The 144,179-nt window shown below is 38.3% G+C and overlaps 2 protein-coding genes across 3 annotated transcripts; both read right to left on the minus strand.

Annotated features, from left to right (window-relative positions):
• Window positions 1–11,157: 11,157 nt before the first annotated feature.
• Window positions 11,158–91,056, minus strand: LOC139703009 (zinc finger protein 420-like). Of its 2 annotated transcripts, none has more exons than XM_071605856.1 (4): window positions 90,949–91,056; window positions 19,252–19,378; window positions 15,650–15,769; window positions 11,158–14,616 (listed from the first exon to the last, which is right to left on the minus strand). In XM_071605856.1, the coding sequence occupies exons 1-4, from the start codon at window positions 91,027–91,029 to the stop codon at window positions 12,833–12,835; spliced, it is 2,112 nt and encodes a 703-aa protein (XP_071461957.1). In that variant the 5' UTR covers window positions 91,030–91,056; the 3' UTR covers window positions 11,158–12,832. The 2 variants fall into 2 exon arrangements, with proteins under 2 accessions (XP_071461957.1, XP_071461956.1); XM_071605855.1 differs by lacking the exon at window positions 90,949–91,056 and adding an exon at window positions 89,449–89,591.
• Window positions 91,057–126,766: 35,710 nt separating this feature from the next.
• On the minus strand, window positions 126,767–136,772 carry LOC139703047 (zinc finger protein 678-like). The gene is made up of 4 exons (XM_071605967.1): window positions 136,725–136,772; window positions 133,290–133,416; window positions 127,093–127,722; window positions 126,767–127,011 (listed from the first exon to the last, which is right to left on the minus strand). The coding sequence occupies exons 1-4, from the start codon at window positions 136,770–136,772 to the stop codon at window positions 126,767–126,769; spliced, it is 1,050 nt and encodes a 349-aa protein (XP_071462068.1).
• Window positions 136,773–144,179: the final 7,407 nt, after the last annotated feature.

Raw genomic sequence — 144,179 nt, forward strand, 5'->3', positions numbered from 1 at the left:
ATTATATATAAATGCCAGTTTTTTAATCTATCCACTGAAGGATAGCAAGGTTGGCCCAGTTTAACTATTGTGAATTGTGCTGCTATAAACATTGATGTGGCTGTGTCCCTGTAATACGCTGTTTTTAAGACCTTTGGGTATAGTCCAAGAAAAGAAATAGATGGGTCAAGTGGTGGTTCCATTCCCAGCTTTCCAGGGAATCTCCATACTGCTTTCCAAATTAGCTGCACCAATTTGCAGTCCCACCAGCAGTGTATGAGTGTTCTGTTTTCCCCACATTCTTGCCAACACTTGTTGTTGTGTGTCTCCATAATAGCTGCCATTCTGACTGGAGTGAGATGAATCTTAGAGTAGTTTTGATTTGCATTTCTCTAATTGCTAGAATGATGGGAATTTTTTCATATTTGTTGATTGATTTCATGTTCTCTTCTGAGAAGTGTCTGTTCATGTCCTTGGCCCATTTGTTGACTGGGTTATTATTATTTTTTTTTTTTTGGTGCTTAGCTTGGTGAGTTCTTTATATACCCTCAAGATTAGTGTTTGATCTGATGTGTGAGGGGTAAAGATTCACTCCTAGGATGTAGGCTTTCTGTTCACCTCACAAATTAGTATTATTATTATTTTGCTGAGAAAAACTTTTTAGTTTGAATCCATCCCATTTGTTGATTCTTGTGCTATAGGTTTCTTATTAAGGAAGTTGGGGCCTAACCCCACATGATGAAGATTAGAGCCTACTTTTTATTCTGTTAGCTGCATAGTCTCTGCTTTAATTCCTAGGTCCTTGATCCACTTTGAGTTTTGTGCATCTGAGTTTTATCTTATATTGTCTAATATAAGATAATTGTAGTTTTGTGGGTCAGTCTGTTTCCTCTATTCTGTACCATTGGTCTACCCTCCTGTTTTGGTTCCAGTACCATGCTGTTTTTTTTTTTTTTTTTTAAACTATTGCTCTGTGGTATAGTTTAGGGTCTGGTATAGTGATGCCACCTGTTCTGCTCTTCCTGCTTAGAATTACTTTAGCTATTCTGGGTCTCTTATTTTTCCAGATGAATTTCATGATTGCTTTTTCTATTTCTATGAGCAATGTCATTGGGGTTTTTATTGGAATTACACTGAACCTGTATAGTTATTTTGTTAGTATGGTAATTTTGATAATTTTAATTCTGCTTCTCCAGGAGCAAGGTACATCTTTTCATCTTCTAAGGTCTTCTTTGATTTCTTGCTTTAGGGTTCTGTAGTTCTCATTGTATAGATCTTTCACCTCTTTTGTTAAGTTGATTCCCAAGTACTTTATCTATTTATCTATTTATTTTTTTGAGGATCTTGTGAATGGGTAGTTTTCCTCATTTCCTTCTCAGAGGACTTGTCAGTGATATACAGAAATGCCTTTGATTTATGTTTGTTTATTTTATATCCTGCTACTTTGCTGAATTCATTTACTAGTTCTAGAAGTTTTCTGGTGTAGTTTTTTTGGGTCTTCTAGGGATAGAATCCAATTGTCAACAAATAGTGCTAGTTTAAGTTCTTCTTTTCCTATACTTTTCCTTTAATTTCTTTCATCTAATTGCTTTGGCCAGTGTCTCAAGAACTATATTGAATAGAAGTGGTGAGAGAGGGCATCCCTGTCTTGTTCAATATTTAGAGGGAATGCCTTCAGTTTTTCTCGATTGAGAATGATGTTGGCCTGAGGCTTAGTGTAGTGTAGACAGCCTTTAGAATGTTGAGATATGTCCTGTTATCCCTATTTTTTCTAGTGTTTTGAACATGAAGGGGTGCTGTATTTTGTCAAATGCTTTTCTGCATCTATTGGGATGATCATATGGTTCTTTAAGTCTATTGGTGTGATGAATTACATTTATTGATTTCTGTATTTTGAACCAACCTTGCATCCTGGGGATGAATCCCACTTGATCATGGTGCACGATATTTTTGATATGTTTTTGTATTCGATTTGCCAGAATTTTATTGAGGATTTTTGCATTTATATTCATTAGAGAGATTGGTCTGAAGTTTTCTTTCTTTGAAGTGTCTTTGCCTGGTTTTGGGATCAGGGTGATATTGGCCTCGTAGAATGAATTTGGAAGTACTCCCTCTTTTTCTATTGCCAGAAATAGGCTGAAGAGTATTGGTATTACTTCTTTAAAGGTCTAGTAAAACTTGGCTGCATATCCATCCAGTACTTGGCTTTTCTTGGTTGGGAATCTTCTGATGGCTTCTTCTATTTCCTCACTTGATATTGGTCTGTTTAAGTTGTGTTATATCTTCCTGACTCAATCTGGGCAGATCACATGACTTAAGGAATTTATTGATGCCTTCACTAACTTCTATTCTATTAGAGTATAAGCTATTAGAGTATACGGTTTCAAAATAATTTCTAATTATCCTTTGTATTTCTGTAGTGTCTGCTGTGATATTGCCTTTTTTATGACTTCTGGTAATTTGATTTCTCTCTGTCTCTTTGTTAGCATGGCTAAGGGTCTGTCAATTTTATTTTTTTTCAAAGAACCAACTTTTAGTTTTGTCAATTTTTTCAATTGTTTCTTTTGTTTCAATTTCATTGGTTTCAGCTGATTTTTTTTCTTGTTTTCCTGCTGATTTTTTTTTTCTTTTTCTAGGGCTTTGAGATGTAATGTGAGGTCATTTATTTGTTGGCTCTTTCTATTAAGTTTTTCTATTAAGGAATGAACTCCATGCAATGGATTTTCCTCTTAGTGCTGCTGTCATAGTGTCCCAGAGATTTCGATGTGTTGTGTCTGTATTTTCATTTATAAGAATTTTTTAATCTCCTCCTTGATGTCTTCTGTAACCCATTGTTCATTCTGTAGCATTTTTTTGTCCTTATTGATTTCCAATTTCATTCCATTATGATATGATAAAATGCATGGTAGTATCTCTACTTCTTTGTATTTGCTAAGAGTTGCCTTGTGGCATAATATATGGTCTATTTTTGAGAAGAATCCATGTGCTGCTGAGAAGAAAGTTTATCCACTTGATATTGGTTGATATAGTCTATAGATGTCAATTAAGTCTAAGTTATTGTGTTATTGAGTTCTATAGTTTCTTTATTCAACTTTTGTTTGGAAGATCTGTCCAGTGGTGATAGGTGTGTGAAAGTCACCCAAGATCATGTTGTGGTCAGTTTGACTCTTGAACTTGAGAAGAGTTTGTTTGAACATAGGTGCACCATTGTTTGGGGCATATATATTTGATTGTTATGTCTTGTTGGTGATGGTTCCCTTGAGCAGTATGTAATGTTCTTCTTTATCTCTTTTGATTAACTTTGACTTGAGTCTACTTTATTTGATATTAGTATGGAGACCTGCTTGCTTTCAAGATTCATGTAAGTGGAATGTTTTTCCCAACCTTTCACCTTTAGTCTGTCTTTTCCTATCAAATGAGTCTCCTGGAGGCAGCATATTGTTGGATTTTTTTTTTTAATCCAGGCTACTAGCCTATGTCTTTTGATTGGTGTGTTTAAGCCACTAACATTTAGGGTTGCTATTGAGACAGTTTGTATTTACAGCCATCTTTGTTTATTTTTGCTAGTTGAAGTGTTAATTATTGTTTTAATTTTTAATTTGTACCTACATATAGGATCCAGCATTTTAATTGAACATGTGTATTGATCAAATCAGTGCAATTTCTACCTTCTAAAATATCATTTGGATGTTTGAAACCTGCAAAATCTTGTTAGAATGTCCACAGTCTAATAATTACTTATACAATTCAAACTATGGGCTATAAAACCCTCTTAACTGCTTTTCGGCACTCCTTGCCAACTGTCTCTTCTAACAGATACAAAAAGCTTTTCTCTTTTGTGGTTCTTTGTGATCAACTTTTTCAGCCTCAACATATAAGTGCAAACATACAGGATTTGTAAAATATGAAAAATCACTAGAAAAAGACAATCTCCCATGGTAAGTCCAGAAAAAAAAGAATATAAATTTAAAAATTGTAAAATATAATCCCAGTGCCTTGGGAGGCTAAGACAGGAGGATGGCGAGTTCAAATCCAGCAACAGCAAGGCCCTGAGCAACTTGGTGAGATGCTGTCTCTAAATAAAATATAAAATAGGAGTGGGGATGTGGCTCACTGGTTGAGTGCCCCTGAGTTTAATCCTTGGTACCCCCCAAAATATTTTAGGGTTCACATTTAATCACTAGGCCTTAGGTCTTTTTTGGTGAGATCTATATATAAATGGCATATGCCAATTCCTATTTGTATAATATTGACTTATGTAAAATATTTTTTATAGTATAAGCTTAAATAGATCTATATTAGCATGTAAAAATAACTTAAAATTGTTTTAGGTGAGGCTGAATGCCTGCAATCCCATTGGCTCAGGAGTCAGAGGATTGGAATGCCAAAGCTCAGTAACTTAGCAAGATTTTCCTCCAATATAAAAAGTGGCTGGTGAGATAGTTTAATGACTAAGTGCCCTGGGTTCAATCTGTGGTATACAAAGGAAAGAAACAGTGTTTTAAAATTGCCTTGTCTCAACACCAACAAAATGAAAAACTGTATTTAAAATGAAAAACTGCATTGTATCACTTTTCTGTGACACACAGAATCTGCTTTAATTTGTTTTAAACATTTGAATCTTACACAATCCAAGTTTTCTAACACTCATTAAATGACATGTTTTAATCACGTGCACCTCAAGGCCATTGGATGAATTTAAGGTGTGACTGAGGAATCTGCAGTCATACCTACAGGAGTGTGCAGGTGCCATGAATTTGCAGTAATAGTCAAGAACTCATGGATGGATTGTTCATTGCCTTGAAACTGTTGGAAAATTGTTTTCTGATGGTAAATTTCAATAACTGTATCAGGAAAAATTTAGACCCTTTCCTGATAGTATGCTTCAAAGAAAGGGACACAATTTCATGCAATCATAAGGAGAACTAATCTTCATACAGGTAGTTCCAGGAGAAAGCAGTCTGCAGGATGACCAATCTCCAGTTTTGAACTACAATCATATCACTAAATAATGACCATCAAGTATATATGATTAAAATTGTGTACATATATCATGTAAATAATGAGAACTAATCTTCATACAGGTAGTGCCAGAAGAAAGCCCAGTCTAGTGATTCTACTAGCTCCAGTTTTGAACCACAATCATCACTAAATGATGTGCATCAAGTATGATTAAAATTGTGTAAATATATCATGGTAGTGTTGTGAAGAGATATCTATAGTAATGTGCCTGCTGAGGTTCCATTGTTGTTAAGAAGCATCCTGGAGAATGGGAATGATTCATAGATGACTGAAATGCTGAGCTATGTACCTTCCCAGCTGTGCACATTATGCCTGGCACAACATAGTCCAGGAGATCATGAGACATAACACAAGCTCTCTGACATCAGGGAGGTAATCTGAGAAACACCCCTCAAACAAGGGTCTACGGAGTGATGCTTGCAGCTTGGTCCAGGAATGCCCTATCGTACTGGGCACTCATGTCCTTTATGCACTGGAGAAATCAAGCTGCCTCCCAGCTTGATTGGGCATTCTGTGTGGAAGGATGTATAAATCACAGGGAATCAAACAGATTTCCGACATTGATTACATTTGAAGAATTCACATATGGTAAGAGGAAGAAAAGGCCAAGTGAGCAGATGAGAAAAAACAGATCACACATGAAAAAGAAATTTTCAAAAAAAAAATCAGAAGTTTTGTTTGTTAGAGCTGATAGTAAAGACTCCCTCTAGTATCTGGATCCAGGAAGGGAGTCATGTTAGATATGATGCTGTCACTAAAGTCAGGGGTGGCTGTATGATACATGCACCATCATCTGTGTTGCAACCATCTAGTGAGGACTGCTCAGGCAGTGGACACGAGCTGGTGGTCAGGACAGATGTAGAGAGAATTACAGGAGAAGGACACCCTGCTGCATGTTAGGGTTATTTGGATCCTCTGGGTGGGCACATTCTAGGGTGAAAGTGAGAGGAAGAAACATCTCTTCTCCCGTATGCAGTGTGAGCACCATCCTGCTCATAGGGGTGACAGATCCTATTTCCTCAACCCTTATCAACTCAAGTGCACACTTACAGCTTGTGGTTGTCCTCATCACAGAGCTCAGCTTCACCACTACTGCCAACCCTCCCCATGTCCCCTTGGTATTCGGTAACATAAAAACAGACAAAAGGGAGATGGAGAATTGAGACTGGACTTGCTTCAAGCAAGTAGGATTGGGACTGATGTCAGCCTTGGCAGAAACCTCTGACCTGTGGCTCTTTGTGTGCTGGGAATCTATGAAGAGCACTAGGAAGAAATGACTGCCGCCTCAGAGAGGGCAACACCATCACCCAGCACCTCTGCTTCAACACACACCCTCCAGTAACATGATGAGCAAACCCTAGGCAAGACATGACTGAATGAATGGCAGCTCTTTGTGAGAAGTAGAGGTGAGATCCATGGGTTGCTTTTGTAAATTGTCAGGGTTTGAAAATACAGCTCAGGGTTCACACTTACATCTAAGGTATTTATATTACTATTATTTTAAATATCTCCTGAGAAAGGCCACTAGAAGAGAAATTGTTCTTTAAAGTCAAGAAAGAAGCCTCAGAGGTGCTTCTCTGTGGGGACAAGTGCATGGAGTACTGCATACAGGGCATAGGTTAAGGGTGTCTGCATGGCAGGCCACTCCCCATGCTAGGCGTGTGAGTGGCAAACTGCTTACCCCATCGGCACAGCTCTGGGCAAGAGGCCATGTGTTGCAGTCCCACTCCTTGATTGTTCACTGCAAGGACTGTTAGCAGACATTGCATTGGTGGTTGCCTATATTTTGCTTAGGCACTGCCTGAGTACATATACATGGTAACTGCACAATAAAATCAGACCTGCTTCCTGCTTGGTGTCTGGAGTTCTTGATTAGAGACTGCACAGCCACACTCTCCTACTCTGTTCTGTGGACCTCCTCAGGGTACGAGAGAGCCCATGCACTTCTCTACAGACCCCAAGCTCTCATTACGGGGAAACCAAAATGTTCCTACAGAAGGGTCTGTTTTCCTGACTGATATTGCGATGGAAGATGTTCCAGTTGTAGAAATCAGAAGATAGTTCTTAATCACCACCATTATCAACATGTGAAGGGTTAGTAAAGGCATGATAATGAATCAAACATTTGTTCTTTCTAGAGGTAACTGGAAATTTGGACTAAATGGAAATATATAAAATGAAAACTAATATCCACAGACAGAAATTCCACATGGATGGGCTGAAGGAGGTTGTAAAACTGAAGACAAAAGTCACAATAATTGCCGAAGCATGAGAACTCCAAAACCACATGAGAGGGAAACATAAAATAGGAAGAGTGCAAGTCGTTGAACAAGTATTTCAGTATACACACAGTTAGGCAAGACACATCAAGGGCGGAGGAAAAGTATCCCCTCAGGCAGCCCCTATCCTGGACCAGCCACATGAAAGTTTTGAGCCTCTGACATGGGCTCTGCCTTAATCCATGGCATGGCCCAATGATCATCAAGGTGACACCTGAAATACTGTCCCTCATATACACTCGCCTCCTGGGAGTCTTCTGGAATGAGCATGGCAGAGGGTTGGCGAATACTCCTAACTTTGTGGAGCCAAGAAGAGCTCTTTGGAGAGGAGGAGAATTGCAGACCACACCTTTATTGTAATGTGGACCCCTAACTAGGCGCTGTTGAATCCAATCTCTTTGTGTAAGTTGCCCTGATTTTTAATAAAGAGGAAAATAATTTCATCTCTAATTGTGAGGATTAGGCCACAATACACTGAACAAGTGGGTTCCAATCAGTTAAGGAAGGCTCTCTTAGGAGCTAGGCATGGTGGCACATGCCTGTAATCTCAGCAGCTTGGAAGGCTGAGGAAGGAGGATCATGAGTTCAGAGCCAGCCTCAGTGAAAGAGATTTACTAAGCAGCTCAGTGAGATCCTATCTCTACATAAAATATGGCGAGGGATGTGGCTCAGTGGTTGAGTGTCCCTGAGTTCAAACTTCATTGTCCCCCATAAAATAAAAAAGAATGGGGAGTGTTTCAGGCTTTGGATTTATAACAGCTTTCACGGAGGTTCTAAAATGTAGAACTAATATAGAGTAAGTGTTCTGGGCCAAGCTCTGGAGTGGATGTGCATGCATTTGAAATCAGACTTTTATATATTTTTATATATATAATAGATTTGATGTTGATCTACTGATGGAATATTTCCTACACAAGGCATGTATGTGCTTTAATTAAAGAGTCTGAAATAGTAGATATATATTTCAAACAATCTGAAGCTACATATTGAAAAATAACAGTCATCAGAAAATCATGCATGTGAAGCTAGATCATTTCATGACCCTTTAGAACATGTAGATCTATAAGGCAAGATAGTAAGAGAAACAATAAAAGTGAAACATTCATGAAATTGGGATGCCATTTAAAAATCTGAGGTAAATATTAAGCCATAATCTGACATCCATAACAAGACCCCTACAGCACAAGAATTAAAAATCAAGAATCAATAAATGGGATACATTCAACCTAAAAAGCTGCTTCTCAGCAAAAGAAACAATAATGTGAAGAGAGAACCTACAGACTTGTATAAAATCTATACCACATATACCTCAGATAAAGCATTAATCTCTAGGGTATATAAAGAACTCAAAACTTAATTGGTTTTTTGTTGTTTGAATTAACAAATGGGCTAAGTAACTGAACAGACACTTCTCAGGAAGAAATATAATCCATTAACAAGTACATGAAAAAATGTTCAACACATCTAGCAATTAGGAAAATGTAAATCAAAATTACTTTAATTTTTTATCTCACTTTAGTCAGAATGGCAAAGATTAATACAGGCAACAATAAATGTTGGTGAGGATGTGGGGGAAAAGGAACACTCACACATTACTCATGGGACTGACTGCAAATTTGTGCAACCACCATGGAAAGCAGTATGGAGACTCCTTGCAAAACCAGAATGGAACCACCATTTGTCCCAGCTAGCCCTGTCCTCGGACTATACCCAAAGGACTTAAAAACAGCATACAACAGGGACACAGCCACACCAAGGTTTATAGCAGCACAATTCACAACAGCTAAACCCTAGAACCAATCTAGGTTTCCTTCAACAGATGGATAACAAAATGTGATTATATATATTCCCCCCACCAAGGGAATATTATTTAACCTTAAAGATGAATGAAACTATGGCATTTGGTGGTAAATGGATGGAGTTGGAGAATATCATGCTAAGTGAAATAAGCCAACACACACGCCAAATGTTATCTCTGATAAGTGGATGCTAACTCACAATGAGGGGTGGGGAAGAATAGTTACTATAGAATAAGTAGAGAGGAGTGCAGGGAGGGGAGGGGATATGGGGATAGGAAGGATAGTAGAATGAAACAGACATTACATATAATATAATATATACATATATATGGATGTTAAACTACTCAACAACGGTGGGGGAGAGAATAGAAATTCACTAGATTAGACAAAGTTGGAATGAAGGGAAGAAAAGGGAAATAGGAATAGAAATGACAGTAGAATGAATCGGACACAACTTTTCTATGTTTACATACAAACACACCACCAGTGAAGGTTCACACCATGTACACCTCAAGAATGGAATGCTAACTAAAATAAGTTTTACTCCATGTATGTGTAATATGTCAAAATTTGCTCTACTGTCATGTATACCTAAAAAGAATAAGAAATTTTAAAAATGATGACGGAAAATTTGTATACAGAGAAGTTTTGTGAGTTAAAAACTCTTCAATAAATGCTAATGTCATTAAGGTTAAATAAAAGTACCTTGAGCCCATACAAAATAACAAACATTGGTAAATAGAGTTGCCCAAGTCAGTCTGTGCAACTATCTATTATCACAAAATTTTTGGTTTGCAACTCTTTTCTATTTGTTTTACAAAGCAGCACAAGAACAATACTTACAAGTTTACTAGAAAGAAAACATTACATAGCAGTGTTATGAATACTATTAATAGTTCTGTGTGCACTCAAGAAAGCATTCTCAATTTCCTCCCGCATGCAATAAAAAATCATGCAGTTGAAAGATACACTAGTTACTGATTAGATAACACATACATGTGTTTGTGACATTAAGTATGTCGGCAGCTGCTCAACTTGGCAGGTCAGGTCCAATAGATAAGGACAACACTCTCTTCATACCAGACAGTGTTTCTTTGAGTAATACTATAAAAGCAAGAGAAAGCAAAAGTAACAGACACAGGCAACTGTATTGTCAGACTAGGAAAACCTCAACACTGAACCTATGTACTGGAAAGTCCCAAACAGCTTTTCAGGGTCCTGACTGGGAAGTCCTGGGCAGAGCATCCTCTCCACAGGTGAGAGTCTGAATTCTTGTTCTAACTTGTATTTAAAGTGGGGCTGAATAAATACAAGTTAGAAACAGCTTGCATGTCCTAGTGATCTCCTGAAGAACACTGTCAAGAACAGGTAAGATCCCAAGGAGGGAGTGATAGCCTTGAGATGACCAAATAAATTGGGGTTCCAATGATTGAGCCACAGAGCCAGATGTATTGAGAAATCAGCAATCTTTAGCTGTTTCATAAAGGATATGCAGACTCATACAGGCACATGCAAAGGGAAGATCTTTAGTATTTCCCTTAGACCTCTAGTACTGAATCTTCCCTCTGGGCCTAATAATAGTTAACTCTCACATGTAAAATGAAGCCAGTTCTGTGTAAAATAACATGGCGTGGAGATAAGCATGAAACCTAGAGAGTTACCTCTTGGAATAAAGAATGGTGTGAATATTATTCTCCTAGAATTTATCATTTCAATATTTAATTTTTCCACATAAAGTTAAATGAAATGTTTTTGGATGGTGTTTTCTTGACCCAAAGACATGCAGAGAATATTGTGTTTTTACTTTTTGAACAGGACTTGTTTATTTCAATCAAAATTGTGTTTCTCTCTCTGTGGTGTCATGGGCTCCTGGAGCTGTAAGATCTGAAGAGGGACAGGGTTAATTTATAGTATCTTATAATTTCTGGGTTGTAGAGGGGTCTGAGAGACCATGACACATGCTATCTATCGTATAATCCAATAAGCATAACAAACATTACATTGTAAGTAAGTAGAACGAAAACGGTCTACAAAAATCAAAATATAAAATGAAATGAAAAATGTGGGGGCATAAATGCTCCTATAGTATGTCTTTTTATTTTTACAGTCATCATTTTACATGTATCTGGTTACACTTTTCTACTGGGTATCCAAGACTAAAGAGGTGGTCCTATATTGTGATGTATTTCCAACATTTGAGGTCAGTACAGTCTCCTCAGTGATGACTCTCGTAGAATTCATGAACAACTGCAAGGTTTCTTCAGTCCAAAAATCAGGATGGGCCTTTGGACCAGGGTTTTCCCCAGGAAACAATGAGACTATTTCCCCCTTCTGTAACCCTCCTTTTTCTACCTGAATATGCACATTGGCTTCTACTCTCTTGGGTCTTTCTCATCTCCCTGATTGGGAGCTTGTATAACTCTTCAGATTTGTAGATCCCTTAGGGAGTACTGCAACTCTACAAGGTGAAATGTTAAAGTTGTAATTCAAACTAGGGATATCTGGGCATTGTTTTAGTATTCCTAGGTCCTTCCTGTACCTTAATTTTTGCATAATTAGAAACAACAGAGTATATAATTTACATAAATATTCCCCAAATAAAAGTTGATTAAACATATGAAATAATCCATGGAGACGATATAGCATTATTTACCCAATAGAATGTTTTGCTATATTTGATCCATTAGCAAAGTGAATATTGGGGGGTATGTGACCTAATAATGTCATTAAATGCATGACAAGGTTAACATTAAGAAAATCACTTTATTTAGTAACAAATTGCATCCGTAAGGCAAATATAAGTAAAAATGCTCTGTAAAACGGGCATGGTGGTCCATGCCTGTGACCCTAGGGATGTGAGAAGCTTTGAAAGTTAAAAGCCAGGCTCCATACCTTGGTGAGGCCCTAAACAACTTAGCAAACCCTATCTCTAAATAAAAATGAAAAAAAATTTGTGGATGCAGTTTACTGATTAAGTGTCCCTAAGTTTAAGTACAAAAATAAAAACTAAAAATTTAAAATTTCATATAAACATTAAGAGACTTCTGTAATAATCAACATTGAGAATTATGTTTTCTCCAGCTGTGAAAAATGAGACTCTTTAGTAATTGTTGATTTATAGTAAAATTATATCCTTTTAGGGATGCACTATTCTGTATTTGTATTTCCTTATTTCTACACTATCAGCTAAAGAGGTTAAGAAAATTTTCAGCAAATGTCAAAAGCAATTACCCATTTTCTACATTTAAATGATTTTTTCCCTCCTAGGTCCCAAATACTTCAAGGGATGGGCTATAGATAAGAAATTTACTACAAATTTTTATACTTGTCAAGGTGTTTTTGTAAATATTTTGCTGTTATCTAAGGTACATACTTTGGACAAATGGTATTCCACATTTTCTACAGGTATGAGGTAAGAACCTGAAAAATGTCTGAAATTTGAATACAGTCATGTACACATTCTTTGGGTTTCTATATGGTATAAATCCTCCAGTGTTGCAAAAATTTTTCCACATGTCCTCTTACTTGTATGAATTCTGAGGTGTTGAGTAGGGTGTGAACAACTGTTGGAGACTCTGACACCTATTTTACACTTGTATAATTTCTGTGCTATCATCTCTCTGGTGTGAAATAGTGTTGAACTACTGTGAAATAAGGGTTGATTCATCCTTAAAGACACTGATGCAATGTTTTCCTTGTAAAACTTTTCTCCAGTATAAATTCTATAATGTTACTAAGATGTGATCTTCAATTTTAAAAGCTTTGCCATTCTTCACATTTATAGGACTTCTCTCTAGGATGGGTTTTCTGGTGTTGAGTAAGTGATGATTTTTGATAAAAATCCCTGCCACATTCTTCACATTTGTACGGCTTCTCACCAGTATGAATCCTCTTGTGGCAACTAAGACGTGAGATGGTATTAAAAGCTTTGCCACACTCTTCACATTTGTAGGGCTTCTCTCCAGTGTGGATTCTCTGGTGCTGATTAAGTGATGATGATTGATTAAAACGCTTGTCACACACTTTACATTTGAAGGGCTTCTCTCCAGTATGAATCCTCTTGTGGCAACTAAGATGTGAGATGGTATTAAAAGCTTTGCCACACTCTTCACATTTGTAGGGCTTCTCTCCAGTGTGGATTCGCTGGTGCCGAGTAAGTGATGTTTTTTGACTAAAAGTTTTGCCACACTCTTCACATTTGTAGGGCTTCTCTCCAGTATGAATCCTCTTGTGGCAACTAAGTTGTGAAAATTTATTAAAAGCTTTGCCACATTCTCTACATTTGTAGGGCTTCTCTCCAGTGTGGATTCGCTGGTGCTGAGTAAGTGGTGTTTTTTGACTAAAAGTTTTGCCACACTCTTCACATTTGTAGGGCTTCTCTCCAGTGTGGATTCGCTGGTGCTGAGTAAGTGATGTTTTTTGACTAAAAGTTTTGCCACACTCTTCACATTTGTAGGGCTTCTCTCCAGTATGAATCCTCTTGTGGCAACTAAGTTTTGAAAATTTATTAAAAGCTTTGCCACATTCTCTACATTTGTAAGGCTTTTCTCCAGTATGAATCCTTTTGTGATAATTATGCTGTGAGGCACTATTAAAAGCTTTGCCACACTCTTCACATTTGTAGGGCTTCTCTCCAGTGTGGATTCGCTGATGCTGAGTAAGTGATGATATGTGATTAAAACTCTTGTCACACACTTTACATTTGTAGGGCTTCTCTCCAGTATGAATCCTCTTGTGGTTATTAAGATGTGAGTTTGTTTTAAAACTTTTGCCACACTCTTCACATTTGTAGGGCTTTTCTCCAGTATGAATCCTCTTGTGATAATTATGGTGTGAGATGCTATTAAAAGCTCTGCCACATTCTCTACATTTGTAAGGCTTCTCTCCAGTATGAATCCTTTTGTGATAATTATGGTGTGAGATGCTATTAAAAGCTTTGCCACATACTTTACAGCTGTAGGGCTTCTCTCCAGTGTGAATTCGCTGGTGCCGAGTACGTGATGATATGCGATTAAAACTCTTGCCACACATTTTACATTTGTAGGGCTTCTCTCCAGTATGAATCCTGTTGTGGCAATAGAGATATAAGATGCTATTAAAAGCTTTGCCACACTCTTTACACTTGTAGGGCTTCTCTCCAGTGTGGATTCGCTGGTGATGAGCAAGTGATGATTTTTGACTGAAACTTTTGCCACACTCCTTACACTTGTAGGGCTTCTCTCCAGTATGAATCCTGTTGTGGCGACCAAGATGTGAGTTTGCATTAAAACTTTTGCCACACACTTTACATTTGTAGGGCTTCTCTCCAATATGAATTATCTGGTGATTTTTAAGGCTTGGTTTTTGACTGAAAGCTTTGCAAAATTGTTTACATATGTGGGGCATCTCTCCAGTGTATGTCCACTGGTAACAAATAAGATTGGAGCTTTTATTTGAAGTTTTTTCACATTCTTTACATGGCATATCTCCTGTATGAACACTGTGATGTTGAATGAAGTTCTTCAGTATGTTGCATTCTTCACATTGGTAGGTCTTCGCTGCAGAATAAATTTTTTGGTGTTGAGTAAGAGTTGAACAATCTTTTAAGGCTTTGCTATACTTTTTACATTTACATGTCTTCAGTATAAATCCCCTGAAATTTAACCAGTTGTAACCTTTCACTAAAGGTTTTTCTGCTTTCTTTTAAATTTGTAGGGTTTATCACTGTCAAAGTATCTGCTGTGTTTAAAGAATATATGAAAGCATCGGCTTGCTCAACATCTTCTAAACTTATAGGGCTCTCCTTCTCTATAAATTCTCTTGTATTGAGCAAGCTCTGCACTGTCATTAAGAGCCCTTTCACATACCTTACACTTGCACATTTTGTCTTGACTATGAATATTTGGATGAGTAATAGCTTCTGAGCACTGAAGCAAGACTTTCCCACATTTTTCATTTTGGTAAATTTCCTTTAGAAAATGACTAGGAGTTTCTCTATATTTGTAATTTTTATCAGCAATGTAAATATCCTGGTAATTACTCAGGGTGGAGACATGGCTAATGGTGTTACTTTATAGCATTATCTATATAGTGCACTTTCCAGAAATCTGTATCAGAATTGTCATTGAGCAATAGTGGGGAAGTAGGAACCTTTCTACAATTCTTAATATTGTCTACTTGGGCACAAGGAGAAATAACTGTTTTGTTGCAGAAAAATGGACATTTTGTAAAGAAACTCTCCAAAGTATCACTTTAAGAAATTTGTCTTAAATATCTTCTCTGTGCTAATGTTTGACTGGAACTTTAATTTAGTGCTACATTAATAATTGGCCAAGTTAAAAACTGATGCATGGACCATATTTCTTTTCAAATTTTCCACATTTACTTTCAGAGGAAATATAGTCTTTAAAATGGCTGTGGTATATTCTTAAAGACATATAAAGCTCCTCAAAAGTAAGTGGAATAAATTGAATTTTTTTTTTCAGATATTAATTGTTCCTGGTGTCTTTTGACCATAAAATTTTTATCATAAATAGGAACTAGTAATTAGTTTTGTCCATTATAATACGATTTTTTAAACTTTACTCTCACCTATATTTTCCCATTGTTTTCTTAGTTGTAAATAGTCAAGGTCACTCTTTCCATATCGTCCCTCTCTCTCTTTTATTCCCTGCTGTGGTAAAATTTCTTGAGGATGATGAGAAGTCATGGCTGAAATAAATAGAAATAACCATCTTGTTTACTTACTGTACGGGGCTGAGCATATTTTGCAAACATAGGAAATTACGGCAATAAAGGAACATTAGCAGGGGAGTGGATTATTAAATCCAAGTCCATCGTTACTGCAGAAATATATAAATCAAATAAAAATGTACACAGGAAATTACTTTGAGAACTTTGCAAACCATCTTAATGTTCACAGTATCCAAGATGAGTACATTCCTATGTAGAGTAATATAGTAGTGGAAGATAAATTGTGTTTCACAGTCTTTCCTCCTTCACAATCTATTTTAAAAATCTACCAACTTTCTTCTGTTTCATTAAAAAAAGAAAAATATGAAACATGCAAATATTTGGGGGCTGTTCAAAAAGGGATTCCTGCTTACCAACAGAAAAAGTTGATTTAGCCCTTTTTTTTTTTTTAAAGAAAAGTTATGAATTACTCAAAGGGAATAGTAAATTATCATTTAAAAGAAGTTTACTGAACTAAACCAACACACACAAAAATAAAGTTTAGTCAAGAATTGTTAATAGTAATAAGCAGAAAATGTGTGTTTAAAGTCTTTCTTTAGAAAATGTCTGAAAGAGTCAGGGGTGGTTGTACACAGCAACATAGGAGGTTGAGCCAGAGGATCCAAATTTCAAGGCCATTCAAAGTAAAAAATGCAAAGTGCTAAATCACCCTTAAGTTCTCTTTCTGGTACTAGTAAACACATTGCAGAAAACAAGAAAAATAAAACATCCAAGTAGCGCAATTATCTCCAAGTTGCAGGTTTTAATCCAAGTTTTAAAACTCAGACTATTGAGAGCATCCAAGAGAAAAAGATGGGTCACCTAGAAATGTGTAACTATATAATTGTGAAATCCTTAGTCGAAACTTCACAACACACAAAGGAATTCAGGGCTATTTTCTAGGGATGAAAGAATAAAATTTTCAACCAAGACATAATATTCACAGCTACTATCTTTCAAAAGAGAAGGAAAATGAAGACTTTAAATACATAAAAATGCACACACTACTCATCAACACTAGATCTGTTCTCCACAAAGTACAAAAGGTAATCCTTCATACTAAAATGTAAGTGTGTACAGCATCATAAGTCATATGAAATTCTAAACATTTCTTGGCACAAACAATTCTATTGTATTGTAATGATGGGTCTCAAAACATGTAATTTTGCAATAGAATTTGAAAGACAAAAGCATAAAAAGAAAACTGTTGATAGGCATATATACCTGTAACAATAATATAATTTTGAAAGGACACATAAATATATTCAGTTTTTAAATAAAGTGAAGTCAAGTTGGTACTCAAAGAAAGTATGAGTAGGAGATTCTTCATTTTTAGGGTTTTTTTTGTTGGCAAATGGAAGATTACAAAATTCTGATCAAAACAAACCTTGGCTATCTGAATTAATTCTAAAAATTACAACTGTAGGTGTATTCCACAGGATACTCTAAGTCTAAGGACACACACATGCTGAAAGCAAAGGGATATAAGAATGACACAAAAGTGACTGAAGAAAACCTAGGCTGTCTAAATTATAGTACACAAAACATAGTTTAAGACAGTTACAGGACATAAAGGTTTTTTAAAATTTAAAACATCTTCTAAGAGGCAAAATAGAGAAAAGAAACCTTTCCCTAGGCTCTGAATTAAGAGTAAATACATTCACAATGAACATCCTACTTCCCACACACACACAAAGAAAACATTGAGAGAGTTGAATGAAAACCAAGAATCACTGTCATCCTAGGAGACATCAATCCCCACTTATTGAAAAGGGAAATGCAGTGAAGCAAAATGGTAATTGCGAAGCATAAGACTTTGAAAATATTTTGAAACTATTGTAAACTAATAGAATCCCTGTTCTTAATCACAAATGGGATATTATGCTGGATAGACAAATATTAATTAACCTTTGTTTTAATACATAAAATTTAAGTGATAGTTATTTTGTAACCAACATGGAATAAAAATTTGAAGTCAAAAGTGGTAGGGATTTTCAAAAATCCCTAAATATGTGTCAGTTGATTAACAACAGCATGCCCAAGAGTGTTCAAAGAATTGAAAGATAAAATTAAAAGATGTTTATACTACTTAAAGTTATCTAGAGGCTCCAGGTAATATTCAAACTCCCGTTGTTAAATTTTCTTTCACAGAGAGAGAAATTAAATTGTATGAATATCCCCCAAAATGCAAATAAAATTAGTATTTTTTTTAGCAGGAAAATATTCTTCTAAGAGTTACAGCATTCAATTGTAAATGCAGACATGGAGTCAGGTAGACAGACTTCTGAGTGAGTGTGGTAATAAGCCCTGACATCAATAGCAAATTAAAAACATTGAACACCAGTGTTGCACAATGTTATTCAACAGAGCCATCATGGGGGATGCAAACCAGTTATCCCTTGAAAAGAACAGATGAGCCAATTTACCATATTAAACTATAGAACTTTGAAGTGAAAGAATTTATTCTAACTATATATCTTACAAAATGTATGTACACTTGGTTAACTGAAATATGTCACAGAAAGAATACTGCAGAATTATATGAATATAACATCTCTAAACTAAAAAAGAAGCTTTCTGAACAAAAGAGAATGGTTTTGTGATGGGGAGACAGAAATGAGCCCTTGCTTCCTAGGAATTGATTTTTTTTGAGATGTAAACTTTTTAGAGATACATTGCATAACAATTTGAATTAATGTTACCGAATATTTAAAATTTTGGAGACAGTAAGTTTTATTGTGTGGTTTTGGTTACAATGAAAGTTAAGATAAAGAGAACTGCAACATTTCTCAAAGCTACATTTAAAATAATGTGGTCTTTATGCTATAAATAAGAACAAACTCATCCAAATGATGGGTATGCATGTAATCTCAGCTACTAGGAAGTCTGAGGCAGGAGAATTGCAAATTCAAGACATCCTCAATAACTTAGTGAGAACCTCTCTCCAACAATGAGTGAAAAGGAGCTTGGGGTGTAGTTCAGCATTAGAGTATCACTGCCATTAATCCCCATTACATTTACATATAGGAAACTTCAATTTGCATGTACATGGGCAGAATGAAAAGCCAATCAAGATAAAATACAAAAGTCAGACAAAAGAGGCTTAATATTTATACAAGCAGAAGCACATATAACATTATTGGCAATACAAACAAGAATCATGCATAACTTAATTTGTGAAGCAATTAACTGATATGAGGAATCCCAGTCTATAACATGGATCCTACTGTACACAATGAAAAAATAAAGAAAAAAATCCAACCAACCAAACTGTAAATATCCATTGATGTATTATTTTACACATCCTCTTATTCAAATACAACTTACACCAACTCTCAAAAGAGCAGTCTTTTTCCATCTTGACTTTCATTCCATGGCAGATAATTTCACAGAAAATCCATTACACATATTCAGAAAGAACTCTGATGAGGAAGTTTTAGTGAAAAACAACTTCTGCTCACCCACAAAGACCAGGTTACTGTAGGTCTCCAAAATCACTTCTCTATATAAATTCTGCTGAGCAGGATCCAGGCATTCCCATTCCTCCTCAGAGAAATCAATAGCCACATCCCCAAATGTCAAAGGCTCCTGAAATACAAATTGGTAGATCAATAGCACATGGACTAAACTGTTATTCAGTTTTTAGTTTGAATTAAGAGTTAGTAGAACTGACTGTCATGTAGGAGAGTGACCTTAATTATGTAATAAGATACTTTCCATTATCTAATTCAGAGGAAAATACATAAGTCCAAAAACATTGTATGTATTTCATATCAGAATGAAGTGAAGGATATATACCATAATCCAAGAAATGATTAAAAGCCCAACTCCTAACTCTTCTGCCATCAGTGAATGAAATTTGGGGGACATTCCAGATGCAAATCAGACTTGTCAGAGATATTCTCATAAGGTGACTGTGCCCAAGGGAGACAAAAAGAGTGGTAAAAAAGCATCTGAAAACAGTCTGGTAGTTATTCTCTCTGCTTTGTATCCATGAGATAGATTGAGCTCCTGAATATAATTAGTATCAAGTATGATCCATGACACATTCCCAATGTGTAAAATATTCATAAAATATTAACATTTGGAGACATGTAAAGTGATTCTTCCACTTCATGAATAGACAACCTTGAAATATTTCAAGTTCTACAAGCAATTCAACGAGTGAATAAATTTGGTTCAATAGAGGCCCAGACAGCAGCATGTATGTGTTCAAAAAACTGAGGCAAAGTAATGGTTAATAAAAGAAAAAAGACCTTTTAATATCATTACTTTTCCATTATAATTATAACAATAAGTTACTTAAAATTCATACAACTAAGGAAATACATAATAAAATTATTACTCATAAAACAGGCCCAGGACTGTCATCATTTCTGTGTGCAAAAGGAAGATGAGATCAGTAAGACACCAGAAGTGTCCACACAGGTTTTCCATGTGGGAACTCCATGTGTGGATGGATCCTAGTTACTTTATTGGAAGAATTACCTTGACATCAGAGCATAATCACCCCATCTACACAAATAACCAATTAAAAATCTTCAATAGCAAAGTATTTAAATACTTGAGCCAATTGGAATTGTATGGTATCAAGATTTCATGAAAGGAATGAGACAAATCAGGTTAGTAGATGATTACAGTCACTGTTCACAAAATGCAAAAAAAAAAAAGTAAAATAAACAAAAATCCTGACATGTTAGAATAAATATATTTTCCAAACTGTGGAGCACCCTCACTGTAACACTGTGGCCTTCTGTGACTCATTCCTAAGCAGTGAGTGAGGCAATTCTGGGCAGCTAAAAGTAAGGTCCACATACCTCAGATTTCTTTTGCAAAGAAAGGAAATACTTAGTCTTCCAGAGTCACAATTCTCACCAGTTAAAAGACACATAGCTGCAGTCAGTTTAAGGTCCTCACCTACAATGTCCTTTAAAATTTATGTTTCTAGAAGAAAATGTGTGAATTTGCAGAAAATCAAATTGGAGTTGTGGCTCAGTGGCAGAGCACTTGCCTAGCATGTGTGAGGCAGCACGTCTGATCCTCAGCACCACATATAAATAAAGAATAAAAGTACATCAACTAAAAAAATATTTTTAAAAAAGAACATATTGTTTGCACTGGTTGGCACAAATGTCACTAGTTCATGTCTCAAACTTGCAGTCTTTCACCTAATTCTGATGCCACTTATAAGTCCCAGAATGTCATTTATACTGCTGATCAACTTCCTGTAAATTGGGGGACCCTACAACTACCAAACATAGAAAGGAGCATTCAATATTAATATATTAGTTATCTATAACTCTAATAAATGAATTAAACACAACCATGATAAAATCCTAACAACCTGTTGCACAGATATTAAAAAATTGCTTCTAAAGGCTATATGGAGAAGGCAGGCATACAGAGTGATCAACAATTCTGTAGAATAGGGTTACAGGACTCAAATATCTGATGCTGAGATTTACTATGAACTTATAGTAACTCAAAAGGTGAGATGTGGCAAGGTGAGATTAGTGGAATGAAAACCTAGAAATAAACTCAAACACACAAGAGAAGTCAGGACTTCACTGGAGATGATGATTTTTTTAATGAATTATGAACACCTTGGCATCTGTATGCAAAGAAATGAATTAGACACAGAACTTACAACTAAGATATCATCTCACTCCAGTCAGAATGGCAGCTATTATGAAGACAAACAACAATACTGTTGGTGAGGATGTGGGGGAAAAGGTACACTCATACATTGCTGGTGGGACTGCAGATTGGTGCAGCCAATATGGAAAGCAGTAAGATTCCTTGGAAAGTTAGGAATGGAACAACCCTTTGACCCAGCTGCCCCTCTTCTAGGATTATACCCAAAAGACCTAAAAATAGCATACTACAGAGACACAGCCACATCAATGTTTATAGCAGTACAATTCACAATAAACTGCAAAGCCAACCTAGATGCCCTTCAGTGGATGCATCTATAAAGAAAATGTGTTACATATACACAATGGAATATTTCACAGCAATAAAAGAATAAAATCATGACACTTGCAGGTAAATGGATGGAGTTAGAGAAGATAATACTAAGTGAAGTTAGCCAATCCCAATAAGACAAATACTGAAACTTTTCTCTGATATAAAAAGGCTAATTCCTAGTGGGGATGGAAGGGAGCATGGGAGAAATAGATGAACTTTAGATAGGGCAGAGGGTGGGAAGGGAACAGAGGAGATAAGGAAGTAGGAAAGACTGTGGAATGAGATGGATATCATTATCTTTAGTACATTTATTAAAACAAATGATATGACTACTTTGTGTACAACCAGAGACATAAAATGTGCTCTATTAGTATAATATTAGCTGAATCGCATTCTGCATGATATATCAAATTAGAATAAATAAAGTTTAAAAAACGTATTTCTTCTAATCCCTATTAAAAAATTGAAGAAGATTAAAACCAGGTACTTGCACAAGCAAGGCAACTTCTGTACCACTGAACCACATCCCTAGCACAAATGTACCTCACTAATATTGGTTATTTCTTTTTAAAAGACTTTCTTATTTCCCTCCTTCATGTCCATTGTTTGTCACTCCTCATATCCATTGTTTTATACCATTTATTATTATTAAAATGATCTTTTCTCCTATCTTGACACAAGCTAAGAACACCAAGTGGTCGACCACAACCTTATCCTGTTTTACACCTACTTTTTGTAGATTTGCCTGTGTGTCAAACCCAAACATCATTTCCCTGCTGATTAGTGTCCTCAATCTCAGAAGGCATTCAGTCCCAGGGGCTTTCCAGTCTCCTTGCTCTTGCATTAGCCCAAAGTGAATCTCCCTCATCCCCACTTGGACATCAGCCCTGCATTTGTACCTACCACACCTAGATACAAGATCGGGCAGGGAAGACAAAACAAAGAAACAACCCAAGGACGGTAAGCTGTGTGAGACAAGAGTAAGGTTGCCCATCTATAGGAGCAAACCAAACCCTGTCACATAAGTGGCACATAGAGAAACCTGATGTGCTATTTTCAGATTGCCCTTAATATCACACGTATGTGCTTATGAAAAAATCCAACTTACACAATCATTGTAATTTTTTGTACCAGGAATCGAACCCAGCACTTCTCCACTTAGGCACAACCCCAGCTTTTTAAAACATATTTTACTTGGGCACAGGATCTTGTCAAGTTGTTTAGGACACCACTTGACTGCTGAGGCTGGCTTTGAACTCACAATCCTCCTGCCTCCCTGGAATCACAGGTGTGAGTCATCAAACCCAGTTATCATCTTTCGGTTTGATCATTGTATTACCAAATCCAGTGCCAACAGATTTGCCACCATTTGTTAATCCAAGTTCCTGAAATCATGTGAAACTGATTATACGTGCCCACATTTACCTTTCTGTTACAAAATCAGCCCTCATTTTAGAAGAAGAAAACTGACCTGTAGTTAAAGCACAGTATACAAAAAATGGACATAACAAATATCTGTGAGATACTTTAACAATAGCTAATTACACTTTATTGTCACCTGTTGATGAAACTGTCTCCAAAATCATATCTAAGGTCACAAATGACTTCCTAACAAATATGAACATGGAGACTTCATGCTTTGTATGTTATCAGGCCATTGTAGCCTGAAAGAAGAAATCAACAGCAAGAAAACTGCAAAATACTACAAAAAAGTCAGTCTTATTAAAAACACAAAGGCAAACTATTCCCCAAATCGGCACAAGGGAAGAATAAAGATCAGAAATAAAATTAAGAAAATGGAGAATGAAAGAATAATACAAATGACGGAAGAAACAGTTTGTTCTTTGAAATGAATAAAATGAAAAAGCCCTTAGACCAGCAAATCAAAAAGAAGGTTGAATTCTTAAAATCAGAGGGAAAAGAGGAGCTCTTACCAAAGAAACCAATGTAGTTCAGAGGATTATCAGGGACTACTGGAATATTGAAGTACATTGGAAAGTCTAGAAGAAACGATTAAATGCATAAGTGTATATAATCTACCAAAATTGAAGCAGGTAGATTGACAAACCCAAAATAAAAATAAAAAGCAGGACTGGGGTTATAGCTCAGTGGTAGAGCACTTGCCTAGCATATATGAGGCCTTCGGTTTAATCCTCAGCACCACATTAAAAAATGAATTTAAAAAATAATAAAGGTCTTTCACCTATAGCACAAGAATTAAAAACCAAGAATCAACAAATGGGATAGATTCATACTAAAGTTTTTTTCTCAGCAAAAGAAATAATCTGAGGTGAACAGGGAACCTACATCCTGGGAACAGTTTTTTTTTTTTTTAACCTCACACATCAGATAGAGCTCTAATCTCTAGTATATATAAAGAGCTCAACAAGATAAGTACCAAAAAACCAAATAATCCAATCAATAAATGGGCCAAGGACCTGAACAGACATTTCTAAGAGGATATACAATCAATCAATATATGAAAAAATGCTCAGCATCTCTAGCAATCAGAGAAATGCAAATCAACACTACTCTAAGGTACCATCTCACTCCAGTCAGAATGGCAGCTATTATGAAGACAAACAGTAAGTGTTGGCGAGGAAAAGGTACACTCATACATTACTGGTGGGACTGCAAACTAGTGTGGCCAATTTGGAAAGCAGTATGGATATTTTTTGGAAAATTGGGAATGGAACCACCATTTGACCCAGCTATTCCTCTTCTTGGACTATACCTAAAGGACCTAAAAAGAGCATACAACAGGACCACAGCCACATCAATGTTTATAACAGCACAATTCACAATAGCTAAACAGTAGAACCCACCTACATGTCCTTCAGGGGATGAATGCATAAAAAAGTGGCATTTATAGATAATGAAATATTACTCAGCACTAAAAAGAACAAAATCATGGCGTTTGCAGGTAAATGGATGGCATTGAAGACAATGGTAAGTGAAGTTAGCCAACCTCCCCCCCCCAAAAAAAAAATGCCAAATGTCTTCTCTGATATAAGGGGGTGACTCAAAGTTGGGTGGGGAGGAAGATTATCTCTAGGTAGGGAATAGTGATGGGAGGGAAAGGGAGGGAGAAGGGGAATAGCAAGGATGGTGGAAGGTGATGTTCATCATCATACAAAATACATGTATGAAGATGTGAATTTGATGTCAGCATACCTTATATGCAAACAGATATGATAAATTGTGTTATAAATGTGTATTAAGAATTGTAATGCAAAAAAATCAAGAGCTCATGTATAATGGCATAATTTGCTATGAACATACTTTACATACAGAATTATGAAAAATTGTGGTGTGAATGGATAATTATGTAATGCATTCCACTATTGTCATGAAGAAAAGAAATAATAAAGGTCCTCAAAAAAATTTTTTAAAATAAAACAGTTCTATACAACAGGAATTTTATACTAAATACTGAATCATTAAGAAGGAATTAACATAATGCTTCTCAATTTATTCTATGAAGCCAGCATCACAATGTTGTCAAAACTAGAGAAGAGCCCAGCTATTTTGTACACCTCTACTCACCACAATTTGGTGAGGCCAAGGCAGGAGGATCACAAGTTTAAGGCCAGCCTCAGTAACTTAGCAAGACCTTACCTCAAAATAAAATTAAAGTGGAATTGTAGTTCAGAGTTATTATATTTCTGGGTTCAATCCATAGCACCATAAAAATAATTCCAAGATCAAAACCACATAATAGGAAAGAAAACTACAAATATAATTAATGAACTTAGATGAAAGCCTGCTCAATAAAATACCAAATCAAATCAAATTCAAAGCACCTTAAAAATCATTAAACATGATCCAGTTGTTTGCTTTTCAGGCATGCAACAAACACAAGTCAATAATTATAATACACATACAAATAGAACAAAATATAAAACCCATGTGATCATCTTAATAGGTGCTGGAGAAAGCTTTTGTCGAAATTCAACATCACTTCTTGATAAGAATCGTAAAGAAACTAGGAGTAGAAGCAACTTGCCTCCAATCATAAGCACTATATATAACAAACTTAAGCCAACATCCTACTGAATAGGAAAGAGCTGTGTGCATTTCTTCTAAAAATAATGGGCAGTCAAAGAATGTGCACCATCACCACTCCTGTACACTAAAGTACTTAATTGTTAGTTGGAGTGTTTGGCAAGAGGCAGATATAAAATGTTACAAATAGGAAAGAAAGGGGTTGGGGCTGTAGCTCAGTGGTAAAGGGCTTGCCTCGCATGAGTGAGGCACTGGGTTCAACCCTCAGCACCACATAAAAATAACGCGACTGTGTGTTCATCTACAACTAAATATTTTAAAAAGACAAATCATCTGTTTGCAATTTATATGATCTAAACTTTAGAAAATTGTACAGTTTTCACCAGAAGACTTTTAGAGCTGATGAACAAGTTCGGAAAAGTTGCAGAATAAATAAATAATCAAAACCTTTGGCCAAAATAATAAATCTATTGAGAAATACATCAGAAAATTCATTCTATTTCAAATAACTTAAAATGCTTCATTACAAGTCTTAGCAAAGATAAGAAATACCACTACAAGCAAATTTTACAAAATGCTAAGAAAATTAACATCACTGACAGATTAATTAAAGCCATCAGATTAACTGAACCCACCTATAGATTCAATACAATCTCCTTCAAATGACCCATGATATTATTCTCAGAACTAGAAAATCCTAAAAATCATATGGAATAATAAAACCCCAGAAAAGGGAGCAGTTCTGCAACACTGTAAATTCTGTAGACCGTCAACCCAGAGCCCTCACTATTCCTGACTTCAAATTCTATGACCGCACCATAGGGACAGAAGCAGAGTCCTTCTGGGAAGAGACACAGAGACCAGGGAGACGATACCAGCTACAGCGACCTACAGAATTTCCTTCAGTTGATTATTGACAAAGGTTCCAAAGTATGGAGAGAAGAAATCCTCTTTAACAACTTATGCTGGGAAAATGGAATATTCACAGGTCAATGTCAACTGGACTGAAGACCAGAGAATACACCCCAGAACTTTAAAATTGATGAAATAAAACCTAAGGGAAGCACTGGAGTAGGCAGGTGTGGGGAGCCACCCTGAGCTTCTGTAGCCTCTTCACTTGGCCCTGAGCCCAGGGGATTCTGGTTTGGGTTTGCAAGCAGTTTCGTGGCTCCTCCCACTTAATGGATTATGCAGAGCAGGGACCTCAGTCTTTGCTGGGCCAGGGAGGCTGCTCTGGTGGCCCTGGAGTTGAGCATCACCCATTGGGCCTGGACAGCCCACCTCCTACCTTAAGTGGCCAAAGAACATTCTATGGCAAAACCTTTGCTGTTCCCCCATGTAAATAAACCAAACCTGGGCTCTCATGCTCCCCTTCCAGTGTGGAAGCTCGACCCCTAAGAGCCATCCCATCCCCACTTTCTACCATTACTTCCTGTGTACTTTATTTTACAGCCACCTCACTCCACGCAGGGGAACCCAGCTGCCATTGCCTGAGAGGGCCTTGGTGAGAGGCAGTGACACTCTAAAAAATACTCAGAGCACAGCAAATAATATCAAGGACCAATAGTGGTTATGGCTATGCACAGCAAAGGGGAAAATAACAGCATAAAGAGACAACATACTGAAAGAGAAGATTTTGCCGTTTACTACTCTGACAAATGACTAATATCTGAAATATCTATCTGAAATCTTGCTCACATCTCTCTGAAGTCTCTCTATATCTGTCTCTGAAATATAACTCTCTCACTCTCTGAAATCTCCCTCGCTCTCTGAAATCACTGTATCTGTCTCTGTCACTGTGTGTCTGACTGTCTCTGTGTCTATCTGTCTCTGAAGTCTGTGTCTGTCTCTCTCTCAAATCTCGGTCTCTGTGTCTGTGTCTCTCTCACTCTCAAATCTCGGTCTCTCACTCTCTCTTACATGAAATCAACATGAATGAGTTAATTTATATTTTATTTTCAAAACTTGGGCAAACACCATGATGAGCCAAAGTAAAATATTCCTTCCTCCAAGTTGTTCTTCTCAGGTTCTTTGGTCACAGTGATTCAAAGCCACCTGAAAGCAGGGGTTCTGAGAAAGTAACTGTTTATTTAATTAGTGAAATAAATTTAAAGGGTGAATGTGGCTTCCTGTGAGATGTAGTAAATTACATTAATAAAGAAACGAATCATGTTTCAAAATGGAGAGAAAATAGGATACAAACATGGAAAATATTTATAGAAACTAGTTTAGGAAGAATGGCACTAATGAGGACCTAAAATAACTTCCAAAGTATAGTGGTCAGTTTCTGAGTTAATTTTGTAGGGGTAGAGAATTTAAAAAAAATTCACCTACACATGAACCTTAAAAATGATAAAAAGAAGTGTAAATAAATGAAAAATATTTTTTCTTAGCCCATCAGAGGAATGATATCACAAGACAATCTCGCATTTTGAAGATAATGGATTTATGAAAACAGGCTACATATCTTTGATTTTTCCCTGAAAACTAAATAAACTAGTAAAGTTACATCAATATTTTTGAGCCAGTCCAGAAATATATACATGTCTGTGTGAGAAAAACTGAAGTCCTTGAGCCCAGCATGTGTATGTTCCCCACAACCATCCATGCTATTCCTCAGGAATCACAGAACATGTGTCAAGAAAAATGGGGTGACACTTTCAGAATGATTCCCACCTGGTGCTGATGTGAAGACCACTACTGACTGCTAGATCTCTGGAGTAATCTCTCACATATTTCCGACAGCATTAAAAAACCCTTACCTGCAAAGAAGTAGCACCAAACCTAGGCCAAATGACACATGGAGAAAACTCACTATAGGTGAGGATGTGAGAATAAGGCCATTGCCTGGATCCCTGCAAACTTCCAATTCCCAACAAAAACCCTAAAACTTTAATGTACAAAACACTATTGAAAATACACTTCCGCTCGTGGGTCTGCGGTGTTGTTACTCTATAGGTTTGTAGTGCTCTTGTAGGGTTCCAAGATCCCCCCTTGGTGGGGAAGGACAATATTAACTGATCCCAATATCAACAATATAGCATCTATGAAAAAATCATTGTTATTAAGACATTTACAGTTCAGTCTCAATGTACAAAAATGTTGGATTCAATTATTATCTAATTATAATAGTAGTTAAAATACAGGATGTTAAATGGTCAAATTTGAGGGGGGAAGAAAAATGAAAGAAGAAAAAACAAAAGAGCTATACAATACCTCTATATTATACAGATGACTCAGTCCTCCTATTTCATGCAAAGTTCCTGGTTTCACACATGTTGGGGATGTGAGGTGGGAGGATAGAGGGGCAGAACAGAAAACAAAAAGAAGAAACCAGGGTTGTTGCTAGCTTTAGAGATCCATTTCTTTTCTGTTTGTCTTCTCATCCAATAGATGAGGTTGTCTGTTTTAAGCTGGTGTCTTCTGGATGGTGTAGGTAACCAGGGTGGGAAGTCTGTTCCTGGTGTAGGGTGTCTGGAAGCGAGTAGTGCTACCTGCCAGTCCCTGCAGAGAGATTGCACCTCATGGGTCTCTTTTTGGGACCACTCGTCTGACTTGAGCACCCAGTATTGTCTCCCTCTTTTGCCTGGAGAATTCCCAGCTCCTGGTCTCTCTGAAGGGCTCCAAAGTTTATTCCCATCCCCTCTCACTTAGCAGTTCCCCACTGTGGGACCTCTCACAACCAGGCTCACACCAGGTGGGTGTGCCCTGGTCACACTGAACAGCTGCCCAACTGGTAGGAAAGGAAGACACACGTGCAACATGAAAAGAGAGTACCCCAAACAAATCAAGACAACATATCATTAAAATCATTGGCAGCCAGAGCAGAAAAAATGACAGAGGAAAGACTTCAGGATATACATGATTAAAATGTTCTGTGACCTCAGGGAAGATGTAAGAGAGCAGATACAAGCAGTGAAAGGTCACTTTGACAAGGAGCTACATAAACAACTCCAAGAAGCAAAAGATCACCTCAACAGGGAGATAGAGGTTCTAGAATCAAACCAAACAGAGATCCTGGAAATTAAAGAAACAATAAACCAAATTAAAAGCTCAAATTAAAGCATTACCAAGAGAGTAGACCACTTGGAAGACACAACATCAGACAATGAAGATAAAATAAATAACCTTGAAAAGAACATGGACCACACAGTGATAATGGTAAGAAACCACAAGCAGAACACTCAACAAATATGAGAACTCTTAAATTTGTTCTTTTCATGCTATCAGGATAGAGGAAGGCACAGAGTCCAAACCAAAGGAATGAACAATCTATTCAATGAAAAGATACCAGAAATCTTTCCAAGCAAGAAGAATTGGAAATCCAAATTCAAGGAGCTTACAGGACACCAAAGGAACAAAATCACAACAGACCCACACCAAGGCACATTAAAATAAAAATGCCCAACATGCAGAATAAGGAGAGAATTTTAAAAGCTCCAAGACAAAGGAATCATATTACCTATAGGGGAAAACCAATTAGGATAACAGATTTTTCAACACAGACCCTGAAAGATAAAAAATCCTGAAACAACATATCAAGCTCTGAAAGATAATGGGTGCCAACCAAGAATCTTGTATCCAGCAAAATTAACCTTCAGATTTGAAGATGAAATAAAAACCTTCCACAATAAACAAAAGTTTAAAGAACTTATAGCTAGAAAATTGGCACTAAAAAAAAACATCCTTCACAAAATATTCCATGAAGAGGAAATGAAAAACAACAATGAAAATCAGCTGAGGGAAGTAGTACCCTAAAGAAAAAACTAATCAAAGTAGAAAAATCAAGTCAAGTTAAACAGAAATATGTCTAGAAATACAAACCATGTCTCAATAATAACACTGAATGCTAATGGCTTAAATTCATCAAACAAAAGACATAGGCTAGCAGACTGGATTAAAAAAAAGAGACCCAACAATATGCTGCTGACAGGAAAAGATATACACTGACTGAAGGTGAAAGGTTGGGAAAAATCATGCCACTCACATGGACTGCGGAAGCAAGCAGGGATATCCATACTCAGACTTCAAGCCAAAATCAATCAAAAGTGATAAAGAAGGACACTACATACTGCTCAAGGGAACCATACACTAACAAGACATATCATAAATATAACTGCCCCAAACAATGGTGCAGCTATGTTCAAACAACCTCTTCAAGTTCAAGAGTCAATGTCACCCAAGATTATTGTGTTGTGGTCAATTTAACACACCTCTCTCACCACTGGACAGGTCTTTCAAAAGTTGAATAAAGAAACTATAGAGCTCAATAACATAATCAATAACTTAGACTTAACTGATATATATGAGTATTTCAACCTGTATCAAGCAGATACACATTCTTCTCAGCAGCACATGGATCCTTCTCAAAAATAGACCATATACTATGCCACAGGGCAGCTCTTAGCAAATACAAAAAAAAAAAAAAAAGAGATTCTGCCATGCATTTTATCAGACCATAATGGGATGAAATTGGAAATGACAAAATTAAAAAAAAATTTTGCCAACACCTAGAGACTAAAAAGAACAATATGCTACTGAATGAACAATGGGTTACAGAAGACACAAGTAGGAGATTACAAAATTCTTAGACGTAAACAAGAACACAGACACAACATAGTACAGCTTTCATAGTGTCCGAAAGATTTTGCTAAGAGGAAAATTCATTGCATGGAGTTCATTCCTTAAAAGAAGAAAAAGTCAACAAATAAATGATCTCATACCTCATCTCAAAGTGCTAGAAAAAGAACAAACCAACAGCAAAAGCAGTAAAAGGCAAGAAATAATTAAAATCGGTAATGAAATCAAAACAAAACAATTGAAAAATTGACAATAAGTTGATTCTTTGAAAAAATAAATAAAATTGACAGGCTCTTAGCCTTGCTAATAAGGAGAAGGAGAGAGAGAGCCCAAATTACTAGCATGCATGATGAAAAAGGCAAAATCACAAGAGACACTACAGAAACACAGAGGAAATTACAAATTATTTTGAAAACATACTCCAAAAAAATAGAAGATATTGAAGGCATTGACAAATTTCTTAATTCATATGATTTCCCAGACTGAATCAGGAAGATATACACAATTTAAACAGACCAATATCAAGTGAGGAAACAGAAGCAGCCATCAGAAACTTACCAACCAGGAAAAGCCCAGGGCCAGATGGATACACAGCTGAGTTCTACAAGTTCTTTAAAGAAGAACTAATACCAATACGCTTCAATTTATTTCAGAAAATAGAAAATGAGGGAGCCTTCTAAACTCATTCTATGAAGCCAATATCATCCTGATCCCAAAACCACGCAAGGACACAAAGAAAACTTTAGACCAATATCTCTAATGAATGTATATGCAAAAATTCTCAACAAAATTCTGGCAAATAGAATAAAAAAACTCATCAAAAAGATTGTGCATGATGATCAAGTGGGATTCATCCCAGGGATGCAAGGTTGGTTCAAAATACAGAAATCAATAAATGCAATTCATCACATCAATAGACATAAAAAATAAGAATCATATGATTATCTCAATAAATGCAGGAAAAGCATTTGACAAAATACAGCACCCTTTTATGTTCAAAACACTAGAAAACCTAGGGATAACAGGAACCTATCTCAACATCATAAAGGCTATCTATGCTAAGCTCAGGCCAACATAATTCTCAATGGAGAAAAATTAAAGGCATTCCCTCTAAAAACTGGACAAGACAGGGCTGCCCTCTTTCACCACTTCTTTCAAAATAGTTATTGAAACACTGGCCAGAGCAATTAGACAGATGAAAAACATTAAGTTCTTCTTTTCTATATTGTATCCCTTTAAACTAGCACTATTTTCCAAACATACGATTCTATACCTAGAAGACCCAAAAAGCTCCATCAGAAAACTTCTAGAACTAATAAATGAATTCAGAAAAGTAGCAGGTTATAAAATCAACACCCATAAATCAAAGTCATTTCTGTGTATCAGTGACAAATCCTCTGACAAGGAAGTGAGGAAAACTACCCCGTTTACAATAATCTCAAAAAAATAGTTGGGAATCAACTTAAGAGGTGAAAGATCTATTCAATGGAAACTACAGAAACCTAAAGAGAGAATTCAAAGAAGAACTTAGAAGATGGAAAGATCTACCTTGTTCTTGGATAGGCAGAATTACTATTAGTAAAATGACCATACTACCAAAAGCACTATACAGGTTCAATGCAATTCTGATCAAAATACCAATGGCATTCCTTATAGAAATAGAAAAAGCAATCATGAAGTTCATCTGAAAAAAATAAGAGGCCTAGAATAGCTAAAGCAATTCGAAGCAGGTGGCATCAGTATACCAGAATTTAAATGATACTACAGAGCAATAGTAACAAAAACAGCATGGTATTAGTACCAAAACAGACTGGTAGACCAATGGTATAGAACAGAGTACACAGAGACAAACCCACAAAATTACAATTATCTTATATTAGACAAAGGTGCCAAAAACATGCACTGGAGAAAGAATAGCATCTTCAACAACTGGTGCTGGGAAAACTGGAAATCCATATGCAAAAAAAAATAGGAAATTAAACTCCTATCTCTCACCACGCACAAAACTCAAAGTGGATCAAGGTCCTAGGAATTAAACCACAGACTCTGCATCTAATACAAGAAAAAGTAGGCCCAAATCTCCATCATGTGAGAATAGGCCCCAGCTTTCTTAATAAGACTCCTATAGCACAAGAATTAAAGCCAAGAATTGACAAATGGGATGGAATCCTACTAAAAAGTTTCTCCTCAGCAAAAGAAACAATCTGAGATGTGAACAAAGAGCCTACATCCTGGGAGCCAATTTTTATCCCTCACACATCAGAGCACTAATCTATAAAGAACTAAAAAAGCCAAGCACCAAAAACCAAAACCAAAACCAAAAACAAACAAACAAACAAAATAACCCAATTAAAAAAATGAGCCAAGGATCTGAAAAGACACGTCTCAGAAGGGGATATACAATCAACAAATATATGGAAAAATGTTTATCATCTCTAGCAACTAGAGAAATGCAAATCAAAACTACTCTTAAGATATCATCTCACTCCAGTAAGAATGGCAGCTATTATTAAGACAATCAACAATAAGTGTTGGCGAGGATGTGGAGGAAAAGGTACACTCATACATTGCTGATGGGACGGCAAATTAGTGCAGCCAATATGGAAAGCAGTATGGAGATTCCTTGGAAAACCAGGAATGGAACCACCACTTGACCCAGCTATCCCACTCCTCAGTTTATACCCCAAAGTCTTAAAAACAGCATACTACAGGGACACAGCCACATCAATGTTTACAGCAGCACAATTCACAATAGCTAAACTGTGGAGCCAACCTACATGCCTATTCAGTGGATGAATGGATTAATGGATTAAAAATTAATATATTTTATATATATCAGAATTTTACTCACTAATAAAAGAGAATAAAATCATGGCATTTGCAGTTAAATGGATGGCATTGGAGAAGATAATGCTAAGTGAAGTTAGCCAACCCCCCCCCCCCCAAAAAAAAAAAAAAAAGCCAAATATTTTCTGACATGAGGAGGCTGATTCAAAGTGGGGTAGGGAGGGGGAACACGGGAGGAATAGATGAATTCTAGATAGGGAACAGGGGTGGGAGGGGAAAAAGAGGGGGCAGGGGGTTAACAAGGATGGTGGAATATGATGGACATCATCATCATCATCCAAACTACATGTATGAAGACATGAATTGGTGACAACATACTTTTTATACAACCATAGATAAGAAAAATTGTGCTGTATACAGTAATAAGAATTGTAATGCATTCTGCTGTGATTTCTTTTTAAAAATCAATAAAAATAAAATACATACACTTCAGCCTGCGTGAGGATCAAGGAAGAATCTTTTCAACTACTCACCAAGACCTTAAATTGCATTTTTGTTCTAGAGGTCAGCTGCAGGAAGAGCAGGAATATATGTGGATTTCAATAATGATACCTACTGGGATATACTTGGGTGAAATACGAGACAGAACACCGATGGTAGGAAAGGTGCAGAAAATCTGGGAGGAAGAAAGTTATCATGAAAGCAATCGAAATTCCCTCAAGCTCAGCAGGTAGTAGCTGTGATGAAATGTCAATCCCAGCCCAATTCTTCCTAGGTTAACACAGACCCTCACTTCATGCATGGGGAATACTGCTCATCAGCAGTTTAAGAAATGAAAGAACGATCAAAATCATCATTGGAGAAAATGCCCATTTATTGAGGAACAGCTCTGCATATTTATAGAGCCGGGGGTGGTTTCACAGTTATGACAGTTTAATGGTTGAACGGTTTGACAGTTGGCATGGGGTGCTTTCTGATTGGTGGATAAGGATCATGTGAGCCACCAAGGCTAGTCTGATTGGTGGGTAAGATCATGTGAGCCAGCAGGGCTCACCATTGGACGGCTCTTCTTGGGGGATGGGGAAGTTAGTCTTTGGAGCCAGGGAGACTCCCAACAAGAAATATTTACCCAAATTTAATATCCTACACAATGTATTTTGCTTACAATGTACATTTTTATTTAAAAGACCACATTTTTTTACTTTAATATTGAGTTATTTTTTTGCATTTTTATGATTTTTTTAGAGTCAGCTGGGTAATTTTTACAAAATGAATTTTGGATTTTGGCTTAATTATATTGAATCTGCAGACCCACTGTGAAATATTGTGGTTTTAACAAAATCAAACTTTTGATCATTGGATATTAGCTGTTTTCCAATTTTGTTTCCGTAATTTTTTTTTTTTTGTATTTTACTTTCACCTTTACGTTGCAGTGAACAGTTCTTAATACCTTCGTTTTAAATTATTTTTCCTATATTTGTGAATGGACTTATGCCTCGATTTTTCACACTGCCCATTGCTAGTGTATATAATTTACATGACTTAATGTTGACCATTTAACCCATGAAATTATTGAACCAATTTAAGTCTTCTGTTTCATTAGTGCATGGAAATTGCTTAGAAACATAGAAATAATAGAATCATCTGCATATGCTTACTGTTGATGTATAAAATCCTATTCAATGTTCTCAGAACAATATTTAGAAGTCAGGAAACAATACTTTTTTTCTAAAACTAAATTGTGAAACACTTAGGTTCTCACTATTAAATATGAAAACAGTTCATAGCTGCCACAGTCTGGCTGGGCACAAATGCCGCAGTCTGGCTGGGCACACAATCACGAGCCACCACACAGCTTGTAGATTCAAACAGCAACTCTTTATTCCCGAACTCACACCAGCCATCTACAATCACGTTCTGGGGAAATCCACGTTCTCTGCCCAAATCCACCTCCACTGGGCTTCTATCTCCCAAAGAATATTGTCTGAATCCCGTGAGAACTCAAGGGGAACTCAGGCAGCAGGATACGCCCTATTCCCAGCAGGAATAATCTTAAACCTTAAACCTGGAACCTAAACTGGGAACGCCCTAAACACGATTATCTTAAACCGGGAACACTCTAATCCGCCTTGGTCCTTGAGCAAGGTCACCTACATTCAATGTCACTGCAACATGGGGTACGCTGGCAAGGAAATTGTCATACCTGCTTGGCTAATGGCTCCCAGCACATAGCTGCCCTTTAGTGGATGGAAAAAGAATTTTTCTCTGGTCTTAATTGGCCATAGGTTTTACAGTAATTTGGTAAGTGATCTGGCAAAAACTTTTCTCTATGAAAATGATTTTTTGGAAACTGACCATATTGTCCCTCTTGGTCTTGAAGTCCAATCTTTCTTTTTGTTGTTATTCTCAGTTTGCTAGGGGTTTGAATATCTGGGTCAACATCTATAGGAAGATGGTCTGCCATTCCTATTCTTATGCTGTGTTATCTGGTAATTCTGGCCTCACAGAAAGAATTAGTCAATTTTCTTCTATTTTTAGATGTAATCATGAATTACTGTTACTGATTCCTTATTACATGTTTGGTAGAAATGAACTGTGAAGGCGTCTTTTTAAAATGTGATTGCTGTTTGGTTTTTTGGTGGGTGGATTTTTGGAGCTGGGTTTTTGCCAGGTTGGCCTCACATTCCTTAGCCCAAATCCTCCTCCTGCTGTAGCCTCACAGGTAGCTGGGACTAGTGGAATGACTACCATATCAGCTTTTCAACTTCTCAAAAATATTTGCAATTAAGTTAAATGTTGATTTGTAGGTTTATTTTATATTTCTTCACATCTGGGTCTACTAATGTATTCTCTTGATTCCTGAGGTAATTTTCAAAGTTCATGATTATCTAGCAATTTATCTATATTTGGTTGTTTTCCAGGCTTGAGACTTTCTTGGCAATTAAGATGGAGTGATGAGCAAGCATAATGTGGGGAAATGAGAACCTGGCATTTTGTGAATTGAGCAATGTCTCAGGATGCCCTGTGCATGTTGGAGACTGTGCACCCATAATACTGTGAGACAAATGAAGCAGAAAAGCTAAATTATCATTTTATTTAGCCTAGTAAGTGACCTTGAGTTGCTTTTATATGTCTTTACACACTTGTTTAATTTTTAGGGCAGAATCTAAGTATTTTACCATATTTAAATTAGGTTATTAAAGGTTTTTTATTTTTTGGTGAGGTGTGTAAGTTAACAACAAACAAAAACAACCCATCAAAAACAATCCTTGTATCTTCCTTTGATATTCTTTTTCTATTCTCTCTCTCCCTATTCGTCCAACCTCACATCCCCAACATTTTTAAAACCAAGAAATTCTCATGGATTAGGCTACTGAGGTCTGGGAGGTGTCAATAGTATACCACAGTTGTGTTGTATTCTTTTATCTCCTGTTTCTACATTTTTAAATTTTTTATGCTTGTTTTTTGTTCTCTCTACTGTCTTTCCACCTACCACCTACATGTCTCCTCAAATCACTTTCTCTCCTTTCTTCTACTACTATCCAACTTCTTTTGATTTCTGTTTCACCCTTCCTCAGATCTAATAACTCTATATCCTTAACTCTTACTCCCTCAACATCTCATCCTACACCCTACTTGTGGTTCTCCCTTTGTCCACACTAGAAACTTCAGCCCCTTTTGCAAACCTACTATTTATATTGTGGATAATGATTAAACTCGCCTTTTCTGTATATTGTGAAAAAGCTATAAACACCTTAATAGGAGCAATTTGTTTTAAGTCTTCATATTGTTTGTATTGGATTCTGTGTATATTGATCTCCCCCTTAAAGGAGAGGTATTGGAATCCTGCAGGGAAACTATAAGCCTACAGGGTAAAAACTGCAACCCCTTCTAGCTCTGTTTTCAAGGTAAGATGCATGAACAACATGAAAAACCAAGGGAAGAATGTGCCTCAAACAAAGATACTACATTATTAGAATCCACGGTCAGAACAGAAGAAGTTACAGAGAAGGAGTGGAAGAGGTACATCACAACAGATCTACACCAAGGCACATTATACTGAAAATGCCTAGCGTACAGAATAATAGAGAATTTTTAAAGCCACAAGAGAAACGAATCCGATTACTTATGGGGAAAACCAATTAGGATGTGTGCTGACTTCTCAACTGAGACCCTGAAAGCTACAAGATTCTGCAACAAGTATACGAAGCTCTATAAGAAAATGGATGCCAACCAAGAATCATATCCAGCTAAATTAAACTTAAGAATAACATCTAAATTGAAATCTAATGACAATTAAAAAAAAAAACTTCCATGATACACAAAAGTTAAAAGAATTTACAGCTAGAAAACCTGCACTACAGAACATCCTTGGCAAAACTATTCCATGAAGAGGAAAAGAAAAACAATGAAAGTCAGAAAAGGGAGGTATCACTCTAAAGGAAAAACCTATCAAGGAGAAACCAAAAATGACTGGGAATGCTAATTTCTAAAACTCAGCAATCAAAAGACAGACTGGCAGATTGAATGAAAAAAAGAAGATCCAACAATATGCTGCCTTCCAGAGACTCATCTCACAGGAAAAGACATCCACAGACTGAAGGTGAAAGGTTGGGAAAAATCATACCACTCACATGGACTGTGGAAGCAGGAAGGGGTTTCCATCCTTATATCAAATAGTGTGGACTTCAAGTGAAAGTTAATCAGAAGGGATAAACAACAACATTTCATACTGCTTAAGGGAACCACACACCAACAAGGCATAACAATTAGAAATATATTCCCCAAACAATGGAGCATCTATGTTCAAACAAACTCTTCTCAAGTTCAAGACTCAAATTGACCACAACGCAATAATTCTGGGTGACTTTAACAAATCTCTTTCACCCTTAAATAGATCTTCCAAACAAAAGTCAAACTATAGAACTCAATAATACCATCAATAACTTATATTTCACTAACATATATAGAATATTTCATCCTTCAACAAGCAAAGACTCTTTTTTCTTAGCAGCAAATGGATTCTCTAATAGACCATATATTATGCCACAAAACAACTCTTACCAAATACAAAAAGTAAAGATACTATCCTGCATTCTCTCAGATCATAATGGAAAGAAATTAGAAATTAGAAATCAATGATAAAAATAGAAGCTATTCCAACACCTGGAGACTAAATAATATGCTAGTGAATGAACAATGGGTTGCAGAAGACAAAGAGGAGATTAAAAATTCTTAGAGGTGAATGAGAACACAGATACAACATATCAAAATCTCAGGGACACTATGAAAACAGTACTAAGAGGAAAGTTCATTGCATGAAGTTCATTCCTTAAAAAAAGAAAAAGTCAACAAATAAATGACCTAGAATTACATCTCAAAGTCCTACATGGAAAAAAAAATCACCACCCAAATCAGTAAATGACAGAAAACAATTAACATCAGAGCTGAAATCAATGAAATTGAAACAAAAGAAGCAATTTAAAAATTGACAAAATGACTGGGAATGGAACCACCATTTGACCCAGCTATCCCACTCCCCAGTCTATACCCAAAGGATCTAAAAACAGCATACTACAGGGACACAGCCACGTCAATGTTTATAGCAGAACAATTCACAATAGCTAGACTGTGGAGCCAACCCAGATGCCTTTCAGTGGATGAATGGATAAAAAAATGTGGCATATATACACAATGTAATATTACTCAGCAATAAAAGAGAATAAAATCATGATATTTGCAGGTAAATGGATGGCACTGGAGAAGATAATGCTAAGTGTAGTTAGCCAATCCCCCAAACAAATGCAAAATGTTTTCTCTGATATAAGGAGGCTGACTATAGTGGAGTATGGAGGGGGAGCATGGGTTGAATAGATGAATTCTAGATAGGGCAGAGGGGTGGGAGGGGAAAGGGAGGGGGGTTTAGCAAGGATGGTGGAATGTGATGGACATCGTTATCCAAAGTACATGTATGAAGACACAAATTGGTGTCAACATACGGTATATACAAACAGATACAAAAATCATAATTAATATATATATATATTAAAGATTTATAATGCAAAAAAATAGCATTATGTTAGATTAGGTAGACGGAAGTGAAAGGAGGGGAAGGCAGGGGATGTGGGGATAAGAAAGATAGTAGAGTGAAACTGACACTGTTACTTCATGTATGTATGTGGTTGTATGACCAATGTGATTCTACAATATGCGTACTCATATAAATGAGAAATTATATCCCATCTATGTATGATATATCAAAGTCTATAAGTGCATTCTACTGTCATGGATAACTAACTAAAAGAAATTGCTTTGAAAAAAAGACCCCGGTAGAGTCAATGGTGCAAGTCCACAAAAGCTGGAGAATCAACCATTCAAGAAGCTTGGAGCATAAGCCCGTGACGGCTTCTCTTGCTTTTTTTCCCCAAACCAAATCAAAATATATATGTTCATTACAGGTATTCCCCATGCTTTCTGACTCAGCCTTCTGGAAGCACACTCACAGACATCTGCAGAGATCTTCCACACCAATTCTCTGGGTATCTCAATCCACTCAAATGGACAGCTGCCATTAACCACTTCAACAACTGAAGGAAATGGAATCCATATTTAGGAATGTCTACACTCCTGAGTTAACCGCAACACTACCCACAACCTAAATTTCCATCAAAGAGTAACTCAGTAAGAAGAACCTATAGTATATTATAGATAATAAAGAGAGATGTATCATTGTGTTTCCACACAGACACATCACTATACATATATAACCTTTTCAGTTTTTTACAATTATCTTGAGAGAAGATCTTTTAAGGTGCAGAGGGTCTCACCAACATGCAGAGCTGGCTCCAAGATAGTGATTCTCCTTCCTCAGCCTCCCAAGTCCCTAGCATGACAAAAGAAATGTGCCTCCACACCTCACTTATTGCTCAGCTTTCAAAAGAAGGATGAAGTATGTGGCAGTGGTGGCAAAATGTGAAGGTCAGCCTCAGGAGTTCGGTAACATTCTGTCTTAAAACTGAAAAACAAAATGACTGGGGATATCTCTCACTGGTAAGGCAACCCTGGGTCCAAACCCCAGAAATGAAAGAATATTTTCCAATAACACAGATGAAGCTGGAGGAGGTGATCAAGCTAAACGAGGTGATCCAGGCACAGAAATACAGAGTCTGGAAGAAAAAAAATGGATGTGTAGGGAGAGCCTGGTGGTTATCAGGGAGCATCATCAATAATATCACATCATATACTGGAAATTCCAAAAGACAGGATTCTGTTCTTAGTGCAGAATTAGGAAAATTTGAGATATGATAGGTTTCATCATCACATAGCAATTGCACATATTAATGGGATTCAGTGTGATGTTTATATATGCACATACATCTATTCATAATATCCAAATACCCTCTTCCAACCGTGATGGCCCCACACACTCCTCAGCCATACTAATCACTATTCCACTTTCACATGATTTTATTTCGGTTAACATATGAGATGTGACACTTTTTGTGTGTATATTTCTTCACTTAGCATGACCTCATCCAATTCCATCTGTTTTGCTGACCATTAGAGGAGTGAGTTTGTATTGATGGCTGAGTAATATGCCATGGTGAATATATAACATACTTTCTAGTGGATATGTTAAATTGCTTACCTACATCACTGACTTTTCTCTGAATGTATATTATTAAACATACTGTTATTGAACCTGAATTTACATAATAAAAGAGAAATAACTACAAAACAATGAAGAAACTGGGAGTGGGGGCACATACCTACAGTCCCAATGACTTGGGAGGCTAAGGCAGGACATTCACAAGTTCAGAGTCAGCCTCAGCAAATTAGTAAGGACCTACATACTTCAGTGAGACCCTGCTTCTAAATAGATTTTTTTTTTTAAATTTTTATTGTTGGTTGTTCAAAACATTACATAGTTCTTGATATATCATATTTCACACTTTGATTCAAGTGGGTTATGAACTCCCATTTTTACCCCATATACAGATTGCAGAATCACATCGGTTACACATCCATTGATTTACATATTGCCATACTAGTGTCTGTTGTATTCTGCTGCCTTTCCTATCCTCTACTATCCCCCCTCCCCTCTCTCTAGCCCCTCTACTGTCATTCATTTGTCCCCCTTGTATTATTTTTCCCTTTCCCCTCACTTCCTCTTGTATGTAATTTTGTATAACCCTGAGGGTCTCCTTCCATTTCCATGCAATTTCCCTTCTCTCTCCCTTTCCCTCCCACCTCTCATCCCTGTTTAATGTTAATCTTCTTCTCATGCTCTTCGTCCCTACTCTGTTCTTAGTTACTCTCCTTATATCAAAGAAGACATTTGGCATTTGTTTTTTAGGGATTGGCTAGCTTCACTTAGCATAATCTGCTCTAATGCCATCCATTTCCCTGCAAATCCTATGATTGTCATTTTTTAATGCAGAGTAGTACTCCATTGTGTATAAATGCCACATTTTTTTTATCCACTCGTCTATTGAAGGGCATCTAGGTTGGTTCCACAGTCTTGCTATTGTGAATTGTGCTGCTATGAACATCGATGTAGCAGTGTCCCTGTAGCATGCTCTTTTTAGGTCTTTAGGGAATAGACTGAGAAGGGGAATAGCTGGGTCAAATGGTGGTTCCATTCCCAGCTTTCCAAGAAATCTCCATACTGCTTTCCAAATTGGCTGCACCATTTTGCAGTCCCACCAGCAATGTACAAGTGTACCCTTTCCCCCCCATCCTCGCCAGCACTTGTTGTTTGACTTCATAATGGCTGCCAATCTAACTGGAGTGAGATGGTCTAAATAGAACTTTTTAAAAAAGGACTTGGGAAGTAGCTTTGTGGTTGAGTGACACTGGGACCAATCACTAGTACAAAAAAATAAAATAAAATAAAATAAAGAAACTAGGAAACTGTCCTGACCTGATTTTATCAATTCAAAAGAAGTCAAGGCATTAAAAAATTATGTCTCTACTTTAATACAAAGATAACATTCTATTCTCTTTGAATTTTTAACAAAGTACAACAATTTGAGAGCACACAGTAGATTATATTACATGGAAAAACTGCTCTTGTGCAAACAATGAAATGAAACCTTAGCCAGGTATGCCGGTACATGACTGTAATTCCAGTGTCTCTGGTGGCGAGTTCAAAGCCAGCCTCAACAACTTAGCAAAGCACTAAGCAACTCAGTGAGACCCTGTCTCAAAAATACAAAAAAAAAAAAAAAAAAAAAAAAAAAACCAAAAAACATCTGGGATGTTGCTGAGAGGTTGAGTGCCCCTGGGCTCAGTCCCCAGCACCAAAAACAAAAACAAAGCAGAAGAAATAAAACATAAGGCTGCTGAACATTTATGTTTTCACTGTTCCAAATATTTGGGCAAATACTCCCAAGTTCACTTCATTCATCAATTTATAATTGAAATCTCTAGTTATTTGTTTGTGAGAGAAGAGAGACAGAGATGTTCCTGAACTCTGCCATTCCTTTGCTAGTTTCTGCCATAAGCTAGGCAAAGATCTGCCCTTTGTGATCCCCAGGGTACTATGGCTCAGTCCTTCCTCTTCATGCAAGGATGCACCTTGAGGAGTGGATGTGGTTTGACTGCTCAAGTGGGGAAGAGGTAAAAGGGATGTAATGTGTGTGGGTGTGTGGGTGGAGTGTGATAATGATGGCTTCTGACCAAGACCTATCCATGATCATTATTAAAAATGTACCCACTAAATGGTTTATTTTCTTGTGTCTTCTGTGATCCTATAATTAAATGTGAGGGAAACTGTTCTCCAAACCCAGCTAGCTTAGCATTGATTTTCTCAGTCTGCTGCCTCACAATTTGAAATACCTAGTCCCCCTTCCTCAGAGCCTTGACCTCATGTCTCTTGCTTATTTTTTTAATATCTGGGCAATCTTCAAATTCTAAGTTGCAGGTGAACCCACATTTGATGTTCCCCTTCTAAGGATAAGGATAGAAATTTTCTCTCATTGTGGCCTCTACCTTCTACTCACAAAAATGGGACATTATACATGTTTGCAAATCTAGATATTATCCTGAGCCAACCTGTAATATTAAAGTCAGAAATGTAACCCCTGGGGGAGGGAGCTCAGTGGTAGAGCACCTGCCTAGCATGTGTGAGGCACTGGGTTCAATCCTCAGCACCACATAAAAATAAATATATAAAATAAAGGTACTCTGTCCACTACAACTAAAGAAAACAAAAAAGACTATAATCCCTGCCAGGGGTTGTGATGGCACATGCATGTAACCCCAGCTGCTTGGGAAGCCGAGTCTGGAGGGTTACAACTTTGAGTCTAGCCCCACTAACTTGACAGGACCATAACTCAAAGAAAAATAAAAGTGGGATGATGATAAAGCTCACTGGTAAAACACACCTAGGTCCTAGCCTCAAGACCACCACAGGGGGAAGTTTTTAATTCCTGTCTTCTTTCTATGAAGTTAAAGTACTACAAACAAGGAGGTGGCTTAGGGATGATGTTATATTTTCTGAAAACAAGCCATGTTAAATGTTCAAGTGTTCACATTTCTTGAAAAATTCCCAAGCATTTCACTTTTGATATTACGGTCATTAGAACTATCTCTTTAATTTTATGTTTGCTATTTCTTTTTCTTATGCACATAAACAACTGATTGATCTAGAATTTTGTTACTGTTCCGAGCTCATCTGTTGCTTCTAACAGTAATTAGTGAACTCCCACCTTAAATATATCCATTTAAAACCACTTCTATCTCATATCTTATTTTGAAAACCAAAAACTTGAGAAAGCAAGAAACACAAGTAAGTTGCAATACCTCTTTGACAAAGGCAGATACTGGTGAGATTATCAGCAAAATTATTCCCTACAAGTCAGAAACCAAGAGAACAAGACCATAGTCTGCCACAAACACATTACCAGGCAAGGAGATGAGAGATTCACCAGCCAGAAAACTTCCTGTTCTCAATTTAGAAGAAGACAGAATCAGGAAAGAAATCCACCCATCTCCAAAACTAAAACAAGTGTTATCAGGAAATCTATTTGATTATCAGAATTCCCCATGTTTAAATCAGGGTTTTTCACTGCAATTTTTTTAAATGTCACATTTAGCTTCAGAATATTTCTTATGACATAAGTTATGAGACAGCCTAAACAAAAGAGGGGCTATGTCCTCAGGGTAGAATATCATTCACATCTCTGATGAATTGCAATTCAGGAAAGAAGCATGAAATAGTAATACTTCATGTTGGAGTTGTCTGCCCAAGGTCTTGCTGTTTGTGTTTTTTTTAAACAATAAGCTGGTAACCTTCAACCATATTTTGGAAAAGATTTGCACAACTTTAACAAAAACTACCCTGCTTTAGCAACTGTCACATTAACATGAACATTTGGTCACATGGTTAATTTAAATTGCAGAAAATAGGGAGAAATCCAAGATGTGGGCTAGAGGGAGGCTGCATGCTGTGTGACCTAAGATTAAGATTCAGGCAGTGGAAATACTGTTTCTCTGAGAGTTCTTAGAGGACCCCTGACCGCTGCTCCCATGCAGGAATGCTGGCCACAAAGCCCACACAGGTCCTCCAGTCACCGTGCACAAGCAGGACCACCAGCATTGGCACCCACACAGGACTCCTAGCTGCCCACCATGCAGGAATCCTGGTGGTCACTGCCCCCAGGGTCCCCAGCTACCTCTCCTGTGTGGACCCCCATTACCAATGTGGGACACCCCTAGTTACCTCCATCTTGGGACACTGCAACCTCTGCCATAGTCTCCTACATGTGGTGCCCTGCACCTGGGGACACTGGACAGGGTCTGGAGATAGCTGCCACTCACAACACTGCATGCCACAGAGCTGGATCCCAGAACATGCCACCCAATGCCACCACCAAGCCAGACAAAAACAACACCCTATCCCTGAAAGCAGTTGCCTCCAACTTGGAACACCTTGGTTGCCATCTTTAGTTAGGGCAACTCCCAGTTTGGGACATAGGCTGGGGCCTAGAAGCAATATCAAGGTACCTATAGTCCTCAAATCCCCCTTTCTCCCCAGGAGCCGCTAACCCTGCACACTGCTTGCAGCCACATGACCGGTCCATAGCTTGCAGAGCTTGGTCCTCATCTGCACCACAGCTCTCCACAACAGGTGTGCAGCCCCCAGGGCACACCCACAAAACCTCTGGGGAGAGAGGTTTCTGACTGGGAAGTAGAAATGGAGGGCTGAGTGAGAGTTCAGAGACTAAATTAGAGGCCAGGAATTGTGAGGTCTCCAGGTGGGCCCCAAAGGAAATCCTTAGGGTACAGTCTCCCATGGGGACTGGCAAGTGCTACACACCACTTCCAGGAACTCCACCCCCAAGACCAACCCGCCCACTATAATAACTTTCACCATCCCGAGGATGGAGACACCAGCAAACAGACAACCCAAACTAGTAGGTGAGAAAAGAAGCAGGAAAAATACTGAACTCCAACAAAAACAATCATGTATCTTCCTTTGATAATTTTCCCCCTCCTTTGTCTCTCTCTTCTCCCACCCTCACATCCCCAATATTTGTAAAACCAAGAACTTTTCATAGATTAGTCTACTGAGGTCTGGGAGGCCTGAATAGTATATTACAGTTGTGCTGTATATTCTTTTATCTCCTATTTCTACATTTTTCATTTCTTAAATTTTATGTTTATTTTTTGTATTCTCTCTACTGTCTTCCTACTTGTCTCCCCAAAATCACTTCCTCGCTTTTATCGTACTACTATCCAACTTCTTTTCATTCCTCTTTCACTCTTCCCAAGATCTAATAACTCTATATCCTCACCTCCCACCTCCTTAACATTTCATCCTACCCCACTCCTGGATCTCTTTGTCCACCACTAGAAGCTGCAGACCCTTTTGCAAACCTACTGTTCATATTGTAGATAATAATTGAACTCACCATTTCTGTGTATTATGACAAAGCCATAAACATCTTAATAGCAGCTATTTGGTTTAAGGCTGCATATCATTTGTAGAGGGACCTGTGTATATTGCTCTCCCCCTTAAAGGAGAGGTATTGGAACCCTGCAGGGACACTATAAGCCTCCAGGGTAAAACCTGTAACACTTTGAAAACACAGAGCTAGAAGGTAAGATACATGAAAAACATGAAAAACCAAGGGAAGAAAGTGCCCCAAACAAAGATGCTACATTATTGGAATCCATGGCCAGAACAGAAGGAGAAATGATAGAGAAGTTGAGGAAGTACATAATTAAAATATTCTCTGAATTAAGGATTATGTAAGAGAGCAAATACAGGCAAGCAAAGGATTATTTTGACAAAGAGATACATAAGCAAATACAGGAAGCAAAAAGATTACTTCAATAAAAAGATAGAGGTTCTGGAAAAAACAAACAGAAATCCTTGAAATGAATAATAAAACAAATTAAAAACTCAATAGGAAGCATCTCCAACAGAATAGATCACTTAGAAGACTGAACCTCAGACAATTAAGACAAAATATATAATCCTGAAAATAAAGTTGACCATAGTGAAGATGGTAATAAACGATCAGCAGAAGATTCAAGAATTATGGAATAACATGAAAAGACCAAATTTAACAATTATTGGAATAGAGGAAGGCATAGAAATGGACAATCTATTCGATGAAATCATACAGGAAATATTTCCAAACATGAAGATTGAATTGAAAAATCTAGTACATGAAGCTTACAGGATGTCAAGTGTACAAAATCACAAGAGATACACACCAAGGCACATCATAATGAAAATGCCAAGCATACAGAATAAGGAGAGAATTTTTAAAGCCACAAGATAAAGGAATCAGATTACATAAGGGGGAAAACAATTAGGATCTCCACTGATTCCTCAACCAAGACCCTGAAAGCTACAAGATCCTGCAACAACATACACTGAGCTCTAAACAAAAATTGATGCCACCCCAGAATCATATCCAGTAAAATTAAACTTTAGATTTTGATTTCAATATGTTATTTTTATGACAAAATAAAAACCTTCCATGATACACAAAAGTTAAAAGAATTTACAAGTAGAAAGCCTGCACTCCTGAACACCTTTGGCAAAATATTCCATGAGGAGAAAATGAAAAACAGTGAAAATCAGAAAAGGGAGGTATCACTCTAAAGGAAAAACCTATCAATGAGAAACCAAGTCAAGCTAACTACCAAAAATAAACAAAAACAACTGGGAATACAAATCATGTCTCAATAATAACCCTGAATGTTAATTTCTAAAACTCAGCAATCAAAAGACATAGACTGGCAGATTGAATGAAAAAAAAAGAAGACAAAACAATATGCTGCCTTCTGGAGACTCATCTCATAGAAAAAGACACCCTTGACTGAAGATGAAAGGTTGGAAAAAATACCACTCATTTGGACTGCAGAAGCAAGCAGGGGTTTCCATTCTTATAGCAAATAAGGTGAACTTCAAGTGAAAGTTAATCAAAAGGAATAAAGTAGGACATTTCATACTGCTTAAGGGAACCATACACCAACAAGACATAACAATTATGAATATACATGCCCCAAACAATGGAGCATTAATGTTGAGCAAATAAACTCTTATGTTCAAGAGTCAAATAGACCACAACACAATAATTCTGGGTGATTTTAACACATCTCTTTCACCTCTGGATAGATCTTCCAAACAAAAGGAAAACAGAAACTATGGAACAATAATACAATCAATAACTTAGATTTAATACACACACATATAATATATATATATATATATATATATATATATATATATATATATATATACACACATACATACACACACACACACACACACACACACACACACACACACACGTTTCATTCTTCAACAAGCAAAGACACTTTCTTAGCAACAAATGGACTGTTCTATAAAATTGACCACATATTATGCCACAAAGCAATTCTTAGCAAATATAAAAAAGTACAGATACTACCCTGCATTCTATCAGATCATAAAGGAATGAAATTAGAAATCAATGATAAAAATAGAAACTACTCCAACACCTGGAGACTAAATAATATGCCATTGAATGAACAATGGATTTCAGAAGACACCAAACAGGAGATTAAAAATTTTTAGAAGTAAATGAAAACACAGATACAACATATCAAAATCTCTGGGACACTATGAAGGCATTACTAAGGAAAGTTCATTGCATGGAGTTCATTCGTTAAAAAAAGAAAAAGTCAACAAATAAATGACCTAAAATTACATCACAAAGCCCTAGGGGGAAAAAAGAATCAACATCAAAAGCAGTAAAAAAAAAAAACACAGGAAATAATTAAAATCAGAGATGAAATTGGAAAAAAGAAGCAATTTAAAAATGACTGGGAATGGAATCACCATTTGACCCACCTATTCCACTCCTTGGTCTATACCCAAATGTCTTAAAAACAGCATACTACAGACACACAGCCACATCAATGTTTATAGGAGCACAATTCACAATAGCTAAACTGTGGAGCCAATCTAGATGCCCTTCAGTGGATTCATGGATAAAATGTGTGGCATTTATACACAATGGAATTTTACTCAGCAATAAAAGAGAATAAAATGTGATATTTGCAGGTAAATGGGATGGCATTTGATGGCACTGAAGATGGTAATGCTAAGGGAAGTTAGCCAATCCCCCAAACAAATGCAGAATGTTTTCTCTAATATAAGGAGGCTGACTCATAGTGGGGTAGGGAGGGAGAGCATGGGACGAAGAGATGAATTCTAGTTAGGGTAGAGGGGTGGGAGGGGAAGGGGATTATCAAGAATGGTGGAATGTGATAGGCATCATTATCCAAAGTTCATGTATGAAGATATGAACTGGTGTCAATATACTTTATATACAGAGATATGAAAAATTGTGCTGTACATGTGTAGTAAGAATAGTAATGCATTCTGCTGTCATTTATTTTTTTAAATCAATTAAAAATTTTTTTTAATTTACAAAATGAAAAGTTGGCTCTTTGAAAAAATAAATGCATTTAATAAACCCTTATCCATGCTAATGCAGAGGAGAAAAAAAACTCAAATTACTAAAATCCATGATGAAAAGGAAATATCATCATGAACACTACAGAAATACATAAGATAATTAAAAATCATTTTGAAAATTTGTACCCTAATAAAACAGAAAATATTGAAGACATCAACAAATGTATAGAATCATGCGACTTTCCCAAACTGAGTCAGGATGATATACACAAGTTAAACAGATAAACGAAAGAAATCCACCCATCTCCAAAACTAAAACAAGTGTCATCAGGAAATCTATATGAGTATCAGACTTCCCCTTGTTTAAATCAGGGTTTTTCACTGCAAATTTTTAAAAATGTCATATTTAGCTTCAGAATATTTCTTATGGCATAAGTTATGAGACAGACTAAACAAAAGAGGGGCTATTTCCTCTGATGAGCTGCAATTAAGGAGAAAAAGCAGGAAATATTAATACTTCAGGATGGAGTTGTCTGCCCAAGGTCTTGCTATGTTTTTTTTTTTTTTTAAATAAGATAGTAACCTTCAATCATATTTTTGAAAAGATTTTCATTTGGTCACATGGTTAATTTAAATTGCAGAAAACAGGGAGAAATCCAAGATGTGGGCTAGAGGGAAGCTGCATGCTTTGTCGTGCTGTGACCTAAGATTCAAGCAGTGGAAATACTGTTTCTCCGAGAGTTCCTAGAGGACCCCTGACCACTGTTCCCATGCAGGAATGCTGGCCACAAAGCCCACACAGGCCCTCCATCCACCATGCCCAAGCAAGACCACCAGCATCAGCATCTGAACAGGACTCCTAGCTGCCCACCCATGCAGAAATCCTGGTGGCCACTGCCCTGCAGGATCCCTAGTCACCACTCCTGTGTGGATCCTTATTATCAACATGGGGATCCCCCATTTTCCTCCATCTTGGGATACTTCAACCACTGCCATTGTCCCCTACATGTGGTGGCCTGCACCTGGGGACATTAGACAGGATCTGGAGACAGCTACAAGCAACAACACTGAATGCCACAGAGCTGGATCTCTTAACATGTCACCTAATGCCACCATCCAGACCAACACAACCAACACCCCATCTCTGAAAGCAGCCACCTACAACATGGGACACCTTTGTTGCCATCTTTAGTTAGGGCAACTCCCAGCTTGGGACACAGACTGGGGCCTAGAAGCAATATCAAGGTACCTATAGTCCCCAAATCCCCCCTCCCCCCCGGAGCTGCTAACCCAGCACAGTGCCTGTGGCCATACGGCCCGTCCATAGCTTGCAGAGCCTGGTCCTGATCTGCTCAACAGCTCTCCACAACAGGTGAACAGCTCCTGGAGCACAGCCCATAAGACCTCTGGGGAGAGGGGTTTCTGATTGGCAAGTAGAAAGGGAGGAGTGAGTGAGATAGAATTCAGAGACTAAATTAGAGGCCAGGAATTGTGAGGTCTACAGGTGGGCCACAGATGTGATCACTGGGTGTAGTCTCCCATGGGGATGGGCATGTGCTACACTCCCACCTCCAAGAACTCCACCCCTAAGACCAACACTCCCACCCTAATAACTTTCACCATCATGAGGGTGGAGACACCAGCAAAGAACAGACGACCCCAACTAGTAGGTGAGAAAAGAAGCAGGAAAGATACTGAACTCCTACTAAAACAATCCTTGTATCTTCCTTTGAGATTCTTTCTCTCTTTTCTCTCTCCCTCTTCTTCCACCCTCACATTCCCAATATTTGTGAAACCAAGAATATTTGTGAAACCCAGGCTACTGAGGCCTGGGAGGTCTGAATAGTATATTATACTTGTGTTGCATATTCTTTTATCTCCTATTTTTACATTTTGTATTTCTTAATTTGGGGTTTTTTTGTTCTCTCTACTGTCTTCCATTTACATATTTCCCCCAAATCACTTTCTCTTTTCTCTTGCTACTATCTAACATTTTATTCCTCTTTCACTCTTCCTAAGATCTAATAACTCTATATCCTCACCTCCTAACCCCTCAACATCACATCCTACACCCCACCCCTGGTCCTCTCTTTGTCCACACCAGAAAATGCAGACCCTTTTGCAAACCTACTGTTTATATTGTAGATAATGATTGAACTTGCCATTCCTATACATTGTGAAAAATCCATAAAAACCTTAATAGCAGCTACTTGGTTTAAGGCTGCATATTGTTTGTATTGGGATCTGTGCATATTGATCTCCCCCTTAAGGGGGGAGGCAATGGAATGCATTAGGGACACTATAAGCCTCCAGGGTAAAAACTGTAACACCTCAAATACACAGAGCTAGAAGGGAAGATGCATGAACAACATGAAGAACCCAGGGGAAAATGTGCCCCAAAGATGCTCCATTATTAGAAGCCATGGTCAAAACAGCAGAAGAAATGATAGAGAAGGAGTGGAGGGGTGTAATTTTCTTTGAACTAAAGAATGATGTAAGACAGCAAATACAGGCAGCAAAGGATCATTTTGATGAAAAGCTATGTAAGCACATACAGGAAGCAAAAGATTCCTTCAATAAGGAGACAGAGATTCTGAAAAAACAAACAAACAGAAATCCTTGAAATGAAGGAAACAATAAACCAAATTAAAAACTCAATAGGAAGCATCTCAAACAGAATAGATCACTTGGAAGACAGCGTCTCAGACAATGCAGACAAAGTATATAATCTTAAAAAATAAAGTTGACCATACAGTGAAGATGGTAAGAAACCATGAGCAGAATATTCCAGAATTATGGGATAACATGAAAAGACCAAATTTAAAAATTATTGGGCTAGAGGAAGGCAAGAGGTCCAAACCAAAGGAATGAACAATCTATTCACTGAAATACCAGAAAAATTTCCCGACATGAATAATGAATTGGAAAATTAAATACAAGAAGCCTTCAGGATGCCGAATGTACAAAATCACAACAGATCCACACCAAGTTACATCATAATGAAAATATCCAACATACAGAATAAGGAGAGAATTTTAAAAGCCACAAGAGAACGGAATCAGATTACATATAGGGGGAAACCAATTAGGATCTCTGCTGATTTCTCAATGGAGACACTGAAAACTAGAAGATCCTGAAACAACATGTATCAAGCTCTGAAAGAAAATGGGTGCCAACAAAGAATCTTTTTTTTTTTTTTAATTTTTTATTGTGGGTTGTTCAAAACATTACAAATTTCTTGACATATCATATTCCACACTTTGATTCAAGTGGGTTATGAACTCCCACCTTCACCCCATACACAGATTGCAGAATCACATCAGTTACACATCCATTGATTTACAAATTGCCATACTAGTGTCTGTTGTGCTCCACTGCCTTTCCCATCCTCCACCCTCCCCCCTCCCCACCTCTCCCCTCCCCTCCCCTCCTCTCTCTCTACCTCCTCCACTGTATAACCCTGAGGGTCTCCTTCCATTACCATGCAATTTCCCTTCTCTCTCCCTTTCCCTCCCACCTCTCATCCCTGTTAAATGTTAATCTTCTTCTCCTGTTCTTCGTCCCTACACTGTTCTTAGTTACTCTCCTTATATCAAAGAAGACATTTGGCATTTGTTTTTTAGGGATTGGCTAGCTTCACTTAGCATAATCTGCTCTAATGCCATCCATTTCCCTGTAAATTCTATGATTTTGTCATTTTTTAATGCAGAGTAATACTCCATTGTGTATAAATGCCACATTTTTTTTATCCATTCGTCTATTGAAGGGCATCTAGGTTGGTTCCACAGTCTTGCTATTGTGAACTGTGCTGCTATGAACATCGATGTAGCAGTGTCCCTGTAGCATGCTCTTTTTAGGTCTTTAGGGAATAGACCAAGAAGGGGAATAGCTGGGTCAAATGGTGGCTCCATTCCCAGCTTTCCAAGAAATCTCCATACTGCTTTCCAAATTGGCTGCACCAATCTGCAGTCCCACCAACAAAGAATCTTGTATCCAGCAAAATTAAGCTTTAGATTTGAAGATGAAATAAAAACCTCCTACAATAAACAAAAGTAAAAAGAACTTATAACTAGAAAATTGGCACTACAAACATTTTTGGCAAAATATTCCATGAAGGGGAAATTAAAACAATGAAAATCAGCAGAGAGAGGCAATACCCTAAAGGAAAACTAATTAAAGAAGAAAGTCAGATTAAATAACAAAAATACAGAAATATGGCTGGAAATACAAACCATGTCTCAATAATAACCCTGAATGTTAATGGCTTAAACTCACCAAAAGACACAGGCTACCAGACTGGATTTAAAAAAAAAAAAAACATATGCAACAATATGCTTCCTACAGGAGACTCATCTAGGAAAAGACATACCAGACTAAAGGTGAAAGGTTGGGAAAAATCACACCACTCACATGGACAGCAGAAGGAAGCAGGGGTTTCCATCCTCATATGAAATAAAGTAGACTTCAAGCCAAGGTTAATCAAAAGGGATAAAGATGGACATTACATACTGCTCAAGGGCACCACACACCAACAAGACAAAACAATCATTAATATATATGCCCCAAACAATGGTGCAGCTATGTTCATCGAACAAACTCTTCTCAAGTTCAAGAGTCAAATTGACCACAACACAATGATCTTGAGTGACTTTAACTCACCTCTCTCACCACTGGACAGATCTTTCAAACAAAAGTTGAATAAGGAAACTATAGAGCTCAATAACACAATCAATAACTTAGAATTAACTGACATATATAGAATATTTCAACATGCATCAAGTGGATACACTTTCTTCTCAGCATCACATGGATCCTTCTCTAAAATACACCATATAATGTGCCACAAAGCAACTCTTAGCAAACACAAAAAAAGTAAAGATACTACCATGCATTTTATCAGATCATAATGGAATAAAACTGGAAATCGACAAAATAAAAATAAAAATTTCTCCATTACCTGGAGACTAAACAATATGCTACTGAATGAACAATGTGTTACAGAAGACATCTAGGAGGAGATTAAAAAATTCTTAGAGTTAAATGAGAACACATACACAACATATCAAAATCTTGTGGACACTATGAAATCAGTACTAAGAGGAAAATTCATTGAATGGAGTTCATTCCTTAAAAGAAAAAAAAAATCAACAAATAAATGGGGACATTATATTCATTTGCAAACCTAGATATTATCCTGAGCAAACTTTAATATGAAAGTCAAGAATGTGATCCCTGGGGCTGGGGCTCAGGGGTAGGGCACCTGCCTAGCACATGAAGCCCTGCATTCCATCCTCAGCATCACATAAAAATAAATATATAAAATAAAGGTACTGTGTCCATTTACAACTAGAGAAAACAAAAAAGCCCACAATCCCTGGCAGGCATTGTGGTAACACACACATGTAACCCCAGCTGCTTGGGAAGCCAAGTCTGGAGTGTCACAACTTTGAGTCGAGCCTCACTAACTTGGCAAGACCATATCTCAAATAAAAATAAAACCAGGATGATAGGCGTGTTTTACAAGTGAGCTCTAGGTGCTATCGTCATTACCACAGGGGGAGATTTTTAATTCCTGTCTTGTCTTCTTTCTATGAACTTAAAAAGTCCTCACAAACAAGGAGGTGGCTTAGGGATGATGCTATATTTTCTAAAAACAACCCATGTGAAATGTTCAAGTGTTCACATCTTTTGAAAAATTCCCAAGCATTTTGCTTTTGATATAATGGTCATTAGAACTGTCTCCTTAATTTTATGTTTGCTATTTGTTTTCTTATGCACATAAACAACTGATTGATCTTGAATTTTGTTACTGTTCTGAGCTCATCTGTCGCTTCTAACAGTACTTAGTGAACTCCGACCTTAAAAATATCCACTTTAAAACCACTTCTAATTCATACCTCATTTTGAAAGACTTGTAGTCTTTGAGACAGCAAGAAACACAGTAATTTGCAATACCCCTTTGACAAAGGCAAAGATACTGGTGAAAATCTCAGCAAAACTCTATTCTCTACAAGTCAGAAACCAAGAGAGCAAGACCATAGTCTGCCACAAACACATTAACAGGCACAGGAGATGAGAGACACCCCAGCCAGCAAACTTCCTGTTATCAATTTAGATGAAGACAGAATCAGGAAAAAAATCCATCCATCTTTAAAACAAAAAACAAGTGTTATCAGGAAACCTATATGAGTATCAGACTTCCTCTTGTTTAGATCAGGGTTTTTCATTGCAAATTTTTAAAAATGTCACATTTAGCTTCATAAGTTATGAGACATAGTCTTAAAAGGGGGGGGGGCTATTTCCTCAGGGTAGAATATCATTCACATTTTAAATGAGTTGCAATTAAGGAAAGAAGCATGGAATATTAATAATTCAGCTTGGAGTTGTCTGCCCAAGGACTTGCTCTTAAAACACACACACACACACACACACACAACAATATTATAGTAACCTTCAACCATATTTTGGAAAAGATTTGCACAACTTTGACAACAACAACCCAGCTTTAGCAACTGTCACATTAGCATGAACATTTGGTCACATGGTTAATTTAAATTGCAGAAAACAGGGAAAAATCCAAGTTGTGGGCTAGAGGGAGACTGCATGCTGTGTTGCTCTGTGACCTAAGATTGAAGCAGTGGAAATACTGTTTCTCTGAGAGTTCTTAGAGGACCCCTGACCACTGCTCCCATGCAGGAATGCCAGCCACAAAGCCCACACAGGTCCTCCAGCCACCGTGCCCAAGCAGGACCACCAGCATCAGCACCCACATAGGACTCCTAGCCGCTCACCCATGCAGTAATAATAGTGGCCATTGGCCCACAGGATCCCCACCCATCACTCCTGTGTGGACTGTCATTACCAATGTGGGGATCCCCCAGTTGCCTCCATGTTGGAATACTGCAGCCACTGCCATAGTCCCCTACATGTGGTACCCTGCACCTGGGGACACTGGACAGGGTCGGGATACAGCTGCCAGCCACAACACTGCATGCCACAGAGCTATATCTTAACATGTCACTCAATGCCCCCACCTAGCCCAACACAACTGATACCCCCATCTCTGAAAGCAGCCACCTCCAACTTGGGACACCTTTGTCACCATCATTAGTTAGGGCAACTTGCAGCTTGGGACAAAGACTGGAGCCTACAAGCAATATCAAGGTACCTATAGTTCCCAAATACCCCTGTCCCCAGGAGCCACTAACCCAGCACAGTGCCTGTGGCCACATGGCCAGTCCATAGCTTGCAAAGCCTGGTCCTGATCCGCTCCACAGCTCTCCACGACAGGTGTGCAGCCCCCAGATCACAGCCCACAAGACCTCTGGAGAGAGAGGTTTCTAACTGGGAAGTAGAAAGGGAGGGGCACGTGAGACAGAGTTCAGAGACTAAATTAGAGACCAGGAATTCTGAGGTCTCCAGGTGGGCCCCAGACCAGAACCTTGGGGTGCAGTCTCCCATGGGGACTGGCAAGTGCTACACCCCATTTCCAAGAATGCCACCCCCAAGACCAACCCTCCCACCCTAATAACCTTCACCATTCAGAGGGTGGAGACACCAGCAAACACCATACAACCCCAACTCTGTCTCTGGCATTGGCTTTTAAACAGCATGTTCCTAACATCATGCAGCTAGTAGACTGTTTTATATCATGGTACATAATAAGCAGGAAAGATACTGAATTCCAACAAAAACTATCATTTTATCTTTGAGATTCTTTTTCTCTTTTCTCTCTCCATCTTCTTTCCTCCTCACATTCCCAACATTTGTAAAAACCAAGAACTTCTCATGGATTAGGCCTTTGAGTTCTGGGAGGTCTGAAACATATATTACAGTTGTGTTGTATATTCTTTTATCTCCTGTTTCTACATTTTGTATTTCGTGATTTTTATGTTTTTTTTTTGTCTGCTCTGCTGTCTTCCCAATTACGTCTCCCCCCCAAATCACTTTCTCTCTTTTGCTAGTATCCAACTTCATTCCTCTTTCACTCTTCCTAAGACTTAATAACTCTATATTCTCACCTCCTACACCCTAAACATCTCATCCTACAATCCACCCCTGGCTCTCTTTGTCCACTCCAGAAACTGCAGACCTTTTGCAAACCTACTGTTTATATTGTAGGTAATGATTTCTGTATATTGTGACAAAACCTTAAACACCTTAATAACAGCTATTTGGTTTAAGGCTGCATATTCTTTGTATTTGGGATCAGTGAATATTGATCTCCCACTTAAAGGAGATGTATTGGAACCCATTGGGGACACTATAAGCTTACAGGATAAAAACTAACACGTTGAAAACCCAGAGCTAGAAGGGAAGATGCATGAACAACATGAGAAACCAAGGGAAGAATGTGTCCCAAACAAAGATGCTCCATTATTAGGATCCATGCTCAAAACGGCAGAAGAAATGATACAGAAGTAGTGGAGGGGTATAATTTTCTTTGAATTAAAGGATGATATAAGACAGCAAATACAGACAGCAAAGCATTATTTTGATAAAGAAATACATAAGCAAATGCAGGAAGCAAAATATTCCTTCAATAAGGAGATAGAGATTCTGGACAAAAAAAAAAAGAAATACTTGAAATGAAGGAAACAAAAAACCAAATTAAGAACTCAGTAGAAAGCATCTCCAACATAACAGACCATTGGAAAACAGAACCTCAGACAATGAAGACAAAATATATAATCTTGAAAAACAAAGTTGACCACAGTGAAGATGGTAAGAAACCACGAGCAGAGGTTTCAAGAATTATGGGTAACATGAAAAGACCAAATTTAACAATTATTGGGCTAGAGGAAGGCAAAGAGGTACAAACCAAAGGAATAAACAATCTACTCAATGAAATGATATCAGAAAAATTTCCAAACATGAAGAGTGATTTGGAAAATCAAATACAAGAGGCTTACAGGATGCCAAATGTACAAAATCACGACAGATCCACACCAAGACACATTATAATGAAAACGCCCAACATACAGAATAGAGAATTTTAAAAGCCACAAGAGAAAGGAATCAGATTACATATAGGGGAAACCAATTAGGATCTCTGCCAATCTCTCAACCCAGACCCTGAAAGCTACAAGATCCGGCAACAACATAAACCAAGCTCTATAAGAAAATGGATGCCAATTAAGAATCATATCTGGGCTGGGCATGTGGCTCAAGCGGTGTAGCGCGCTCGCCTGGCATGCGCGCGGCCCGAGTTCAATCCTCAGCACCACATACAAACAAAGATGTTGTGTCCGCCAAAAACTAAAAAGGAAATATTAAAATTCTCTCTCTCTCTCTTAAAAAAAAGAATCATATCCAGCTAAATTAAACTTTAGATTTCGATTTAGATGTTATTTTTAAGACAAAATAAAAACCTTCAATGATACACAAAAGTTAAAAGAATTTACAGCTAGAAAGCCTGCACTACAGAACATCCTTGGCAAAATACTCCATGAAGAGGAAATGAAAAACAATGAAAATCAGAAAAGGGAGGTATCATTCTAAAGGAAAAACCTATCAAACAGAAAACAAATTAAATACTAAAAATAAACAAAAACAACTGGGAATACAAATGATGCCTCAATAATAACCCTGAATGTTAATTTCTAAAACTCAGCAATCAAAAGACTGGAAGATTGGATGAAAAAAAGACCCAACAATATGCTGCCTCCAAGAGACTCATCTCATAGGAAAAGACATCCACAGACTGAAGGTGAAATGTTGGGAAAAATCATACCATACACATCGACTGCAGAAACAAGCAGGGGTTTCCATCCTTATATCAAATGCTGCAAATTTCAAGGGAAAGTTAATCAAAAGGGATAAAGAAGGATATTACATACTGCTCAAGGGAACCATACACCAATAAAACATAACAATTATAAATATATATGCCCCCAAACAATGGAGCATCTATGTTGAGCAAACAAACTCTTCACAATTTCAAGAGCCAAATAGACCACAACACAATAATTCTGGTGACTTTAACACACCGCCTTTACCACTCATATGTCTTCTAAACAAAAGCTAAATAGAGAAACTATAGAGCTCAGTAATACAATCAATAACTTAGACTTAAATGACACATACAGAATATTTTATCCTTCAACAAGTGAATACACTTTCTTCTCAGCAACACATGGATCCTTCTCTAAAACAGGCTATATACTATACTGGAGGGCAACTCTTAGCAAATATAAAACAGAGATACTACCACACATTTTATCAGATCACAAAGGAAAGAAATCGGAAATCAATGATAAAAATAGAAGCTACTCCAACACCTGGAGACTAAACAATATGCTATTGAATGAACAATGAGTTGCAGATGTCAAGACATCAAAGAGGAGATTGAAAAATTCTTGGAGGTGAATGAGAATAGTGATACAACATGTCAAAATCTCTAGGACACTATGAAAGCAGTACTAAGAGGAAAGTTCATTGCATGGAGTGCATTCCTTAAAAGAAGACAAGGTCAACAAATAAATGACCTAACATTACATCTCAAAGCCCTAGAAAAAGAACAAATCAACACCAAAAGCAGAAGACAGGAAAAAATTAAAAATCAGAGCTGAAATCAATGAAATTGAAACAAAAGAATCAATTAAAAATTTGACAAAATGAAAAGTCAGCTCTTTGAAAAAATAAATACATTTGATAAGTCCTTATCCATGCTATTGTAGAGAAGGAGAGAAAAAACTCCAATTACTAAAATCCATGATGAAAAAGTAAATATCACCATGAACACGACAGAAATACAGAAGATAATTAGAAATTATTTTGGAAATTTGTACTCTTATAAAACAGAAAATGCTGAAGACATCAACAAATGTCTAGAAACATATGATTTAGCCAAACTTGAGTCAGGATGATATATATGTATGTGTGTGTGTGTATATATATATATATATATTTTTTAAACAGATCATTTTCAAGCAATGAAATAGAAGACACCATCAAAACCCTACCAACCAAAAAAAAGCCCAGGACTAAACAAACACAAGACCTCCAAAGAGAACTAATACCAACAATTGTGAAATTATTCCATGAAATATAAAGAGAGAACACTTACAAACTCATTCTATGAGGCCAAAGTCACCCTGATTCTAAAACCACGCAAAGACAGAAAGAAAGGAAACTTCAGACCAATCTCTCTAATGAACATAGATGCAAAAATTCTGAATAAAATTCTGGCAAATCGAATACAAAAACATATCAAAAAGATAGTGCACCACAATCAAGTGGGGCTCATCCCAGGGATGCAAGGTTAGTTCAACATACAGAAATCAATAAATGTAATTCATCACATCAATAGACTTAATGATAAGAATCATAATCACCTCAATGGATGCAGAAAAAAACATTTGACAAAATACAGCACCTTTACATGTTCAAAACACTAGAAAAACTTGGGATAACAGAAACATCTCTCAACATCATAAAGGGTATCTATGCTAAGCTCAGGCCAATATCATTCTCATCCCCTCTAAATTCTGGAACAAGACAGAGATGCCCTTTTTCCACTTCTATTCAACATAGTTCTTGAAACACTGGCCAGAGCAATTAGACAGATGAAAGAAATTAAAGGAATAACCATAGGAAAAGAAGAACTCAAACTATCACTATTTGCTGATGACATGATTCTATACCTAGAAGATCCAAAAAATTCCACCAGAAAACTACTAAAACTAGTAAATAAATTCATCAGAGTAGCAGATTACAAAATCAACACCCATAAATCAAAGGCAATCTGTACATCAGTGGCAAATCTTCTGAAAGGGAAACTAGGAAAAACTACCTCATTCACAATAAACTAAAACAAAACAAAACAAACTTGGGAATCAACTTAATGAAAGAGGTGAAAGCCCTCTACAATTAAAACTACAGAACACTAAAGAAATTAAAGATAACTTTAGAAGATGGAAAGATCGATCTTGTACTTGGATAGGCAGAATATTATCAAAATGACCATAATTCCAAAATCACTATTCAGATTTCATGCAATTCCGATCAAAATCTCAATAGAATTCCTCACGGAAATAGAAAAGGCAATGATGTAATTAATCCCAGGAAAATAAAGAGACCCAGAATAGCTAAAACAGTCCTTAGCAGAAGAGTAAAGCAGGGGACATCATTATACCAGACCTTAACCCATTCTACAGAGCCATAGTAACAGAAACAGCATGGTATTGGCACCAAAACAGACTAACCACATAAATACAGTTATCTCATAGTAGACAAAGGTACCAAAAACATGCATTGGAGAAAAGATAGCCTCTTCAACAAATGATGCTGGGAAAACTAGAAATACATATGCAGCAAAATAAAATTAAGTCCCCATCTCTCACCAAGCACAAAACTCAACATCAAGTGGATCAAGGACCTAGGAATTAAACCAGAGCCCTGTACCTAAGAGAAGAAAAATAAGTCCAAATCTTCATCATGTTGGATTAGGCCCCTTAGTAAGACTCCTATAGCATAAGAATTAAAACCAAGAATCAATTAGTGGATGGATTCACACTGAACAGCTTCTCAGCAAAAGAAACAATCAGTGAGGTGAAGAGACAGCCTACATCCTGGGAGCAAATTCTTACCACACACACGTCAGATACAGCACTCATCTCTCGGGTATATGAAGAACTCAACACACACACACACACACACACAAAACCAGAGTATAATATACAATTGAGCAACAAATATTTTTTAAAAGTTCAACATAGCAATTAGAGAAATGCAAATCAAAATTAAGATTTCATCTCAGTCCAGTCATAATGGCAGCTATGAAGATGAACAACAAGTGTTGGCAAGGATGTGGGGAAAAGGCACACTCATGCATTGCTGGTGGGACTGCAAATTGGTGTAGCCAATATAGAAAGCAGTATGGAGAGTCCTTGGAAATCTGGGAATGGAACCACCATTTGACCCAGCTGTCTCTCTCCTCGGACTATACCCAAAGGACTTAAAAAACAGCATACTGCAGGGACACAGCCACATCAATGTTTATAGCAGCACAATTCACAATAGCTAAACTGTGTAGCCAATCTGCCCTTCATCAGATGAACTGATTAAAAACTGTTATATATACACAATGGAATATTAGCATTGAAAGAGAATAAAATCATGGCATTTGCTAATAAATGGATGGAGTTGGAGAATATTATGCTAAGTGAAGTTAGCCAATTCCCCCAAATCAAAGGCTACATGATTTCTGGTATGTGGAGGCTGATCCATAATGGGGAGGCAGGAGCATGGGAAAATGGAGGGACTTTAGGTAGGGCAAATGGGAGGGAGGAAAAATGGAAGGAGCATGGGGGTAAAGAAGCTGGTGAAAGGAGACAGACAACATTACCCCAAGTACATGTATGAAGAAATGCATGGTGTGACTATTTTGTGTGTAACCACAGAAATGAAAACTTGTGCTCCATATGTGCAGTATTCATTGGAGTGTATTCTGCCCATGTATAACAAATTAGAAGAAATACATTGCAGAAAACACACTTTTGTACTGCTTTTGAAAGAAAACATCACAAACGTTACTATCACATAAAAGTAATAGCAATTCATTTTATAACTTGAATGTTTTAAGTATCCTAACAATGAAATGTTAACACTGTAAACAGAGTCACTCTACTTCAAGAGTATGCAAAAAAAAAATCTATCTCAGTTTCTAGTAACCGCTGGAAACTCCTTATTTTGATGAAGCTTTCTAAAGTGAGATGATGGAAAAGCCCATCTTATAGAAAACACAAAGGTCCACTGATGGCCACCCTCAGACTAAACACAGCTTAGTCCCTCAGGAACAGGAGAGGGAAGGTCTCCAGTGAGCTTGTCCTTGCTCACAATATTTGCCCGAAAGTCAGAAAATGCAGCTGTAAGCCCAGGGAAAAGAAAATCACAGGACCCTGGTCTGCAAACTCAGAATGGCAGAGACAGATCCCCAACACAGTGAGATGGGAGTCACCTGACGGGGACAGTACCACCCAATACTTAATGGAGAACTTAGAGATCTCAAAACCTGACAAGGCTCCCAGGAGGGAGGAACACCCAGAAGTTGAGCTAAGAATGGAGCCATGGTTAGACAGCAGGTGGGACCATGATCTCGACTAGACCTGGTCACTTTCCCAGTTGCTGTAACCTTGGGTCAAACCACTTAGTGTTGTCCTCACCTGCACTGTGGGCCACTGTCCCTGGTCACCTCATCACAGGGCACGTGGGCCACAGTACTCAACTGAACACTCTGGGGTTTGGATTCCTTCTTATCTAATTTTGTTACTTTCTCTTTTCCAAAATTTCCCCCTGAATATTTCTAGGACTTCACCTCTGTGGATTCTACTTTGGTCATTTTAAGTCAGGGGACCTCAATGTTTAAAGGAAAATCTAGGAAGGGAGAAGTTTTCCATAAACATTTTTAGTAAAGTGCCTAGAGTGCAGAATATTCAAAGTACTTCACATTTCTTTGGGGGAAAAAGACATCCTAACAGAGCCCAGCACAGATGAGAAATTTCAAAAGTGATTTCACAAGGGAGAAAATATGCAGGTGGCAAATAAATATATGAAAATGAGTACTGAGCAGGACTCTTCAAGGAAGTTAGTAGTCAAGGCAGCAGAGACTACTGTAGATTCACCAGGAAGGGAGGGGGAAAACTCACACCTACCGCCACCCCCTCCCCCCCCACACACATACACAACTATAAGACTGATGGCCACAGGGACATTGAGTGATTGGAAAGGCCAAGCCTGTATGGACAAAGGTAAATGGTAAAGCACTTTGGAAGATGGTGTGGTGCTCTGTACTCAGGTGTGTGCCATGAAAGAGCAACTCTACCCTAGACAGAGGAGAGGTGGGAAAGGGTTCTATGAGGGTGCTCCAACTGGCCCCCACAATTGCCACCTTCACCAGTGGGTAAGGTCCTCAAGCTGCCACCACACTCTGCACTTCAGGACCCTTCCATCCAGACACAGGAATCCAGTTTTCTCACCAGACCAAGCATGGCCCCAGCCCCAGTTCAGACAAGACCATGAGGCTGTGGTCACTCAGTGCCAAGGGCCTGATGATAAGACGTGAAGGATAAAGCTGGGAAGAGCAAAATAGAGACGTGGAACAGAAGGGCCAGGGCTCAGGGGCAGGACGCTTGCCTGGCACGTGTGAGGCACTGGGTTCCATTCTCAGCGCCACATGCAAATAAAGGTCCATCAATAATTAATAAAAATATATTTAAAAGAAAGAAGTGGGAGAGGAGAAGGAGAGGGGGCTGATGAAGAAATAGAAACTGCAAAGGATGGCGAGGGGAGTTAGTGGGATGCAGGTGAGGAAGAAAGGGAGGACAAAGATAAAGTGGATCCCACCTGGCCGAAAAAAGATGTTGTTGTGACAGCCAATATGGGCTTGGGAAGGGACACCTTGGGAAGCGAGGTGGGAAGAACACTAGGGTGCCATCTCTTCACCTGCTTGTGGCTCAGGGTCTGCCCCAGGGTGTCACCTTCATCCTTCACCCCGGGCTTCTCGTTTCCACCTGTTCAGATGCTACTGCTGCTGCTGTGCCTCTGTCCTGCCCCATCTAAGCCCTACTGCTGCTGCTGTGCCTCTGTCCTGCCCCATCTAAGCCCCACGCTGGTCCCCAGTGCCCCTCTGCATTTCCTCCCTCCTCTTCTCCCTTCTCCTCCCTACCTTCTGGTTGCTTCCATTAGCAGCCTCCAGGGCTACACGTTGTGGGGAAGAAAAAGACATTAGGAAGCACATTTTAGTTGTGAATGTGATAATTTTGTTGATTGTGGTGCTGGTTTGACGCGTGTGTACATATGACAAAAAAAAAAAAAATATAGACCTTACATATGTACAGGTTAATGTGTGTCAGTTAAACCTCCATAAGTTTGTAAAATAAGTGAGATGCATTGAAATCTGAGGTTAATAAGGAAAAATACACTTACGATAGCCCTTAAATGGCTAAAAATTTATTAGCAAATTATCCATCTCAATACTTTGGAAAAAGTAAATTTCATTAAAGTAAATCCTAAGGAAAAGAGCAAACTTAGAAGATATTAAAAATGAACATTCCATAGAAAGAATTTCTTATGTCAACATTGGCACTTTTAAAGAGCAACTGCACCATGTACAAAATTCAACTCAAAGTGGATCAAGGACCTAGGAATTAAACCACAGACGCTGCATCTAATAGAAGAAAAAGTAGGCCCTAATCTTCATCATGAATAATTAGGCCCTAACTTCCTTAATAAGACCCTATAGCACCAGAATTAAAACCAAGAATCAATAAATGGGATAGAATCCAACTAAAAATTTTCTTCTCAGCAAAAGAAATAATCTGTGCAGTGAACAGAGAGCCTACATTCTGGGAGAAAATTTTTACCCCTCATCAGATAGAGCACTAATCTTGAAGGTATATAAAGAACTCGAAAAGCTAAGCACCAAAAAAAAAAAAAAAAAAAAAAAACCCAAAACAAACAAACAAACAAACAAAAAAACAAATAACCCAATCAAAAAATGGGCCAAGTACCAGAACAGACACTTCTCAGAAAAGGATATAGAACCAATCAACAAATATGAAAAAAATTTCATCATCTCTAGCAATTAGAGAAATGCAAATCAAAACTACCTAAGATGTCATCTCACTCCAGTCAGAGTGGCACCTATTATGAAGACGAACAACAATAAGTGTTGGCGAGGATGTGGGAGAAAAGGCTGGTGAGAGTGCAAATTGATGCAGCCAATATGGAAAGCAGTATGGAGATTCCTTGGAAATCTGGGAATGAAACCAACTTTTGACCCAACTATTCCTCTCCTTGGTCTAAACCCAAAGGACTTAAAAACAGCACACTACAGGGACACAGCCACATCAATGTTTATAGCAGCGCAATTCACAATAGCCAAACTGTGGAGCCAACCTAGATGCTCTTCAGTGGATGAGTGGATAAAAGAAATGTCACATATATACACCATGGAATTTTACTCAGCTATAAAGAGAATAAAATCATGGCATTTGCTGGTAAATGGATGGAGTTGGGGAAGATAATGATAAATGAAGTTAGCCAACCCCCCCCCCCAAAAAAAAAAAAAAAACCAAATGCTGAATGTTTTCTCTGATATAAGGAGGCTGACTCATAGTGGGGTAGGGAGGGAGAGCATGGGAGGAATAGATGAATTCTCACAACTTTGAGTCTAGCGTAACTTGGCAAGACCATATCCAAGAAAAATAAAACTGGGATGATAGAGCTCACTGGTAAAACACCTAGGTGCTATCCTCAGGACCACAGGGGGAAATTTTTAATTCCTGTCTTCTTTCTATGAAGTTAAAGTCCTCACAAATAAGAAAGTGGATTAGGAGTGATGTTATATTTTCTAAACAAGTCAGGTTAAATGTTCAAGTGTTCACATCTTTCAAAAAATTCCCAAGTATTTTGCTTTAGATATCATGGTCATTAGAACTGTCTCTTTAATTTTATGTTTGCTATTTATTTTCTTATGCACACAAACAACTGATTGATCTAGAATTTTGTTACTGTTCTGAGCTCATCTGTTGCTTCTAATAGTACTTACTGAACTCCTACATTAAAAATATCCACTTTAAAAACACTTCTATCTTATATCACATCTTGAAAGACTAAAAAAGTGAGACAGCGAAAAACACAAGTGAGTTGCAATACCCCTCTGACAAAGGCAAAGATACTGGTGAGAATCTCAGCAAAACTATTCCCTGAAAGTCAGAAACCAAGAAAGCAAGACTACAATCTGCTGCAAACACACATTACCAGGCCCAAGAGATGAGAGATACACCTGCCAATGAATTTCCTATTCTCAATTTAGAAGAAGACAGAATCAGCAAAGAATCTACCCATCTCCAAAACTAAAACAAGTGTTATCAGGAAATCTATATGAGTATCAGATATCCCCTTGTTTAAATCAGGTTGATCACTGCAAATTTTAAAAATTGTCACACTTAGCTTCAGAATATTTCTTACAGCATAAGTTATGAGACATCACCTAGACAAAAGAGGGGCTATTTCCTCAGGGTAGAATATCATATTCACATTTCAAATGAGCAGCAATTAAGGAAATAAACATGGAATATTAATACATCAGTTGGAGTTGTGTGCCCAAGGTCTTGCTCTTTACAAAAAACAAAAACAAACAAACAAACAAAAAACAGATAAGCTAGTAACCTTCAATCATATTTTGGAAAATATTTGCACAACTTTCACAACTACCCAGCTTTAGCAGCTATCAGGTTAGCATGAGCATTTGGTCACTTGGTTAATTTAATTTGCAGAAAACAGGGATAAACCCAAGATTGGGGCTACAGGGAGGCTTCATGCTGTGCTGCTCTGTAACGTAAGATTCAAGCAGTGGAAATACTGTTTCTCTGAGAGTTCTTAGAGGACCCTTGACCACTGCTCCCATGCAGGAATGCTGGCCACAAAGCCCACACAGGTCCTCCAGCCACCACACCCAAGCAGGACCAGATTTAGCACACACTCAGGACGCCTAGCTGCCCACCCATGCAGGAATCCTGGTGGCCACTGCCCTGCAGGATCCCCAGCCACCATTCCTGTGTGGACCCCCATTACCAACATGGGGCTCCCCCAGTGTCCCTCCATCTTGGGACACTGCAACCAGCGCTATATGTGGTAGCCTGCACCTGGGGACACTGGACAGGGTCTAAAGACAGCTGCCAGCCACAACACTGCATGCCAAAGAGCTGGATCTCTTAACATGTCACTGAATGCCATCACCCAGCTCGACACAACCAACACCCCATCTCTGAAAGCAGCCACCTCCAACTTGGAACATTTTTGTCATCATCTTTAGTTACAGCAACTCTCAGCTTGGGACAGAAGCTGGGGCTTAGAAGCAATATCAAGGTACCTAGAGTCCTCAAATCCACCCCCTCCCCAGCAGTTGCTATCCCCGCACAGCGCTTGTGGCCACATGGCTAGTCCATAGCTTCCAAAGCCTTGTCCTGATCTGCTCAATGGCTCTCCACAACAGGTGCTCAGGGCACATCCTACAAGACTTCTGGAAAGAGGGGTTTCTGATTGTCTTAAGTACACCTCCCTTTCTACTTCCCAGAGTTCAGAGCCTAAATTAGAGACCAGGAATTGTAAGGTCTGCAGGTGGGCCCCAGACGAGATCCTTGGGGTGCAGTCTCCCATGGGGACTGGCAAGGGCTACACCCCAATTCCAAGAACTTACCCGCAAGACCAATCCTCCCACCCTAATAACCTTTACCATCCTGAGGGTGGAGACACCAGCAAACAACAGACAACCCCAACAAGAAGGTGAGAAAAGCAGCAGGAAAGATACAGCACTTGAAGAAAAACCAATCCTTATATCTTTGAGATTCTTTTTCTCTTCTTCCGCCCTCATATTCCCAACATTTGTAAAACCAAAAACTTCTCATGGATTAGGCTACTGATGTCTGGGAGGTCTGAATAGTATATTACAGTTGTGTTGTATACTCTTTTATCTCCTATTTTTACATTTTGTATTTTTTAATTTTGATGTTTTTTGTTTTCGCTACTGTCTTCCCACTTACATATTTCCCCCAAATCACTTTCTCTCTTTTCTCCTGATACTATCCAACATTTCATTCCTCTTTCACTCTTCCTAAGACCTAATAACTCTATATCCTTAACTCTTACTCCCTCAACATCTCATCCTACACCCTATTCGTGGTTCTCCCTTTGTCCACACTAGAAACTGCAGACCCTTTTGCAAACCTACTATTTATATTGTGGATAATAATTGAACTCGCCTTTTCTGTATATTGTGAAAAAGCCATAAACACCTTAATAGGAGCAATTTGTTTTAAGTCTTCATATTGTTTGTATTGGATTCTGTATATATTGATCTCCCCCTTAAAGGAGAGGTATTGGAATCCTGCAGGGACACTATAAGCCTGCAGGGTAAAAACTGTAACAACTTGAAAACACAGAGCTAGAAGGGAAGATGCATGAACAACATGAAAAACTAAGGGAAGAATGTGCCCCAAACAAAGATGCACTTTTATTAGAATCCATGGTCATAACAGCAGAAGAAATGACAGAGAAGGAATGGAGGAGATACATAATTTTCTGTGAATTAAAGGATTATATAAGAGAGCAAATACAGGCAGCAAAGGATTTTTTGACAAAGAGCTACATAAGCTAATACAGGAAGCAAAAGATTCCTTGAATAAGGAGATAGAAGTTCTGGAAAAAATAAATAGAAATCACTGATAGAGGGAAGGAAACAATAAACCAAATTAAAAACTCAATAGGAAGCATCTCCAACTGAATAGATCACTTGGAAGACAAAACCTCAGACAATGAAGACAAACTATATAATCTTCAAAAAAGAGGTTGACCACACAGTGAAGATGATAAGAAACCATGAGCAGAACATTCAAGAATTATGGAATAACATGAAAAGACCAAATTTAACAATCATTGGGATAGAGGAAGGCATAGAGGTCCAAATTAAAAAAATGGAAAATTTATTCAATGAAATAATACAGGAAAACTTGTCAAACATGAAGACTGAACTGAACAATCAAATACAAAAAAAAAGCTTACAGAATGTCAAGTGTACAAAATCACAAAAGATCCACACCAAGGCACCTCATAATGAAAATGCCAAGTGTACAGAATAAGGAGAGAATTTTCAAAGCCACAAGATAAAGGAATCAGATTACATAGAGGGGAAAATTATTAGGATCTCCACTGATTTCTCAACAGAGACCCTGAAAGCTACAAGATCCTGCAACAACATATACCGAGCTCTAAACGAAAGTGGCTGCCAACTAAGAATCATATCCAGCAAAATTAAACTTTAGATTTTGATTTAGATGTTATTTTTATGACAAAATAAAAACCTTCCATGATACACAAAAGTTAAAAGAATTTGCACATAGAAACCTGCACTACAGTGCATCCTTGGCAAAATATTCCATGAAGAGGAAATGAAAAACAATGAAAGTCAGAAAAGGGAGGTATCACTCTAAAGGAAAAAAACCTATCAAATAAAACAAGTTAACTACCAAAATAAACCAAAACAACTGGGAATGCAAATCATGTCTCAATAATAATCCTGAATGTTAATTTCTAAAACTCGACAATCAAAAGACATAGACTGGCAAATTGGATGAAAAAAAAAAAAGAAGTCCCAACAATATTCTGCCTTCCAGAGACTCATGTCATAGGAAAAGACATCCACAGACTGAAGGTGAAAGGTTGGGAAAAATCTTACCACTCAGAGGTTTCCATCCTTATGTCAAATAATGTGGACTTCAAGTGAAAGTTAATCAGAAGGGATAAAAGAGGACCTTTCATACTGCTTAAGGGAACCATATACCAACAAGACAGAACAATTACAAATATTTATGCCCCAAACAATGGAGCATCTATGTTCAAACAGACTCTTCTCAAGTTCAAGGACCAAGTAGACCACAAGACAATAATTCTGGGTGACTTTAACACACCTCTTTCACCTCTGGATAGATCTTCCAAACAAAAGCCAAACAAAAACTACAGAACTCAATAATACAATCAATAACTTAGATTTAACTGACATACAGAGACTATTTCATCCTTCAACAGGTGAATACACCTCAGCAGCAAATGGATTCTTCTCTAAAATAGACCATATATTATGCACAAAGCAACACTTATCAAATACAAAAGAGTACAGATACTACCCTGCATTCTATCAGATAATAATGGAATGAAATTACAAATCAATGATAAAAATAGAAACTACTCCAACACCTGGAGACTAAATAGTATGCTAGTGAATGAACAATGGGTTGCAGAAGACATCAAAGAGGAGATTAAAAAATTCTTAGAGGTGAATGAGAACACAGATCCAACATATCAAATCTCTGGGACACTATGAAGGCATTACTAAGAGGAAAGTTCATTGCATGGAGTTCATTACTTAAAAAAAAGAAAAAGTCAACAAACAAATGACCTAAAATTACATCTCAAAGCCCTAGGGGGGAAAAATGAATCAACACCAAAAGCAATAAAGGACACAAAATAATTAAAATCAGAGCTGAAATCAATGGAACTAAAACAAAAGAACCAATTTAAAAACTGACAAAATGACTGGTAATGGAACCACCATTTGACCCAATCATCCCACTACTCAGACTATACCCAAAGGACATAAAAAAAAACAGCATACAATAGGGACACAGCCACATCAATGTTTTACCAGCATTATTCACAATAGCTAAACTGTGGAGCCAACCTAGATGCCCTTGAATAGATGAATGGATAAAAAAAAATGTGGCATATATATATACACTGGAATATTACTCAGCAATAAAAGAGAATAAAATCATGGCATTTGCAGGTAAATGGATGGCACTGGAGAAGATAATGCTAAGTGAAGTTAGTCAATCCCCCCAAAAAACAAATGCTGAATGTCTTCTCTGATATAAGGAAGCTGACTCATAGTGGGGTAGGGAGGGATATCATGGGAAGAATAGATGAATTATAGAGTAGAGTAGAGGGGTGGGAGGGGAAGGGAGGGGGCATGGGATTATCAAGGATGGTGGAATGTAATAGGCATCATTATCCAAAGTACATGTATGAAGACATGAATTGGTGTCAACCTACTTTATATACAGATATGAAAAATTGTGCTATACATCTGTAGTAACAAGTGTAATACATTCTGCTGCCATTTATTTTTTAAATTAAAAATTTTTTCAAAAAACTTGAAAAATGAAAAGTTAGATCTTTGAAAAAATACATTTGATAAACCTTTATCCATGCTAATGTAGAGAAGGAGAGAAAAACTCAAATGACTAAAATCCATGATGAAAAAGGAATATCACCATGACCACTACAGAAATACAAAATTAGAACTTATTTTGAAAATTTGTACTCCAATAAAACAGAAAATATTGAAGACATCAACAAGTGTTTAGGATCATATAAAATTACCCAACTGAGTCAGGATGATATACACAAGTTACACAGATCATTTTCAAGCAATGAAATAGAAGATACCATCAAAACCCTACCAAGCAAAAAAAGCCCAGGACTCAATGGATACAAGACCTTCAAAGAAGAACTAACACCAAAGAGGTTGGAGCTGGGCTGCGTGTAAAGCCCCGTCCTCCAAAGGCTGGACCGCAGCCTTGAGCGCCTGGGTCGCCTGTTCGCCGCTGCACCCTCGGGTAGAGCCTGCTCTGGGGTCATTCTGCATGCCCCTGCAAGGGGACCCGTGCTTCAGAGGAGGGAGCTGGAGAGCCGCGGCGGCAGCCGCTTGGGCCCTGGGGGCTGGGCACCGGTCGGCGGCGCAGCTACAGTCGCGGACGAGCGCAGCGCCCCTGAGCGTGGCCCCGGGGAAGAGGCGACGGCGGCAGGGTTTAATTTCTAGAAATCCGGACTGGAAACAGAAGCAGCAGTTTGTATAATCCCAAGAACTTGCTTATGCCAGGAAGCTGTAAGGGCAACATGAATATCATTGAGGAGATCTAACATGGCAGCGGGCGGGGAGAGATCAAGTCTCTGACCTCCTCAACTGCGCGGGCATAGGGAGCTGTAAACTGTATAAATGCTGTTTGCTCAGGATCACTAGGCAATGCTGAGCTGACGTGGATATGGGGTGTACAGTCTGGGCCCCTCAGAACACACACACCGAGCCCGGATCAGCTGCATCCAAGCTCCGGTTCGCCTGCTTCTCGTGACTCAGCACTAACAATCCCGCTGAAATAACTGGTTGGCCCTTAGGAACTTTCAGAGGTAAAAACCAACTGAGCCTTCATAGGCAGTGGCCACAGGATTGAAACGGGGATTGGGAGAGACAGTCAGGACCCACCCGTTGCATTGGTCACCCGGCAAAGGGAACAAACGGTCACCATTTACATGTGATACCACCTTGGCAGAGAACTGACCTCATGGGCGGAGGAGATAACTGCATTGAAACCAGCGCAACAGGGCTCCCAGGAGCAGCAGACATGGCGTGGAGCCAGTATTGTAGTGAGCTTCACAGGTGAGCGTGGCCTGGCTTGAGGAAACACAAGAGAAGGCCCTAGGCACTCAGGATTGGAGACCCACCCAGTCTGTGAGGAAGAGCTGCTACACAGTGATTGGTTCCCACTTAGTGAGAGGAGAAGCTTGACCCAGTGGGCACAGCTCCACCTACTGGAAGAGAAATTAATCGAACTCTATGAGTGCATTTATTATTATTATTATTATTATTATTATTATTATTATTATTATTATTATTATCATTTTTCTTCTTTTTCTTTCATTTTCAATTTTTTTTGTTGTTCTTTAGCTTTTTTTAATGTTTCTATTTTTTTTTAAATTTTTATTATTATTATAATTTTTATTTTCATTGTTTTTATTATCATTATTATTTTTGTAAAATTTTTTTTTTCTTTTCTTTCTTTCTCTATTTTCTCACTTTTTTTGGTGTGTTTTGTTTTTGTTTCTTTTGTCTTTTCATTTCTTTTTAATTTTCTTATTCCCCCTTCCTTGAATTCTACCTGCCTACTCTCATTCTCTTTAGTGACTTCTTCCCTTCCCTTCTAATATCTTTCCTCCCAAGCATCAAATAAATTTATAAGAGTAAACAGTAACTCAGCAGTCAAACAGAACAAGAAGTAACATGAGCAGCATAAAAAAGCAAGGAAGAAAAGGGATACAAACAATGAAGGACAGCCTAAATATTCAGGAGGACCTAGAGTCAGCAGAAAAATGGTCATATAAAGAACTCAAGGAATACCTTAGACAGATGGAATGGAACCTTAAAGAGGATACGAGACAGCAAATCCAAACAGTGAAAGAACACTTTGAAAATGAATTAAATAAACAGATAAAAGAAGAAGTTAAGCATCTTTATCAGGAGATAGAGATTATTAAAAAAATCAAACAATAATTCTAGAAATGAAGGAAACGATAAACCAAATTAAAAACTCAATTGAGAGTATCACCAACAGAGTGGAGCAAGTAGAAGCCAGAACGTCAGATAATGAAGACAAAATATATCATCTTGAAAAGAGCCTAGCCAACTCAGAAAGGCTGGTTAAAAATCACGAGAGAAACATTCAAGAGATATGGGATAACATAAAAAAACCAAACCTACGAGTCATCGGGATAGAAGAAGGTACAGAGATTCAAACCAAGGGAATGAGTAGCCTGCTGAATGAAATAATTACAGAAAACTTTCCAGAAATAAAAAAGGAAATGGATATACAAATTTTAGATGCATACAGGACACCGAGCACACAAAATCACAGTAGACCAATGCCAAGACACATTGTTATGAAGATATCCAATATACAGAACAAAGAGAAAATATTAAAAGCTACAAGAGAAAGGAGGCAGATTATATTCAGGGGTAAACCAATAAGGTTAACAACGGATTTTTCATCACAGACGCTGAAAGCAAGAAGATCCTGGAACAACGTATTTCAAACACTGAAAGACAATGGATGCCAACCAAGAATTCTGTATCCAGCAAAATTAAGCTTCAGGTACGACAACGAAATAAAAATCTTTCATGATAAACAAAAGCTAAAAGAATTTGCAGCCAGAAAACCAGCATTGCAAAGCATCTTGAGCAAAACACTACACGAGGAAGAAATGAAAAACAATAACCAAAACCATCAGTGGGAAATGCCTCTATAAAAACAGAGGGTGGGGGGAAAAGCTAACCATGGAGAAACAAACTAAATTAAATAAAAAAAAAAGAAGATAAATAATCAAACATGGCTGGAAGTACAAACCATATATCAATAGTAACTCTAAACGTTAATGGCTTAAACTCTCCAATAAAGCGACATAGGCTGGTAACATGGATTAAAAAAACAAATCCAACAATATGCTGCCTCCAGGAGACACATCTGATTGCAAAAGACATACACAGGCTGAAGGTGAAAGGTTGGGAAAAAATATACCACGCACATGGTCCTCATAAGCAAGCAGGGGTGGCCATCCTCATATCGAATAAAATCGACTTCAAGACTAAGTTAATCAAAAGGGATAAGGAAGGACATTATATACTGTTAAAAGGAACCATTCACCAACAAGACATAACAATTATCAATATTTATGCACCAAATAATGGTGCTGCGACATTCATAAAACAAATTCTCCTCAAGTTCAAGAATCAAATAGACCACAACACAATAATTATGGGTGACTTCAACACACCTCTCTCACCATTTGACAGATCCTCCAAACAAAAGTTGAATAAAGAAACTATAGAACTCAATATCACAATCAACAACCTAGACTTAACTGACATATATAGAATATATCAACCATCATCAAGTGGATATACTTTTTTCTCAGCAGCACATGGATCCTTCTCAAAAATAGACCATATATTATACCATAGGGCAACCCTCAGTAAATATACAGGGGTGGAGATAATCCCATGCATTTTATCTGATCATAATGGAATGAAACTGGAAATCAATGATAAAAGAAGGAAGGAAAAATCCTACATCACATGGAAAATGAACAATATGTTACTGAATGATCAATGGGTTACAGAAGACATAAAGGAGGAAATCAAAAAATTCTTAGAGATAAATGAAAATACAGACACAACATATCGGAATCTATGGGACACAATGAAAGCAGTTTTAAGAGGGAAATTCATCGCCTGGAGGTCATTCCTCAAAAAAAGGAAAAACCAACAAATAAATGAGCTCACACTTCATCTCAAAGCCCTAGAAAAGGAAGAGCAAAACAACAGCAAATGTAGCAGAAGGCAAGAAATAATTAAAATCAGAGCGGAAATCAACGAAATTGAAACAAAAGAAACTATTGAAAAAATTAACAAAACTAAAAGTTGGTTCTTTGAAAAAATAAATAAGATCGACAGACCCTTAGCCATGCTAACGAAGAGAAGAAGAGAGAGAACTCAAATTACTAACATACGGGATGAAAAAGGCAATATCACAACAGACGCTACAGAAATACAGAAGACAATTAGAAATTATTTTGAAAACCTATATTCCAATAAAATAGAAGATAGTGAAGACATCGATAAATTCCTTAAGTCATATGATTTGTCCAGACTGAGTCAGGAGGATACTCACAACTTAAACAGACCAATATCAATAGATGAAATAGAAGAAGCAATCAAAAGACTTCCAACCAAGAAAAGCCCAGGACCAGATGGGTATACAGCGGAATTTTACAAAACCTTTAAGGACGAATTAATACCAATACTTTTCAAGCTATTTCAGGAAATAGAAAAAGAGGGAGCTCTGCCAAATTCATTCTATGAGGCCAACATCACCCTGATTCCGAAACCAGACAAAGACACCTCAAAGAAAGAAAACTACAGACCAATATCTCTGATGAACCTAGATGCAAAAATCCTCAATAAAATTCTGGCGAATCGGATACAAAGGCACATCAAAAAAATTGTGCACCATGATCAAGTAGGATTCATCCCTGGGATGCAAGGATGGTTCAATATACGGAAATCAATAAATGTTATTCACCACATCAATAGACTTAAAGATAAGAACCATATGATCATCTCAATAGACACAGAAAAAGCATTCGACAAAGTACAGCATCCCTTTATGTTCAAAACATTAGAAAAACTAGGAATAACAGGAACTTACCTCGACATAGTAAAAGCTATCTATGCTAAGCCTCAGGCTAGCATCATTCTCAATGGAGAAAAATTGAAGGCATTCCCCCTAAAATCTGGAACAAGACAGGGATGCCCTCTATCACCACTTCTATTCAATATAGTTCTCGAAACACAGGCCAGAGATTTAGACAGACGAAAGAAATTAAAGGCATAAAAATAGGAAAGGAAGAACTTAAATTGTCACTACTTGCAGATGACATGATTCTATACCTAGAAGACCCAAAAGGGTCTACAAAAAAACTACTAGAACTAATAAATGAATTCAGCAAAGTGGCAGGATATAAAATCAACATGCATAAATCAAAGGCATTTCTGTATATCAGCGACAAAACTTCTGAAATGGAAATGAGGAAAAACACTCCATTTACAATATCCTCAAAAAAAATAAAATACTTGGGAATCAACCTAACAAAAGAGGTGAAGGATTTATACAATGAAAACTACAAAACCCTAAAAAGAGAAGTAGAAGAAGATCTTAGAAGATGGAAAAATATACCCTGTTCATGGATAGGCAGAACTAACATCATCAAAATGGCGATATTACCAAAAGTTCTCTATAGGTTTAATGCAACGCCAATCAAAATCCCAATGGCATTTCTTGTAGAAATAGATAAAGCAATCATGAAATTCATATGGAAAAATAAAAGACCCAGAATAGCAAAAGCAATTCTAAGCAGGAAGTGTGAATCAAGTGGTATAGCGATACTGGATTTAAAAGTATATTACAGAGCAATAGTAACAAAAACAGCATGGTACTGGTACCAAAACAGGCGGGTGGACCAATGGTACAGAATAGAGGACACAGAGACTAACCCACAAAGCTACAACTATCTTATATTTGATAAAGGAGCTAAAAGCATGCTGGAGGAAGGATAGCATCTTCAACAAATGGTGTTGGGAAAACTGGAAATCCATATGCAACAAAATAAAACTGAATCCCCTCCTCTCGCCATGCACAAAAGTTAACTCAAAGTGGATCAAGGAGCTAGATATCAAATCAGAGACTCTACGTCTGATAGAACAAAAAGTTGGCTCCAATCTACATATTGTGGGGTCGGGCTCCAAATTCCTTAATAGGACACCCATAGCACAAAAGTTAATAACAAGAATCAACAAATGGGACTTACTTAAACTGAAAAGTTTTTTCTCAGCAAGAGAAACAATAAGAGAGGTAAATAGGGAGCCTACATCATGGGAACAAATTTTTACTCCTCACACTTCAGATAGAGCCCTAATATCCAGAGTATACAAAGAACTCAAAAAATTAAACAATAAGAAAACAAATAACCCAATCAACAAATGGGCCAAAGACCTGAACAGACACTTCTCAGAGGAGGACATACAATCAATCAACAAGTACATGAAAAAATGCTCACCATCACTAGCAGTCAGAGAAATGCAAATCAAAACCACCCTAAGATACCATCTCACTCCAGTAAGATTGGCAGCCATTATGAAGTCAAACAACAACAAGTGCTGGAGAGGATGTGGGGAAAAGGGTACTCTTGTACATTGCTGGTGGGACTGCAAACTGGTGCGGCCAATCTGGAAAGCAGTATGGAGATTCCTGGGAAAGCTGGGAATGGAACCACCATTTGACCCAGCTATTGCCCTTCTCGGACTATTCCCTGAAGACCTTAAAAGAGCGTACTACAGGGATACTGCTACATCGATGTTCATAGCAGCACAATTCACAATCGCTAGACTGTGGAACCAACCCAGATGCCCTTCAATAGATGAATGGATAAAAAAAATGTGGCATTTATACACAATGGAGTATTATACAGCACTAAAAAATGACAAAATCATGGAATTTGCAGGGAAATGGATGGCACTAGAGCAGATTATGCTTAGTGAAGCTAGCCAATCCCTAAAAACAAATACCAAATGTCTTCTTTGATATAATGAGAGCAACTAAACAAAGCAGGGAGGAAGAGCAGGAAGAAAAGATTAACATTAAACAGATACATGAGGTGGGAGGGAAAGGGAGAGAAAAGGGAAATTGCATGGTAATGGAGGGAGATCCTCATTGTTATACAAAATTACATATAAGAGGTTGTGAGGGGAATGGGAAAATAAACAAGGAGAGAAATGAATTACAGTAGATGGGGTAGAGAGAGAAGATGGGAGGGGAGGGGAGGGAGATAGTAGAGGATAGGAAAGGTAGCAGAATACAACAGTTACTAATAGGGCATTATGTAAAAATGTAGATGTGTAACCGATGTGATTCTGCAATCTGTATTTGGGGTAAAATTGGGAGTTCAAAACCCACTTGAATCAAATGTATGAAATATGATATGTCAAGAGCTTTGTAATGTTTTGAACAACCAATAAAAAAAAAAGAACACCAATACTCCTTAAATTATTTCATGAAATAGAAAAAAAGAGAACACTTCCAAAATCACTCTATGAGGCCAAAATCACCCTGATTCTAAAATCAGACAAAGACACATCAAAGAAAGAAACCTTCAGAGCAATAGCTCTAATGAACATAGATGCAAAAATTCTGAATAAAATTCTGGCAAATTGAATACCAAAACATTAAAAAGATTGTCACCATGATTAAGTGGGGTTCGTCCCAGGGATGCAAGGCTCCACATATGGAAATCAGTAAAGGTGATTCATCACATCAATAGACTTAAAGAATCATATGACCATCTCAATAGATGCAGAAAAAGCATTCAACAAAATACAGCACCCCTCATGTTCAAAACACTAGACAAACTAGGAATAACAGGACATATCTCAACATCATAAAGGCTCTCTATGCTAAGTCCCAGACCAACATCATTCTAAATGGAGAAAAATTAAAGGCATCCCCTCTAAAAACTGGAACAACACAGGGAGGCCCTCTCTCACCACTTCTATGCATCATAGTTCTTTAAACGCTGTCCAGAGCAATTAGATAAAATAAATTAAAAGGATATGGATAGGAAAAGAAGAACTCAAACTATCACTCTTTGCTGATGACATGATGCTATACCTAGAAGATCAAAAAAATCCCACCAGAAAACGAACTAGTAAATGAATTCAGCAAAATAGCAGGATATAAAATCAACACCCATAAATCAAAGGGAATCTGTACATCAGTGACAAGTCCTCTGAAAGGGAAACTAGGAAAACTACCTCATTTACAATAGCCTCAAAAAAAATGGGAATCAAAGTAATGAAAGAGATGAAAGCCCTCTACAATGAAAACTACAGAACATTAAAAAAGAAATTAAAGGAGACTTAGAAGATGAAAAAAGCTCTCTTGTTCTTGGATAAGCAGAATTAATATTATCAAAATGACCATATTTCAAAAGCACTATACAGATTCAATGCTATTCCAATCAAAATTCCAATGACATTCCTCATGGAAATAGAAAAAGGGATCATGAAATTAATCCTGGAAAAAATAAAGAGACCCAGAATAGCCAAAGCAATCCTTAGGAAGGAGAGGGAGGCAGAGGGCATCGCTATACCAGACCTTAAAGTATACTTCAGAGCAATAGTAACAAAAAACAGCATGGTACTGGCACCAAAATAGACATGTAGACCAATGGTACAGAATAGAGGACACTGAGACAAACCCACATAAATACAGTTATCTCATACTAGACAAAGGTACCAAAAACATACATTGGAGAAAAGATAGCCTCTTCAACAATGGAGCTGGGAAAACTGGAAATCCATATTCGGCAAAATAAAATTAAGTCCCTATCTCTCACCATGCACTCAACTCAAAGTGGATCAAAGACCTAGGAATTAAACCAGAGACCCTGCACCTAAGAGAAGAAAGAGTAGGTCCAAATCTTCATCATGTTGGATTAGGCCCCAACATCCTTCTATAGCAAAAGTATTAAAACCAAGAATCAGTAAGTGGATGGATTCAAACTGAACAGCTTCTCAGCAAAAGAAACAATCAATGAAGTAAAGAGACAGCCTACATCCTGGGAGCAAATTCTTACCACACACACGTCAGATACAGGACTCATCTCTCGGGTATATGAAGAACTCAATCTTAACACACACACTAAATAAATAAATAAATAAACAAACAAACAAATAAACAAACAAACAAACAAACAAACAAATAAAATAACCCAATCAATAAGTGGGCCAAGGAACTGAACAAGCACTTCTCAGAATATGATATACAATTGAGCAACAAATATATATGAAAAAGTTCAACATAGCAATTAGAGAAATGCAAATCAAAACTAAGATTTCATCTCACTCCAGCCAGAATGGCAGCTATTATGCATGTAAACAATATTAGAGAGGATGTGGGGAAAAGGCACACTCATACACTGCTGGTGGGACTGCAAATTGGTGCAGCCAATATGGAAAGCAGTATGGAGATTCCTTGGAAATCTGGGAATAGAACCATCATTTGACCCTGGTATTCCTCTCCTCAGTTTATACCCAAAGGACTTAAAAACAGCATACTACAGGGACACAGCCAGGTCAATATTTATAGCAGCACAATTCACAATAGCTAAACTGTGGAGCCAACCTAGATGCCCTTCAGTGGATGAATGGATAAAAAATATGTGGCATATATACACAATGGAATATTACTCAGCAATAAAAGAGAATAAAAACATGGCATTTGCCAGTAAATGGATGGAGTCGGAGAATATCATGTTAAGTGAAGTTAGCCAATCCCCCCAAAAACAAATACCAAATATTTTCTCTGATATATGGGGGGGTGACTCACAGTGGGGTAGGGAGGGAGAGCATGGGAGGATTAGATTAATTCTAGATAGGGAAGAGGGAGGAAAATGGAGGGGGAAGGGGATTAGGAAGGATGGTGGAATATGATCAATATCATTATTCAAAAACACATGTATGAAGATTTGAATTTGGTACCAACATACCTTATATACAAACAGATATGAAAAATTGTGTTATACATGTGTATTAAGAGTCATAATGCAGAAAGAAATGAGTACATGTATGATGGCATACATTAGTATGAACATACTTTATATACAGAGATATGAAAAATTGTGCTCTATGTATGTAATAAGGATTGTAATGCATTCCACTTTTGTATATTTAAAAAATAAATAAATTTTTTAAAAAAGAAAGGAATTGGAACCCTTTGTGGACACTATAAGCCAACAGGGTAAAAATTGTTACACCTTGAAAACACAGATGGAAGGGAAAATGCATGAGCAACATGAAAAACCAAGAAGAATGTGCCCAAACAATGATGCTACATTATTAGAATCCAGGGAAAGAACAGCAGAAGAAATGACAGAAGGAGTGGAGGAGGTACATAATTTTCTGTGAATTAAAGGATGATGTAAGAGAGCAAATACAGGCAGCAAAGGAACATTTTGATAAAGAGCTACATAAGCAAATACAGAAAGCAAAAGAGGTAAGGAGATACATACTCTGAAAAAACAAACAGATTTTTGAAATGAAGGAAACAGTAAACCAAATTAAGAACTCAATAGGAAGCATCTCCAACAGAATAGATCACTTGGAAGATAGAACCTCCGACATTGAAGGAAAAATATATAATCTTGAAAAATAAAGTGGACCCCAGTGAAGATGGTAAGAAACCATGAGCAGAACATTCAAGAATTATGGAATAACATGAAAAGACCAAATTTAACAACTATTGTGGCAGAGGAAGGCATAGAGGTCCAACCTACTGAAATGGACAATCTATTCAATGAAATAATATCAGAAAAATTTCCAAACATGAAGACTGAATTGGAAAAGTTTACAGGATGTCAAATGTACAAAATCATAGCAGATCCACACCAATGCACATCATAATGAAAACACCTAGCGTACAGGAGAAGCAGAGTATTTTAAAAGCCACAAGAGAAAGGAATCAGATTATATATGGGGGAAACCAATCAGGATCTCTGATTTCTCAACTGAGACCCTGAAAGCTACAAGATCCTGCAACAACACATACCAAGCCCTGAAAGAAAGAGATGCCAACCAAGAATCATACCCAACAAAATTAAACTTTGATTAGCAATTAGATTTCGATTTAGATGTTATTTTTATGAGAAAATAAAAAACTTCACGATACACAAAAGTTAAAAGAATTTACAACTAGAAACCTGCACTACAGCACATCCTTGAGGAGGAAATGAAAAATTAAAAAAATCAGAAAAGGGAAGTATCACTCTAAAGGAAAAACCTATCAAAGAGGAACCAAGTCAAGTTAAATATCAAAAATAACTGGGAATACAAATCATGTCTCCATAGCAACCCTGAATGTTAATTTCCAAAACTCACAATCAAAAGACAGACTGGCAGATTGGATTAAAAAAAAAGACCCCAAAATAAGCTGCCTTCCAGAAACTCATTTCATAAGAAAAGACACCCACAGAGTGAAAGTGACAAGTTTGAAAAATAATATATAACTCGGGCTGGGGCTCAGGGGTAGAGCACTCACTTAGCACGTGTGAGGCCCTGGGTTCGATCCTCAGCACCACATAAAAATAAATAGTATTGTGTCCATCTATAAAAAATAAATATTAAAAAACATACCATACACATGGACTGCAGAAGCAAGCAGGGGTTTCCATCCTTATATCAAATAATGTGGACTTCAAGTGAAAGTTAATCAGAAGGGATAAAGGAGGACTTTTCATACTGCTTAAGGGAACCATACACCAACAAGACATGACAATTACAAATATGTATGCCCCAAACAATGGAGCATCTATGTTCAAACAGACTCTTCTCAAGTTCAAGGGCCAAGCAGACCACAAGACAATAATTCTGGGTGACTTTAACACACCTCTTTTACCACTGGATACATCTTCCAAACAAAAGCCAGGCAGAAATTATAGAACTCAATAATACAATCAATAACTTAAATTTAACTGACATACATAGAATATTTCATCCTTCAACAGGCGAAGATACTTTCTTCTTAGCAGCAAATGGATCCTTCTCTAAAATAGACCCTATATTATGCCAAAAAGCAACTCTAAGCAAAAATGGAAAAATAAAGATACTACCCTGCATTCTATCAGATCATAATGGAATGAAATTATATATCAATGATAAAAATAGAAGCTACTCCTATACCTGGAGAATGAACAAAGGTTTGCAGAAAACATCAAAGAGGAGATTTAAAATTCTTAGAGGTGAATGAGAACACAGATACAACATGTCAAAATCTCTGGGACACTATGAAAGCATTACTAAGAGGAAAGTTCATTGCATGGAGTTCATCACTTAAAAAAAGAAAAAGTCAAAAAAAAAATGACCTAAAAATGACATCTCAAAGCCCAGGAAAAAAATGAATCAACACCAAAAGCAGTAAAGGACAGAAAACAATTAAAATCAGAGCTGAAATCAATGGAATTGAAACCAAAAAAGCAATTAAAAATTGACAAAGTGACTGGGAATGGAACCACCATTTGACCCAGCTGTCCCACTTCCTAGTCTATACCCAAAGGACTTAAAAACAGCATACTACAGGGACACAGCCACAATGTTTTTAGCAGCACAATTCACAATAGCCAAACTGTGGAGCCAACTTAGATGCCCTTCAGTGGATGAATGGATAAAGAAAATGTGGTATATATACACAATGGAATATTACTCAGCATTAAAAAAGAACAAAATCATGGTATTTGCGGGTAAATGGTTGGTGTTGGAGAAGATAATGCTAATTGAAGTTAGCCAATCCCCCCCAAACAAACAAATGCCTAATTTTTTCTCTGATATAAGGAGGCTGACTATAGTAAGGTAGGGAGGGGGAGCATGGGAGGAATAGAGGAACTCTAGATAGGGAAGAGGGGAGGGAGGGATAGGGAGGGGCAGGGGATTAGCAAGGATCATGGAATGTGATGGACATCATCAACCAAAGTACATGTATGAAGACTTGAATTGGGTGTCAACATACATTATATACAGTGATACAAAAATTGATATATATGTGTATTAAGAATTGAAATGCAAAAAAATACATGTCTAATGGCATAAATTGATGTGAACATACTTTATATACAGAGATATGAAAAATTGTGCTCTGTGTGTAATAAGGATTATAATGCATTCCACTGTTGCCGTGAATTTGAAAAAAAATAAAATATATAAAAAATATAAAAAACCTAAATAAAATCATGACCTAAAAAATATCAAGAGACAGAGACAGAGACAGAGAGAGAGAGACAGAGGGAGACAGAGAGAGATAGAAAAGAGAAAGAGAAAGAGACAGAGACACAGAGACAGACACAGAAGACAGAGAGAGAGAGAGAGAAAGAGACAGAGAGAGAGAGAAAGAGAGAAAGAAAGAAAGAAAGAAAAGAAAGAAAGAAAGAAATTGTGAGACAGGATGCATGTGGTGCTACATACCTGATATACTCAGTGATCTGGAGGCTGAGGCAGGGGGATCACAACTGTGAAGCTGACCCCAGCAACGGAGTGAAACCCTGTCTAAATTTTTTAAAAAAATTAGGTAGTAGTAATTTTAAAAAGTTAAGACAAAATTTTAAAATTCAATTTTTTTAAATAAAAATTTTAAAAGGGCTGAGGGTATAGTTCAGTAATAGGACACCCTGGTTCCAATCCCCCATTTCACAAAAGGAAAACAAGAACAGAAAAAAGTCATTTTTCCCCCAAAGTTACAGGGGAAAAATAGTTTTAAATTTATAAATTGTATTGAAAACAAAAAATCTATTCCTCAAATGACTCCATTAAAGAGTACAAGGAGAAGTGACAGATGAAAGAAACCAATTGCCTAACCTTTAACCAAACTCAGAAGACAGAAGAACAGAGACTGCGAGAGAAACGCAGGCAAGAGCCGTGAACAGCCCCTTCAAATAGCAGGTATCTAAACGTCCCATCCTCACAAAGCAATCAACGTCTTTAGAAAGGAGAGACTGTACAATAAAGTCACATTGTACACAAATTGAGACAGTGTTGAAGAAAATGTGAGGATTATCATGAAGGCCCCCAGAAACAGATGTGGACCCTACAGCACCTGTTCATATGGGGACACAGTGCGCTCCTCCAGAGCCGAGACCCAAGGGCCTGGTGACAGAGGATGTCCATTTTGGGAATAGATAAATAAGAATATGGAAAATAACCATTTCTGACAATCAGCCACATTTTCTTTGCCATATTACATACAGTTTGACAAATACTATGAAACACTGTGTCAGTTTTATATCGATGTTATATATATATCACATTTCACATATAAGTGTACTTAAATAGTACATCTGCAGAATTTGAAGAAATGCAAATACAGATCAGCACATAACAGACTGAATGATAAAATTCCTCCTTATAAAGATGGCCACGTCCCTCAGGTTCATCTAGGATAACACCCCATCAAAATTTCATCATGATTTCCTTTTCACTGAAGAAGGGACCAAAGCAAACAGTTTGAAAATTCTCTTGGAAGGTTAAATCGATATGAAATTAGCCAGGAATTCTGAATTCTAAGAGCAAAAGCAGGAGCTATCATTACCATGCATTAATGCATGTTATAAAATTATCATATTGCAGTAATTTGAAGACCAAAAAAAAATCACAATGTAGAAATTTCATAGATGACTCCACATGTATGTAAATGTCATTTTTATTATCAAGTGCAATGAAAAGGCCTAGATAAATGCAGCCATCTCCAGCAGAGGATTTGATGTGAATGAACAAGACAACCCAACGTGAAGGGAGGTGTGGGAACTGGAGGCGCAGAGCACTGGTAGGGCTTGGGTGCAGGACGTGCGTGGTACTGGATTACACTCCAGCATTCCAAAGAAGCACATATTGAGGAGGAAGATGTTTCAAAATTATACCAGAATAGGAGGCTCCTGGATTCTCTCCACACATGGATACACCCAATAAACATCTGCTTCTGTTTTGAATCCCTTTTAAATAAAGTTATACATGGACTGAGAGACATATGCATTTGACCACTCAGAAAATCTCTACCACCCAAAGGGCAGGCAAAGGTGGGGAAAACTTGGGCATTAGTACTGCCTTGAGCAATGTGCCACATAATTGGGACAGAATACCCCCATCCAGTGTCACCCAGAGTAGAGGCAGACTGCTTGGGGTCACAAATGGAGCACATTGGACACTAAATGACTTGTAGCTGGAAACACAATTTGTCTGGTGCTCATAGAAGAGCGAGCTGGATATACACAAGTATCAGGATGAGAGAAAATGGGTGGTTTTCTATGGCTGTGGAGGGTCATGAGCTTTATCCTTGGGACCAGGGCAGAAGGGGAGTGAGATCAAGGGTCCCAGTTTATCCCTAGAAGGGATTTGCCAGCATGATCTGCAAACTGTGATTGCTAACAGCTGAGCTCCTCTCTAGCCAGTCCCTGAGGGTAGACAGGACAAATGCAGTCCACCCAGCAGCCCTGCCTGAGCCCTCTCCCCCCTACCTCAGTAATAACTCCAGGCCTGAGCAGTTCTTTCTGGAAGGAGTACGTCCAGGCACTCAGGGTCCCAACATTTTTCCCCATTCCATGGACTCCATCCTAACCCACCAAGCTTTGGGAGCAATGGCAACTGTGCATGTGCAAATCTCCCTGGATCACAAAGGAGGGGCTTCACATTGGTGTGTAAGTATTTCCCTGGGCTACAATCCCCAGAAGGAGTGAAGCAAAAGGGGTCAAAACCACAGCTCCCTGTTTCTTTCTAGAATAGGCTCACACCACCTTCCTGCAGTGAGCACAGGCAGCCTGGGTTCTAACCAACTGCATCAGGAATTCAGCCCCCAGCCAAGTAGGAGACCTTCTGCAGCCTGAGCCCAGCTGTGGGGAAGGCTCCTATCAAACAGGTGAAGGAACCAGTCCTCCAATGACATGGATATGGAGAAAGACCCGCTCACACGGGGCTAGAATATAAGCTTAGTGCATCCATTTTTAAAAATAGCATGGAGTTCTTTAAAAGCTAACAGAGTAACGACCACTCTGGACGCATTTCCAAAGGAACTTGAACCAGTGTGTTCATAAATGGCCGAATGCCCATCGCTGTTCCACGATCCACAGGAGCCAGGACGAGGGAACATCTGAAGTGGCTTCTGGATAAGGAGACTCCTCCCAGCCGCAGGGCCATCACCTGCTCCCCCGAGAAACTACTTCCCCTAAATGCACCTGCTCATAGGTCCACAGGTGGCTGAGATTTACCAGACGCTCAGGAGACCTCAGATGTGCCAGGAGTGGGATGCTCATGTCAGGCAGAGCCAAACCAGGACCAGGAAAATATCACAGACCCCTAGGACATGCAGTCCACAGGGGGGACACTCAGCCCAAAGACATTCTGACAAGGTGTCTGGCCTGGGAGAGAAAGGGAGAATACACATGCACACACATGCGCGCGCGCGCGCGAGCACACACACACACACACACACACACACACACACACACACACATTTTTCCTGGAAATGGGGACAGGGGACTTGAATTTGAGGAATTCATTGATACATGTGTACAGCTTTTGTCTGAGAGATGGGGTTCTGGATCTGACACTTTGCTTTTCTTACATTTAGAACATTCAGGGGGACCCAGGCAGGAGGGCCTCATCTGTAATCCCAGCCACTCGGGAGGCTGGGGCCCAAGTTCAAGGCCAGACTCAGCATCTCAGCTCTGTCTTGAGATAAATGATAAAAAGTACGAAGGATGTAGCTCAGTGGGAAAGGATCTCTGCATTCAATCCTCTATGCCCCCCATGCGCCCCCCAAAATGAAGTAAAGCTCAGGAGGAAGAAAAACCTGAGACCCCTGCAGATCCCAGCCCCCTCGGGTAGGAAAAGGGCCCACCACGGAGTGGTGATACTCACGGTCACGACACTCTGAAATCCACCACCAAAGAAATTCAGGGAGGAGACTTGAGCTGCCAATTTGTCCAGGAGATACCCATGTGTTCCATAATAATGAGAATAAAAAGAATCCAACATCTTTAGAAACCTGAGAAATGTAAACTAAAACCCTATCAGAGAGAAAATGAAATACATCAATGAAGATAGGAAACAAAAGAATTCTAAGAAACTCAAGGAGTTTAAGTGCTTCTTAACTATTTGTGGAAACTGTTTTGCCATTACAGACACATGATAGTCCCCCACCGCAGGGACTTGCTGCAATCAGTTCATATGACCAGGATAATACATTAATAGTCATGGTGCATTCAGCTTAAAAATAGTATAAAATACCATGGGTAAGTTTTACAGGGGTGCCATATGCAGGTGGTATTATGTATAACTATGATGCACTAATTAACAATCCAGCATGCTTTACTCTTAATGGAAGCATCCAGTCCTAAAATTCATCCACAAAGTTAAATATATGTAAACTTAACCAAGAAACTTTTGAATTATAACAGCAAAAAATTATAAGAGAAAAAAAAAGAAGTTATTACCTATCATATGCATTGGGAAGCTGTACTGTTACAATTGTCATCGAGGAATCACGACATCAACAAAGTCCACCCACGAACCCACGTGGATGTAAAAATCATACACTTAATTGCAATGGAAAAGTCATTATCAATCCAACCCTAACCAGGCCACCCTCGGCAACTTAGCTAGACCCGCGGTCAGAATAAAAACTAAAAACTACCAGGGACATGGCTGAGTGGTAAAGCACCTTCTGTTAACTACTAAACAAAACAAAACCCCACAAAACAAAACAAAAAACAATAAACTCCACAAAACTAGCTCAGGTATAAGCGAGGTCCCTGTACACCTCAGCTCCCCTCCTGCAGGAAAACTGGGTTTGGAGATTGGATTTTTTTTTTTTTTTTTTTTTTTTTTGGGGGGGGGGGGTACCGGGCATTGAACTCAGGGGCACTGGACCCCTGAGCCCCATCCCCAGCCCTATTTTGCATTTCATTTAGAGGCAGGGTCTCCCTGAGTCTCTAAGTGGCTGGCCAACTTGCCGAGGCCATCAGCGCCCCCGCCCCAGCCTCTGGGCGGACAGGTGTGCGCCATCGCGCGGCTTGGAGATTGGATATTTCCAGTGGTTCCACCTGTCAATCACCTCAGCCCGGAAGACGCCGGGCACCGCGCTCACCTGCCACGTAGGACCTGAGCAGGGGCTGAGGCTGCCCCAGGGGAAGGGGAGGCTGCAGGAGTCTCCGCTACTGTCACGCTCCCCACCCGGCTGGCCAGGGGGACTGAGGGGCTGTCCCCGAGGGGCTCAGGCCTGCAGACGCAGAGAGCGCCCGGAGTCCGGGTCGGCCAGCTCGGGTGGTTCCCGCCACAGCAGGTCCCGCCGGATGGCCTCCCTGCACCGTCTCCCTAGGAGCCTCCCAGTCCAGGCTCCAGGGGCCACCGCACACTCACCGTCTCCTGGTGCACAGCAGCCAAGTCTGCCCTGGGGAGCTTCGGCCCCTGCATGGCAGAGCCACCCGGGATCCCGGGCATGGAGTGAAGCCTGGAGTCCAACTGCAGGAATCCGGGAACCGCGGACCGCAGAGAAATAAATTCCAACTTGTTTGCGGAAGCCCGCCTCCTGCTCGCTGGCTGCACTCAGGATTGGTCAGCGCTCAGCACGGGGCCTTCTGATTGGAGAGGGCGTCCGTCAGTCTCCACTCTCCCCTGCCGGAGCCCAGCGAACCTTCTTTCTGAGTGACAGGGGAGTTATATCCGCTCTGGGCGAGGAGGAAACAAGAATGGCAGGGTTGGGCTGCAGGTTTCTTCTTTTCCTTTTGAGGTCTGGGCATTGAGTCACAGTTAGGGTGACCAGAATTCTGAATTCTCTTGGGTTTTGATGTTAGGAAATTGAAGTCATTTCTTGAAAGTTTCACCACCTGGGCCTCCTCCTATAATAAGACCTCCCAAAGCGTCTTCAGGTGCTGACTTGTCCTCTGTTCATCTGTGCAAAATTCTCAAAGCAGAACTGGCCTTTCTTCCCTTGGGAACTGCCCAGTGCATCAGGGCTCCCGCTGGTGGAGGCTCACGGGGGGGGGGGGGGGGGGGGGGGGGGGGGGGGACTGGGAGGCGCCCTGGAGGAGGCTCCCATCCCGATGGCAGCATGAGAGCTGATGTTCCTCCAGCTGAGTTGAATCTGTGTCAGGAGCCCACACTGAGCCTGAGCAGAATAAGGAGATCATCACAGAAGAGACCCCCAGAGAGCAGACCTGGGTAAACCCCAGCTGCACCCGGGCTCCCTTGCTCTCTGGACACTGGGGGTTGAAATTCAGAGGACTCGACCTCTGAGCCCCTTCCCCAGCCCTAGCTTGAAGTTTAGAGACAGGGTCTCACTGAGTTGCTTAGCACCTTGCTTTTGCTGAAGCTGCCTTTGAATTCGCCATCCACCTGCCTCAGCCTCCCCAGCCACTGGAATGACAGGCGTGTGCCACTTCTTTCTTTCTTTCCTTCCTTCCTCCCTCCCTTCCTTCCTTCCTTCCTTCCTTCCTTTCCTTCTTTCTTACTTTCTTTTTGAGAGAAATACCTGCGGTGGCCACAGGATGACAGCCTTGCACAGATCAAGGCCACCCTGGGTGCTCTCCCTAGTTCCTGACAGTCCCCTGTATCCCAGGCAATGGGATCCTGCCTCCTCCAAAAACCAGAGATCCCCTGCCCAGGTGTGCATCCTTAGTATCAGCTGAATACTCTGCACTTCACATGGAAAAAGAAATAGAAAAAAGGACAAACCCTACCTGCTTGTCTTGATGCAAACAAAGACGATGTGTCTCCAAAGAGAGCTCTGCATCTTGTCCCCCCAATTCAGGGATGCAAAAAGTCACATAATACAGAGAAGACTTCTTGTTAAGAGGGGCTCAAGGGTCTGTCTCTTTAAGGAAAAACAATTTGGGTTTGACTGGGAGTCCCAGAAAGCCAATTCCAGATTTTCCTAATTTGGTAAATAACTCCATAGACTCCAATGCACCCTGCTCCTCTCTGCCTTAGTTAACCGTGGAGGCCTCAAGGTTACCTGTCCCCTGGGACCCCTGCTCCTGCAGATGAATGCGGGTGGGGGGTCCTTTCTTCTCCATGCAGCGCCCTGAACCTCCACCTTCCCTTCAGGCTTCAACACCTTTGAGAGCATCCAATGGGGGAATGGTTTAGAACATTCTGGAATGTACCTAAAGACATTTCCTCATCCAGCTATGATGCTATCAATTTGGTCCCATGGTCCTTTCAGTACTTTTTATTTTTTTCTGTTTTCTTGGTTCGTCTTAGTTATGCATGCCCATAGAGTCCATTGTGGTAAACTTATCCAAACATAAAATATACCTTATTCTCCTTAGGACCCCATTCGTGTGGGTGGGCAAGATGGGCCCATTCACTTAGGTATTTTCATATATTTAAATAGGAACATTATGGTGGATTCATGCTACTGTCTTTCCTGTTCTTATCTCCCCTCCCTTCCTGTTGTTCCCCTTTTTCTAATCTACTGAACTTCTCTTTGTGAGGGCCCCCTTCCTTGTGATGTAGATAACACATGTCAGGGAAAACATGTGACCTTTGGTTTTGGGGGATTGCTGTATTTTACTTTAGCATGATAATCTCCAGATCCATTCATTTACTGGCCAATGTTATGAGGTCATCCTTTTTTAAAGCTGAGGAATATTCCACCATGTATACATACCACAATTTCTTTATCTATTCATCTATTGATGGGCATTTAGGCTGCTTCTGTAGCTTAGCTATTGTCAGTTGTGCTATCATGAACATGGATGTGGCTGTGTCCCTGTAGTATGCTGATTTTAAATCCTCTGATTTATGCTGAGGAGTGGGATAACTGAGTCAAATGGTACTTCCAGTCCTAGTTTCTAGAGGAATCTCCATCCTGCTTTCCAGAGGGGTTGCAGCAATGTGCAGTGCCTCCAACATGGTGTGAGCATTCCCTGTCCACCACATCCTCACCAATTTATTGTTACTGTATTCTTGATAATTGCTATTGTGACTGGAGTGAAAGAGAAGCTCAGTGCAGTTTTAATTTGCATTTCCCTAATTGCTAGAATACATTGCCTTTTCAGTATTTATTTTTTAAAATATTTTTTTCTATTGGAATCGGACCCAATACCTTTATTCTATCCATTTAGTTTTCTGTGGTGCTGAGGATGGAACCCAGTGCCTGAAGGTGCTAGGCAAGCACTCTACAGCTGAGCCCCAGCCACAGCCCTCATTTTCAGTAGTTTTTTCTTTTGCTTCTCAGTGACAGCAGCCCAGTTATGTGGGGGACCAGTATTGCTGCATTTGTGAAATGGGAACATTTCTCTTGAAGGAAGACTGAGAAGGTCAAGCCACATGCCCAGGATTCCAGGGATGAGCAGTACACAGTTGTCCTGCCCAGGATGAGGAGAAGATTATGTAGCTGAGAAGAGGGAAAGATCAGGGACCCTCTGGGGCCAGAACCCCTTCTTCCCCCATGAGGGAAATGATTAATTATTCTTGCTGTTAGTTTTCTTCACCAAAATGAGAGATTTTCCTAAGCTACCAGTGCCACTAAATTTAGGTCCCTGGATGGAGCTCAGATTTGTCTTGAGAGGCAAGGAAAAGTGAATAACCAACCCAGTGGTTCCAATAACCAACAAGCTAGACCTTGGGCTCCTTGGGGACAAAACACTGGGTTTTACCCAATAATTAACTATCCAACAGCACCCGACACCCAATTAATGGGGGATGGAGAATTGGATCAGTGGATGTGGGGGTCTGTGGGTGGCCAGCTGCAGGAGCTTGCCTCTGGGGTGCATTCCTTGCATCTGGGAGGTTTCTCAACAACAATGAGATAAACAAAGTGGTGAGAACACTCGCAAAACCCTCTGCAATATTCTAGCCAGGAAAATTCATAAGCACTTTAAAAGCATCTTAATGTTTACCCTCAGTCAAATGTGCCTCAATCCGAATGAAACTATTTGAAAAGAGTTGTCAACATGAAAAGTTTCTGAGATCTGCTGGTTTGTGGATCACTGCAAATCCATATGAGTCCATGGCTAAGTACAAGTAAAAATAGAAATCTAATAATGAGCATTTTCTTAAAACTTCTGTCCTGAAAACACTGCCCTATTTGCTTTGATAACTAAATGATCATATAATCATTCCTCTAGCAACACTTGAGGTCCATAAAGAACTGTGGAACATGTCTGGCTGGGACAGAAATGCTGGGATACCAAGAAGAAAGTTACTCTGAACTTCAAAGGAAAAGATTCATAAATCACCAGAATGCAGAAATGCCCATAAAATATTTGAAATTAAAAACAAGGGACTGGGGCGTTGGCTCAGTGACACAGCACCTGCCTAGCACCTGTGAGGCACTGGGTTCAATCCTCAGTACCACATTAAATAGAAATATATAAAATAAAGGTATACTGTCCAACTTAAAACTATTTTTAAAAATAAAGATTAGATTTATAAAAAAAAAAAAAAAAGCAACTCCCTGATATGCAGCATTTCTCCTAGACCAGCTTCCTGGACCCCCAAATACTAGCATGATATGAGCAAGCTTAGAAAAATGGGTGAGAAATTACAGAAGTCTGCTCTGGCCCCATCCCCAGTCCAGCTCCACTTAAATGTCCCTCTCCAAATAGCAACACCTCAGACCACGTATTTGCTGTCTCTCTCTTTAGGGCTTTCTCACATTTTTTCTTTTTTTTCTTCTTGTGGTGCTGGGGGTTGAACCTGGGACCTTGTGCATGCAGGGCAAGCACGCTACTGACTTCACTGAATCCCCAGCTCCTCACGTTCTTTCCTGAATGTGCATCTGCTTTTCGAAATAGGTGTATCCATGCACCTGACAGATGATGTTCTTTTCTGCCATGAAAACCGAGGAACCCGACTTTTTCTTAGCTGATGTCCCTCTCTCTCCCTGGAATCCCTTCCCATTACACAACCTCACACAACCAGAGTCAGACTTGAGGTTTGGAATTGTGTGGGGTTTTTATTGTTTGGGGGCTGATATCACATACATTACTGGAGGGAGATAACCAGCAGCTATGCATTTTTTTTTTATAAGCAAATGACAAGCTTTGGTAGCACATGTCTGTAAGGCCAGACATTTGGGAGGCTGCTTCAGGAGGATCTCAAGTCTGAGGCCACAGTTGGCCTCTTAGCAAGACCCTGCCTCAAAATAAAATATTCAAAGTTCTGATATTGGGTGAGTCTTCATGAACAATGAAGGGTCAGAATTCCTATTTCAACAGTCTCCCCTTAGGATGCTGTGTGTAGGTATGTGACTGTCACCTTCCAATAGGACCAAGAGCTGTTGCTGGTGCCCACCTGTATTAATAAATCGATCAAATGAAGTGAGTAAATAACTAAAGCAATAAAAGATCTTACACTGTAGCTGGTTGTGATCCCAGGGATATGGAGGTTCGGTGGTGTTTCTTGGCTCTTGTGTTCTTGCCAGAGAGGATTTTAGATAATACATAAAATGTAATCAAAGTAGAGCAAAGTTTATTGGCCCAGAAATCACTATCAAGAAGGGGGGAGGAAAACAGTGAGGCTTCTCTGACATCTCTAGGCCTCACACCCCTTTGATCCTCAAGTTTATGGGAGATGCTGTGGGTGATTCCAGAGGCCTGCCCATGGACCAATTCCTACTCTTAACTGGCAGTAGGATGACACCGTGTTTGTAGGTTCCTACTCCACATGGTCTTGTCCAGAGACACCAAAGCAAAACCCGAGTGTGTGAGAGTGTGTGTGTGTGTGTGTGTGTGTGTGTGTGTGTTTGTGAATTTTACTATAATAAAAATTTTATTATGGCAGCTATTATGAAGACAAACAACAACAAGTGTTGGCGAGGATGTGGGGAAAATGGTACACTCATACACTGCTGGTGGGACTGCAAATTGGTGCAGCCAATATGGAAAGCAGTATGGAGATTCCTTGGAAATCTGAGAATGGAACCACCATTTTACCCAGATGTCCTGTGGAGCCAACCTAGATTCCCTTCAGTGGATGAGTGGATAAAAAAATATGTGTTATATATACACAATGGAATTTTATTCAGCAATAACAGAATAAAATCATGTGTGTGGGGGAGATTATGGTCTTGTTCTCTTGGTTTCTGACTTGTAGGGAATAGAGTTTTTCTGAGATTCTCACCAGTATCTTTGCCTTTGTCAAGGGGTATTGAAACTTACTTCTGTTTCTTGCTGTCTAACTTTTGTGGTTTTCCAATATGAGGTATGAGGTAGAAGTGGATTTTAAGTGGATATTTTTAATGTAAGAGTTCACTAATTAGTATAAGAAGCAACAGATGAGCTCAGTACAGTAATACAATTTAATATCATCAGTTATTTATGTGCATAAGAAAATAAGTAGCAAACATAAAATTAAAGACAGTTCTAATAACCATAATGTCAAAAGCAAAATATTTGAGAATTTTTCAAGAAACGTGAACACTTGCACATTTAACATGGCTTGTTTCTAGAAAATATACCATTATCCCTAAGCCACCTTCTTTTTTGTGGTGACCTTAACTCATAGAAAAAAGATAGGAATTAAAAACTTTCCCCTGTGATCCTGAGGACAGGACTTAGGTATGGTCTACCAGTGAGCTCTATCATCATCCCATTTTTATTTTTCTTTGAGAGATGGTCTTGCCAAGTTAGTGAGGCTAGACTCAAAGTTGTGACCCTCAAGTCTCGACTTCCAGGGCAGCTGGGGTTACATGCATGTGCCATCACAACCCTGGTAGGGATTCATCTTTTTTTGTTTTCTTTAGTTGTAGGGGACAGAGTACCTTTATTTTAGTATTTATTTTTATGTGGTGCTGAGGATTGAACCCAGTGCCTCACATGTGCTAGGCAGGTGCTCTAACACTGAGCCCCAGCCCCAGGGATTCAATTCTTGACTTTCATATTACAGGTTGGCTCAGGATAATATCTAGGTTTGCAAACGTGTATAATGTCCCCATTTTGTGAGTAGAAGGTAGAGGCCACAATGAGAGAAAATGTCTATCTTTATCATTGGAAGTGGAACATCAAATGTGGATTCACCTGCAATCTAGTATTTGAAGATTTCCCAGATATTGAAAATATAAGCAAAAGAGACATGAGGTCAAGGCTCTGAGGAAGGGGAACTAGGTATTTCAAATTGTGAGGCATCAGACTGAGAAATACAATGCTAAGCTAGCTGGGTATGGAGAATAGGGTCCCTCACATTTAACTGTAGGATCAGGATCACAGAAGACATGTAAGAAAATAAACCATTTACTGGGTACATTTTGAAAAGATGATCATGTGTAGAAGTTGGTCAGAAGACATCATTATCACAATCTACCCACACGCCCACACACATTACTTCCCTTTTACCTCTTCCTCACTTTAGCAGTCAAGCCAACATCCACTCCTCAAGGTGCATCCTTGTATGAAGAGAAAGGACTGAGCCAAAGTACCTTGGGGATCACAATGGGCAGATCTTTGCCTAGCTTATGGCAGAAACTAGCAAAGGAATGGCAGGGTTCAGGAACATCTCTGTCTCTTTGCTCTCACAAAAAAACAACTAGAGATTTCAATTATAAATTGATGGATGAAGTGAACTTGGGAATATTGGGCCAAATATTTGGAACACTGAAAATATAAGTGTTCAGCAGCCTAATGTTTTATTTTTTTATCTTTGTTTTTGTTTTTAATGCTATGGATTGAGCCCAGGGGCACTCAACCTCTCAGCAACATTCCTTTTTTTTTTTTTTTTTTAATTTAGTTAGAGACAGGGTTTCACTGAATTGCTTAGTCCTTTCCTAAGTTGTTGAGGCTGGCTTTGTATCAGCCTCCAGAGACACTGGGATTACAATCATGCACCACCACACCTGGCTAAGGTTTTATTTCATTATTTGCACAAGAGCAGTTTTTCATGTATTATAACCTACTGAATGCTCTTGAAATATTGCACTTTGTGAAAGATTCAGAGATAGCTTATTAACTTTATATTAACAAACTTAAAGAATATGATTTTTCTTATGCCTTGGCTTCTTTTCACTTGGTAAAATCAGGTTAGGACATAGTTTTCTAGTTTCTTTATTCTTTTTTTTTTTGGGGGGGGGAGTTATACTAGGGATAGGTTCCAGTATCACTCAACCACAAAGCCACTTCCCCAGTCATGTTTAATTTTTTTTTTTAGAAACAGGGTCTCACTGGGTCGTATAGGTCTGTATTAATTTGATGAGTCTATCTTTGAACTCGTGAATTTCCTGCCTCAGCCTCCCAAGCCATTGGGATTGCAGGTATGTGCCCCCACTCCCAGTTTCTTCATTCTTTTGTAGTTGTTGCTTTCTTTTGTTACATAAATTCAAGTTGAATAACAGTATGTTTAACAATACAGATATAAAGAAAAGCCAGTGATGTAGGTAAGCAATTGAACATATCCACCAGAAAATATATTATATATTCACCATGGTGTATTTATTACTCAGCCATCAATACAAACTCCTCTAATGGTTCAGCAAAATAGATGAAATTGGATGATGTCATGCTAAGTGAAGAAATACACAATAGTGTCACATCTCATATGTTAACTAATATAATATCGTGTGCAAGTACAATAGTGATGAGTATGGATGAGGAGTGTGTGGGGGCATCAAGGGCAGAAGAGGGTGTTTGGATATTATGAATACATGTATATGCATATATATATACATATACATACATACATACATATATCACACTGAATCCCATAAGTATGTGCAATTGCTATGTGATGATAAAACCCATCATCTCTCATAATTATCCAATTCTGCACTAAGAACAGAATCCTGCTGTCTTTTGGAATTTCCAGTATATGATGCGATATAATTGATGATGCTCCCTGATAACAACCAGGCTCTTCCTACACATTCATTGTATTTTCTGCCAGGCTCTGAACATAGAGTATACAATGTATTTCTGCATCTGAATCATCTCACTTATCCTAAAATCCTCCAGCTTGTCTGTGTTATTGGAGATTATTCTTTTGTTTCTGGGGTTTCGACCCAGGGTTGCCTTACCAGTGAGAGACATCCACCATCATTTTCTTTTTCAGTTTTAAGATACAATGTTACCAAACTACTAATGCTGGCCTTCAAATTTTGGCAACACTGCCATATACATCATCCTTATTTAAAGTTGTGTAATAAGTGATGTGTGGAGGCACATTTCTTTTGTCATGCTAGGGACTCGATAGGCTGAGGGAGGAGAATCACTATCTTGGAGCCAGTCTTGCATCTTGGTGACACCCTCTGCACCTTAAAAGACCTTGTCTCAAAATAATTGAAAAAAAACTGAAAAGGTTATATATGTATGTTGATACATTTGTGTGTAAACACAATAATAAATCTCTCTTTCTCTATTATCTGTAATATAACATAGGTTCTTCTTCCTGAGTTACTCTTTGGAAATTTAGGTTGTGGATAGTATGGTGGTTAACTTGGGAAGATAAATATTCCTAAAGATGGATTTTATTTCCTTCAATTGTTGAAGTGGTTAATTCAGCTGTCCATTTGAGTGGATTGAGATACCCAGAGAATTGGTGTGGAAGATCTCTGCAGGTGTCTGTGAGTGTGCTTCCAGAAGGCTGAGTCAGAAAGCATGGGGAATACCTGTAATGAACATATATTTTGGTGTTCAATAGGTTTGATTTGGAAAAAAGCAAGAGAAGCAGTCACTTGCTTATGCCCCAGGCTTCTTGAAGTCCCCTTTGTGGACTTGCACCATTGGCTCTACCGGGGTCTTTTTAAAAAATTTTATTTGTTTTAATTAGTTATCCATGATAGTATAATGCATTTATATACTTTGATATATCATACATAGATTGGATATAATTTCTCATTTTTCTGAGTATACATATTGTAGAATCACATGGGTCATACAGTCACATACATACATAAAGTAATAAAGTATGTTTCATTCTCTTTCTTATCCCCACATCCCCTGCCTTCCCCTCCTTTCACTTTGCTCTACCTAATGTAAGTTAATGCTATTCTTTTTTTCTTTTGCATTACAATTCTTAATACACATAGATACCACAATTTTTGTATCTTTTTTATGTAACATATGTTGACACCCAATTCACGTCTTCATGCACGTACTTTGGATGATGTTGTCCATTACATTCTACCATCCTTGCTAATCCCCGAACCCCTCCCTTTTCCTCTGCCCTATCTAGAATTCATCTATTCCTCCTATGCTCCCCCTGCATACTCCACTATGAATCAGCTCCCTTATGTCAGGGAAATATTCAGCATTTGTTTTTTGTTTATAGATGGGGGCATTGGCTAACTTCACTTATCATTATCTTCTCTAACTCCATCCATTTACATGCAAATGCCACGATTTTTTACTTGAATTGCTGAGTAAAATTCCATTGTGTATATATGCCACATTTTTTTTATCCATTCATCCACTGAAGGGAATCTATGTTGGCTCCATAGTATAGCTATTGTGAATTGTGGTGCCATACACTTTTATGTGGCTGTGTCCTTGTAGTATGATGTTTTTAAACATTTGTGCTTAGACTGAGGAGAGGGATAGGTGGGTCAAATGGAGGTTCCATTCCCATATTTCCAAGGAATCTCCATACTACTTTCCAAATTGGCGGCTTCAATTTGCAGTCCCACCAGCAGTGTATGAGTGTACCTTTTCCCCACATCCTCACCAACACTTATTGTTGTTTGTCTTCATAATAGCTGCCATTCTGACTGGAGTGAGATGATATCTTAGAGTAGTTTTAATTTGCATTTCTCTGATCCCTAGAGATGATGAGCATTTTTTCATATATTTATTGATTGTATATCCTCTCCTGAAAAGTGTCTGTTCAGGTCCTTAGCCCACTTGTTGATCAGGTTATTTGTTTTTTTATCTACCAGGATCATTTAAGTCCTCTGTCCTGGAACACAGCTGCTTCATTTGTTTCCTCATATTGTGAAGCTTCCAGCTTCTTGGACTGAGCTGTTACCAGTTTCCCAGTGTTGCCATCCTGTAGGCAAACATTTGGTGACTATTACTCCCATGATTATGTGAGTAAATATAATAAGCTCCCTTCTGTATACACATGTATATTTTTTTATGTATTCTATTTTTCTGAAGAATCCTAAAAATCCAGGCATATTCTCAATGTCTGGGTCATATGGCATCTCTAGTTCTAATTTTTTGAAAAACCCCCTTATAGTTTTTTTAATGTCTATTCAAATTTATATTCCTGGCAAGGATGTCCAAGTGTTTCCTTTTCTGCATATCCTCTGCAGTATGTGTTACCTACCAACATTTAATGATTGAGCCCACAAGCGTGTGGTTATATTTCATTGTGATATAACCTGAAAGCATAAAAATTCCAGAAGAAAATGAGAAAATATTTTTGTCATTGGTGTTGACAATGGTTTTATAGAATATGCAGAGACTGTGCAAGGAAAGACAGCTGAGACTATATAAAGCTAAAAATGCTTCTATACAGCAAAGGAATCAATCAATGAAATGTAAAAGTAGACTGGGTTAAAGAAAACCGGTTTGAGCTCCATGTCTGATAAAAGCTCAACATCCAAAATATAAGAAACTTACACAACTCACCAAAATTTAACATAAACCCCTCATAACCTAATTTAAATATGGTAAAATACTTAGATTCTGCCCTTGTTTAAGTGTGTAAAGACATATGAAAGTTACTCAAGATCACATATTAGGCTACATAAAATGATAATTTAGCTTTTCTGCTTTATTTGTCTCACAGGATTATGGGTGCACACACTCCATCCTTCACAGGGCATCTTGAGATCAATTAGCAAAATGCTAGGTTCTCATTTTCCCACATTATGCTTCCTCATTATTCCATCTTAATTGCCAAGAAAATCTCGAGCCTGGAAAACAACAAAATATAGATAAATTGCTAGATAATCAACAAATTGAAAATTACTTCAGAAATCAATAAATACATTAGTAGACCCAGATGTGAAGAAATGTAAAATAGACCTACAAATCAACATTTAACTTTACAACTGCTCAAAAAATACTTGCAGTTATGCTGATATGGGAGTACATGCCACTAGTCTTCACTACCTCAAGGCCACAGCAGGAGGAGGATTTAGGCTAAGAAATTTGAGGCCATCCTGGCAAAAACCCAGCTCTAAAAATTGACCCACCAGAAAAACAAACAGTAATCACATTTTTAAAAAGGAGCCTTCACGGGTGATTTCTATGAAACATGTAATAAGGATCAGTAACAATAATTCATGATCACGTCTACATGTAGAAGAAGAAAATTGACTAATTCTTTCTGTAAGGCCAGAAATACCAGCTAACACAGCATAAGAATGGAAATTGCAGACCATCTTTTTATAGATGTTGATGCAGATATTCCAAACCCCTAGCAAACTGAGAACAACAACAAAAAGAATGATTGGACTTCATGACCAAGAGGGACATTGTCATATGGGAAGTTTCCAAAAATCATTTTGATAGAGCAAAGCTTTGGCAAATCACTTACCAAATTACTGTAAAACCTATGGCCAATTATGACCAGAGGAAAATTCTTTTTCAATCCACTTAAGGGCAGCTATGAACTGTTTTCATATTTAAAGGTGTGAACTGATGTGTTTCACAATTTAGTTTTAGAAAAAGAAAAAAAATGTATGCTTTTCTGACTTCTAAATATTGTTTGAGAATATTAAGTGGGATTTTCATCAAAAATCAAATAGCATATGCAGATGATACTATTATTTCTATAAGGTTTCTAAGCAATTTCCATGAACTAATGAAACATAAGAATTAGTTCAATAATGTTATGGGTTAAATGGTCAACATTAAATCATTTAAATTATATACAGTAACAATGAGCAGTGTTATAATCACAAATATAGGAAAAATAATCTAAATGAAAGTATTAACAAAAGAATTGTTCACTGCAAAGTAAAAAGTAAAGGTGAAAGTAAAATGCAAAAAAGATCATGGAAACGAAATTGGAAAAGTGTTAATATTCAATGATTAAAAGTTTGATTTTGGGTTTTAAGGGTTGATAGGCTTCCTCCAGACTAGCACATGGGGCAGAGTGGATTTCCTCCTCCGGTCTGCCTGGAACAGTGCCGGGCTTCCTCCTCTGGTCTGATATATATTCTATATATGTCAGTTAAGTTATTAATTGTGTTATTGAGCTCTATAGTTTCTTTATTCAACTTTTGTTTGGAAGATCTATCCAGTGGTGAGAGAGGTATGATATAGTCACCACAGATAATGTTGTGGTCAATTTGACTCTTGAACTTGAGAAGAGTTTGTTTGATCATAGGTGCCCCATTGTTTGGGGCATATATATTTATGATTGTTATGTCTTGTTGGTGTATGGTTCCCTTGAGCAGTATGAGATGTTCTTCTTTATCTATTTTGATTAACTTTGGCTTAAAGTACTTAATTTAATATAAGTATGGAGACCCCTGCTTGCTTTCAAGGTTCATGTGAGTGGTATGATTTTTCCCAATCTTTCACCTTCAGTCTGTCTTTTCCTCAGTCTCCTGGAAGCAGAATATTGTTGGATTTTTTTAAATCCAGGCTACTAGCCTATGTCTTTTGATTGGTGTGTTTAAGCCAGTAATATTTAAGGTTACTATTGAGGCATGGTTTTTATTTCCAGCCATCCTTGTTTATTTTTTTCTACTTGACTTGAAGTGTTAATTATTGTTTAATTTTTAATTTGTAGCTACATATAGGATCCAGCATTTTAATTGAGCATGTGTAGTGATCAAATCAGTGCAATTTCTACCTTATAAAATATCATTTTGATGTTTGAAACCTGTGAACTCTTTTTAGAATGTCCACAGTCTAATAATTACTTGTACAATTCAAACTATGGGCTATAAAACCTAAGAGTTACTTTTCCCTCTTAACGGCTTTTTGGCTCTCCTTGCCATCTGTCTCTTAAAACAGATATAAAAAGCTTTTCTCATTTGTGGTTCTTTGTGATCAACTTTTTCAGCTTCAACATATGAGTGCAAACATACAGGATTTGTGAAATATGAAAAATCACTAGAAAAAGACAGTCTCCCATCGTAAATCCAGAAAAAAAGAATATAAATTTAAAAATTGTAAACTATAACCCCAGTGCCTTGGGAGGCCAAGACAGGAGGATGGTGAGTTCAAATCCAGCAACAGAAAGGCCCTGAGTAACTTGGTGAGATGCTGTCTCTAAATAAAATACAACATAGGAGTGGGGATGTGGCTCACTGGTTGAGTGCCCATGAGTTTAATCCCTGGAACACCCCTCCCCAAATATTTTAGGGTTCATATTTAATCACTAGGCCTGAGTTATTTTTTCATGAGATCTATATATAAATGGTATATGCCAATTCTTATGAATTTATTTTATGTAAGACAAATATTGTATAAATATTTTTTACAGCATAAGCTTAAATTGATCTATATTATCATGTAAAAAAATAACTTAAAATGCTTTTAGGTGTAGCTGAATGCCTGCAATCCCATCTGCTCAGGAGTCAGAGGATTACAAGGCCAAAGCTCAATAACTTAGCAAGATTTTCTCCCAATATAAAAAAATGGCTGGTGAGATAGTTTAATGACTAAATGCCCTGGGTTCATTCTGGGGTACAAAGGAAAGGAAGAGGGTTTTTAAATTGCCTTGTCTCAACAACAAAAAGACATGTGAAATTTAAAACCAAAAACTGCATTCTATCAATTTTCTGTAACACGCAGAATCTGCTTTAATTCATTTTAAACATTTGAATCTTACACAATCTAAGTTTTCTAACACTCAATAAATGACATGTTTTAATCACTTGTGTCTCCAGGCCATTAGATGAATTTAAGATCAGTGTAGCTGAGGAAAATGCAGTCATACAAACTGGAGTGTGCAGGTGCCATGAATTTGCAGTAATAGTCAAGAACTCATGGATGGGTTGTTCATTGAGTTGAAACTGTTGGAAAATTGTTTTCTCATGGTAAATTTCTGTATCAGTATTGGGAAGAACTTAGACCCTTTCCTGATAGTATGCTTCAAAGAAAGGGACACAATTTCATGCAATAATGAGGAGAACTAATCTTCATACAGGTAGTGGCCAGGAGAAAGCAGTCTGGTCATTCTGCTAGCTCCAGTTTTGAACCACAATCATCACTAAATGATGTGCATGAAGTATATATGGTTAAAATTGTGTAAATGTACCATGGTAGTGTTGTGAAGAAATATCTATAGTAATGTCCATCCTGAGCTATGTATCGTCCCAGCTGTGCATATTATGCCTGGCACAACATAGTCCAGGGGATCATGAGACATAACACAAGCTCTCTGACATCAGGGAGGTAATCTGAGAAACACTCCTCAAACTAGGGTCTACGAAGTGATACTTCCAGCTTGGTACACGGATGCCCTATAGTAATGGTCACTCATGTCCTTTATGCATTGAAGAAATCAAGCTGCCCCCTAGAGTGGGCATTCTGTGTGGAAGGATGTGTAAATCACAGGGAATCTAACAATTTCTGAAATAGGTTACATTTGAAGAATTCACATATGGTAAGAAGAAGGAAAGGCCATGTGAGCAGATGAGAAAAAAACAGATCACACATGAAAAAGAAATTTTCCAAAAAAAATCAGAAGTTTTGTTTGGTAGAGCTGATAGTAAAGACTCCCTTTGTATCTGGATCCAGGAAGGAGTCATGTTAGATATGATGCTGTCACTAAAGTCAGGGGTGGCTGTATGATACATACACCATCATCTGTGTTGCAACCATCTAGTGCGGACTGCTAAGGCAGTGGACATGAGCTGGTGGTCAGGACAGAAGTAGAGAGAATTACGGGAGAAGAACACCCCACTGCAAGTTAGGGTTATTTGAACCCTCTGGGTGGGCACATTTCATGGTGAAAGTGAGAGGAAGAAACATCTCTTCTCCCATATGCAATCTGAGCACCATCCTGTTCATAACGGGTGAGGAAATAGGATCTGTCACCCCTAATAACACATGTGCAGACTTACAACTTGGGGTTGTCCTCATCACCCAGCTCAGCTTCACCACTACAGCCAACCCTCCCCATGTCCTCTTGGTATTCACTAACGTAAAAACAGACAAAAGGGAGATGGAGAATTGAGATTGGTATTGCTTCAAGCAAGTGGGCTTGGGACTGATGTCAGCCTCGGCAGAAACTTCTTACTTGTGGCTCTTTGTCTGCTGGGAATCCATAAATAGCACTAGGGAGAAATGACTAACACCTCAGAGAGGGCGACACCATCACCCAGCCCCTCTGCTGCAAAACACACCCTCCAGTAACACGAAGAGCAAACCCTGGGGAATACTTGACTGAATGAATGGCAGCTCTTTGTGAGAAGTAGATATGAGAACCATGGGTTGCTTTTGTAAATTGTCAGGGTTTGAAAATACAGCTCAGGCTTCACACTTACATCTATGATATTTATATTACTATTATTTTAAATTTCTCCTGAGAAAAGCAACTAGAAGAGAAATTGTTCTTTAAAGTCAAGAAAGAAGAAGCCCCAGAGGTTCTTCTCTGTGGGCACAAGTGCATGGAGTACTGCATACAGAGCATAGGTTAAGGGTGTCTGTATGGCAGGCCACTCCCCATGCTAGGCATGTGAGTGGCAAACTGCTTACCCCATCGGCACAGCTCTAAGCACGAGGCCATGTGTTGCAGTCCAACTCTTTGATTGTTCACTGCAAGGACAGTTAGCAGACATTGCACTGGTGGCTGTCTATATTTTGCTTAGGCACTGCCCGAGTACATATACATGGTAACTGCACAATAAAAATCAGGCCTGCTTCCTGATTGGTCTCTGGAGGTCTTGATTAGAGACTCCACAGCCACACTCTCCTCTACTATGTTCTGTGGACATCCTCAGGGATGAGAGAGCCCATGCACTTCTCTGCAGACCCCAAGCTCTCATTACTGGGAAATCCACATGATCTTCAGGAGGGTCCATTTTCCCTGACTGATATTGCGATGGAAGAGTCAAGTTCTGCTTTCAGCTTTCCTGCTTTATCTTGTTCTGTGTGTCTTAGGGTCACATTTATCTGTGCATGCTAGTGACATGAAAAACTGAATTTTGGAAAAAAATCTGAAAGTGAAGAGGGCAGGATGGATTTCAAGTGTCCTGAATGTTCCTCTAAGCAAAATTAAATTTACACATTTCCATTATTAGATATTGGAAAAGGTTTTTAGTGATTAAAACAGAATGGACTAATACATAAAAATATTCTTCCAAATTCTTGTGAATTATATCCACAAGCCTATAATTTGCCACCATGAATTGGAACTTACCAGCACATTTATTTGATTTTCTAAAATATTTAATGTACTTCCTTGTGATCACGGTCCCTTGTTTGACATTTACCAAATGAAAGTTCTTAACCATGTGAGATTCCATTCTATAAAATGAGGTTTTGAACATAGAACCTCATTTTCCTCTAAAGATTTCAAAATGTACAATTACACAAACAATAATTGTTCTATGAGGTATGAAGATGACCAAAGTAAGATTATCAATCAAAATATTAAAACATATTAATTCTCTGGTAATAAGTATACAAATTAGTAGTATTTAAATCAAATGTATGAAAGATGATATGTCATGAGCTTTGTAATGTTTTGAACAAGCAATAAAAAAAATAAAAAATAATAAAATAAAATCTCTATATGACATACCATATGTAAGTTATGTCCCATGAAGTTATTAAATTGAGAAATGAAGAAGTAAAACTGACATTCCCTGTAAGAAAAATTGACTCATTTTAGCAGGATCTCAAAGAAGCAAACATCTTTAGAAGACAATATCCTCATTGCACCATACAGAACATGGTCGTCTGGGCTCCAACCGTCCTAGTGAGCCCAGAGGACCATGTTCTGTATGATGCAATGAGGATATTGCCTTCTAAAGATGTTTGCTTCTTTGAGAAGCAAAGAAGCTACTGGGAAACCTCACTAGTAGACTGAATTTCCTCCTCCAATGCCCTTTTTAGAATCCACACTAACTCTGCATCTGAGGACACAGAGGTACTTTGTCACCTGAATAAGCTGAGAAGAGCACAAACACTTGTAAGTTTTATGGAAAGGATGTGTTTAAGTTCTATCTCTGCAGATTTGAAATTTTAAGGTCTGTAGAAAGGCAAGAAGTTCCCACTGGAGAACACAGAACTGTGGCTTCCCCAGTGGGACATGTCATCTCTCTTAATTTTATTGTCTTCTCTGATGGATAACAGCAATCCAAGTGATCTGGGCTTCAAACTCTTAAAGTTTCCTGGACACATCTGGAAAAGGATCTTGATTGAGATCATTTTCTCATGTTGATAAGGAAACTTAAATTACTCTAATTCTGGTCCTAAAATCAAATTAGTCCAAACCTGTTCCACAACTTATAATGCCTGTACTTTGATGTCAGGGACTCCTGGCACCCCCATAATTTCCCTGAAGCCCTGAAGTGGTTGATGGGCCCCTCTTTCCTAGTTTGCACATGGAGCACACCTTCTTGGGGGTAGTGATGATTTGGTATGTCATCCTTTCCAAAGTGACAGTCCTGTGGCTCTAGCTCTAAGTGAAATATTAAAATTAAGAGAAGAAGAGGAAGAGCTATAGGTCACATGTTGTAGAAATCACAGGCAGATGGAAGCTAGTCAAAGCCGAGGCAGAGTCTGAGCTGGAGTCCACTCTAAAAAACCTATATGATCAACTCCACCTTCTCTGAGAGAAACCATGTAAAAAGCAGGATCAGTCCCCTGGGTACTGTATATAAATATATATAAAAGCATTAAAGTGCTGTATTAAAAAGGATCCCAGTTATTTGGAGTCAAAAGAAAGGACAGTTATTTCAAGCAGACCCACTTATGTTCCAGTTGTAGAAATCAGAAGATAGTTCTTGAACACTGCCATTATCAACATGTGAAGGGTGAATACAAGCATAATAATGAATGAAACATTTGTTTTTTCTAGAGGTAGCTGGAAACTTGGACTAAATGAAAATATATAAAATGAAAACTAATATCCACAGACAGAAATTCCACATGGATGGGATGAGGGAGGTTGGAAAACTGAAGAAGAAAGTCACAATAATTGCCAAAGCATGATTCCTCCAAAGCCACATGAGAGGGAAACACAAAACAGGAAAAGAGTGCAAGTCGTTGAACAAGTATTTCAGCATATGAACTGTTAGGAAAGACACATCAAGGGTGGAGGAAAAGTATCCCCTCATGCAGCCCCCAACCTGGACCAGCCACATGAAAGTTTTGTGCCTTTGGTGAATTAGGCTCCGCCTTACTCCCTGGCATAGCCCATTAATCACCAAGGTGCCACCTTGAATACTGTCCCTCAAATACACTCACCTCCTGGGAGGCTTCTGGAATGAGCCATGGCAGAGGGTTGGCAAGTACTCCCAACTTTGTGGAGCCAAGAAGAGCTCTTTGGAGAGGTAAAGAATTGCAAACACACACACTAGTTGTAATGTGGACTTGCTGTGTAATTAGGTGCTGTTGAGTCCAATCTCTTTGTAGCCCTGATTTTTAATAAAGAGGAAAATAATTTCATCTATAATTGTGAGGATTCGGCCAAAACATACTGAACAAGTGGGTTCCAACCAGGTAAAGAAGGCTCTCTGGGTAGCTGGGCATGGTGGTATTTGCCTGTAATCTCAGCAGCTTGGAAGGATGAGGAAGGAGGATCATGAGTTCAGAGCCAGCCTCAGTGAAAAAAATTTACTAAGCAGATCAGTGAGAACCTGTCTCTACATAAAATAGGGATAGGGATGTGGCTCAGGGGTTGAGTGCCCCCGAGTTCAATCTTCATCATCGTACCCCGCAAAAAAAGAAGAATTTCTGGGGAGTGAGTCTCAGGCTTTGGATTTATAACAGCTTTCATGGAGGTTCTAAAGTGTAGAACTAGTATAGAATAAGTGTTATGGGCCAAGCTCTGGGTTGCATGTGAATGCATTTGAATCCAGGCTTTTATATATATTTATAAATATTATAGATTTGATGTTGATCTATTGATGGAATATTTCCTACACAAGACATGTATGTGCTTTAGTTAAAGTCTGAAATAGTAGATATATATTTTAAATAATCTGCAGCTACATATTGAAAAATAATAGTCATTAGAAAATCATGTATGTGAAGCTAGATGATTTCATGACTGTTTAGAACATATAGATCTATAAGGCAAGATAGTAAGAGAAACAATAAAACTGAATCTTTCATGAACTTAGGATACCATTTAAAAATCTGAGGTGAATGTTGGTCCACGATCTGACTTCCATAACAAGACCCCTACAGCACAAAAATTAAAAATCAAGAATAAATAAAGGGGATAGATTCAAACTAAAAAGCTGCTTCTCAGCAAAAGAAACAATAATGTGAAGAAAGAACCTACAGATTTTATACAACACATAATTCAGAAAAAGCACTAATGTCTAGGGTATATAAAGAACTCAAAATTAACACAAACAACAACAACAAATACCAATTAACAAATGGAACCAGTAACTGAACAGACAACTTCACAGAAGAAATATAATCCATTAACAAATATATGAAAAAATATTCCACCTATCTAGCAATTAGGAAAATGTAAATCAAAATTACTTTAAGATTTGATCTCACTTCAGTCAGAATGGCAATCATTAATAATACAGGCAACAATAAATGTTGGTGAGGTTGTGGGGGAAAAGGAACACTCACACATTGCTCATGAGATTGACTCCAAATTTGTGCAACCACCATGGAAAGCAGTATGGAGACACCTTGAAAAACCAGAATGGAACCATCATTTGACCCAGCTATCCCTCTCTTCGGACTATACTTAAAGGAATTTAAAACAGCATACTACAGGGACACAGCCGCACCAATGTTTATAGCAGCACAATTCACAAAGATAAACCATAGAACCACCCTATGTTTCCTTCAACAGATGAATGGAGAAATAAAATGTGATTTATATATATATTATATATATATGATAGATAGATATAGATAGATATAGAGAGAGATAGAGATATAGATATATAATTTCCCCCACCAATGGAATATTACTTAGCTTTAAAGATGAATGAAACTATGCCATTTGGTGGTAAAAGGATAGAGTTGGAGAATATCATGCTAAGTGAAATAAGCCACCCCCCACACATTCACACACACACACACACACACAGGCCAAATGTTCTCTCCGATAAGTGTATGCTAATTCACAATGGGGGTGGGGAAGGATAGTTATTTAGATTAAGTAGAGAGGAGTTCAGGGAGGGGAGGGAATATGGGGATAGAAATGATAGTAGAATGAAACAGACATTACATATAATACATAATATATAGAGATGCTAAAGCACTCAACAAGGGAGGGGGAGAGAATAGAAATTCAGTGGATTAGACAAAGTTGGATTGAAGGGAAGAAAAGGGAAACAGGAATACAAATGACAGTAGAATGAATCAGACACAACTTTTCAATGTTTATATATAAATACACCACCAGGGAAGGTCCACACCATGTACACCTCAAGAATGGAATGCTAATTAAAATGAGTATTACTCCACGTATAATATGTCAAAATTTGATCTACTATCATGTATACCTAAAAAGAGTAAGAAATTTTAAAAATGACAAGGAAAAATTTGTATACCAAGAAGGTTTGTGAGTTAAAAACTCTTCAATGAATGGTAATGTCATTAAGGTTAAATAAAAGTATAAAAGTGTAACTTGAGCCCATACAAAACAACAATGGTAAATAGAGTTGCCCAAGTCAGTCTGCGCAACTATCAATTATCACAAAATTTTTGGTTTAAAACCCTTTTCTATTTGTTTCACAAAGCAGCATAAGTGTGGTGAGCCGCTTCTGCTGTTTCTGCAGACTATGGTCGCCATTAGAAGATGGCGCCGGCTTCCACTGTGGTCTGTGACAAACAACTCCTTATCTAGGAGAGTTGGCACATGATTTTTCACCACCCTGTGAGAAAGCTCCACGCGGCAGCTTTGCATTGGGGCTTGAGATGCTTTATTAAGGCTGGGAGGGGCGTCCGAAGGTAGAAGAAGAAATATCAAGGGCCTGAATAAACTGCTGAAAGAAGATTCCTGAGTTGCGTCTTCCTTGCGGGCAAGGGGTCACGACAAGTGGTGCCGAGACCCGGGAACCAGAACTTTCAGCAGTCAGGGGTGGTGCACCGGTTAGTCCCAGGTAAGCGGGATCCGCGACCAAAGCGGGGTTAGTCCCAGGTAAGTGGGATCCGCGACCAAAAGCGGGGCAGCTCCTCTGTAAACACAGAGAGAGCCTTACATTTCATTGCAGCTGCACTGTGTACTTTCGCTTCTACTTTAGCTTTTTGTGCTTCTTTTGTTGTTGTGTCATGGGTGCCGCATCTTCAAGTCCACTTCTCCTGGCCCTAGATGGCCTGTTACGTTCCAAGGGCCTGGAAGTGAAACATAGTACTTTACAGAGATTTTTACACAAGATAGATATCGCTGCACCATGGTTTGCATTTTCGGGCAGCCTTACTGTACCTAGTTGGGGTAAATTAGGCAAAGATCTTGACTTTGCATCCGAGCAGGGCATATTAGAGGGTGGGGTGATACCCCTTTGGAAAATGGTCCGTAGTTGCCTTACAGATGGCAGATGTCAGGAAGCACTTACTAAAGGACAGGAGGTTTTAGAGCAATTACATGAGGAGAAATCGGAGATGGCAGATAGTGAGGTGCTTCGGGAGGATGGGAGTGTGCGGAGCATGAAACAGGGGAGGAGACGGTTGTATCCAGATCTCAGTACGCTGCGCACACCCCCATGCGAAAGTGGGTCAGAGGAGGAGGAGGATGAGGAGGAAGAGCTCGGGAGGCTGTCTCGTCAGCTAGGGAGTTTAGCTGTAGGAGAAGGGAACAGAAATAAACAAGGGCTCAAGAAAAGCGATCCCCCGGATCCACCGCCGTATGGTGGGGGCGTTTCGGGGAGAGCTTTCCATGCCCAAACATGGAGGGCTGTTCACGCTGAGATGGGTCTTGCTTATCCAGTTTTTCAGGATGACAACAGGGGAAGATTCCATGAACCCTTAGATTTTAAAATTGTGAAGACCCTGGCGGAGTCTGTGCGCACTTATGGGGTGGATGCCGCCTTTACGCTGACTCAGGTGGAGAGTCTGTCTAGATACTGCATGACTCCCTCTGGTTGGGCTAGCCTTGTTCGGGCTTGTGTTTCCCCGGGTAAATATTTGGACTGGAGAGCATTTGTGCTAGAGGGCGCAATAGAGCAGGCCGCCCAAAACCATGCGGCGGGACACCCCCATTGGGACAAGGATATGCTCTTGGGGCAGGGTAGATTTGCAAATCAACAGACAGGATTTCCTCTTGAGGCATATGATCAAATTAACAACATTTGCATTCGGGCATGGAAGTCGCTTCCAAATAGAGGAGAGGTGTCTGGTAATTTGACCAAGATTCTACAAGGCCCTACAGAACCCTTTTCAGATTTTGTAGCAAGGATGGTGGATGCCGTTGGAAAGATTTTTGGGGATCCTGATAGAGCCATGCCCCTTATCAAACAATTGGTCTTTGAGCAATGCACCAAGGAATGTAAAGCGGCAATCACTCCTTATAAAAATAAGGGCATAGAAGCATGGATGAAAGTGTGTAGAGAGATTGGAGGACCTTTAACTAACGCAGGTCTTGCAGCTGCTGTCCTTCGGATTGCAAAAGGGGGCAGTCCTGGTGCTGGAACATGCTTCCATTGTGGTCAACCCGGTCATTTCAGACGTGAATGTCCTAAAAAAGACAATTTTACTGGACCCCCTCACGGTGGCCCTTCCAATGGCCTTCGTCAGCCGGGGCTATGTCCAAAATGTAAAAGGGGGAAGCATTGGGCAAAAGAGTGTAGATCAGTGAAGGACATCAATGGACAGCCTATTTCAGCTGGGCCAAAAAACGGCCGAAGGGGCCCCCGACCCCAGGGCCCACAAATATATGGGGCAGTGGAGAATGTCACACCCGAACCCAAGACATGGCCATCTCTACGCCATCCCATGAGACGCGGAGAGCCACTACAGGTGCCGCGGGATTGGACCTCTGTTCCACCTCCAGACTCGTATTAACACCTAAGATGGGAGTCCAATTGGTGGAAACCGAGTTCAAAGGGCCTTTACCACCTGGCACTGTAGGTTTGCTAATTGGACGTGCATCCTCTATCTTACAAGGTCTTCATGTCTTTCCTGGAGTCATCAGCCCTGATACTGTAGGGGCAGTAAAGGTTATGGTGGAGGCTCCAAGGGGCATTGTGTCTATTTCCCCAGGAGACCGGATTGCCCAATTGCTAATTCTACCCAGTCTGCATACCCGCTTTCCTGCTGATTCCTTTTTAAGGACAAGTGATGAGATTGGAGTCACCGGAGGGAATTCTGTTTATTTGTCTTTAGATATGAATGACTGTCCTACTTTAAACTTAACCATAGAAGGCAAATCAATTTTGGGATTGCTAGATACTGGAGCAGATCGTAGTATAATTGCACAAAAGGACTGGTCAAAGGGGTGGCCGGTGCAGCTCTCAGATCAATCACTAAGAGGTTTGGGATATGCCCAAGCCCCTCAAATCAGCTGTAGACATCTATCTTGGAAGGACCCAGAAGGACACAATGGCACCTTTCAGCCTTATGTACTTGATTTACCTATCTCTTTATGGGGTCATGATCTGATGAAAGACATGGGGTTCACTCTTAGTAATGACTATTCCCCAGTGTCTCAACAGATTATGCAAAATATGGGGTATAGGCCAGGTCTAGGATTAGGAAAACATCTACAGGGGCGTAGGCATCCTGTGCAAGGTCATCAAAAGCTTAACAGATTTGGTCTTGGTTTTTCCTAGGGGCCACTGGGGCTCAAATACCCATAACATGGCTCACCGAGGAGCCTGTTTGGGTGCCTCAGTGGCCTCTTCCCTCGGTTAAATTGGCAGCAGCCCATAATTTAGTCAAAGAACAACTTGACTTGGGTCACATCCAACCTTCTACTTCTCCATGGAATACTCCCATATTTGTTATTAGGAAAAACTCAGGAAAGTGGCGCCTACTGCATGATTTACGAGCAGTTAATGCTCAAATGCAACTTATGGGGCCCATTCAAAGAGGGCTGCCTCTGCTCTCCTCTGTTCCTCAGGGCTGGCATATTATTGCTATTGACATTAAAGACTGTTTCTTTTCCATTCCTTTGCATCCTAAAGACTCACAGCGTTTTGCCTTCACCCTTCCCTCGTGTAACCATGAGGAACCAGATCAAAGGTTTGAGTGGGTAGTGTTGCCGCAGGGAATGGCTAATAGTCCCACGATGTGCCAGATTTATGTGGGGAAGGTACTCGCACCCCTCAGACATAAGTATCCCTCCATCAAGATCATTCATTATATGGATGATGTGTTATTGGCCGCTAAGTTAGAGCAGACAGTTAATGAGGCCTATAAAGAATTAGTAAAGCTGTTAGCTCAATATGGGCTACATATCGCACCTGAAAAGGTTCAAACGGGGAATTCTATTGAGTATTTGGGAGCGATAATTGGGTATGACAAATTAAAACCACAAAAAATCACCATAAGAACTCAGGATCTCCAAACTCTGAATGATTTTCAAAAACTGCTGGGAGATATTAATTGGATAAGGGGATATTTACATATTCCTAATGGTGTGCTCCAGCCTTTGTATGCTACCCTTAAGGGTGATCCAGATCTTGCTTCTCCTCGTAGCCTCACCAAAGAGGCTAGAGCGGCCCTTATAACAGTAGAAGAAGCTATACAACATGCTACTCTATGCAGGCTCCAGAGTAATAAACCTTTCCAGTTATATGTGCTTGCCACTATGCGGCAGCCTACTGGAGTACTGTGGCAAGATGGGCCTTTACTATGGATCCACCCACATATATCCCCAGGAAAATCCTTAGAATACTATCCTGATGCTGTTGCAGCGTTAGCACTTAAAGGGATTCAACAAAGCATTCAATTTTTCGGACAATCACCTTCTTCTCTTATTATACCCTATACTAAGGCTCAACTTAATGTTTTGTGTGCTACTCTAGACAACTGGGCTATTCTATGTTGCTCGTTTCAAGGGGATATTGATAATCATTACCCTTCCCATCCATTACTCCATTTTGTTAAAGAACATCCCATCATTTTCCCTAAGGTAACTTCACCCAATCCAATTCCGGGGGCTGTTAATATTTTTACTGATGGTTCCAAGTCTGGAATGGGAGCTTATGTAATTAATGATTCTCCCCCTGTTCAGCATCAATTTGCTCCTGGTAATCCACAATGGGTTGAACTGCAAATTGTTATTGAGGTTTTTAAACAGTGTTCTTTTCCTTTTAATCTTATCTCGGACTCCATTTATGTGGTAAAAGCACTCAAATTCCTGGAGGCCGTGGGAGCTATTAGTAATGCCCATAATGTATCTGCTTACTTTAATCAGCTTCAACAGCTTATCTGTAGCCGCACTGCTCCTTTTTATCCAATGCACATCCGGGCTCTCACCTCTCTTCCTGGTCCATTATCACAGGGTAATGCCTGTGCGGACTCAGCCACTAGAGGCCAGTTGATATGCTTGGCTTCCTCCTTAGAGGGGGCTAAATTATTTCACCAGAATTCCCATGTTAATGCTTTAACGCTGCGCAGGCGTTTTTCCATTTCCAGAGCGGATGCTCGTCAGATAGTATTACAATGTCCCCATTGTGTCACATTTCTTCATCCCCCTACTTATGGAGTGAATCCACGGGGATTGAAGCCATTGGTTGTCTGGCAAATGGATGTGATGCACATACCTGACTTTGGTAACCTCAAGTATGTACATGTTTCTGTTGATACGTGCTCTGGAGTTATTCATGCTTCTGCTTTATCGGGAGAAAAGGCACATAATGTTATTACTCATTGCCTAGAAGCATGGGCAGCATGGGGTGCTCCTGCATCCCTTAAGACTGATAATGGACCTGCTTATACTGGCAGACAATTTACATCCTTTTGTTCTACCATGGGAGTGCAACTTACTCATGGTCTGCCTTACAATCCTCAAGGACAAGGCATTGTTGAGCGTGCTCATCGCACCTTAAAGGAAACTTTACAAAAACAAAAAGGGGGAATAGGAGCTGAACACACTCCTAAAGAACGCCTGTCCTTAGCTCTCTTTACCATTAATTTTTTGAATTTGGATATTCATGGTCGCTCTGCGGCTGATAGACATGTGTCCCCTCAGCCCTCTGTGATTGGCTATGTTAAGTGGAAGGATGTTCTTACGGGCCAATGGAACGGCCCCGACCCCGTGCTGACATGGGCACGAGGATCTGTATGTGTTTTTCCCCAGGATCGCACGGAGCCGTTGTGGGTCCCTGAACGCCTGACAAGAAGAGTCTTGACATCAACCGTCCAGCAACAAGAGATACCACAGCAATCCCGTGATGAGGATCTTCACTCTGCTACGTGCTCTGGTTCTGGTGCTGGTGCCGATGGCACAGACGACACCAATGCAGTGGTGGGCAGTGGCACGGGCTTGGCCAATGCCGATGCCGGTTCATGGTAGTTCTAGTGTCCTCCCCACTCTTTTCTCTACCTCATGTGAGATGTCTGCTCCCTGTGCCTCTCCTAGAGGGGACATGGAGAGCATTTTTAATCAATCTCAGGTTAATCTCACAGGAGTTTTTTGTTTCAGCCTTGGAAACGCTAATTGCATTAGCCTTAAGACTAAAAATTTGACTAACTGGGAGGACCCATTGCGGTCCAGTCAGGTCTCAGGGAGTATTATTAATGCCGTACTGAGCCGAATAGTTTCGGGGAAGCAATCAGGTTCAGGGACCCCTGCAAATAGCTCTGCTTTAAACATAACTACCTTGGCTATGATCTCCAAGGTGCTTATCCCAGTGCCTCCTTCTTCTAATAGTACTTACAATGCCACTCATTTCAAGGCCTCTCCTTACTGTACCCCTAATCTTGGTTTCCCCCCAACATTTACACCTTGTCAGGATCATTCTTGGGAGAAACTTCAAGTTGCTAAAGGTTTCTCCTTTTCCCCCTCTCTTAAGAGGTATGTTTATAACTTTAACAACAGTGCCAACTCCTCTACAGGAGTAGGTTTGTCCTGGTTTCAATGGCTGATTTCCAATGAGAAGGGGGCCTCAGCTGATATTTCTGCATTGGCTCAATTGCTGGGAGCCAGAAGTTGGCTGGCTAATGTTTCTGGCACTGTTAGGGAGAGTGAACGAGGTAAGAGACTTACATCTGTTTCATTCAACTCTTTGCTATATAATGCCACATTGCCCCCTGCAAGGGTCTGCGTCCAATCCCCGTTCTTGCTCCTTTTGGCTAATGACACCTCGTCGGGGATGCTGGATTGTTCTAGTGTCACCTGTCTCTTATCTGAGTGTTGGAATGGTTCTTGGACTGTAGCAGTGGTTATGAAAATTCCAACTTTTGTCCCAATCCCAGTCACTGCGGACCCAGATAAATTCCCCATTGTTGAGCTACTTAGAGTCCGCAGGGATTTTGGAATTACGGCAGCTATAGTGACAGCTGTGGCAGTGTCTGCTGCTGCAGCGGTTACGGCCGGAGTGGCCATGGCCAGTCAAGTACAAACTGCTGCCACTATTAATCAAGTTGTTCAACAAACTTCCACCATACTTGAATCCCAAAATACAATTAATCAACATATTTTGTCAGGGATTTTAGCTGCCAACCAAAGAATAGATTTACTCCAAGCTCAGGTAGAAGAATTGGCCGATTTGGTGCTTTTGGGTTGTGTTGACCAACGTGCACATTTATGCATAACCTCTGTCAGATTTAATGATTCCAGGAATGCCTCCCACATCATTTGCGAATATTTGGCCAGAAATTGGTCCATGGCAGCGGAAGACATGATCCAGTCTCAACTAACCCAGATAGCTGTCTTGAACAGTACCCGTGTCGATCCCGTGACTTTGGGTCAATTCACCGATTGGATATCTTCTGCTTTTTCCTTCTTCAAAGAGTGGGTAGGGGTAGGCATTTTTGGTGCAATGTGTTGCTTCGGTATGTTCCTCTGTTTGTGGTTTCTCTGTCGCCTTAAGGCCCGCAGTGCTCACGATAAGGCTATGATCATACAAGCTCTTGCAGCTTTAGAAAATGGCAACTCGCCTCAAGTCTGGCTTGCGCATCTTAAACAGTAAACCTTTGACATGGTCGTTACACCCCAAGTTATAATAACATTGCACTGGGATCGACATGACTTTCCTTGTTATTCTCTTAGTGTTGGAAAGCCCTTGCACTCTGCCGGTCTTAACTGCCATTGCACGCAGATGGGTTTCCACACTAGTGCTTTTCTATCGCCTTAAAGTCCATGCCTTTCTTTCAGGGTGCTGTCTACTTGTTTGTCATTAATAACAGCCACAGTTCAGCCTCAGCTATCCCCCTTCGTCCACCATCGTCACGATACAGGATGCGAGGCAAGGCACTGCACTTGAGTGATCCTTGACGTGGACCTCAAGGAGAGCATGTCCTATTGCATGCGGGTTAGACGCGTCCACGCCCCACCCCACGAAAAAAGGCGTCGGCTGATATGGCCTCAGATCTGGGGAAGGGCCCTCCTTAGGACTGAGCCATACTATGCAGCCACTTCTGCACAGTGGGATAGGACCTCTACTCTCGCCTGTATTGTTTTAAGAAAACAGAAAAGGGGGAACTGTGGTGAGCCACTTCTGCTGTTTCTGCAGACTATGGTCGCCATTAGAAGATGGCGCCGGCTTCCACTGTGGTCTGTGACAAACAACTCCTTATCTAGGAGAGTTGGCACATGATTTTTCACCACCCTGTGAGAAAGCTCCACGCGGCAGCTTTGCATTGGGGCTTGAGATGCTTTATTAAGGCTGGGAGGGGCGTCCGAAGGTAGAAGAAGAAATATCAAGGACCTGAATAAACTGCTGAAAGAAGATTCCTGAGTTGCGTCTTCCTTGTGGGCAAGGGGTCGCGACACATAAGAACAATACTTACAAGTTGAGCAGAGAGGAAAGATTACATAGCAGTGTTATGAATACTATTAATAGTGCTGTGTGCACTCAAAGCATTCTCAATTTCCACCCCCATGCAATAAAAAATCATGCAGTTGAACGATATACAACTTACTGATTAGATAACACATACATGTGTTTGTGACATTCAGTATGTGGGCAGCTGCTCAACTTGGCAGGTCAGATCCAATAGATAAGGAAGACACTCTTCACACCAGACAGTGTTTCCTTGAGTAATACTATGAAAGTAAGAGAGAAAGCAAAAGTGAAAGACACAGGCAACTGTATTGCCAGAATAGGAAAACCCAACCACTGGACCTATGTACTGGGGAGTCCCAAAGAGCTTCTCAGGGTCCTGACTGGGAAGTGCTGGGCAGAGCATCCTCTCCACTGGTGAGAGTCTGAAGTCTTGTTCTACCTTGTATTGAAAGTGAGGCCGAATAAATAGAAGTTAGAACAAAGAAAACTTCATTCTCACATCTTGCATGACCTGGTGATCCCCTGAAGAACACCAAGTCCTCCCAAGAACAGGTCAGATCCTAGAGGAGGGAGTGATAGCCTTGAGATGACTAAATAAATTGGGATTCCAATGAGTGAGCCACCGAACCAGATGCATTGAGAAATCAGCATTCTTTAGCTGTTTCATCAAGTGTAGTGAGCCGTTCCTATAGACCGTGACCGCCATTAGAAGATGGCGCCGGCTTCCACTGTGGCCTGTGATAAACAACTCCTTTTTTGGAGAGTTGGCACGTAATCCCTTATCACCCTATGAGAAAGCTCCACGTGGCAGCTTTGCATTGGGGCTTGAGATGCTTTATTAAGGCTGGGAGGGGCATCCGGGAGGGAGAAGAAGAAATATCAAGGGCCTGAATAAACTGCTGAAAGAAGATTCCTGAGTTGCGTCTTCCTTGCGGGCAAGGGGTCGCGACAAGTGGTGCCGAAACCCGGGAACCAGAACTTTCAGCAGTCAGGGGTGGTGCACCGGTTAGTCCCAGGTAAGTGGGATCCGCGACCAAAGCGGGGTTAGTCCCAATAAGTGGGATCCGCGATCAAAGCGGGGTTAGTCCCAGGTAAGTGGGATCCGCGACCAAAGCGGGGCAGCTCCTCTGTAAAGAAAGAGAGAGCATTACATTTTATTGCAGCTGCACTGTGTACTTTCGCTTCTACTTTCGCTTTTGTTTTTTGTGCTTCCTTTGTTGTTGTGTCATGGGTGCCGCATCTTCAAGTCCGCTTCTCCTGGCCCTAGATGGCCTGTTGCGTTCCAAGGGCCTGGAAGTGAAACATAGTACTTTACAGAGATTTTTACAGAAGATAGATATCGTTGCACCGTGGTTTGCATTTTCGGGCAGCCTTACTGTACCTAGTTGGGATAAATTAGGCAAAGATCTGGACTTTGCTTCTGAGCAGGGCATATTAGAGGGTGGGGTGATACCCCTTTGGAAAATGGTCCGTAGTTGCCTTACAGATGGTAAATGCCAAGAAGCTGTGAGTGAGGGTCAGGCCGTTCTTGAACAACTACATGAGGAAAAATCTGAAAGATCACATAGTGAAGTGGCAGAGAGTATCAAAAGTAACAGTAGTGAGAAGGCAAAAGAGCCTGAAGATAAAAATAGGAGAAGGCTCTACCCAGACTTGACCGAATTCAGAACGCCTGAGAACACAAGCAACTCAGAGAGTTCTGAGGACCTTGATATATTGTTACAACAACTACATAAGATAAAAATGAAAAAGAAGAAAAAGGAGACACAAGGCGCGCATGCCTACTGTAAGATGGGGGAGGGATCTAATATTGGTCAACAGAATTCTGAGGAGGAGGAGGTTGAAAATTTAGAAGAAGATATGATGCCTGTTGCCCCACCCCCGTATGTGGGGGGGGGAGCCAAGGTTCCGGGAGATCTTTTCATGCGCAAGTTTGGAGGACAGTTAATACAGATATGGAACTTGCGTACCCGGTGTTTCAGGACAATAATAGGGGAAGATATCATGAGCCTTTAGACTTTAAGATAGTTAAAACCTTGGCAGAATCCGTCCGCACTTATGGCATAGATGCCGCTTTCACTCTCACTCAGGTGGAGGGACTTACTAGATTTTGTATGACTCCCTCAGATTGGGCTAGTCTAGTCCGTGCTTGTGTTTCCCCAGGGAAATATTAGGAGTCCAAAGTTGGCTGTTTAATGTTTCTGGCACTACCCAAGACTCGGAGCGAGGTAGGAGGCTTAAAATTTTTGCAAATAATTCACAATTATCTAATGCTACATTACCCTCCGCAGCAGTCTGTCTCCAATCTCCGTTCCTGTTTATTTTGGCTAATGTTACATTACAGGGGATGCTTAATTGTTCTAATGTTACTTGCTACTTGTCTGAGTGTTGGAATGGCTCCTGGACTATGGCAGTGATTATGAAAATTCCAACCTTTGTCCCGATCCCGGTTACTGCAGTTCCAGAATCCTTTCCTATTGTTGAATTGATTAGAACCCGTAGAGATTTTGGAATTACGGCAGCTATAGTGACAGCTGTGGCGGTATCTGCTGCTGCAGCAGCTACAGCTGGAGTAGCCATGGCCAGCCAAGTACAAACTGCTGCCACTATTAATCAGGTTATTCAACAAACATCCACCGTACTTGAATCCCAAAGTAAAATTAATCAACACATTTTATCTGGGATTTTGGCTGCTAATCAAAGGATAGATCTGCTTCAAGCTCAAGTTGAGGAGTTGTCTGATCTAGTACATTTGGGTTGTGTCGATCAACGTGTGCATTTATGTATAACCTCTGTCAGATTTAATGATTCCAGAAATGCCTCCCGCATCATCGGGGAATATCTATCCGGAACCTGGTCCTTGGAAGCAGAAAACTTGATCCAGTCTCAACTAACTCAGATTGCTGTTTTGAATAGCACCCGTGTCGAACCAGTGACTTTGGGTCAATTCACCAGTTGGCTGTCCTCTGCCTTTTCCTTTTTTAAGGAATGGGTAGGAGTGGGCATTTTTGGGGCAATGTGTTGCTTCGGTGTTGTACTTTGTTTGTGGCTTCTCTGTCACCTTAAAGCTCGCCATGCGCAAGAGAAGGCTCTGATTGTACAGGCTTTTGCGGCCTTAGAAAATGGCATTTCTCCACAAATCTGGCTTGCACATCTTAAACAGTGATTTTCTGGGCATGGCCATTGCACCCCAAGTTAATTTCACATTGCACTGGGATTGGCGTGCCCTCTTTCCTATGCTCTCCCAGTGCTGAATAGCCCTTGCACTCTGCAGGTCTTGTTACCATTGCACGCAGATGGGTTTCAGGACTGGTCTTTCTTCTCGGCTACAGACTCTTTACCTTCCTCTGGGGCTTAGGGATTGTGTTGCCAACTTAAATTTTGTCATCATTACCAGGCTACCTGTGTTATCCTACTTCTCATCGTCGTCACGATGCAGGATGCGAGGCAAGGCACTGCACTTGAGTGATCCCTCAACGGACCTCAAGGAAAGCATGTCCTATTGCATGCGGGTTTGACGTCCACGCCCCGCCCTACGAAAAAAGGCGTCGGCTGATATGGGATCAGGTCTGGGGAAGGCGCCTCCTTAGGACTGAACCATACATTGCAGCCACTTCTGCACAGTGGGATAGGACCTCTACTTTCGCCTGCATTGTTTTATAAAACAGAAGGGGGAACTGTGGTGAGCCGTTCCTATAGACCGTGGCCGCCATTAGAAGATGGCGCCGGCTTCCACTGTGGCCTGTGATAAACAACTCCTTTTTTGGAGAGTTGGCATGTAATCCCTTATCACCCTATGAGAAAGCTCCACGTGGCAGCTTTGCATTGGGGCTTGAGATGCTTTATTAAGGCTGGGAGGGGCATCCGGGAGGGAGAAGAAGAAATATCAAGGGCCTGAATAAACTGCTGAAAGAAGATTCCCGAGTTGCGTCTTCCTTGCGGGCAAGGGGTCGCGACAATCAAGGATTGCAGACATCATTCAATCAAGAAAAGGGAAGATCTTTAGTATTTTCCTTAGACATCTAGTAATGAATCTTCCCTCCTGGCCTTATAAATAGTTTAAACTCTCATATATAAAATGAAGCCAGTTTTCTGCATAAAATAATGTGGAGATAAGCATGAAACCTAGATATTTACCCTTTGGAATAAAGAATGGTGTGAATATTATTCTCCTAGAACTTATCATTATATTTCAATATTTATTTTCCCAAATAAAGTTAAATGAAATGTTGGTGGGTGGTGTTTTGTTGACCCAAAAGGCTCACATATGAAGAGAATACTGTGTTTTTACTTTTTGAACAGGACTTGTAGATGAGAGTCTAGAGGTTTATTTCAATCAAAATTGTGTTTCTCTCTCTGTGGTGTCATGGGCTCTTGGAGCTTTAATATCTGAGGAGGGACATGGTTAGATTATAGTATCTTATAATTACTGGGTTGCAGAGGGGTCTGGGAGACCATGACACATGCTATCTATCATATAATCCAATAAGTATAACAAATATTATATTGTAAATTATTAAGTAGAACCAAAGGGTCTACAAAATCAAAATATATAATAAAATAAAAAATGTGGATGCATAAATGCTCCTACAGTATGTCTTTTTCTTTTTACAGTCATCATTTTACATGTTTCTAGTTACACTTTTCTACTGGGTATCCAAAACTAAAGAAGTGGTCCCAAATTGTGATGTTTTTCCTACGCTAGAGGGGAGTATAGTCACCTCAGTGATGAACGTCATAGAATTCATGAGGAACTGCATGGTTTCTCGAATCCAAGAGTCAGGATGGTCCTATGGACCATGTGGATTCCCCAGGAAACATTAAGACTCTTTCCCCCTTCAGCAATCCTCCTTTATTGCCTGAATACACACGTTGGCTCCTAGTCTCTTGGGTCTTTCTCCTCTCCCTGATTGGGAGCTTGTATAACTCTCCGGAGTTGTAGATCCCTTAGGGTGTACTGCTACTCTATAAGGTGAAATGTTAAACTCATAATTCAAACGAGGGATATCTGGGCATTATGTTAGTATCCCTAGGTCCTTCCTATAACTCTCTTAATTTTCCCATAATTACAAACAAGAGAGTATATAATTTACATAAATAATATTCTCCAAATAATACTTGATTAAATATATGAAATAATTAATGGAGACGTTATAGCATTATTTACCCAATAGAATGTTTTACTATTGCATCTATCCATTAGCAATGTGAATAGTGGGTGATGTGTGACCTAATAACATCATTAAATGCATGACAAGGTTAACATTAAGAAACTCACACTTTATTTAGAAACAAATTGCATCTGTAAGGCAAATATAAGTAAAAATGCTCAGTAAAATGCACATGGTGGTCCATGCCTGTGACCCTAGGGACATGAGAAGTTTTGCAAGTTAAAAGCCAGGCTCCATAACTTAGTGATGCCCTTCGCAACTTAGCAAACCCTATCTCTAAAAAACATGGAAAAAAATATCTGGGGATGTGGTTTACTGATTAAGTGCCCCTAAGTTTATGTACAAACATAAAAACTAAAAATTTAAAATTTCATATAAATGATGAGACTTCTGAAATAATCAACTCTGAGAATTGTTATTTCTCCAGTTGTGAAAAATGAGACTCTTTAGTAATTGTTGATTTATAGTAAAATTATATCCTTTTAGGGATGCACTATACTATATTTGTATTTCCTTATTTCTACAATATCAGTTAAACATGTTAAGAAATTTTTCAGCAAATGTCAAAAGCAATTACCCATTTTCTACATTTAAATGATATTTTTTCCCTCCTAGGTCCTAAATACTTCAAGGGATGGGCTATAGATAAGAAACTTACTACAATCTCTATATTTGTCAAGGTGTTTTGTAAATATTTTGCTGTTATCTAAGGTACACACTTTGGACAAATGCTATTCCACACTTGCTACAGATATCAGGTCAGAAATTGAAAAATCTCTGAAATTTGAATACAGTCTTGGACACGTTCTTTGGGTTTCTATAAGCTATAAATCCTTCAGTGTTTTAAAAATGTTTGATCAATGGCCAAAAGCTTTGCAAAAGTTTTTCCACATGTCCTCTCACTCGTATGAATTCTGAGGTGCTGAGTAGGTGTGAACAACTGTTGGAGACTCTGTCACCTATTTTACACTTGTATAATTTCTGTGCTATCATATCTCTGGTATGAAATACTGTTGAACTACTGTGAAAAAAGGGTTGATTCATCCTTAAAGAAACTGATGCAGTGTTTCCACTTGTAAAACTTCTCTGCAGTAAAAAATCTATAATGTTTAGTAAGATGTGACCTTCAATTGGAAAAGCTTTGCCATTCTTCACATTTATAGAACTTCTCTCTAGTATGGGTTCTCTGGTGTCGAGTAAGTGAGGATTGTTGATTAAAATCTTTGCCACATTCTCTACATTTGTAGGGCTTCTCTCCAGTGTGGATTCGCTGGTGCTGAGTAAGTGATGATTTTTGACAGAAAGTCTTGCCACACACTTTACATTTGTAGGGCTTCTCTCCAGTATGAATCCTGTTGTGGCGATTGAGCTCTGAGATTGTATAAAAACTCTTGTCACACACTTTACATTTGTGGGGCTTCTCTCCAGTATGAATACCTTTGTGCCAATTACGCTGTGAGATGGTATTAAAAGCTTTGCCACATTCTTTACATTTGTAGGGCTTCTCTCCAGTGTGGATTCGCTGGTGCTGAGTAAGTGATGATTTTTGACTGAAACTCTTGCCACACACTTTACATTTGTAGGGCTTCTCTCCAGTATGAATCCTGTTGTGGCAATCAAGATGTGAGTTTCTATTAAAACTTTTGCCACATTCTTTACATTTGTAGGGCTTCTCTCCAGTGTGGATTCGCTGGTGCTGAGTAACAGATGATTTTTGACTGAAACTCTTGCCACAAACTTTACATTTGAAGGGCTTCTCTCCAGTATGAATACTCTTGTGGCGATTGAGCTCTGAGTTTGTATTAAAACTCTTGCCACACACATTACATTTGTAGTGCTTCTCTCCTGTATGAATTCTCTGGTGATTTTTAAGGCTTGGTTTTTGACTAAAAGCTTCGCAAAATTGTTTATGTATGTGGGGCATCTCTCCAGGGTGTGTCCACTGGTGACAAATAAGATTGGAGATTTTATTAGAAGTTTTCTCACATTCCTTGCATTTGCATTGCACATCTCCTGTATGAACACTGTGATGTTGAGTAAAGTTCTTGAGTGCATTACATTCTTCACATTGGTAGGTCTTCGCTGCAGAATAAATTTTTTGGTGTTGAGTAAGAGTTGAAAAATTTTTAAGTCTTTGCCAAACTTTTTACATTTACAGGTCTTTAGTTCAGTATAAATCCTCTGATGCTAAACAAGTTGTAACCTTTCACTAAAAGTTTTTTGCATTCTTTAAATTTATAGGGTTTATCACTGTCATAGTATCTACTGTGTTTAGAAGATGTTGAGAAAGCTGATGCTTTGATATATTCTTTAAACGTATAGGGCTCTCTTTCTCTATAAATTATCTTGTATTGAGCAAGCTCTGCACTGTGATAAAGAACCCTTTCATATACCTTACACTTGCAAGTTTTGTCTGGACTGAAGCAAACTTTCCCACATTTTTCATCTTGGTATATTTCCTTTAGAAAATGCCTATGGGTTGCTCTATATTCATAATTTTTATCACCAATGTAAATATAATGGTAATTACTCAGGGTAGAGACGTGGCTAATGGTGTTATTTATAGCATTATCTATATAGTGCACTTTCCAAAAATCTGTATCAGAATTCTCATTGAGCAATAGTGGGGAATTAGAAACCTTTCTACAATTCTTAATATTGTCTATTTGGGCACAAGGAGAAATTACTGTATTATTGTAGAAAAATGGACATTTTGTAAAGAAATTCTCAAATTATCACTTTCAAAAATATCTTCTCTTGCAAATGTTTGAATGGAAGTTTACCTCAGTGCTACATTTTTAATTGGCCAAGTTAAAAACTGATGCATGGACCAGATTTCAAATTTTCCACAATACTTTTCACTTCAAAAATGTCTGTGGATATATTCTTACAGACACACAGCTCTTCAGAAGTAAGTGAAATAAATTGAATTTTTTTCAGATATCAATTGTTTCTGTTGTCATTTGACCATAAAATTTTTATCATAAATAGAGACTACTAATTGGTTTTGACCATTATAATACAATTTTTGAACTTTACTCTCACCTATATTTTCCCATTGTTTTCTTAGTTGTAAATGGTTAATGTCATACTTTCCATATCTTCCCTCTCTCTCTTGTATTCCCTGCTCTGGTAAAATTTCTTCAGGGTGATGAGAAGTCATGGCTGAAATAAAAATGATAATCATGTTTACTTACTGTACTGGGCTGAGTATATTTTGCAAACATAAGAAATTACAGCAATAAAGGAACATCAGCAGGGGAGTAGGTTATTAAATCTAAGCCCATTGTTAATACAGAAACATATAAATCAAATAAAAATGTACACAGAAAATTACTTTGAGAACTTTCCAAATCATCTTAGTGCTCACAGTATCCAAGATGAGTACATTCATCTGTAGAGTAATATAGTAGAGGAAAATACATTGTGTTACACAAAGCCTTTCCTCCTTCACAATATATTTTAAAAATCTACCGACTTTCTTCTGTTTCATTAAAAAAGAAAAATATGAAATATGCAAATATTTGGGGACTGTTCAAAAAGGGGTTCCTGCTTACCAACAGAAAAAATCATGGCTAAATTTACTGTAAGAAAATAAGTTATGAATTACTCAAAGGGAATAGTAAATTATCATTTAAAAGAAGTTGACTGAATTAAACCAACACAAAAATGGACTTAAATTTAGTCAAGAATTGTTAATAGTAATAAGCAGAAAATGTGTTTTTAAAGTCTTTCTTTAGAAATTGTCTGAAAGAGTCACAGGTGGCTGTACATAGCAACATAGGAGCTTGAGCCAGAAGGATCAAAATTTCAAGGCCAGCCAAGGTAAAAAATGCAAAGTGGTAGTTCTCTTTCCAGTACTAATAAATGCATCTCAGAATATAAGAAAAATAAAACATCCAAAACAGCTCAAAGTTGTAAAGACTCAAAGCAGGTTTTAATCCAAGTTTTAAAACTTACAGAGAATATTCAGAGCATCCAAGAGAAAAAGTTGGGTCACCTAGAAATGTGTAACTACATAATTGTAAAATCCTTAGTCAAAACTTCACAACACAGAATGGAATTTGGGGCTATATTCAAGGGATGGAAGGATAAAATTATCAACCAAAACATTATATTCACAGCTACTATGTTTCAAAAGAGAAGGAAAATATAGACGTTAAAGATATAAATGCACACACTATTTATCAACACTAGATCTGTTCTCCAAAAAGTATGAAACGTGATCCTTCATACTGAAATGTAAGTGTGCACAGAACACAAGTCATATGAAATTCTAAACATTTCTTGGTTCAAAAAATTGATTTTATTGTAATAATGGGACACAAAAAATTTTGCAATAGAATTTGAAAGACAAAAGCATAAAAGCAAAACTGTTAATAGGCATATATACCTGTAACAATAATAGTTTTGAAAACCCACAAATATATTGATTTTTTTAAAAAGTGAAGTCAAGTTGATCCTCATACAAAGTATGAGTAGGAGATTCTTCATTTTTAGATATTTTTATTGGCAAATTCAAGATTACATAATTCTGATGAAAACAAACCTTGGCTATCTGAATTAACTCTAAAAATTACAACTCTAGGTAGTCCACAGTATACTCTAAATCTAAGGATGCACACATACTGAAACCAAAGGGATACAAGCATGACACATACAAAAGTGACCAAAAAAACCTGTGCAGTCTAAATTATAGTACACAAAACATAGTTTAAGACAGTATTATGACATAGAAATCATTTTAAATTTTAAAAAGACTTTGAAAAGGAGCAAAATAAAGAAAAGGAACATTTCCCCAGGTTCTGAATTAAGAGTAAATACATTCGCAACATATATCATACTTCCCAAACACACAAAGAAAACATTGAGAGAGTTGAATGAAAACCAAGAATCACTGTCATCCTAGGAGACATCAATCCCCACTTACTGAAAAGGGAAATACAGTGAAGCAAAATGGTAATTGCAGAGTATAAGACTTTGAAAATATTTGAAACTATTGTAGACTTATAGAATCCCTATTCTTAATCACAAGTGGGATATTATGCTGGATAGACCAATTTTATGTATTAAAACAAAGGTTAATAAATATTTAAGTGATAGTTATTTTGTAACCACCATGGAATAAAAATTTGAAGTCAAAAGTGATAGGGATTTTCAAAGATCCCTAAATATGTGTAAGTTGATTGAACACTCTTGGGCATGTTGTTGTTCAAGAATTGAAAGATAAATTTAAAAGGTGTTTATACTACTTAAAGTTAACTAGAGACTCCAGGTAATATGCATCAGACTCCCATTGTAAAAAATATTTTTTTTTTGCAGAGAAATCTAACCTTTAAATTGTATGAATCAGCGGAGCACAACAGACACTAGTATGGCAATATGTAAATCAATGGATGTGTAACTGATGTGATTCTGCAATCTGTGTATGGGGTGAAGGTGGGAGTTGATAACCCACTTGAATCAAAGTGTGGAATATGATATGTCAAGAAATTTGTAATGTTTTGAACAACCAACAATAAAAAATTAAAAAAAAATAAATAAAAAAATAAATTGTATGAATATCCCTCAAAGTACAAATAAGACTATTTCCCTGCTTCAAAATATACTAAAATTTACAACATTCAATTGTAAATGCAGACATGGAGTTAGATAGATGGACTTCTTAGTGAGTGTGGCAATAACCTTCATATCAATAGCAAATTAATAACATTGCACACCAGTGTTTTGACATTGTTATTCAACAGAGCCATCATGGGGGACGCAAACCAAATATCCCTTGAAAAGAACAATGAGCCATATTGGAATACAGAAACTATAGATCTTTGAAGTCAAATAATTTATTCTAATTATATATTTTACAAAATGTACACACACTAGGTTAACTGAAATGGCACAGAAAGAATACTGCAGAATTCTACAAGTATGACATCTCTAAACTAAAGTAGCAGCTTTCTGAACAAAAGAGAATGGTTTTGTGATGGGGAGACAGAAATGAATCCTTGCTTCCTAGGCATAGTTTTTTTTTTTTTTTTTTTTTTTTTTTTTTTTTTTTTTTTTTTTTTTTTTTTTTGAGATCTAAACTTTTTAGAGATATATTGCATAACAATTTCAATTAATGTTACTGATCTGTATATTTAAATTCTTGGAGACAGTAAGTTTTATTTTGTAGTTTTGATCATAATGAAAATTACAAACAATACATAAAAGAGATTTGCAACTTTTCTCAAACCTTCATTTAAAATAATGTGGTCATTATCCTATAAATAAGAACAAACTCATCAATATACAAATGATGGGCATGCTTGTAATCTCAGCTACTAGGAAGTCTGAGGCAGGAGAATTGCAAATTCAAGACATCCTCAATACTTAGTGAGAACCTCTCTCAAACTATGAATGAAAAGGAGCTTGGGGTGTAGTTCAGCATTAGAGTATCACTGCCATCAATCCTCATTACATTTACATATAGAAAATTTCAATTTCTACGTACATGGGCAGATTAAAAGACAATCAAGATAAAATGTAAAAGTCATAGACAAAAAGAGGCTTAATATTTATACAAGCAAAAGCACATATAACATTATTGGCAATACAAACAAGAGTCATGCATATCTTAATTTGTGAAGCAATGAACTGATATGGGGAAACTCAGTCTGCAACATGGAATCTACTGTACACAATGAAAAAAATAAGGAAAAAATTAACCAATCAAATTATCAATATACACAGATGTGTTATGATACAAATCCTCTTATTCAAATACAACTTAAACCATCTCTCAAAAGAGCAGTCTTTGTCCATCTTGACTTTCATTCCATGGCAGATAATTTCACAAAAACTCCATTACACATATCAGAAAGAACTCTGATAAGGAAATTTTAGTGAAAAAAATGTACAAATAAGTTTAGAGTAACTGACTTGTGATATTAATGTATTACAATGGGTTGACCTAGTGGTCTCCAGAAATGTACAAAAAATTCCTGCAAATAATGGAAGAGGGGCTGGAGTTATAGACTAGTGGTAGAGGGCTTGCTTACCATGTATGAGGCCCTGGGTTTGATCCTCAGCACCACATATGAATAAATGGGAATTTCATTAACAACTAAAAAAAATCTTTAAAAATTATGGAAGAGCTGTCAGATAATATCAACACTCACAAGGCAAGGGGAGTGTTTTGTTGTTAATTTGCATGTACGGAGACATTACTGGAGGAAAAGCAGGAGACTAGATTAGTTGAAAGCACAAAACACAGGAGAGATTCTTCTATGATCACAAGAGAAAGAAATTCAAGCTTCTCAAAAATCTTCTCTGCTGGATAACTTCTCAATCAACCTTTTTGCATTTAGGCTTCCTCCTCTACCTCAACTATGTCCTCTGCTATATGTGGGCCACAGTATTTGACATGACTGCATTTCTCTAAGTCAACCATATGTCAAGTGAAGGAGGTCCATCATGCCAACAAAGGAAAACATTAAGGATGAAAAGAAACTTAATATTTTCTTGTCAGCACCAAGAACTACCCCATCTTTTTTATTGAAAACACAAATCTGAATCATCCAATTTTTATGGTGAAGTTCCCAAAAGATATACTTCAAGGGAAGAAAATTAAATAATAATAATTAGGAATTTTGAAGAAAAGTTATGCTCACCCACAAAGACCAGGTTGCTGTAGGTCTCCAACATCACTTCTCTATATAAATTCTGCTGAGTAGGATCCAGGCATTCCCATTCCTCCTCAGAGAAATCAATAGCTACATCCCTGAATGTCAATGGCTCCTGAAATAAAAATTGGTAGATCAATAGCACACGGACAAAACCATTATTCAGTGTTTAGTTTGGATTAAGAGTTAGTAGAACTGACTGTCATGTAGGAGAGTTGCTTTAATTATGTAATAAGATACGTATTTTCCTCTGAATTAGATAATGGAAAGTAAGACCTAAAACAGTATATATATTCCATATCAGAGTGAAGTCAAAGATATATACCACAATCCAAGAACTGAATAAAAGCCGAACTCCTCACTTTTCTGCCACCCGTGAATGAACTTTGGGGGACATTCCAGATGCAAATCAGACTTGTCAAAGATATACTCATAAGGTGATTGTGCCCAAGGGAGAAAAAAAGTGGTAAAAAAGCTTTTGAAAACAGTCTGGGAGTTATTCTTTTTGCTTTGTATCCATGAGTTAGATTGAGCTCCCCAAAACAATTAGTTTCAAGTATCATCCATGACACATTCGCAATGTGTAAAATATTCATAAAATATTAATGTTTGGAGACATGTAAAGTGACACTTCCACCTCGTGAAAAGACACACTTGAAATATTAAGTTCTATAAGCAGTTCAACGAGTGAATAAATTTGGTACAATAGAGGCCCAGACAGCAGCATGTATGTGTTCAAAAACTGAGACAAAGAAATGGATAATAAAAGAACAAAGACCTTTTAATATAATTGTAATGGAAAACTAATGGTAAAAATAAGTTACTTAAAACTCATACAACCAAGGATATATAACCAAGGAAAATGATGGCTTTGAGAAATACATAATAAAATTAGGAGTCATAAAAAGTCACAGGGCTGTCATCATCTCTGTGTGCAAAAAGAAGATGAGATCAGTAAGACACACCACAAGTGTCCACATGGGTTTTCCACGTGTGGATGGATCCTAATTACTTAAACATAGCTACTTTATTGGAAGAATTACCTTGACATCAGAGCATAATCACCCCATCTACACAAATAACCAATTAAAAATCTTCAATAGCAAAATGTTTAAATACTTGAGCCAATTGGAATTGTATGGTATCAAGATTTTATGAAAGGAACAACAAGACAAATCAGGTTAGTAGATGATTATAGTCACTGTTCACAAAAAGCAAAAATAAAAAATCCTGACATGTTAGAATAAATATTTTTTCCAAACTGTGGAGAACCCTCTCTGTAACACTGTGGCCTTCTGTGGCTCATTCCTAAGCAGAGAGTCAGGTAATTCTGGGCAGTTAAGAAAATAATTCTGTAAAGTCCACACATCTCAGATCCCTATTGCAAAGAAAGGAAATGGTTAGTCTTCCATAGTCACAATTCTCACCAGTTAACAGACACATAGTTGGAGTCAGTTTAAAGGCCTCACCTACAATGTCCTTTAAAATTTATTTTTCTAAAAGAAAATGTGTGAATTTGCAGAAAATCAAATGGGGTTTGTGGCTCAGTGGCAGAGCTCTTGACTAGCATGTGTGAGGCACCAGGTCTAATCCTCAACACCACATATAAATAAAGGATAAAAGTTCATCAACAACTAAAAAATATTTTTAAAAAATAACACGTTTTTGACACTGGTTGGCACAAGTGTCACTACTTCAGGTCTCAAAATTGCAGTCTTTCACCTAATTCTGATGTCACTTATAAGTCCCAGAATGTCATCTACACTGCTGATCTACTTCCTGTAAATTGGGGGACCCTACAACTACCAAACATAGAAAGAATCATTCAATATTAAGATATTAGCTATATACAACTCTAGTAAATGAATTAAACACAACCATGATAAAATCGTAACAACCAATTGCACAAATATAAAAAATGGCTTCTAAAGGCTATATGGAAAATGCAGGCATATAGAATGGTCAACAATTCTGTAGAATAAGTTTATGGGACTGAAATATCTGACACTGAGATTTACTATGAACTTACAGTACCCCAAAAGGTGAGATATGTGGCAAAGAGTATACAAACAGATTCGTGGAATAGAACTGAAAACCTAGAAATAAACTCAAAAAACACACAAGAGATGGCAGGACTTCACTGGAGATGATATAATCTTTTTAATGAATTATGAACACCCTGGCATCTGTATGCAAAGAAATGAATTAGACACAGAACTTACAACTTTTGAAAAATTTAAATCATTCATCTGAAAGAAAATGTTAAATTTGTAGCTTGTGTCAGACAACATAGCAGAAATTCTATATGGTTTGTCCTTGACATGAACAAAGCCAGAAGCAGGATCTATAAATGAGAAAGTTAATAAACTTTTACTCTGTTGAAAATCATTCTGTATTTTGAAGTATGCTATTAACTGAATGAGAAAAAACAGGATGAAATATTTGCCTAATATATATATGATGAAGGTCTGGAATAAAAAAAAATACATTGAGCTCTTAAAACTCGGCAAAAGAGATGGAGTTTTGGCTCAGTGTTAGAGCAATTTTCTACCTCGTATGAGGCACTGGGCTTGATCTTCAGCACCACATATAAATTAATAACAAATAAAGGTCCATTGATAACTAAATATATTTTAAAAATACTGAGCGAGATAACAAGCAATTTAAAATGGGCACTATCACATATAATGGTATTAGAAACTTATAAGGAACAATAGTAAGAATGATATAATCTGAAACTATAATAAACATATACAGATCCATGGAGATAAGATTTGTGTATGTACATCTGTTTTTCTATAGATGTCTGTATATGTACATACATAGATTTATAATTATAGATATATAAAATATTGCAGAGTTACATAATTTAAGCATATATCTTTAAAATCATTTATTATAATGAGTCATATTAATGAATAATTATGTGACATTATGAATTATATTTCATTAATTATATGCAATTTATGCATAAATACAAAATAACCTGTAAGGTTTTCACCTACAGAGACATTTACATAATAATATTTTATGGAGCTATGGTTGTAGTTAAGTGGTGCAGAATTTGTTCAGCATGTGCAAGACCTTGGGTTTTATTACCAGCAGCACAAAAACAAATGCAATAGTTTCCACTAAGGCCTTGATAACATAGTGAGATTTGACAGATATTTCATAAATCTACTCTAAGTCATTTTCTTGGAAAACCACAGAATTCAGTGGGTTTCTGTGTCTCCTATCTGTAGTAGAAACTTCAATGTCTGAAAAGTTCTACTTGAAATTTTTTTTTTACCAATCCCCATTAATTTCTAATGTCATCAAGTTAAAAGAATCAATCATGACTCTAGTGTATCTTAAGAATGATATTTGTTTAAACTTTTATTTTTACTTTTCTTATGTTTCTACTTAGTTCCCAGCCTTATTTACTTTGGAGTTCATAAAGTTCCCAAATTGTTCCTCCAGTTCAATCACCATGGTTCCAAGAACTGTAGCTGAAATGTACAAAATGCCCCCTTAGGGAATCTACACTGATAGCCCTGCCCTGGATGAGCCCATGTATCAATCCATTCTTAAAAGTCAAAGCCATAAGGAACAAATTTTTATGCCTTTTATCTTTCTAAAATATGTTGTCTAGTGAACAAAACAGTATTAAAATTTACACAAAATCTAAACAGTAGAACAGAGTAGTATTAAAATTTACACAAAATCTAAAAATGAGAAAACATTACAAATGACAAGGGATGCAAAAATTAAATTACATTCTCTATAATTCTTTGGGAGAATGTAAATGGGTGTTAAAAGGAACTGATTTTTTATATATAAAAATATCAGAAACTAAACACTGGTGATCGTTTTAAAACATTATGACTACTGTATAAGCTGTGGGATTGTAAACTTAAAAATGGTAAATTAGATTTTACTTATATTTTGCCAGAAGAAAAAAAAGTATTTGTAAGAGGCACAAGAAAAAATCAAAACCACAGCAAAAATAATAATAAGTATATAAAAAAAGATTAAAAAAGCAAACAAAAATGCAAGTGATATTTGCCCAATAAATAACACTACTTCCATAATGGGAAACATTTATTTGAATATGCTACTGCCTATATATAATGATCAACAGTGGATTATTTTCTTTTGCCTGACTTATATTTGTATCAGAAAAGCACGTCCGAGTAGCCATGAATATTGGCTATCTGTAATTGTAATTAATTCTATATTTTGATAGAGCCACATTTTTGTTCCTAGCATCCCAATTCACCATGGCCAAATTATGGAAGCAGTTCCCATGCCTATTAATAGATGAATTGATTAATAAAATGTGATACACACAATATGTTTTTAGTCAGCTATAAAGAAGATTTAAATTGTGACATTTGTCAGTAAATGAACAGAAATTATCAACATCATGCTAAGCAAAATAAATCAGACTGATCTAGGGTCAAATGTCTTCTTTCACATGTGACAGCTACAGCAAAACAAAAAGGGAAAGGAGAATTGGATATCATAAAGATGTAGAGAAGATTAGTGGAGTATAAGGAGACTGGGTGGGAGTGACAGGAAAGGAAAATATCAAATGAATCTTTTAAAACATGGGTATATAAAAATATACCACTGTGAATTCCACCTTCCTGTATATGTAGAAAGCATCAAACATAAATGAATAAAAAGATTAATAAAATATCTATTTAATTATATCTATCTAACTTATTAAGGAGAGTAATGGGGGGAAAGAATGAAGGGAAAAAAATAAGGTAATGAGAATTGAAAGGGATTAAATTAACAAAAGAGGTAAAAGCCTTGTACAATGAAAAGTACAACATGCTAAAGAAAAAGAATTAAAGAAGAACTAGAAGATGGAAAGTTCTACCTTGTTCTTGAATAGGTAGAATTAATATTGTCAAAATGACCATGCTACCGAAAGCACTATACAGATTTAATGCAATTCCAATCAAAATCCCAATGACATTCCTCATGGAAATAGAAAAAGAAATAAATTTAATCCTGGAAAAACAAAGAGACCCAGAAGAGGCAAAGCAATCCTTATAAAAGGAAGGCAGGTGGCATCACTATACCAGACCTTAAACTATACTTCAGAGGAATAGTAACAAAAACAGCATGGTACTGGCACCAAAATACACAAGTAGACAAATTGTATAGAATAGAGAACACAGAGAATAACCCACAAAAATACAGTTATCTCAAACTAGACAAAGGTACCAAAAACATATTGGAGAAAAAATAGCCTTTTCAACAAATGGTGCTAGGGAAACTGCAAATCCATATGCAGCAAAATAAAATTAAGACCCTCTCTTTCATCATGCACAAAACTCAACTCAAAGTGGATCAAAGACCTAAGAATTAAACCAGAGACCCTGCACCTAAGAGAGGAAAATGTATGTCCAAATCTTCATCATGTTGGATTAGACCCTGACATCCTTAATAAGACTATTATAGCATAAGAATTAAAACCAGGAATCAATAAGTGGACGGATCAAAACTGAACAGCTTCTCAGCAAAAGAAACAATCAGTGAGGTGAAGAGACAGCCTACATCCTGGGAGAAAATTCTTACAACTCACACGTCGGATACAGCACTCATCTCTAGGGTATATGAAGAAGTCAATCTTGACACCAAAAAAACACAACCAAAGAACACAATTGATAAATGGACCAAGGAACTCAAAAAGCATTTCTCAGAATATGATATACAATTGAGCAACAAATATATATGAAAAGTTCAACATAGTAATTAGAGAAATGCAAATCAAAACTAAAATTTCATCTCACTCCAGCCAGAATGGAAGATATTATGCATATAAACAATAAGTGTTGGCAACGATGTGGGGGAAAAAGCACATTCATACATCGCTGGTGGAGATGCAAATTGGTACAGCCAATATGGAAAGCTGTATGGAGATTCCTTGGAAATCTGGGAATGGAACCACCATTTGACCCTGCTTTTCCTCTTCTCAGTCTATACCCAAAGGACTTAAAAACAGCATACTACAGGGACAAAGCCACATCAATGTTTATGCAGCACAATTCACAATAGCTAAACTGTGGAGCCAACCTAGATGCCCTTCAGTGAATGAATGGATAAAGAATATGTGGTATATATACACAATGAAATATTGCTCAGCACTAAAAGAGAATAAAAACATTGCATTTGCCAGTAAATGGATGGAGATAAAGAATATTATATTAAGTGAAGTTAGCCAATCCCCAAAAAACAAATGCCAAGTATTTACTCTGATATATGTGTGGTGACTCACAGTGGGGTAGGGAGGGAGAGCATGGGAGGATTAGATTAATTCTATAGGGAAGAGGGTGAGTGGAAAATAGACGGGGAAGAGGATTAGCAAGGATGGTGGAATATGATCAACATTATTATTCAAAAACACATGTATGAAGATTTGAGTTTAGTGCCGACATACCTTATATACATACAGATATGAAAATTGTGTTATATAAAAGTTGTAATGGTGAAAGAAATGAGTACATGTATAATGGCATGAATTAGCATAAATATACTTTATATACAGAGATATGAAAAATTGTGCTCTATGTGTAATAAGAATTGTAATGCATTCTACTGATGTCATGTATTTAAAAAATAATTTTTTTAAAAAAAAGGTATTGGAACCTGTTGGGGACTATAATCCTACAGGGTAAAAATTGTAACACCTTGAAAACACAGAGACAGAAGGGAAGATGCATGAACAACATGAAAAACCAAGAAGAATGTGCCCCAAACAAAGATGCTACATTATTAGAATCCATGGTCAGAACAGCAGGAGAAGTGACAGAGAAGGAGTGGAGGAGGTACATAATTTTCTGTGAATTAAAGGATGATATAAGAGCAAATACAGGCAGCAGAGGATCATTTTGATAAAGAGCTACATAAGCAAATACAGAAAGCAAAAGATTCCTTCAATAAGGAGATAGAGATTCTGAAAAAACAAACAAACAAACAAACAAACAAACAGAGGTCCTTGAAATGAAGGGAACAGTAAAACATATTAAGAACTCAATAGGAAGCATCTCCAACAGAATAGATCACTTGGAAGACCGAACGTCTGACATTCAAGGAAAAATATATAATCTTGAAAAAATAAAGTTGACCCCAGTGAAGATGGTAAGAAATCATGAGAAGATTCAAGAATTATGAGATAACTTGAAAAGACCAAATTTAACAACTATTGGGATAGAGGAAGGCATAGAGGTTCAAACTACAGAAATGGACAATCTATTCAATGAAATAATATCAGAAAAATTTCCAAACATGTACAGTGAATTGGAAAATCAAATACAAGGAGTGTACAGGGCACCAAATGAACAAAATCACAACAGATCTACACCAAGGCACATCATAATGAAAACACCTAGCATGCCGGAGGAGTATTTTAAAAGCCACAAGAGAAAGGAATCAGATTATATGTGGAGGAAACAAATCAGGATCTCTGATTTCTCAACTAAGACCCTGAAAGCTGCAAAATCCTGCAACAACATATACCAAGCTCTGAAAGAAACAGATGACAACCAAAAATCATACCCAGCAATAATAAATTGTGATTAGCAATTAGATTTCGATTTAGATGTTATTTTTATGAGAAAATAAAAACATTCATGATACACAAAAGTTAAAAGAATTTACAACCAAGAAGTCTGCACTACAACATATCCTTGTCAAAATATTCCATGAGGAGGAAATGAAAAACAACTTTGAAAATCAGAAAAGCTATCACTCTAAAGGAAAAAAACATATCAAAGAGAAACCAAGTCAAGTTAAATACCAAATATAAACAAAAATAACTGGGAATACAAATCATGTCTCAATAATAACCCTGAATGTTAATGTCCAAAACTCAGCAATCAAAAGACTGGCAGATTGGATTTAAAAAGAAAAACCCAACAATATGATGCCTCCAAGAGACTCATCTCTTAGGAAAAGACATCCACCGACTGAATGTGACAGGTTTGAAAAAAATATAACACTTGGGCTGGGGCTGGGGCTCAGCGGTAGAGTGCTCACCTAGCACATGTGAGGCCCTGGGTTCAATCCTCAGCACCACATAAAAATAAATAAAATAAATAAATGTGTTGTGTCCATCTACAAAAAAAATTAAAAATTTTACCACTCACATGGACTGTGGAAGCAAGCAGAGGTTTCCATCCTTATATCAAATAATGAAGACTTCAAGTGAAAGTTAATGAGAAGGGATAAAGGAGGACATTTCATGCTGCTTAAGGGAACCATACACCAACAAGACAGAACAATTATAAATATTTATGCCCCAAACAATGGACCATCTATGTTTGAACAGACTCTTCTCAAATTCAAGGGCCAAGTAGACCACAAGACAATAAATCTGGGTGACTTTAACACACCTCTTTTACCACTGTATAGATCTTCCAAACAAAAGCCAAACAGAAAATACAGAACTCAATAATACAATCAATAACTTAGATTTAACTGACATACATAGACTATTTCATCCTTCAACAGGCGAAGACATTTTCTTCTCAGCAGCAAATGGATCCTTCTCTAAAATAGACCATATATTATGCCAAAAAGCAACTCTAAGCAAATACAGAAAAGTAAAGATACTACCCTGCATTCTATCAGATCATAATGGAATGAAATTACAAATCAATGATATAAATAGAAGCTACTCCAACACCTGGAGACTACATAATATGCTAGTGAATGAACAATGGGTTGCAGAAAACATCAAAGAGGAGATTTAAAAATTCTTAGAGGTGAATGAGAACATAGATACAACATATCAAAATCTCTGGAACACTATGAAAGCATTACTAAGAGAAAAATTCATTGCATGGATTTCATTCCTTAAAAAAGAAAAAAATCAATTAAATGGCATAAAATTACATCTCAAAGCCCTAGGGAAAAAAATGAATCAACACCAAAAGCAATAAAGGACATAAAATAATTAAAATCAGAGCTGAAATCAATGAAATTGAAACAAAAGAAGCAATTTAAAAATTTACAAAATGACTGGAAATGGTACCAACAATTTGACCCAGCTATCCCACTCCTCAGTCTATACCCAAAGGACATAAAAACAGCATACTACAGGGACACAGCCACAATGTTTTTAGCAGCACAATGCACAATAGTAAACTGTGGAGCCAACCTAGATGCCCTTCAATAGATGAATGGATTAAAAAATGTGGCATTTGTACACAATAGAATATTACTCACCAATAAAAGAGAATAAAATCAAGGCATTTGCAGGTAAATGGATGGCATTGGAGAAGATAATGCTAAGTGAAGTTAGCCAATCCTAAAAAAACAAATGCTGAATGTTTTCTCTGATATAAGCAGGCTGACTATACTGAGGTAGGGAGGGGGAGCATGGGAGGAATAGATGAATTCTATTCAGGGCAGTGGGGTGGGAATGGAAAGGAGGGGACAGGGGGTTAGCAAGGATGGTGGAATGTGATGGACATCATTATCCAAAGTACATGTATGAAGACCAAAATTGGTGTCAACCTACTTTATATAGAGAGATACAAAAAATTGTGCTGTACATGTGTAGTAAGAATTGTAATGCATTCTGCTGCCATTTATTTTTTTTTAAAATCTTAATTTTCAAAATGAAAAGTTGGCTCTTTGAAAAAATAAATACATTTGATAAACCCTTATCCATGCTAATGTTAAGAAGCAGCGAAAAACTCCAATTACTAAAATCCATGATGAAAAAAGAAATATCACCTTGAACACTAGAGAAATACAGAAGATAATTAGAAATTATTTTCAAAATTTGTACTCCAATAAAACAGAAAATATTGAAGACATCAACAAATGTCTAGAATCATGTAACTTACTCAAACTGAGTGAGGATGATATACACAAGATAAACAGATCATTTTCAAGCAATGAAATAGAAGACACCATCAAATACCTACCAACAAAAAAAAAAGCCCAGGACTCGATGCATACAAGACCTTCAAAGAACAACTAACTCCTCAAATTTTCCCATGAAATAGAAAAAGAGGCAACTCTTCCAAACTCATTCTATGAGGCCAATATCACCTTGATTCTAAAATCAAACAAAGACACATCAAATAAAGAAAACTTCAGACCAACCTCTCTAAAAAACAGATGCAAAAATTATGAATAAAATTCTGACAAATCAAATACAAAAACATCAAAAAGATGGTGCACCATGATCAAGTGGGATTCACCCCATGGATGCAAGGTCGGCTCAACATATGGAAATCAATAAAGATAATTCATCACATCAGTAGACTTAAAGATAAGAATCATACGATCATATCAACAAATGCAGAAAAAGCATTTGACATAATACAGCACCTATTCATGTTCAAAACACTAGAAAAGTAAGGATAATAGGAATATTTCTCAACATCGTAAAGGCTATCTATTCTAAGCCCCAGGCCAACATCATTCTAAATGGAGAAAAACTGAAGGCATTTCATCTAAAATCTGGAGCAAGACAGGGATGCCCTCTTTCTCCACTTCTATTCAACATAGTTCTTGAAACACTGGCCAGAGCAATCAGACAGACGAAAGACATTAAAGGAATAAGTACAGGAAAAGAAGAACTTAAACTAGCACTATTTGCTGATGATATGATTCTGTACCTAGAAGACACAAAATACTCCACTAGAAAACTTCTAGAACTAGAATTCTGCAAAGTGGCAGGATATAAAATCAACACCCATAAATCAAAGGCATTTCTGTATATCAATCACAAATCCTCTGAGAGGGATATGAGGAAACCTACTCCACTCACAATATCCTCAAAAAAAAAAAAGGATACTTGGATATCAACAAGAGATGTGAAGGATCTATGCAATGAAAACTATGGAACACTAAAGAGAAATCAAAGAC

This window comes from Marmota flaviventris, chromosome 20 (genome assembly GCF_047511675.1).
Source record: "Marmota flaviventris isolate mMarFla1 chromosome 20, mMarFla1.hap1, whole genome shotgun sequence".
In the NCBI taxonomy this organism is placed as follows: Eukaryota; Metazoa; Chordata; class Mammalia; order Rodentia; family Sciuridae; genus Marmota; species Marmota flaviventris.

Excerpts from the sequence above, each read along its gene's own strand:
- LOC139703009 (XM_071605855.1), bottom strand. The coding sequence starts at position 89,565 with ATGTTGGATTCTTTTTATTCTCATTATTATGGAACACATGGGTATCTC. Across the intron at positions 19,379-89,448 it reads GATTTCAGAGTGTCGTGACC|GAGCCTTTGACATTTGGGGA; the intron begins GTGAGTATCACC and ends TTTGTATTTCAG. Across the intron at positions 15,770-19,251 it reads CAGTAACCTGGTCTTTGTGG|CCATGACTTCTCATCATCCT; the intron begins GTGAGCAGAAGT and ends TATTTATTTCAG.
- LOC139703047 (XM_071605967.1), bottom strand. The coding sequence starts at position 136,772 with ATGGTGATTGAACTGGAGGAACAATTTGGGAACTTTATGAACTCCAAA. Across the intron at positions 133,417-136,724 it reads GGAACTTTATGAACTCCAAA|GAGCCATTGACATTCAGGGA; the intron begins GTAAATAAGGCT and ends TTTTTATTTCAG. Across the intron at positions 127,012-127,092 it reads TTTTAATACCATCTCACAGC|AGCTCAATCGCCACAACAGG; the intron begins GTAATTGGCACA and ends ATACAATCTCAG.